This window comes from Phocoena sinus, chromosome 8, assembly GCF_008692025.1.
Source record: "Phocoena sinus isolate mPhoSin1 chromosome 8, mPhoSin1.pri, whole genome shotgun sequence".
NCBI lineage: Eukaryota > Metazoa > Chordata > Mammalia > Artiodactyla > Phocoenidae > Phocoena > Phocoena sinus.
The window spans coordinates 61270296-61414474 of NC_045770.1; the positions used below are offsets into that span (position 1 = coordinate 61270296).

General features: G+C 44.7%; 6 protein-coding genes and 1 pseudogene across 18 annotated transcripts; 4 read left to right on the forward strand and 3 right to left on the reverse strand.

Annotated features, from left to right (window-relative positions):
* Positions 1 to 17066: 17066 nt before the first annotated feature.
* On the forward strand, positions 17067 to 20863 carry LOC116757582 (olfactory receptor 52W1). The gene is given in 2 exon segments (XM_032639479.1): positions 17067 to 18374; positions 18377 to 20863. Coding segments are annotated over 2 exon segments (963 nt in total). The 5' UTR covers positions 17067 to 17735; the 3' UTR covers positions 18701 to 20863.
* Positions 20864 to 21714: 851 nt separating this feature from the next.
* C8H11orf42 (chromosome 8 C11orf42 homolog) lies at positions 21715 to 28586 on the forward strand. Its single transcript, XM_032639480.1, has 3 exons — positions 21715 to 23735; positions 27168 to 27966; positions 28232 to 28586. Exons 1-3 carry the CDS (start codon positions 23664 to 23666, stop codon positions 28363 to 28365), a joined length of 1005 nt encoding a protein of 334 aa, XP_032495371.1. The 5' UTR covers positions 21715 to 23663; the 3' UTR covers positions 28366 to 28586.
* Positions 28587 to 28688: 102 nt separating this feature from the next.
* On the reverse strand, positions 28689 to 56333 carry FAM160A2 (family with sequence similarity 160 member A2). 9 transcript variants are annotated; one of them, XM_032639472.1, is made up of 12 exons: positions 55160 to 56333; positions 42308 to 42636; positions 41539 to 42177; positions 41014 to 41172; positions 40735 to 40821; positions 40361 to 40528; positions 36316 to 36395; positions 35897 to 36102; positions 34729 to 35508; positions 32071 to 32249; positions 31749 to 31911; positions 28689 to 29209 (listed from the first exon to the last, which is right to left on the reverse strand). In XM_032639472.1, the coding sequence occupies exons 2-12, from the start codon at positions 42443 to 42445 to the stop codon at positions 28848 to 28850; spliced, it is 2961 nt and encodes a 986-aa protein (XP_032495363.1). In that variant the 5' UTR covers positions 42446 to 42636; positions 55160 to 56333; the 3' UTR covers positions 28689 to 28847. The 9 variants fall into 9 exon arrangements, with proteins under 9 accessions (XP_032495363.1, XP_032495366.1, XP_032495368.1 ...); XM_032639475.1 differs by lacking the exon at positions 55160 to 56333 and adding an exon at positions 49758 to 49888 and having other exon boundaries at positions 35939 to 36102; XM_032639477.1 differs by lacking the exon at positions 55160 to 56333 and adding an exon at positions 49758 to 49888 and having other exon boundaries at positions 35311 to 35508.
* On the forward strand, positions 54098 to 59451 carry CNGA4 (cyclic nucleotide gated channel subunit alpha 4). The gene is given in 6 exon segments (XM_032639478.1): positions 54098 to 54196; positions 54397 to 54503; positions 54777 to 55422; positions 56196 to 56387; positions 56389 to 56543; positions 58265 to 59451. Coding segments are annotated over 6 exon segments (1656 nt in total). The 5' UTR covers positions 54098 to 54152; the 3' UTR covers positions 58777 to 59451.
* A 13333-nt stretch (positions 59452 to 72784) lies between these two features.
* On the forward strand, positions 72785 to 84425 carry CCKBR (cholecystokinin B receptor). Of its 5 annotated transcripts, none has more exons than XM_032641768.1 (5): positions 72785 to 73031; positions 81695 to 81946; positions 82101 to 82350; positions 82617 to 82831; positions 83004 to 84425. In XM_032641768.1, exons 1-5 carry the CDS (start codon positions 72881 to 72883, stop codon positions 83540 to 83542), a joined length of 1407 nt encoding a protein of 468 aa, XP_032497659.1. In that variant the 5' UTR covers positions 72785 to 72880; the 3' UTR covers positions 83543 to 84425. The 5 variants fall into 5 exon arrangements, with proteins under 5 accessions (XP_032497659.1, XP_032497660.1, XP_032497663.1 ...); XM_032641769.1 differs by having other exon boundaries at positions 72794 to 73031; positions 82659 to 82831; XM_032641770.1 differs by having other exon boundaries at positions 72812 to 73031; positions 82770 to 82831.
* A 26132-nt stretch (positions 84426 to 110557) lies between these two features.
* Positions 110558 to 112410, reverse strand: LOC116758334 (annotated as a pseudogene).
* A 17538-nt stretch (positions 112411 to 129948) lies between these two features.
* CAVIN3 (caveolae associated protein 3) lies at positions 129949 to 134373 on the reverse strand. Its single transcript, XM_032641354.1, has 2 exons — positions 133841 to 134373; positions 129949 to 133272 (listed from the first exon to the last, which is right to left on the reverse strand). Exons 1-2 carry the CDS (start codon positions 134222 to 134224, stop codon positions 132868 to 132870), a joined length of 789 nt encoding a protein of 262 aa, XP_032497245.1. The 5' UTR covers positions 134225 to 134373; the 3' UTR covers positions 129949 to 132867.
* Between the last annotated feature and the right edge of the window lie 9806 nt (positions 134374 to 144179).

Here is a 144179-nt window from a genome sequence, read left to right on the forward strand (position 1 = left end):
GTATAAAAGATAAATAAATAAAATTTTAAAAAGAAAAAATATAAGGGAAAATTTTTTTAAGTTTTAAAAATAAACGTAGAATTGCAAACTAATGTAAGTGCAATGAAGGAAAGAAATCCAGTCTTTACAGAATAAAGATAGCTAACTTTGGAACTTATTTATCAGATACATTACCATAAAAAAAAATGTGTCCCTGAATTCATTGACTTCTTACATTTGTTTTCTACTTATAAACACTGATGGGTTTTTCTCACCAGTCCAATACTCATCTTTTGAATCTCACTCTGAACAATACAGCCCAATCAACAGTCATTTTTAATTTTTCCTCCAATTACAAAATAATACATTGACATTCTAGCATTCAGATTATGATATTGTACATCATTTAAAGTCCAGCAAGGGACTTACTGGTGGTTCAGCAGTTAAGACTCCACGTTTCCAATGCAGGGGACGCTGGTTCGATCCCTGGTCGGGGAATTAAGATCCCACATGCCCCGCAGTGTGGCCAAAATAAAAAAGTCCAGCAAAGTCTCACCCACTAGAAATAACTGGTGTAAACAATCTGTTGTGTGGTTTTCACCTATTTTTATGTCATGTTAAGATTTTATATATGTATATATATGATATTATTTATATCTGTTTAACTTATATACATGCGTCTGTTATAGACTCTTTATTATATCCTGTGCCTTTTAGGCAAAACCATTTTATAGATCATGAGTTTGTAGTATGTTTTATTATCTAATCTAAGGTGTGACTTGTATCTTTTTAAAAACTCTTCCATTTAGTGAAACTTTCACCTTCCATATACATTTTACAAAAACTGTAACAAACGTTCCTCTGAAAATCTTGCTGGAGTGTTTCTTGAAATTGCATTGAATTTATCGATTAATCTGGGGAGAACTGACATCTTAAAAATGTTCATGTGTCCTCCCCATGTATATTGTTTTTCTCTACATTTAATCAGATCTTCACATTAACAAAATTTTTAAATTATGTCCTTAAAGGTCTTGTGTATTTGTTATGATGCCAATTTCTACCTGTTAATAAGTTTTTCCTACTGTAAGTGGTATGTTTATTTCTAATATTTTTAGATAATTTTGCTGGTATAAAGAAAACTATTGACTTTTCCAAGTTTATCTTATATTTGAACATCTTACTGAACATATAACTAGTTCTAAAAATTGCTTATTATTTTAAATTATTGTATCATATAAAACTCATGTTAATTTAACCATTTTTATTCTGATCCTTAAAACTCCTCTTTCTTCCTTGATGTATTGTGCTGGTCAGCACTTCCTCTTTTACACTGAACTGCAGCAATGACAAGGGCATTCGGCTGTGCTCCTCTCAGTGCATTGCCCTTGGCGAAAGGGGGCTGCCTCCTCTAAGGTTATGCTCCCTCCCTGGGGCAACCCCCATCCAGTGACTAGTTGATGAAAGAGGAAGAAGGCCTGGCACACAAGTCTCAATAGAAAACTCTGAAAGTCCGTCCCAAGCTCCCTTTGGGGGTGGTTATATAAGTTCTTGTCTTTGTTTTCTCAAATATTTTTGGAGAATTTCCACACATGCATGCACCGATCAGTACTCTGCTGAATACTTAAGGGGGTCCCTCTATAGATTTTTGGAATTCTCTTTCTAGGCAATTCTCTTTTCTCCAGTACTTTACCCCGTGAATTCCAGCTGCACTGGCCTCCCCTGACTCCCATGTCCTCAACACAGGAAGACTGTTAGGCTATGCTGAAGTTCACCCTCCCTTTGACATGGCCTGGAATCCCTCTCCAGAACACTGCAACAATCTTTCTCCAGTAAAATGAACTTACCTCGTTTGTTTTCTATCCTCCATTGTCTAATGTCCATTGTCTTCAGAACCATTGTTTCATATATTTTGTCCAGGTTTTGTTATTATTGTTTCAAGTGAGAGGATAAATCTAGACCTTGTCACTCCATATTTAAAAGCTAAAGTCCCTCTTGAATATGTATAATCATGCTGGACAAACAGATGAAAGCACCATCCAACCTCTGGCCCAACCTCCCTGGGTTCAGGGTTGGATTTGTGACTGCATAAGCCCTCTACTCTACCCACAGCCAGGAGAGGTATGTTTTACATCTGAAGACTTGGTATCTTAGGAGGACTATATACCAAAATAAAAGGGAATACACTTCTGGGGGAAACTGAGGTTACAGCAATTTAGGGACTCTAAAATATACCCAAGAAATATATATATGGCTGAGTCGCTTTTGCTGTGCACCTGAAAATATCACAACATTGTTAATCGGCTATACTCCAATATAAAATAAAAAGTTTAACTATGTGTATATATATATATATATATATATATATATATATATATATATACCCAAGAATTTTTAAGAAAATAGATTTTAGGACTGGAGGAAGGGCAGTGGTGTGTAGAAATGGGAAATCAAATGAGATGTGACTACTTCAGGACCTTCAAGATTAAGAACGGCCCTTAGATTTATTTTTAAGTGAAGAGTCTATCAAAATTTTCTTCCCTGTGTGCAGAGACAGACAATAGGATGTGTACTCAGAATTAATATGAGTGTCTCAGGGAAGAACATGTAACTGTCAATCTTTCATTCACAGAGTTAGAGAGTTAAGCAAGGACAGCTACATGACCAGGCCTCCAGGTTAATTATGTTGGGCTCTGGGGAACCCAATCTCTGTCTTCACTCATAAGAAGAGAACCTTATGCCAATATTCCTTGAAAAACCAGAGACTGGAGATAAAATCCACAGAAGTGCCAGCATGAAAATATAGTCATCTTTCTCTCCCTCTCACATATCCAACTGATAATCAAGTTCTGCTTATTCTTTAAAGAAATTCCTTAAAATATACTTTCTAACCAATTTTTCTTGCCTTTTGCAATTAAAGAAATCAAGAGCTTTCCAGCTCTCACTTTTCACCAAGTTTTTTAATACTCTAATGCCATATAATAAATACCTTTTCAAATCCAATATCTTCAATTTACCAGTCAAGAGACATTTCAAAAGCAGAGATCATATTTGTTGAAAACAATGGATTAGTACTATCTACATTTCAAAGGCCTTTAAGAATTTTGGAATCTACTCACTGGAACCAGTGTTTAAGGACCTCTTAATAGAGTGGCCCTTGCTTTCAGTCTATGGAATTTTACAAATAAGAATTTTGTCTGACCTTTGGGTACGTCTACTAGATGAGCCCCAAACCTTAAATTTCCTACTACTGATGTAAATAATGACACCACTGCCTACCAACTACAATAATATATTGTTTCCTCACCCATATTCACCAGATTGTGACATCCAGAAATTTAACCATATGCCATACTTATACTCTCTTCATTTGAGGCCCTTGAGTGCAACTCCAGACTGTATGGTACATAATTTTGAGCAAACAGAATGTCCCCTATACCACCACAATCAGTTTTACCATTTCCCACCTTACTGGTCTTCTCATTCCCCACATCTACCTCCACTTGGGTCCTCAGTGCCCTGGCCTTTCCATAAAGAGTGTGAAGGTGTGTAAGGATTCTTCTGGGCATAAGCAGTATCATTATGAATATTATCCTTTTGTAACAGAAGCTGGAACAGTCATCATGAGATAAAGATGGTAACCTCTCTGAGTTCTGTGCCTCTCCTTAGTTCTTCCAGACTCTCAAGGGAGAGAATCTAGAGAGAAGATATCTCTCAGCAGCAGCAGATTCATAAAAATGGCCCAGAGATCGTGGCCTGCAGAGCAGAACTAGAGCTTCAATTGTATGCAAGGAAGGAGTGCTGTGTCAGAAAGGCTCCGGAGTCAGATAGACTTGCACTTGTACTGATGCTCCACCACTCACCAGATGTGACCTTTGTCAATATTTTTCCATAAATTATTGTTTTCTAATATATAAAGGGGAAGAATAATCCCTGCTCTGCAGTATTGTTATGCAGGTGAAATGATTTAAATATATAAATGTTTAGATACAAAGTTAGGTACCTAAGAATGTTAGCTACCTGTACTAGGTAAATGAATTTTGATACTAGAACAACAGAAACTGGGTAGGAAATGTTCACTATCCAAGTATTATGTGCTTTCTGGAATCACAAATGCTGAAATAGAAACGGAGGAAATAGAAATAGGTGTTTCTATAGAGAGTCTCCTTCTGTGTATTTAAAGCCACCTCTGGGAGGAGCTGGAAGAAGTTGCTGCTGCAGGCGGCACTGCATTAGGAAGACCAGATATCATCTTGTGCTACTGATCATATTGATATGTTCAGGAGAACCTGAGGCCCAGCAGAGTTATTATTACTTGCCAGGAGAGGAAAGAGAAAGGAGACACTGGAATTCTTGTAACGACTAGGTGTGTGGCTGAGAGGGTCTTGGTGCTCCAGCTGGGTGTCAGGCGTGAGCCTCTGAGATGGGGTAGCTGAGTTCAGGACATTGGACCACCAGAGACCTCCCAGCCCCACATAATATCAATCAGTGAGAACTCTCCCAGAGATCTCCATCTCAATGCTAAGACCCAGCTCCACTCAAACACCAGCAAACTCCAGTGCTGGACACTCGATGCCAAACAACTAGCAAGACAGGAACACAACCCCGCCCATTAGCAGAGAGGCTGCCTAAAACCATAATGAGTTCACAGACATCCCCAAACACACCACAGGACGTGGTCCTGCCCACCGGAAAGACAAGATCCAGCCTCATCCACCAGAACACAGGCACCAGTTGCCTCCACCAGGAAGTCTACACAACCCACTTAACCAACCTTAACAACTGGGGGCAGACAACGAAAACAACAGGAACTACAAACCTGCAGCCTGCAAAATGGAGACCACAAACACAATAAGTTAAGCAAAATGAGACAGAGAAACACACAGCAGATGAAGGAGCAAGGTAAAAAGCCATCAGAACAAACAAATGAAGAGGAAATAGGCAGTCTACCTGAAAAAGAATTCAGAGTAATGACAGTAAAGATGATACAAAATCTTAGAAATAGAATGGAGACAATACAAGAAATGTTTAACAAGGACCTAGAAAAACTAAAGAGCAAACAAACAATGATGAACAACAAAATAAATAAAATTAAAAATTCTCTAGAAGGAATCAATAGCAGAAAAACTGAGGCAGAAGAATGGATAAGTGACCTGGAAGATAAAATAGTGGAAATAACTACTGCAGAGCAGAATAAAGAGGAAAGAATGAAAAGAATTGAGGACAGTCTCTGAGACAACATTAAACACACCAACATTCAAATTATAGGGGTCCCAGAAGAGGAGAAAAAGAAAGGGACTGAGAAAATATTTGAAGAGATTATAGTTCAAAACTTCCCAAACATGGGAAAGCAAATAGTCAATCAAGTCCAAGAAACACAGACAGTCCCATACAGGACAAATCCAAGGAGAAACATGCCAAGAAACATATTAATCAAACTATCAAAATTTACTACAAAGAAAAAGTATTAAAAGCAGCAAGGGAAAAGCAACAAATAATATACAAGGTAATACCCATAAGGTTAACAGGTAATCCTTCAGCAGAAACTCTGCAAGCCAGAAGGGAGTGGCATGACATATTTAAAGTGATGAAAGGGAACAACCTACAGCCAAGGTTACTCTACCTGGCAAGGATCTCATTCAGATTTGACAGAGAAATTAAAACCTTACAGACAAGCAAAAGCTAAGAGAATTCAGCACCATCAAACCAGCTTTACAACAAATGCTAAAGGAACTTCTCTAGGCAGGAAACACAAGAGAAGGAAAAACTCTATAATAACAAACCCAAAACAATTAAGAAAATGGTAATAGGAACATACATATCGATAATTACCTTGAATGTAAATGGATTAAATGCTCCAACCAAAAGACATAGACTGGCTGAATGGATACAAAAACAAGACCCATATATATGCTGTCTACAAGAGACCCACTTCAGACCTAGAGAGGCATACAGACTGAAAGTGAGGGGATGGAAAAAGATATTCCATGCAAATGGAAATCAAAAGAAAGCTGAAGTAGCAATTCTCACATCAGACAAAATAGACTTTAAAATAGAGAGTATTACAAGAGGCATAGAAGGACACTACATAATGATCAAGGGATCAATCCAAGAAGAACATATAACAATTGTAAATATTCATGCGCCCAACATAGAGGCACCTCAAAACATAAGGCAAATGCTAACAGCCAAAATAAGGGAAATCCACAGTAACACAATAATAGTAGGAGGCTTTAACACCACACTTTCACCAATGGACAGATCATCCAAAATGAAAATAAATAAGGAAACACAAGCTTTAAATGACACATTAAACAAGATTGACTTAATTGATATTTATAGGACATTCCATCCCCAAACAACAGAATACACTTTCTTCTCAAGTGCTCATGGAACATTCACCAGGATAGATCATATCTTGGGTCACAAATCAAGCCTTGGTAAACTTTAGAAAATTGAAATCATATCAAGTATATTTTCTGACCACAACACTATGAGATTAGATATCAATTACAGGAAAAAAACCTGTAAAAAATACAAACACACAGAGGCTAAACAATACGCTCCTATACCAAGAGATCACTGAAGAAATCAAAGAGGAAATCAAAAAATACCTAGAAACAAAGGACAATGAAAATGTGAAGACCCAAAACCTATGGGATGCAGCAAAAGCAGTTCTAAGAGGGAAGTTTATAGCAATACAATCCTACCTCAAGAAACAAGAAAAATCTCTAATAAACAACCTAACCTTACGCCTAAAGCAATTAGAGAAAGAATAAAAAAAAAGACCCCAAAGTTAGCAGAAGGAAAGAAATCATAAAGATCAGATCAGAAATAAATGAAAAAGAAATGAAGGAAACAATAGCACAGATCAATAAAACTAAAAGCTGGTTCTTTCAGAAGATAAACAAAATTGAAAAACCACTAGAGAGATTCATCAAGAAAAAAAGGGAGAAGACTCAAATCAACAGAATTGGAAATGAAAAAGGAGAAGTAACAACTGACACTGCAGAAAAACAAAGGATCATGAGAGATTACTACAAGCAACTATATGCCAATAAAATGGACAACCTAGAAGAAATGGACAAATTCTGAGATAAGCACAACCTTCCGAGACTATACAAAGAAGAAAGAGAAAATTTAAACGGACCAATCACAAGCACTGAAATGGAAACTGTGATTAAAAATCCTCCAATAAACAAAAGCCCAGGACCAGATGGCTTCACAGGAGAATTCTATCAAACATTTACAGAACAGCTAGCACCTTCCAATATATAGCAGAGAGAGAAACACTCCCAAACTCATTCCATGAGGCCACCATCACCCTGATACTAAAACCAGACAAAGGTGTCACACAAAAAAAGAAAACTACAGGCCAGTATCACTGATGAACATAGATGCAAAAATCCTCAACAAAATACTAGCAAACAGAATCCAACAGCACACTAAATGGATCATACACCATGATCAAGTGGGGTTTATTCCAGGAATGCAAGGATTCTTCAATATATGCAAATCAATCAGTGTGATACACCATATTAACAAACTGAAGGATAAAAACCATATGATCATATCAATTGATGCAGAAAAAGCTTTTGACAAAACTCACCACCATTTATGATAAAAACCCTCCAGAAAGTAGGCATAGAGGGAACTTATCTCAACATAATAAAGGCCATATATGACAAACCCACAACCAACATCATTCTCAATGCTGAAAAACTTAAACCATTTCCACTAAGATCAGAAACAAGAGAAGGTTGCCCACTCTCACCACTATTATTCAACATACTTTTGGAAGTTTTGGCCACAGCAATCAGAGAAGAAAAAGAAATAAAAGGAATCTAAATCAGAAAAGAAGAAGTAAAGCTGTCACTGTTTGCAGATGACACGATACTATACATAGAGAATCCTAAAGATGCTACCAGAAAACTACAAGAGCTAATCAATGAATTTGGTAAAGTAGCAGGATACAAAATTAGTGCACAGAAATCTCTTGCATTCCTATACACCAATGATGAAAAATCTGAAAGAGAAATTAAGGAAACACTCCCATTTACCACTGCAACAAAAATAATAAAATACCTAGGAATAAACCTACCTAAAGAGACAAAAGACCTGTATGCAGAAAACTATAAGACACTGATGAAAGAAATTAAAGATGATACAAACAGATGGAGAGGTATACCATAAAAATGGATAGGAAGCATCAACATTGTGAAAATGAATATACCACATAAAGCAATCTACAGATTCAATGCAATCCCTATCAAACTACCAATGGCACTTTTCACAGAACTAGAACAAAACATTTCACAATGTGTCTGGAAACACAAAAGACCCTGAATAGCCAAACCAATCTTGAGAAAGAAAAATGGAGCTGGAGGAATCAGGCTCCTGGTCTTCAGACTATACTACAAAGCTACAGCAATCAAGAGAGTATGGTACTGGCACAAAAACAGAAATATAGATCAATGGAACAGGATAGAAAGCCCAGAGATAAACCCACTCACATATGGTCACCTTACTTTTGATAAAGGAGGCAAGAATATACAACGGAGAAAAGACAGCCTCTTCAATAAGTGGTGCTGAGAAAACTGGACAGCTACATGTAAAAGAATGAAATTAGAACACTCCCTAACACCATACACAAAAATAAACTCAAAATGGATTAAAGACCTAAATGTATGGCCAGACACTATAAAACTCTTAGAGGAAAACATAGGTAGAACACTCTATGACATAAATCACAGCAATATCCTTATTGACCCACCTTCTAGAGAAATGGAAATAAAAACAAAAGTAAACAAATGGGACCTAATAAAACTTAAAAGCTTTTGCACAGCAAAGGAAACCATAAACAAGATGAAAAGACAACCCTCAGAATGGGCGAAAATATTTGCAAATGAAGCAACTGACAAAGGACTAATCTCCAAAATTTACAAGCAGCTCATGCAGCTCAATATCAAAAAAACAAACAATCCAATCCAAAAATGGGCAGAAGACCTTAATAGACATTTCTCCAAAGAAGATATACAGATTGCCAACAAACACATGAAAGGATGCTCAACATCACTAATCATCAGAGAAACGCAAATCAAAACTACAATGAGGTATCACCTCACACCAGTCAGAGTGGCCATCATCAAAAAATCTACAAACAATAAATGCTGGAGAGGGTGTGGAGAAAAGGGAACCTTCCTGCACTATTGTTGGGAATGTAAATTGATATAGCCACTATGGAGAACAGTATGGAGGTTCCTAAAAAAACTAAAATTAGAGTTACCATACAACCCAGCAATCCCACTTCTGGACATATACCCTGAGAAAACCATAATTCAAAAAAGTCATGTACCACAATGTTCATTTCAACTCTATTTACAATAGTCAGCACATGGATGCAACCTAAGTGTCCATCGACAGATGAATGGATAAAGAAGATGTGGCACATACATACAATGGAATATTACTCAGCCATAAAAAGAAACGAAATTGAGTTATTTGTAGTGAGGTGGATGAGTGAGGTGGATGGACCTCGAGACTGTCATACAGAGTGAAGTAAGTCAGTAAGAGAAAAACAAATACCATATGCTAACACACATATATGGAATCTAAAAAAAAAATTGTTCTGAAGAACCTAGGGGCAGGACAGGAATAAAGATACAGACGTAGAGAATGTACTTGAGGACACGGGGAAGGGGATGGGTAAGTTGAGACAAAGTGAGAGAGCGGCACTGACATATATACACTACCAAATATAAAATAGATAGCTAGTGGGAAGCAGCTGTATAGCACAGGGAGATCAGCTCAATGCTTTGTGACCACCTAGAGGGGTAGGAAAGTCAGGGTGCGAGGGAGACGCAAGAGGGAGGGGATATGGGGATATATGTATACGTACAGCTGATTCACTTTGTTATACAGCAGAAAATAACACAACATTGTAAAGCAATTATACTCCAATTAAGATGTTAAAAAGAAAAATTAGATAACCAACCAGGACCTACTGTTTAGCACAGGGAACACTGCTCTACATTCAGTAATAACCTGAATGGGAAAAGAATTTGAAAAAGAATAGATACATGTATGTGTATAACTGAATCACTTTGCTGTACACCTGAAACTAGCACAACATTGTTAATCAACTATGCTCCAATATAAAATAAATTTTTTATACTACTAAAACATACAACAACACAGGTTAAACTCAAGACCATTATGTTGCATGAAATACACCAGTCACAAAAGGCTATATACTGCATGATTCCATTTATATGAGGTTCCACACAGATAAAAACCTGTCTATGGTGATAAAAATCATAACAGTGATTGCCTCTGGGGTAGGAAGAAGCAGAAGGCACTTTATCTGATGAAAACATTTTATATATTGAGAGGAGTGTGGATTACATGGGTGTCTACAAACGTCAGAGGAAGGATTATTTGGAGCAACAAGAAAGAATAAAGAGTAATGAAAAGAGTAGGAATATGGGTAAATGCTTCTTCCCATGAATTTTTTTATATCACATGCAATGATTACAATGAAAATTATTACACCATCTGACATTCAAGAAATAATATTTTAAAATGGGAAGAGTAAAGGTGCTAAATGGAACTAAGGTTTTACCATTAAAAGTGGTAAAATATTGTTGTCAGTGGACTGTGTATCATACATGTATATTTTAATAGAGCAACCACAAAGAAAACTATACAAAGCCATACACTCAAAAACTCTACAAATAAATCAAGAAGGAATGCTAAAAATCTTCAAGTAACCCACAGAAAGGCAAGAAAACAGAAACAGAGGGACTTCCCTGGCAGTCCAATGGTTAAGACTTCGCCTTCCAATGCAGAGGGTATGGGTTCCATCCTTAGTGGCGGAGCGAAGCCCCCACATGCCTTGAGACTAAAAAACCAAAACATAAAACGGAAGCAATACTGTAACAAATTCAATAAAGACTTTAAAAATGGTCCACATCAAAAAAAAACTTAAATAACAGAAACAGAGGACTGAGACAAAGAAACAAATAATAAAATGTCAGACTTAAGCCCTGATATATTAAAAATTACCTGAACCATGAATGGTCTAAACACACAAGTTAAAAAAACAGGGACTGGCAAAGTAGATGGAAAAAAAAAAAGAAAACACACCCCAATCGTATGCTGTTAAGAAATTCACTTCATATCCAATGACATAGATAGGTTGAAAATAAAAGGAATATATATATATATATATAATTATACAAACATTCATCAAAAAAGCAGGAGTGGCTATATCAATAGCAGATGAAGTAGACTACAAAGCAAAAAAAAATTGCTAGTGACAAAGAGACACATTACATAATAATAAAAGCATCAATTCGCCAGGAAGATATATCCTAAGCATGTATACACCAAACAACAAAGCCTCAAAACACATTAAGCATAAACTGAAATAACTGAAAAGAAAAATAGACAAATCACAATTATAATTCAGTACTTCAAAACCCCCTCAGTGTTGAAGTTCTTCTATCTCTGCAACTGATAGAACTACTAGACAGAAAACGAACGATACAGGAGAACTGACCAACATAATCAACCAACAGGATCTGGTTGACATACATAGAAGACCACCTAACAAGTGACCATACATCTTTTTAAATCAAACACCCATGGACAATTACCAAGATAGACCTTATTAGGAACCATAAAACAAACCTAAGCAAATTTTTTCCAGTTTTATTGAGAAATAACTGATATACATGACTGTATAAGTTTAAGGCATACAGCATGATGATTTGATTTACATATATTGTGAAATAAGTACCAACTAGGTTTGGCTAATATCCATCTTCTCATACAGATAAAATAAAAAGAAAAGAAAGGAAAAAGTTTTTCTCCTTGTGATAAGAACTCATAGGATTTTTCTCTCTTAACAACTTTCCTACATCATACGGCAACATTAGCTACAGTCATCATGTTTTACATTACATCCCCAGTAACAATTTATCTTATAACTGAAAGTTTGTACCTTTTGACCACCTTTCTCCAATTTCTCCTCCCTCCACCCTCTTCCTCAGGTAACCAAAAGTCTAATCTCTTTTCCTATGAGTTTAGGGTTTTTTCCTTTCTTCATCTTTTTTTTTTCTTAGATTCCACATATTAGTGAGATCATACATACAGTCTTTGCCTTTCTCTCTCTGAGTTATTTTACTGAGCATAATGCCGTCAAAGTCCATCTGTGTTGTCACAAACGGTAGGATTTCCTCATATATATACCACAACTTCTTTATCCATCAACAGACACTTAGGTTATTTCCCTGTATTGGCTATTGTAAATAATGCTGCTATGAACATGGGGTTGCAGATATCTTTTGGAGTTAGTGTTCTCATTTCCTTTGGATATACACTTGACCCATGAACAATGCAGGTATTAGGGCCACAGACCCCCCAAACCCCAAACAGTCGAAAATCCACATAAACTTTACATTTGGCCCTCCATATCCATGGATTCAGCCAACTGTGGATTATGTAGTACTGTAGCATGTATTTATTGAAAAAAAATTCACATATAAGTGGACCCATGCAGTTCAAATCCATGTTGCTCAAGGGTCAACTGTTTCCCAGAAGTGGAATTGCTGGATCATATGGTAGTTCTATTTTTAATCTTTTGTGGATCCTTCATACTACTTCCCATAGTAGCTGTATCAATTTATAGTCCCACCAGTGGTGCACACATGTTCTCCTTTTCTCCACATCCATGCTGGCATTTGTATTCTCTTGTCTTTTAATGATGGCCATTCTAGCAGGCATGAAGTGATACCTCATTGTGGTTTTAACTTGCATTTCCCTAATTACTAGTGATGTTGAACATCTTTTCACGTACTTATTGGCCTTTCACACATATTCTTTGAAGAAATGTGTATTCAGGTCCTTTGTCCATTTTTTATATTGGGTTATTTGGTTTTATGCTATTGAGTTGTATGAGTTCTTTATGTATCTTGGATATTAACCACTTATCAGATACATGGCTTGCAAAGATTTTTTTCCCATTCCATAGATTGTCTTTTCATTTTGTTAATGGTTTCTTTTGCTGTGCAGAACTTTTTCGTTTGATGTAGTCCTACTTGTTTATTTTTTATTTTGTTGCCTGTGCTTTAGGTGTCATATCCAAAGAAAAATATTACCAAGATCTATGCCAAGAAACTTTATTTCTATGTTTTCTTCTAGGAGTTCCATAATTTCGGGTTCATTCACTAAGGTCTTTAATCTATTTTGAGTTAATTTTTGTGAGTGGTGTAAGATATGGATCCAGTTTCATTCTTTTACATGTGAATATCCAATTATCCCAGCACTATTTATTGAAAAGACTCTCTTTTCTCCATCAAGTATTCTTGGCTCCCTTGTCAAATATTAGTTGACTGTGTATGCTTGTGTTTATTCCTGGGCTCTCAGTTCTGTTCCATTGGTCTATTTGTCTGTTTTTCTTCCAGTACCATACTGTTTTGATAACTATAGCTTTAGATTATAGCTTATGTTCTTCTTTCTCATGATTTCTTTGGCTATTCATGGTCTTTTGTGGTTCCGTATAAATTTTCGGAGTAGTTTTTTCTACTACAGTGAAAAAAAAATGCTATTGGAATCTTGATAGGGATTGCATTTGAACCTATAGATGGCTTTTGGTAGTAGTGTCATTTTAACAAAATTAATTCTTCCAGTCCATTAACACAAGATACCCTTCCCACTTATCTGTGTCTTGTTCAATTTCTTTCATCAATGTATTATAGCTTTCAGAATAGAGATCTTTCATCTCCTTAGTTACATTTATTCCTAATTATTTTATTGTTTTTGATTCTATTGTAAATGATTTGGAATCATTTCTTTTATTTCTTTTTCAGAAAATTTGTCATTAGTGTATAAAAATGCTACTGAATTTTGCATGTTAATTTTGTATCCTATAACCTTATTGAATTCATTGATTAGATCTAATAGTCTTTTGATTGAGTCTTCAGGATTTTCTATATATAAAATCATGTCACCTAAAAATAGAGACCATTTTACTTCTTCCTTTCCAATTCAGATACCTATTTATTTCTTTTTCTTGCCTGATTGCTCTAGTTAGGACTTCTAGTGATATGTGGGGGTGTTTTTTCTGTTGTTTGTTTTGTTTTGTTTTTTAGCCACACCACTCAGCATGTGGGATCTTAGTTCCCTGAGCAGGAATCGAACCCGCACCGCCTGCCTTGGAAGTGCGGAGTCTTAACCACTGGACCACCAGGGAAGTCCCCTAGTGCTATGTTAAATAGGAGTGCTGAGAGTGGGCACCACTGTCTTGTTCCTGATCTTAGAGGAAAAGCTTTCAACCTTTCCCCACTGAGTATGAAGTTAGATGTGGGCTTGTCGTATATGGCCTTTTTTATGTTGAGATATGTTCCTTCTATGCCTAATTTGTTGAGTTTTTATCATGAATAGATGTTGAGTTTTGTCATATGCTTTGTTTGCATCTATTGAGATGATCACGTGATTCTTTTTTTCATTCTGTTAACATGATGTATCACATTGATTGATTTGTGTATGTTAAATCATCCTTGCATCCCAGGGATAAATCCCACTTGATCATGGTGATACTTTTAATGTATTGTTAAATTTGTTGCTAATATTTTGCTGAGGATTTTTGCACTTATGTTCATCAGGGATATTGACTTGTAATTCTTTTTTTTTTTTTAAGTTCTTCGTCTGGTTTTGATATCAGGGTGATGCTGGCCTCAGAGAATGAGCTCAGAAGCATTCCTTACCTTGCAGTATTTTGGAATAGTTTGAGAATAGTTTGAATTTGGTTTGCCGTATTTCATTGAGAATTTTTGCATCTATATTTATCAGGGATATTGGCCTCTAGTTTTCTTTTCTAGCAGTGTCCTTTTCTGGTTTTGTTATCAGGAGAATACTGGCCTTGTAAAATGAGTTTGGGAGTGTTCCCTCCTCTTCAATTTTTTTCAAAGAAACTCAAACTCTTTGAGTTTCAAAGAAACTCAAATTCAAGCTCTTTTTTCAAAGAGCTTGAGAAGGCTGGGGGTTAATTCTTTAAATATTTGGTAAAATTTTACCAGTGAAGCCATCCGGTCCTGGACTTTTCTTCACCAGGAGAATTTGATTACTGATTCAATCTCCTTACTAGTCATTGGTCTATTCAGATTTTCTACTTTTTTCTGATTCAGTCTTGAACTGTAAATTGTATGTTTCTAAGAATTTTTCCATTTCTTCTAGGTTGTACAGTTAGTTGGTGTACAGTTATTCACGGTAGCATATTATGATCCTTTGAATTTCTGTGATATCCATTCTAATGTCTCCTTTTTATTTATAATTTTGTTGATTTGGTCTCTTTCTCTTTTTTCCTTGGTTAGTCTAGCTAAGGATTTATTAATTTTGTTTATCATTTTAAAGAATCAACTCTTAGTTTGGTTAATATTTTCTATCATTTTCCTGTTCTCTATTTCATTTATTTCTCATCTAATCTTTATTATTTCCTTTCTTCTGCTAACTTTGGGCTCAGTTTCTTCTTCTTTTTCTACATTCCTTAAGGTATAGAGTGAGGTTGTTTATTTGGGAATCTTTCTTGCTTCTTAATGTAGGCATTTATTGCTATAACATTCCCCCTTAGAACTGCTTTTACTCATCCCACAGGTTACACTCTAACCTCTTAACATGTGTAAAATGGTACTACCACTTTTATTAGGTTCCCATCCTTTTTTTTTTTTTTTTTTTTGCGGTATGCGGGCCTCTCACTGTTGTGGCCTCTCCCGTTGTGGAATACAGGCTCCGGACGCGCAGGCTCAGCGGCCATGGCTCACGGGCCCAGCCGCTCCGCGGCATGTGGGATCTTCCCGGACCGGGGCATGAACCTGTGTCCCCTGCATCGGCAGGCGGACTCTCAACCACTGCGCCACCAGGGAAGCCCCTCCCATCCTTTTTTAAATGTGTCACTGATTAAGTTGTTAATGTTGTGCCCCTACTTCCATTTTTCCCATAGGCCCTGTGGTTTCGTTATATTATCTTACATAGTGTGGTGATTTTTAGAATATGTCTCATTATAGCAGAAAGAATTTTACTCAGTGGACGTGTGGATGATGGTGAATAACTCTTTTTCATTTCCATGGATACTGAAGGCTTCTGAAACTGTAGGAGCCCCTGTTAGCAAATGCTGTTTGCATGACTGTTTGGGCCAGCAATTTTGTCCCACAATTAAGAGCAATATTTATTTATAGACAACTAACTACCAGGCATTGTGATAAGCAGTGGTAATATTGAGGCTAATAAGCACTGCCTGTAACTCTTTCAGTCTAGTGGGGGAGAGAGAGACAAGTAATTACAACAGAGGGGAACTGATGCTATTAAAGAATAAAGAAAACAAGGTCTTCTCTCCAGATATCAGGAAGTCAGCAAAGACCTCCCAGAGGAAGTGTTCCTCGAACCCAGATCTTTCCACTGCCAAAAGTCAGTCTCCTTCCTTGTTGCCCCCATCCCTGCCTCCTTACTCTACTTCCTGAGTTACCCAGGCTAGCAGAGGCAGAACAGGGAAGAGATAATGTGGCCCAGGTGGGAGGGGTAAGGGTCCTGAGGGAAGTGGGTAGAAAGGGCCCCACAGGCATTGGTCAAGGTGAAGAGAAGCTGCAAACACACGGTGTTTAGGCTCTTTCCCCAGCCAAGTCTTCTGCTGGTGCTTTCTTCCTCCTTCATTTATCCATCCAACCTTTATTAAGTTTCTGCCATTGGCTAGATTCTGGGAGGAATTAGTTCCACCCATCCTGCCTCCTCCAACACCAGAGATGCTTCTTCCTCTTCTGGCTGCCACTCTGGGTTGAGTGCCATCTCCTCCCCTTCTGTCACCTGTTCTGCCTCTGGCACCCCAGGAATGAAACTCGAGGGTAACCCCCTTCTGGTTCGTGAAGAAGGAAAGAAGACAGAGAAGTTCCTTTTTTTTGCTGCCATCTCTTTCTCCATTGCTTCCCAGGCCCAGCATCAATTCTCCAGCCCACGTTCAAGTTCACTACTTCAGCATCAAGTTAAGAATAAAATACAAAAAAAAAAAAAAAAAAAAAGAATAAAATACACATCCCACACCCCAAAAACCCACGAGGTTTTCTCCTGTCACATCAGCCTTCACTCCAGGTCCCATCTGCCTCCTCCTCCTGTTTCTCCCTTTCTCTCTACTCTCCTTCTTTCTTCTTGTGGGTTGGTGCCCAGAATGTTAAAGCTGGGCAACACTTAAGATCACTGCGCTCACCCGCACTGCAGAGCTGAGGAAGCTGAGGCCCAGGAGTTCTGCTTAAGGATACACAGTCAGGGACAAAACCAGCCTGAGGCCTGATCCCCACCCAGCACTGGCCTTCTCCCCATCTACAAGACCGAAATTGACTCTACTTGGACCCTTAGGAAGAAAAACATTCATCTCTGCTCCACTCTCAGCTGAGCTCCAAATGGAGGGCTCTAGCTATACTAGCCACTGCAGCAGTGACACCACACTTCACTACCACTGTCTCCCATTACTCCCCCTGCAATACTCATGGACTTTCAGGCACAAGGATTCTCCCATCCCAGCTAGGGTTGTGACCTGGATTATCCATCCAAAACAGTCAAAGGTTATAACAGTGCAATCCTCCCAGCCCTGCACCACTCCTACACATACCTGGATGGATCTATGCCACTGAGACACCCCCCACATCTCTCCCTTTGTCCTTCCCCTATCAGGACTGATGCCCCCGTGAGCCCTAAAGCTTTGACCCCACAGGATGGCAGAAGCTCCACAGTCCAACTCCACCTTCTCACGCCCAACCTTCTTCATACTGACTGGCATTCCAGAGTTAGGGGTTGCCCAGGCCTGTTTGACACTGGTCTTTGGGCCCATGTATCTGCTTTCCCTGCTGGGCAATGGAGCACTGCTGGCAGTGGTGGAGATAGACTCTACACTGCACAAGCCCATGTTTCTGCTCCTGGCCACCCTGGCAGTCACAGACCTGGGTTTAGCCACATCTATAGCTCCAGGGCTGTTGGCTGTGCTGTGGCTTGGGTCCCAGCCTGTGCCATACGTTGCCTGTCTGGTCCAGATGTTCTTTGTTCATGCACCAATGGTCGTGGAATCTGGTGTACTGTTGGCCATGGCCTGTGATCGTGCTGTGGCAGTAGGGCATCCACTGCACTATCCCGCCCTAGTCACCAAAGCCCGCGAGGGCTATGCAGCCCTGGCACTGGCACTGAAAGCTGTGGCAGTTGTTGTGTCTTTCCCTCTGCTGGTTGCACAATTTGGGCACTTCCGAGCCAAGACCACAGACCACGCCTACTGTGCACACATGGAGGTGGTGGAGCTGGTCGGGGGTAACACTCGGGCCAGCAACTTGTATGGGCTGGCGCTTCCATTGGCCGTGTCAGGTGTATAGATATTCTAGGCATCACAGGCTCTTATGGGCTCATTGCCCACGCTGTGCTGCGGCTGCCTACCCGGGAAGCCCATGCCAAGGCCTTTGGTACATGGAGTTCCCACATCTGTCTCATTCTAGCCTTCTACGTGCCTGGTCTCTTCTCATACCTCACACGCCTCTTTGGTCATCACACCATCCCAAAGCCCATGCACATCTTTCTTTCTAACAACTATTTGCTGCTACCATCTGCCCTCAACCCGCTCATCTACGGGGCCCGCACCAAGCAGATCAGCGACCAGCTCCTAGGAACCTTTGCATTCAGAAAAAGCCAGTTCTAATAGGCAGTGAAAACAACGGAGGCTGGGGGTGGAAGTGGGGGGACATTCAGAGGAGTCTGGGGTCTGGAGGTATGGATTATGTCATCTTCGTCCCATGGTCTGCCTATGACTGTGATAATCACTCGACAGATACTTGCTGTGAAGGCTCTATTGTGTGTACCACTGGCATATGTAGACTGGCCTAGCCATGCATTCTGCTTGGGAGGAGGCAGGAGACAGGCTACCACATGTTACCATGCAGAGAAAATAAGAAAAGGGACCAGGGAATTATCATGGGATTACAGTACACACAATTTAACTTAAAGAAGACTACCCTCCTCCTCCTCCCCCTACTCTGCCCCATCATTTTAACCTAAGTCTGCCCCTGTTCCCACACAAAAGCTCCTCTACAGATCCTGGACCCGGGAGCCTGGGAAGACTGACACTGCCTCTGGAGGCAAGTGCTTGGGTACCTGTCTGGGATGACAGCCCTCTATGCCTGGAGCCAGATGCTGTTTTCAGTCTGTCCTTAGGGAAGGAGCTAAACAGGCTTATTCCCCACCTTCTGAGAATCTGGATAATGTGCCCCGGAGTCCCAAATTTGTCTAAAGACCCTGATCCTTAAGACATATTCAGTTCAGAGAATCTTCTTGGTCTCATGTGTAATCACTATTCCCGCTACCCTCGCTGCGCTGCCCAAGTCTCGGGAGTTAATGGCTACAATGTCTCTCCCTGGGCCTGCAGCTTCAGGGGCCAGGGGTCCAACTGAAAGAAATTTTGATATCCCAGAAAATCGTTGTATTTAATATTTCACCTGTTTGCCTGAGGTCGAGGCATTATGGTCTCTTACCAGTCTGCCCTTTTGTGCATCCTGAGCCAGAATGTAGAATTCTCAAAAAAAATCCTCATCAAATAGAACCCCCATTTGTTCTGGCCAACATCACGAGTAGCACACGATGCTGGTGCAATATGATGAAATAGGAATATTTCACACTGTTGTGGCTTCCAGAGAACAGAGATATTAAACAGGAAGCGTCGTGGTATTGCCCAACACGGGATTCACTTTCTGCTAAAAGACTCCACACTGCAAGGACATTGCACAAAAAAATCTTTCATGCCAGCATAAAATCCAGAATGAGAATATTCTCAGACAAAAGGCAGGGAGTCACTGTTATGAGGTCAGAGAAAGCTATGGGCTGCACAGGCAGACCCAAGCTCTCTGGGAAAACTATCATAACCGTGGGTATTAGGGTTAGCCATTAAGACCTGAAGACCATTAAGACCTGAAGCCCAGTACAATCTGGACCACTCAGACGGCTGGACCAAGCACCATGGGATATCACACAGGAGGGCTGCAGATCCGAAAAAGCAAGTGATGCCATCTCCAGAGCCACGTGGGGTCTCACCAGGTCCTCATTAACAAGGAACTAAAGAGATAGCCCAGGAGCTCAGTGTGATTTTCAGAGGTGTTAATGCTGAAGCCAAGTGGATGAGGAGGAAATCTATGGTTCTCCTCAACCCAAGTGTGGGCTCAGTCATTCTCAAGGCTAATCTTTTTTCATGAAGTTCTAAGTTAAAAAGCCCTCCAGGCAATGATTTTACAGATAATTGTGACAAAATTCTAATCCTAATGGGTCATGAGTCTTTAAGATGTACACATCCTTCTCTTAGTGATTCCTCCTCAATAAATCTATCCTGACAAAACAGAGATGTGAACAAAGATGTATGCAGTAAGATACTTATTACAACATTATTATAAAGAAATATAAAGAAATGCGTGACAGTCATGTGTCACACACACCACATTTTGTCTTTCACCTCTGGTACGTGAAAAGGGAAATCATGTGCAGCTGATGTTCAAAAACGGTGAGTTGTCTCCCTCCCACCACAGGAAGCCTCTCTGCTAAGGCACCTTCACTCCATGGTTGTGCACAACTCCCAAGGCAGCTGAGTCCAAAGCTGTACCTTGTTCACTGCTAAGCCAAAAGTCCACCCACGCAGACATTTACCTTTTGTTTTGGATTGAGATCGCATACATACCTTAGCATGCAGTGTGTTCAGAAGGCTTTGCCGGCACGCTTACTCCTCACTACCACCTGAGAACAATTGTAAGCCCATAATCCCTTACCTATAATTACAAAATAAAACATCTCTGAAGAAACAATAGTTTTTTCATAACTTTGACCCAAAATCTGGCCTGACCCGTCATGATCATATATATACTATTTATCTCACTTAGTGTGAATATTCATACATTTAGCTACAGAAATATTGATGGGTTTGATGACAGGGCACCGCCCTCAATCTCACTGGGGTATTCCTTTATATATCATAAAGGCACAATATTCCCTTTCTAAAATCTGAAAAATTCTGAATTCCAAAACACATCCATCCCAAAAGGTTTCAAATAAGCGATTAGGGACCTATAGGATTATCCCTGTAGCCTGAGAGAAGTGAAGAGACTTGTTAGGGCTCTTGATCACTCTGAAGTCTTTGCTATCCAAACTATTCTGTACTGCCCTGGAGGCTCTTGCAGAGAGCAGCATGTTCTCCGGATAACAGCCCCTACCTGTTTGTTTCCCTGTGCTCTCCACTCTGGTCACTCCTCAGATATGCTGATAAGCTGTGCCTTTTTTCCCAGGGAGACGCCAGAACGTGCTACCATGGTGGCAAAACCCATGAACAGGATATGGCCCAAAGAGCCCAGGCCTTGGGCTCATCAGCTCCTAGAACTCAGCTGTCATGTACTTTCCAGACTCTGTGAGCTGAAAGGAAAGACGGACTTACTTAGAGAAGGGCAGGATGGAATTTAGGGAGCCTAGAGAATCATGGTATTCAGACCACAGAAGACAGAAGACAGAGGTATGGGCTTCCGGTCGAGGAGTTCAACAGTACCCAATTTCCCCTCCGTGCTCCCTCTATGAACAAAAATCTGAAAGAGAGGCTCATCTGATTTCACCAACAGCTCATCATCCTTGCACCCCTATTTCAACCACCCCCTTCTCATTCTGGACCCCCTTCAGGATACAGAAGTGCATCACTCTCTGTCTCAATGTCTCTGTCCCTCTGCATCTGTCTCCTTGCACTGTTGGTCAGTTTTGCCCCACGTCTGTGTCTCTTGTCCTTGTCTCTGTCTACCTCACACTCAGAATTCCTTTCTGAGGGAACAGAGGTGCCAGCTGTACTTTACCAGGTGACCTCTCCTTGTCAACAATAACAAAAAATGCGCTAAAGGGGCAGTAGGAGGAAGAGACTTGGTTTCCCGTAACAGGAAGCTCGGGGTTTCCGGTTTGGTCTGTTGCAGCTCTTCTCTCATCCTGCCCATTTCCTTGTCACCACATCACGTTGTACTTCCACCCGGCACACACCCCTCCCACCACACTCAGGCGAGCAGAAGGAACGTGTTGATCTCTCCCTTCACCAAAAGGAACTACTGGTTAATGGTTAAAGCTGGAATCAGGCAGACGCAGATTTGAATCCCAGATCCTCCATTAACTCACTGTATGCCTTGCACTAGTTTATTTAACCTCTCTGAGTCTGTTAATTCACTTGTAAAATGGGGAAATGATAGTTCCTACTTCAAGAAGTTACTAAAAGGATTAACTAAGATAATGCATTCAAAGTGTTTGGAATAGCCCCTAACACATTCAATTTCAACAAATATTTGAATATTAATTCCTCTCCTGGAGCACAGGCCCATGCTCACTTGCCAAACCTTTGCTCAAAGACCTGATACCCAAACTCTCAGCTCTCTAGGAAGACCAGCCCTCTCCTGGGGCCAGTCACCTCTCCTTGAAGAAACTTTTCTTGGTAACACTCTCTCCCACCACGGTAGGACCCTTCCCAGTGCTTCATGCTCATGTCACCTCAGACAATGGCCCACTTTGTGGGATAACTCCACATGCTGGGCAAGGATAGGGGAGGATGCTCCCCACACACAAGGAGTCTTCGTGGGCACACAGGAGTGTAGTGGGAAAGCAGCTACTAGAAGGACTCTCTAGAGTGGTTCTTCTCCAAGGAAAAACCACTCTTCTCCAGCAAAACACCAGGTTGAGATCTCTGGATGGAGACGCAAGTGAAAGCCACACATAGATTAGGGCCATAAAGGAAGAGTACCCACTAGATACAAAGCAGCCTTGGAAAGGAAGTAGAGGATGAAGAAAAATTTCCTTAAATTTAGCTGGGTAATTTTGGCTTCCTGAAAGTTCTCTCCAGTTACTAAGGCAACATTATCCCAATTCGATTCTTATCCTCCACATTGTCACCACTCAGCATGGCACCCTCCTACACACACCTGGTTCTCACTGCAACTGTAACCCACTCATTAATAATGAGTTTCAACCTAGGCTGTACATGAGAATTGCCTGGGGAGCTTTTAGAAATCCTGATGCCCAGGCATACTCCAGACCAATTAAACCAGAATTTCTGGGACTAGGACCCAAGTACCAGTAATTTTTAAAGCTTCCAGGTAATTCCAAAGTATGGCCGAGGTTGAGCGCCACTGCTTTGTTCTCAATTTAAGTCCTGATCTATGCTTCTCCCATGTCCTTCAGGACCCCAATCCAACCTCACAAAGAAGTCATCTGCAACTGACAAGATAGCATAGCAAATTGCTTTAAGGAGGAAAGGCCTGATACTGTTTCCTTAAAGAACTCAAAGAACTACACACACACACACACACACACACACACACATATACACACACATACAGACATATACAAACACACCCTAATGGAAACCTGCATCTACCTCCCCTAAAGCAGGAGAATGAATAGGTGACTAAAGAGTATGGACTCAGGTGGTGGGTACAGTGAGGCTATGAAAGCGACTGCCCTCTCCCCACCCAAGGCCCCAACACCCGGCAGGACCTCTATGACCTCATGCTGTAGTAGGTCAGAGTCCAGGGCCTGGGGCCTCACCTCCATGGGCAGCTTGGAGCTTCTGCAGCAGCTACTGCCCTACCTAACCCCTCCCACACTCCATCATGTTGGTTGGTACCCCTCACCTGCTGACACTGGATGAAGCTGATGCTACCTGGACCCTCATCAAAGATAAGGTAGGTAAGTAAAGAGGGCTAAAGAGGAAGTAACGAAGTGGGACCTAGATGGGTCTGGGCAGTTTATAAGTTGGAAGGAGTTGGAAGCGTAAAGACAATAATAACTAACATTTACTCAGTGCCGGCTTATGTGTGAGGCACTGCATTAAGTGCTTTGCACAGAGTGTCTAATTTAATTACAATTGCAAAAACAGTAAGAAAGGTTCCTTGAAAGACAATGGATAGGGAGCTATGAGAGCAGAAAAGAGAAGTGCTAAGTCAGGGGTAGACTTAGGAGGTCAGGAAGGCTTCCTGGAGTGAGTACATTCTAGCTTGGCATATAGGAGTTATTCACATGGAGGGAAGAGGAATACCTGGCACATAAAGGGTGCTTAATAAACACCTAATGAGCAAGGGGCGGGGTGTGTGTGTGAGTGAACAGTGTACTAGTTAAAGGCAGAATATATGCAAAAGCCAAGAGAGAAAGAAAGAAAATGTAAATTAGTGAACTACAAATAGTCCTCTAGAACAGGGTTCAAAGAATTAGTGGTGAAAATGAGGAAGAAGAGGTATAGGGGCTGACGGTGAAAGGCCTTTTACGTTTTCTAAAGAACCTGAACTTTACCTTTGACCTCTTCACAGATATTCCCTCCAGCTTAACTTCCACAGAATGAGAAATTTGGGTTTTGAGCCAAATATACAGATTTCCAGGAGCAGGCAGATCTCAGCTCTGAGTTGCTCGTGTCCAGAAAACCCCACAAAATCTAGATGGACACTAATTTCTGATATTAGAGAATTTAGGGATCAGGTTCTGGTCAGGCTATCTGAAGGAGAGTGAATTTAAAGCATTTGCAGGAAGCAGCCCACCAAGTTTAAAACAATCATCTTAAAGCAGTGCCTACCAAACTCAAAGCAGCCTTAATGGCATGTAGCTCCCATCTGCAATGGAGTAGCAGCTCACCACAAAGGTCAGCTTCCCAAGGAAGCAGAAAGAGAAGAGCCAAGGTCCTCCCAAGAATGAGAGCAACTAGTTTCAGCAGCGTTAGAGGTTGGTCCTGGACTAGATCAATCAGAATTAGGGTGAAGTAAATGGGGTCTTTAACTATTAAAAAGCTACACCATCTCTGAGTATCAGAAAAACTCCCTGTCCTATTTAAATGGAAAATTGCCAGGAAAGTCAGGGTAGGGACGTTCAGGATAAATCACTGGTAGTATGTGACAAGTTCAAGAAGTAGGATACCTTTGAGTAACCTGGTTTCCTCTTCCAGAACTGCTGATTTACTGGGCACTTTGTAGAAAAACAGAATGTGGCTCACGGGCTCCCTATTCAGAATTCAAACCCGCCAAGGTACCTCCAGGAAGATAATCTTCCACCATCACTTTCCTGGGCTGCCCCGGGGAGAGCTGAATTTGCAGGCCTCTAAGTCCTCAGAAATTCTACCCAGAAGTGCAGTGGAAGCAGGTCGTGGTCTCAAATGGTGACTGCCAAGAACACGTTCACCCTAGCATAGAGTTGAGTGCTTTATTTTTCCTGCTTTAGGATAACCACTGGAGCCCTCAGGATAAGAATAAGGGCCTAATAAACTTCCATGGCAAATTCATGTCTATATTCTGAAAGAGAGTTTCCAGCTTAATCACCTTTTAGCAGAAATTTAGACCATAAGAAACATCACACTCCTGTTAGAGGGACCTCTCCTGGAGACATTCCAATTCATCTCATTTGTACAGAATCCTAGGCACCAAATGAGCAGCTAGGCTGGGATTCTGAGGTTATATTTGATGATTATGCTTTCACTGTCATGAGGTAGAGCATTCTATACAAAAATGCTAACCCACCATTGCTCTGCCCTCACCCCTGGAAATCCAACTGTTCTTCTCAGGGTCCTGTTCTTCAGACCTATGCCCCCACCCAAAAGTTAAATGTCCCATATCTTAGTGAAACAAAGGAGAAGGAATGATAGGAAATTCTTCCATGCAGATCAACAAAGAGCACCAGTTATTTCCTTAGCTAGGTGACAAGACAGTAGTGACAAGCTACCTCAGCTTGTGTAAAGTCCAGACACAACTAGCTACGCCCCCCCTTACGCTGGGGGGCAGCACTTCCAAAACAGCTTTGCGTAGCAAAAAGCAGATCAACCTTAAGGGACCACTGGTAAATTCTACAAGAAAGCCAGTAAAGTGGGCAATGCCATCAGCAGGGGCACAGACACATGGGATTGGGGGTCTGGCGGAGGGAAGTAGAGCACACAGCATTTTAAGAATAGGACCCTAACGTGAAAGGGGCCCAAAGAGGGAACTGTGTATGCTCCTTAGCAGAACACAGAGCCAGAAGTCTCAGTCAACAATATCTTGGATGAGTCAAGATCATAATTAAGTACAATTACTAGAGAGGATCTTACAGGGCTTCCCAGTTGGTCATGAAATTAAATTTTCCAGAACTGGGTTACCCAGCACAAAAAGGCCAGAAGGACCAAACCAAGAGGAACTGTAATCTGTGAAAGCCTACTGGAACTAGCATTACAAAGATGAGGCCTCAAATCCCTAAGAGAACTACCCTCTGAAGCTCGGGCAGAAGGTGTATACTAAGATGTTATAGACGCGGTGTGGACTTCCAAACCAATTTCTGTGTAACCACTCTTGGTTAATGACATCACCCATGTAACCCTAATCCTTGAGGATGCCTTTTCCCACACCCCTTAAGTGACCGAGTTCTACTAATTCTATAACCTAAATACCTTCCCCCATTATTTTAGTTCAGGGCCTCACCATGTCTTGCCTGGAATTTTACAATATTCCTAACTGACTTTTTCTCTCTCTCTTTATTTTATGCCTTCCTATTCAAAATTAACTTTCTAAAATGCCTATCTGAATTGTGCCCCTCCTAACCAGAACCCTTCAAGTGGCTTCCCACTGTCCTCAGGATAAAAGTCCCATCACTTAGCACACACACAAGGCCTTGAATAATCAAGCTCCTGTGTGCATGTCCCTCTCCACACCCTACACTTAAGTAATATGAAAGTATACTTTCCTGACTATGCCCCTCTTAGTTTGTAAGTTTTTTCACTGGCTGTTCCCTCTGCCTGGATTGACCATTCTCCTACCTGGCTAATTCCTTCAAAGTTAAAGCATTACCACCTAGAAACTATCCTTGATCCTCTTCTATCAAAGACAAAGGCTGTTAAATCACATCTCATCTGCTCCACAGCTTGCTCTCTGAGCTATATCAGGACAAGAACAAAGTCTCAGTTTTTAATGCATTCCCAGTATCTAGCAGAGTCTGGCACAGAGTAGAGATTCAGGTTTAGCTAGAGGGGACTGGGAGACAAGCAGGAAGCACAACAGTATGAGCACAGTGTGCACTGGCAATAGGAGGGTCAAGCTAGAGTAGGCTACCAGGTAACTCCTAACTCTGACCCTAACTCAGTCCCTGACCTATAAACTGGCCACCTGCAGGTTACAGAGGAGCGCTTTGGGCCCAATGTAGTGGCAGTACCTTTCCTGTCGGATGCAGCCTGCTTTGACCTACTGGGTGTGCTAGTGAAACAGTCCCGCCCAGCCCACACCCGCCTGGCTCTGCCAGGTCGGCAGGGCCGGCGGGCACTACAACCAGTGGGGCCACTACCGAACCTCCTGGAGCAGGCAGGCTCTGAAGGTGCCTTTGCCCACTGCACTAGAGAATACTCACCAAATGGCCGAGCAGAGACAGCCTATGAAGAAATGCGACTGTTGGATGGGCAGCCCTGCCGGATCCGCTTACATATGGGTGGCCTGCGCAAGAAGGTGGCCTTCCTGCTGCTGCCACCAGGGCAGGTGAGCTTACAGCAGACTCTTCCCTGGCTCCGAAGCACCCACAGCATCTATGTCATCTACCAGGTCTTCTCCTGTTCCTGGCTACAGCTGGGACTGCTGCCTACAGCCCGGGAGCCCCAACTGCTCTGGTTACAGCGGTCACTGCCTATTGCCTTCTCCTGCCTCAAGTTTTCACTGCAGCCCAAGGGAGTGCTGGGACCACAGAAGCCCCTGATCAAAGACCCACTGCCCCATGGGGCCAGTTGGGTCAGACCCGACCTCAGCATCAGGCCACCTCCGGCCCCCATGTCAGCCCCTGCCGATGTCCCCGAAGCTGCTGATGTGCCCTCACCTGGCCCAGCCCCACCTTCACCATCTCCCCAGGAAGGGCCAGAGGGCAGACCACCCAGATTCTCCTACAAGGGCCGAAACCCCTTCCGAAGGGGGCCCCAGATGCTGTCAGGTACTGCTAGGGGAAATGAAGATGAGAGGGATGGGATAAGGTGGAGGGAAAGGGCGTGGAGTGTAGAGCCCAGGAGTGTGTGGGGCACCCATAACTCCACACTGGACCCTGGTGAGGGGGATGGAGTGAGGGAGCCAGGGGAGGGCGAGATGGAAGCATGGTCCTGGTGAGGGGGTGGGTACAGCACAGAAGACCAGAGGGAGGGACCAGGGCGGCAGAAAGACAAGGGCATGAGTCAAGCTGTGGCTATCCCCAACCCTGGCAGAGAACTGGCTCTTCAGCCCCCGAAGCCCCGCACCAGGAGCCCAGGGTGGGGGCCCTGGGGACCCCGAGCGGCACTCCATGTCCCTGCCCCTGCTGCAGGGTCTGTCCTCGGAGTTCGACAGTGACGACGAATGAAGCTGAGGCGAGAGATGCAGGGGGCCAGGCCCCCAAGATCTGACATAGGGATACTGGTCCCCAATAAACATCAGCTGCTGCTCCCCCAAACCGTCCTGGGCCCATGGTGCTTCTTCCTGTAGGAGTCTGGAGGAGGAACGTCCCAACGTTTTTCCCCAGGCTTCATGTCCCCTCACCCTCTAAAGGCATAAGAAGTACCTCAAAACCTTGGCATCATGTCCTCGCCAGAGAGAAAACACCCTGACCACTTCCCCATCCATGTACAACTTTCTTGGGGCCCCAGCCCTACAGAAAAAGGGTGGGAAAGAAGAATGAGCACAGAATAGAGATTTCCCTTTTATACATATTGCAACAAGTTCTCCAGAAAACATTCATTGGAAATAAATTAAAAAGTCCTCTTGCCACTGCCTCCAAACATAAAGGAGCCTACACCCTGGCCCCAGCACAGGCCACTCAAGGCCCTGATTGTCCATGGAAGAAAGTTAAGGATTGAGGGGCCCAAAGCCTGAGATGGGAGGGCCAGATCCCTCCTCTGAAGTATCCAACAAGAAAGGCGAGGTGACAGCGTGGGCCTGGGAGATGGCAGCCAACTCCTTGAGAAACTCAGGGAAAATGACTGCACAGTAGACAGCATTCTTGACTCGCAGAGCCTCACCTTGGCGGTCAGGGGCCCCACCCCGGGGGGGTAGGACCGGTGTTGATGCCCCAGGGGAGCCCCCACCTAGGCCAAGTCCTGTGCCGTCTCTCCCAGGCTGAAGAACCATCTGTGCCGCCTGCCGAGCCCTGGTTGGACTGTGTGCATTGCCGCAGGAGCAACTCCCCAAGGATGGCCTCCGGCTCTTCACTGGGAACAAACAGGAGTGTCGTGAAGCTACTGGCGTCAGGCAAAGTTCCCTGGTCTGGGAGAGGAGATTCCCCTCCCCACGCACCCCCACTCCCCCAGGGGCATGGACCTCTCCACTAGAACTCTTAACACCAAGGTGCTGCCTGCCCAGCCTCCTTCCCTCTACCCAACCTCCCCAACAGCCAACCATCATGCTCAGTCTTTAGGCAGTCAACCCCTCAGATACTTCATTCCCAGACAAGACCCCTCCCTTCTCCAGGCCCCTTCACCTTGAGGGGTTCTCTTATTGCGCCTCCCTTTCCAATCACTCTTCTACCATCACCAAGCTCCTTCTCCTCAGTCTGTAACATGCCCTTATTCTTGCTGCCCAGCACCCTCCTATACTAGATGGGTCAATCCTCTAGACATTTCCTCCTTCCCCTGCCTATCTGTAACACCTCACCCACACCCCTGCTCCTTCAATACCCACAGGTGCTACATATGCAGTCATAGTTCAGTGACTTTATCACATCTATCACACACCACTGTCCCTCCAAGTTCTGCTCTCCTGTGCCACCACTTGGCCTTCCACCAATTCCTCTCCTACATCCACCAAAGCCACTCTCCCACTGGTTGTGGCCAGACAACTTCATGTCAGCTTAGACTCAAATGAACCATTTAAAATACTGCCTTCTCTTCTCTAATTTCCTTCCTCCTAGATTGCTGGCTCTGGATCTGTTCTTGGCCCTGTCCAGGACCTAGGGCCTAGACTCTAGGGATCTAGTCTCTAGATCATGATACCATTCCCATTCTCGAGTTCTAATAATGGCTATAGAGATATGCTAAACAGATATATTAGATTTGGCGTTCAGAGTCCTTTACAACCAGGTTCACACACTTCCTCGCACCTCTTCTAGAAACTCTCTACACACTTCCTCCCACCTCTTCTAGAAACTCTCCCTGCTTTGGCATCCACACCTATGTGCTCCTCCTGGAACCCTCCAGGCTCCTTTCATGCCTCTGTAGCCCCTTCTGCCTTAATTTTGCTTTCCTCAATGTTTTCATCCTTGGCCTAATTTCCCCATCCCTACCTCTCCTCTAATTTGCCCTCCACTGACTTCCCATTTTACTGCTCTATCACATTGCATTTTAATAACTTGTTCTCATGTCTTCTACCTCATACATTAATCTGTGAGTTTAAGGGCTTGGACTCTGTCTTATTTACCTCTATATCCCTGGGCCCTCCACAGTGAACATAGTACCAGGACTGTGGAAGCAAGAAATAATTCCTGGTACTGGACCATGAGGAAATCATGCTAAGGAACTTCAGCTGGGCCTTCATAGCTATCTAATAACCCTTCTGGTACTCTCTTCCCAACCTATACACTTTCCTCCTTAAGCCCCCATCTCACCTCTGCTCTCTTGCTCAGCATATTATTTTGCCTCCTACTTCAATTAGCAAATAAAGGATGACTTCGACTGCCTAAAATTTCCCTCCACACCTCAAAACTCCACTTGTACATAACATTTCCTCCTTTGATCTCTCCTCATTTGCCTCAAAGGGGGAAAAAAACTTTCCTGTGCTCTGGTTCCCACTTACTTCCACCACCTTTGGGACCTTGCTCCCTCAGTTATGACAATCCTCTAGTCACTATCTAGACTATCAGCTTTTTGAAAGCAAAGATCACATCTTGTACCTCCCTGAGTCCCCTGTATCACAGACAACACCTAGCACATATGGCAAGCACTCAGATACCTGTTGATGAAAGATCTAAATTTAGAATATCATGGTCATATTTAACTCTTCCTTCTTCCTTATACCCCACAACCACTCACCAAACTCTGCCAGTACTTCCTTCCCATTTCCACCTTTTCAAATTCTTCCTTTCTATTTCCACTATTCTAATTCAAGCCTCACAGGTCACATCTGCATTATGGCATAAGCCTCCCAATTGCTCTTCTGACTTCATTTTCTCCTAGCTCCAGTGCAACTAGCACATGAACTAACACACTTATCTCTCCATTCCCAGATCTAAGAACCTCCAATGGTTTCTCACTGCCTAAAAGTTTACAACCTCTGCCTAGCCCAACTTCTATGCTGAGAACCTTCTGCTCTGACCAAATCTTTCCAACCTTACTACCAACTGTTCCACCAACTTCCAAATCCCCTGCTCCAACTAAACAATTCATGCTGTCCCCTGAACAAAAGAATAAAGTCATCCCACTCCTTTGCCTACCCAAGTCCTACCCATCTCTCAAGGCCCATGTCAAATGCCATGTCCTTTACCAAGCTTTAACAATATCTCAACCTAGAGACTCTTCTGTCCCCTTGCCCGTCCCCAACTTCTAGAGTAGTTTTTGCTGGTACTGTTGGTTTGGCTCTCAGTGGACAGAACTATGTTTTTCCTCTGCCCAGAAACCTGAGGGCAAAATCAAGACTCTACTCTCTGCAACTCCCTAGTTCCCGGTGCAAGGCTTCAACCTTAATAAGAAACTCAGTTAACCTGAGCTAATTAGTTGCCTAGGGAGGACAGGGAGGTGGTGGCAGGGTAGGCCTCACCTAGGGAATCAGACCGGCGGGGGGCAGATCCTGCCGCAGGGCCCTCCGTCCAGTCCAACTTGCCACGGGCAATGAGGTACTTCTTGGCTTTGGATAGCAGTGCTGGGAAGTCCTCCTGGGAGGCTGCAAATCTCTCGATCTTATTCTTCACAGAGCCCAGCACCTATGAAGCACAACTTCATGACATTTCTGGGTGGCTCTAGACTGACATAGTCCTTTCTAGCCCCGCTGGGCCTATTCCCAGCCCCCCCAGGGCCACTCCAGCTGTGGGCCTGGCCCACCATGGAGCCTGGACGCACCCATGCATGCATGCATCGCACACCTGCAGCAGGGACTTGACACTGGGCTGGAAGACCATGTTGGTGTTGAGCAGGAAAGAGCGGAGCAGGGGCTGGGGGTGACAGGCCAGCTGGGCCACCAGCCCCGTCAGCAGGAAGTTGACATAGACGGAGTTCTGCAGCATGTTCTCGAGTTTGGCAAAGAGCACAGCCATGAAGGGGCCTGGGGTGAGGGGGGTGGGCACAAGGATACAAGGCCTAAACACAATGCACATCACACGCATTCCTCCCCAAAATGAAACCCCCCACCACCACTAGATGAAAATTATTTGTGTCAGAAAATGATTTGCATGTTTAAATATCCTGTGACCACCTATTCTGGAGGAGATAAAATGGCAGACACCACATGGACCCACAAGAGGTCCAGATGCCAGCTTTATACACATTTTAGCTGAAGGGCCAGAACACAGGCTCTGGAATCAGACAGACTTGGTTCAAATTTTAGCTTTACCATTTACTAGTTAAGTTACTGGATGAATCAAAACTCTCCAAGCATAGTTTCCTACTTGGTAAAATAAGAAAATACACCCACCTCATAAGGTTATTAAGAGGATCAAAGAGATACTGATACACAGCATTTAGGACAAAGTCTAGCAAGTTATAAGTATTCAATAATAACCATAAGCTATGTAATATTTCTCAGTTTTTTAAAAAGCTGCACCCAAGATGACAACTGAAGAAAGAACAAGTGAGAAAGTGATTAGACCAAAAGAAGAAATCAGGTTACATACAAGACAGTGGATAACACTAGACCTGAGTCAGAAATAAAGCAAGAAGAAAGCATAGTGAAGGCAAAGATGGTGACTAGATTGGTCAACTTAAAGTTAGGGGAGGAATCTTTGGAGAACCAAAAAAGAAATCAGGTCTGTTCAGGAGCGGGGAACCAAGGTGGTGAAATAGAATCTGTAGGGAAAAAAGAGCTTAGTTCAGGGCCAGAGAAAACTGATTCAGGACAGACTCTTTGGTGGAAAAGAGGATGGCAGAAGGGATTAGAATGATCTTCCGGGAGAACTGGCCTCAACTGAGCCAGATCACCAACACTAGGACTGTAGAACCATCACAGTCTGTCTGGTCAGGGATTTGTCAGGGAGAGGGAGTGTGCCTAGGAACTGCACTAAGACTTGAGGCAGGAGAACAATGAAGGGCAAGAGACACTGAATCCTGAGAAAGATCCTAGAACATTCTTACTCCACATGCACATGACTAGCCTTAGCTCTAAAACAACTCTAGCTTAGCAGGGTCCTAAGATAACCCATAACTTTGTCCTTCTCATCTCCAGGGACTTTTCTGCAAGAGAAAAAGCTCACATGAGTTTAGAAGAAGAAAAAGGACAGAACTTCAAATAACGCTTCAAGAAAGTGGTAAAACCTGCACACCACCTTCTAGTGGTCTAGAGAAGGAAAGAGCAGAGCAAAGCCTAAATAAATGAAAAGACATATTTTCTGTAGTCTGCAAGAGTTGTCATTACTCCAGAGCAAAAGGCCTGATGCTGTGCAAGGCCCAGTTAGGGCATGTACTGATCAATGCATGATAACTTGACTACAAACAACAGGAAGACATGCGGGTACCTTGGTCAACTTGTATCCGCCATGCACCCAAGAGATGATAATCCTAAACTACCACATGCTGAGTTCTCGCAATGTACCAGCATCACAGTAAGTGATTTACATGCAACAAAGACATAGATGGAATGCTAACTCAAGGTATGTCTAGTCCAAAGCACTACACAGCTTCCCAGAAGAGCCTCCCCACCAATCCCCAGCATGGGGTGTAGAGTAGGGACAAGAGCCAGATGAGGGTTGGGCTGGGTAAAGCTGGCTCTCAAACAAAAACAAAGAGGAGTTAGCCCTGCCACTCAGGCCAGATCTAGCTCCAAGGCCTTTTGGAGAGACCAAAAGAACTTAGCCAGGGGGCTCAGGGCCATGCTTTGTCATTTGCCCTGATAGAGGTATTTCACTGATCTAATTTACCCAGAGAGAGTTATTTCACTTTATCTGCTTCAGTTCTTACCACTAACCATAAACCCTTAGAAAGTCTTACTGAGCAGTCAGGGCAACCAACAAGGTGCAAGGACAGGGAACAGGAGCAACTTGAAACTGAGCCCTTCTCTAAAGAGGCTGGGAGAAAGGAGGCCAGGGCTGAAGAAGAGAAGTATACCAGAGAGCTGACCCTGGGCCACAGAAGAGCTGACAAGAGACCCAACACCCAGACAGATATATTGGTGGGAACAACATGGAACAGCATGATTTATAGGTGCCTCACATACAGGACAGCACGTATGTCTTCCACATGGTTCAGATGTATTGCTGTGATTCACCAGGAAACACCAAACACAGAATATCGTAATCACACATCCCAGAAAATGGCCAGACTGAGGAAGAGGAGGAACATGCATAAAGGACAGACATACAAGACTCAGACATAAGTCAATACTCAAACCAGCACAAGCATGGAAGACTACAGACAGACACTGAGACACAAGTATGACATGATATGTATCTGGAGGGGACCCAGGCAAAATGGATGAGGAGCTAGGCAAGTACACAGGAATGACATGGGCAAGAAGTCTCAGAAACCAGCACAAACATGTCGAGAACATGCAAAGAGTACACAAAGGAGAAGACCTAGGCTAAGTAGCTTACCAGTGAAGGGCTGGCTTGGCAGCTGGTTGAGAGTCCGCAAAGGGCTGCTGAGGAAGGGGCCAGGGGGCTCAGGGGCACAGGTGAAGCTTTCGTAGGCCTCCTCCTCCTCAAGAGGTAGTGAAGGCTCTAGAGGGGGCTCTGAGCCAGCGCCCCCATTGCTCAACGCCACCTCCAGCTCCCGGAGCTCCTGCCCAAAGCTCTCTAGTCCTGCCACGCCCTCGGAGGTGCCCTCTAGTAGTTCCCCAGCTCCCTCCTGTGGCACCCGACGAACCTTCTTGGCCCCGTCAGGCCATGGTCCTGGCACCCCATTGAGCTGGGGAGGGCGCAGGTGGCCAGGGCCCTCCCTCACACCCAGAGCCAGCGCCCCCCTCCCCAGCTCCTCCACCTCCCCTTCCCCTGCATCGCCCTTGCCCTCCTCAGGCAGTAGGCTGCGTTTCTTAGTCCGGGAGCCAACAGGACTGGGCTCAGGAGGGGGCCGCTCGCCATCATAGGGGGCAGACCAGGTACGGCAGGCTTGGACACAGCGGTCCACACCAAGGCGCGCCTCACGCAGATACTCCAGGTAATTGTCTTCCAGCTCACCGGGCTCCTCCACAGGGCTGGGCCGTCGGCCAGGGCTGGAGGCTGGGGATGCAGCAAGCCCTGGTGAGCGAGGAGCTGGGGCTGGGGACTCAGAGCCACCCAGGCTCTGCTGTCGCAGAAAGAGGGCCAGACGAGACGGCGTGGAGGCCCGGGGTACCGTCACCACAGAAGAGGAGTCAACGCTTGGGCTTCCAGGGCCTGCAGAGGGGAAAACACATAAGAGAGATCAAAGAGCCAGAGGTGCAGGAGGAAGGATGAGACACCTTGGGTAACTAAGAGAGAAGGCAACGAAGCAGAAGAAACATGGGACTGATTCAGACAGCTGACTCTCCACTCCTCAAATTAAGCTTTTCCTCATCCACCACCCCCTCCTCATTACCACCAACACCACAAAAACAATGGAAATAGAAGAGTACAACTGGAGTGAAGAAAAGGAACAGCTTTGCTCAGAAGCTAAATTTCTTTGGTGGAGTTAAGGATCCACCCTACAACACCCCTCATCAACCTCCCCAAAGATGGAATGCCACTCACGGCCACCTCCCTCCTCCCACCTTCTTGCTAGGCTCCCCCAGAACCCGGGCCATACCCGTCGTGTCCTCCCTTCTCCCTGCCTCTCTGCTAGGCCCACCTCGTGCCCACGAGGCATGCTCTGGACGAGGTGGGCTAGAGGCACGGTGCCGACAACAGCGTGGGATTAAGGAGAGAAACTTGTCTGCTGCTCGTCCATATAGGTCCACATCGCGCACAGCTGGCTTCTGGCTCAGCATCACATGGTTACACGGGACAAGATACCTGGGAAAGACAGCAGAAAAGGGACACAGGATAGATCAGGAAGGAAGGACAGGGCTTGGGAGATCATCAGTGGAACTATATGGCTAAGCCAGGCTTCGAGAGGACACACACACAAGCAACCCCAATGCAACCCATCACCCCAGCAATGCACAAGGCCCTGAGGGCCCGGAGGGTTCAGGATCAGCCATCCCTCAGCCCTGCCCCCACAGGTACCTGAGAACCAGCTGCAGCAGGACATCCTCACAGCTGAGGTTCAGTAGGGTCCTGAAGAGACTCAGAGAGACCATGCAGAGCTGGGGGGGGGGGGGGGCGGGGAGTCACCATAAGAGCTCTCTACCCTCCAAGATGTTTACCAAATGGAAACCTCCCCAACCCCAGGCCCAACCAACCTCTCCTGGAGCAATGATGGCACAGGGCCTGGCACAAAACAATCATTCAAATATTAAATAAATGATCACATGATCTTTGTGGTCAAGACTTCATTATTCACAGATAGGAATGAACCACATGTCAGATTTAATGTATTTCTATAGACCATACACATGTCAGCAAACTCTCTGGCTATATATACCTGGCAGCGGAGATACCAGCAATACTTAAATGGAATGAATACCCATGAAGAGACCCCAGGAAATACTGGGACTGAGTGAATGACTAACAGGAGACAACAGCAACGTGATAACTAAGGGAATGCCTGTCAACAGACTATAGCAGCATAGTAACTGAACGCCTACCAACAAAAAACCAGAGGGAACCTGGAAGAATCCCAGCTGGGAAGTGGGTAGGGCTGTGAACAAGGAGTCTGAGTCACCTCTCCAACACCAGTGTCTCTCTCAGAAGGTAGGATAAAGAAAAGTTCAAGGGCAGCTGACAGGAAAAGGAAAAAATAGGTGGGTCCAGAACAAGGGAAACTTTTGTTTTAGAAAAGTAAAAAAGGTGGTTCACCTCTGGCTAGATGAAGAGAAGAGACACATGTAAGCACTCCCTCACTCCTATGAATCCCCGAAGCACTTTCTCTATACTTCCCTTACGGCAAGTATACCTTGAGCACCCTGAAGACAACTATTGGGTCTTAGTCCAGGGCACTACCTGCACAGTCTAGGTGCTCATCATTAACTAAATGACTGTGGGGGAATTACAAGCCAATCATGGGACTTCCCTGGTGGCGCAGTGGTTAAGAATCTGCCTGCCTGTGCAGGGGACATGGGTTTGATCCCTGGTCCGGGAAGATCCCACATGCCGTGGAGCAGCTAAGCCCATGCGCCACAACTACTGAGCCTGCGCTCTAGAGCCCGCAAGCCACACTACTGAGCCCACGTGCCACAACTACTGAAACCTGCGTGCCCAGAACCCATGTTCCACAACAAAAGAAGCCACCACAATGAGAAGCCCGTGCACCGCAACGAAGGGTAGCCCTCGCTCACCCCTAGAGAAAGCCCACGCACAGCAATGAAGACCCAACACAGCCATAAATAAATAAATGAATACATACATACATACATACATTTAAGGAAAAAACAAAACAAAACCAAACAAAAGCCAATCATGGTGGGAAAGAGATAAGATAGCAGTTCCCATTTTAGACAGCATGGATGTTTATCCTAAATGACCATTTTAACTAGCAATGAAAACATTCAGACTCACTGAAAGATTGTGTGGTAGGTAGAAAAAATGGCCCCTCAAAGATGTCCAGGTCCTAATCTCCAGAACCTGTAAATTACCTTACATGGCAGAAGGGACTTTGCAGGTATGATTAAGGTTATTAAAAAATTTAAGATGGGAAGAGTAGCCTGGATTATCCAGATAGGCCCACTCAAATCACACGAGTCTTTAAAAGCCAAGAACCTTTCCTAGCTGGGTCAAAAAGAAGAGAGATCTGAAGCATGAGAGGGACTCGATTCACCACTGATGGCTTTGAAGATGGAACAAGGGATCACAAGCCAAGGATTTAGTTGGTCTCTAGAAGATGGGAATGGTCCTCAGCTGACAGCCAGCAAGAAAACAGGAGTCTCAGTCCTATAATTACAATTAAGTAAATTCAACCAATGATCCCAATGAGCAAGGAAGCGGATTTTCTCCTAGGGCCTCCAGAAAGGATGCAGCCCCGCTGATGCTTTGATTTTAGTGGGGTGAGGTCCGTGTCAGATACATGACCTACAGAACTGTAAGATAAAAAATTTGTGTTGCTTTAAGCCACTATGTTTGTGGTAATTTGTTATGACAGCAATAGGAAACTAATACAGATACGCAGGCTAGCTAGCCAGCATGATTCACCTTAAGCCACAAAAGTCGGACTATAGCAGTTACAAAGTCAGGCCAACAGAATCAAGCTTAAAAGGGCTAAACAGGGGAAAGGAAAGCACCTGCATGTTTAACATGGGCATCCTAAAATCAGAAAAGATTTGCTTCCTCCAAGAACTGAGAGCCCCCAAAACCCCAAAACCATGAAAGGCTCCTGAGACCAGGGAACCAAATGCAAGACTAACAGAAATATATGCTGAAGACTAAAGACACTGAGGGAGAATCAAAGAAGTTAGGATAAGATTAAGACAAAAGCAAGACAGACAGAGCCCAATACAGGAAGAAAAATCAAATCCTAGGAAGGAAATCAACATTCCCAAAACATGAACAGGACATTCCATGAGGCCAAACAGATTTAAGACCTTGGTCGAGCTTCAGCATAATGAGAAATAAAACTTTTTCAATGCCTTTGTAAAATTAAAGCTTTGACATCTCTTCCCTATCAGTTTATGACAATAATTCTTAACCCAAGGCATGTATCATAATTACATTTTGGAGTATTATAAAAGTACACATGCCTTGGGCCTACTCCCAAAGATTATAACTCAAGAAATCTAAGGCAGAGCCTAGAATCTGTTGTTACGGTTACTGTCATTTTCAAATTCTAAAGTGTACACTTGGTTCAGAAACACTGGTCAAATCAGAGTCAGTCTAGAATATCTCATATACACCCTAACGTAGCTTCAGAAACCTCAACTATACAAAACATAGCTATCCAGGAACCTTACTTACCTGGAACCCTACTACCGGGTACCTCAGTTATCTAGAACAGTTTTCTAGAACCTTTAGTGATCTAAGAACTTCTATTTTAAACACAAGGACCCAGAGAACTTCAATTATTTATAATAAAAGAAGGAAACAAAAATGGTTGACAGAGCCAAAATAAATGCCATAAAGTCCATGGCTAAACTAATGCTTTACTCCCCCAGAAAGACTTCAGGTCTTTATGACTTAGAAACAATTTACTCCTATTTTATATACATTTCTATTGGTTAAAATCTAAACTTCTTACCATGGTCTACAAGGCCACACATGATCTGAACTCACCCACCTCTCCTTCCCTTCTCCCCTTTGCTCACTATACCTCCAGTCACACTGGTCTTTCATTTCCTCAAATACATTTCATTTCCTGTTCCCCACTTATGTACTTTGCATACATTGCTCCCTCTGCCTAGACTGTTCTTCCACTTGCTCTTCAATAGGCTAACTCCCTCATGACCTTTAGGTCTCAACTCAATGTCACCTCCTCAGAATGGTTTTTTTGACCACTCTACTGTTTTCTAAGCACCCTGTTGGGTTTTTTACAACAATGACCTCAATTTTCAATTATTTTGGTTATGTGTTTACTTGTCTACCTCCTCTATGAAGGAAGCTCCATGAAGTCAACAACCACTGCTTACCATTATATCCTCAGTACCAGAGAACAGTATGACAAACAGTGAACATTCAATCAAAATGTTCAGAAAGAAGGAACGTAAGTAGGTAGGCGGGCAAATGGGTGCCCCAAGTTCTAAAACTCTACAGCAAATCCAGAGGGAAGAAAAGGTAAACGTACTAGTAGCAGCTGGATCACCTATCAAAGCAGACACAAAGCCTGAAGAAGTGATCTCAAGTCACCCAGAGCAAGTCACAAAGCGCTACACAGCTGAAGAGAACCTCAGGTCAACGCTACATAACAAGTGTCACACAATGGCAACACCTATAGCCGTGACGAGCAGCCGAAGTCATCCAGAAAAGGTAACTGTGTCCTAGATTTGTATATTACAAAAGCAGGAGGCCACATTAAAATTGTACCCAAAACAGTTAAAAGTTTAATACTAGAAAGAAAATGCCACCTAACTTTGAAGTGATTGCTGGAGACAAAGGCCAAAGAAGGGCAGGAACACCCTCCCAGAACAAAGGTCGGAGAGAGAAGATGGCTCACCCAGGTAAGCCAGGACAGAGGTAGGGGCCATACCCGGGAGTTGCTGCCAATACGGGCAACAAGGGTGTCAAGGATGGTGTGGGTGTCATGCCGGTGTAATAGCAGGAATCGCAGGAAGGTACGGAGCAAGGCAGGCTCTGAAATACTCCGTAGGAAAAGTTCCAGATAAGCGGTACTGGCAATCATCTCCTCCACAGAGGTCTGGACAAAGAAAGGGAAAGTTTGGAAATTTAGGGCTTCCCCGCACATATGCTAAGCCATTTTCCCTAAGTTCTAAGGAGGTACCAGGAGCAGACAGGGAAAAAGGGAGGAGTACGCAGCCCACTGCCACCCACATTGGTCCTGGCATTGAGGTTACCACCCCTCAACCTAATCCCTTAATCTGCCTTGCCACCCATGACTCTCACCTTGTGCAGGGCAGGGCCCATGACAGGCACCAGGAACCCATTATGGATATAATCTACCAGCTGCTTTTGCACTAGAGGGTGAGCCACCTGTAAGGGTGCAAGACACAGGACTGAGGATTTTGAAGGGGGCCATTGTCAGGAAGGGAGCAGAATGGTAAATACAAATAGGCACCCTACCCCCAAGCTGAAAGAAAACCAGAACTCCAGGGAATGCACCCCCTCCCACCCCATCTCCCCAGAATGACCAAAGGCCAGACGTCCTGGGAACCCCAGTCCCACCTGAATGACTGCGTTGCAGAACTCTAGGGAACTCATGAAGAGAGCAAGGGCTGGCACCCCCAGCCAGTCCTCCCGTCGCAGGCAGTGCCAATCATCTCCTGGAACTTCAATCTTTCGGGGCAGTGAAGAGTACAGGGCACTCAGCCCTGTGGCCAGCACCTGGGGGCCAGCCCCAAGGACAGGTTACCAAAGACTCAGACGATATAAAAAAGGGGAACAGGGAACTATTAACCCAGAGTTTTTATGTGAGTAGGGGTAAGAGCTATTACCAGAGCAGATATTTAGTCACCCAGGGTGCCAACACATCACCTGGGAACACTGGCCCATGAAGAGCCTTCATACTTGCCTTATCCACCTAAGCCCATGTTTCATCCCCACCCCAACTCCAGGTGCTGCTTTCAAACCCGGGGGGGCTACTTCCTGAAGGAGAGGGCCCTGGTACATAGTCCCTCCACAACTCCTGGACAGGAAGGTGCTCTCCTGTGCCTACACCATACCCTACCCCCCATCCCAGGAGGTGCTGACCGGGCAGAAGTAAGAGTGATCTGCGATGTAGCGGCCCACAGTGGGACTTCCAGCTGATAGAGCCATGAGCAGGAGTAGGGCATCACGGGCCTGTTGGCCCAGGGTGCCCTCTCGATGGACAAAAGGTACAAGGCGAGAAAAGAGGAGAAGACGGGGAGCAGCTCCGGGCTCAGGAGGTGGCTGCAGGAAGAACTCGAGCAATGAAGGCTCCCGGGCCAGACACACGCACAGCTGGCTGAGAAGTAGCACCAGGCCTTCATCCAGTGCTGGGCTGCTGGGCACAGGGCGGCCACAGGCATCCAGCAAGATCAGCAGAGCCTCACGAACGGGACTATGCCGCAACAGTGGCTGGCGAGCTTCGCTCACTAGCATCTCAAATAGTTTCAGTTGCTCAGCCCGCCGTTCCTCAACCCCATCCCCAAGCTCATCCCACTGAAGCTGCCACGTCAACACACGGGTTAGCAGATCCTCGCGCAGAGCAAACTCCAGCAGGGGCCCAGGAGCCGTGGGAGCCGAGGGCGCCGCATGATCCTCCGCCAGCAGTGTCAGCATCTGGTAAGTGTGGTTGCACACAGCACTGAGATCGTCGGCTCCCCCAGGAGCTGCCCTAGGGCCTTGCCGCTCCAGAATTCGCACCACCTGGGGAAGCAGGACAGATAAGAGAAAAAAATTTAAGATGATCAGGTGACTAGATGGCAAGGTGAGAGAACAAAGAATGTTAGGACTTGGGCAGCCAGCAGACTGGGACCTTTAGCATATAGTCTCCTACCTGGGACCAGTGATTCTTGAAGACCATGAGGCAGGTCTCAGGGTCAGCCATGACAGGAGTCTGCAGACTGGCCCCTTGTGGTACACGATGCCCAGGGCCCCGGGAGGCCAGTCTGCTCAGCCAGTTCATCCTCTCCATGAGGTAGGCCGGGCAGGGCCAGTGGCCAGAGGGCCACACTCTGAGAATTTGCCAGCTGGAGGCTTTCTCTACTTGTGTCTCTAGTCTGCTTCATCCGGTCTGTAGGAGCTAGTAACTGTCCATGGAGCCAGAAGATATACCAGGCTGGAGTAGTGAGCTCAGAGGTCACTGCCCGATCCAGACCTACAAATCTAATTCAAAGAGAAAGGAAGGAAGAGGTTAATAGAAGTTTGCCTCTCTCTACCGCCCAGCAGGAAGAACTCAGAACCACCACTCCACTGAGAACTTCATACACACAGTCAGCACCTTAAATCCAACATGTCTAAAACAGAATTCATTCCAACACTAAACCTGTGTTACTCCCCCAGCCTTCTCCACCCTAATAAATGATACCAATATTTACCTACTTGTTCAGGCCAAAAACCTAGGCATCATCCTTCTTTCTTCTTGTCCTTACTTCTAATATCCAGTTCATCAGCCTATCATCTATACCCTCCAAACGTGTCTCACTATTGCAATAGCTTCCAATCTGGTCTTCATACTTCCAGTCTTGCCCCTTTGAGAATCTATTCCCCACACGGCAACCAGAGTTTTAAAACATAAATTATACTACATCTCTCCTCTGCTGAATACCCTCCATTGACTCCCTATCACACTGGTAATAATCCAAATTCTCTACCTTGGTCTCTAGGGCATTACATAATCTAACCTCCTACCATACCCCTCCTCACTCATACTTTACTCATACAAGGCTTCTTGAATACTTGCTCTTCCCTCTGTCTGGAGTGTACTTTTCCTGATCTTCACATTGCTCACATCGCTCAGTTCTTTCCAAATGCCATCTCCTCAGAGAGAACTTACTTAACAATTCTATCTAAATAGCACATCTTCCCACCTTCACTCTCTAGCTTCCTAATCCTTTCTTCTTAGCAGTTTTTTTACTTTCTAAAAATATTTATTTGCCTATTTATTTGTCTATCTTCCCCACTACAATGAAGCTCATTGAGGGCAAGGTTTCTCTGTTGTATCCCCAGTACCTGGAGCAGTGCCTAGGGACTCAATAAATATTTGCTGAATGTACGGATGCTTAAGTGAATGAGTGAATGAACAAACAAAGAACAATCAGGAAATCCAGTCTTGATCTGACTCCGGCCCTCTGGGACTGTTGAGGAAGAAATTTTTTTCTAACTATTACAGGTCCCTCCCTAGAAGCCCACCCAGGAGGAAATACACTAATAGACCTTTAACTGGCTGAATACTCTTAAGAGGTAAAAATTCAGAGCCAACCAAAAGAGCAAAAGAATTTTCATTCTAGCAAAGAACACAAGGATACACTCCCATAAACACACATATACTCACTCCTGTCAGATGCATCCAACACTCACTCCTGGGGACATGACGTGACACCCTCACTAGAGAATGGGGAAAAGTACCAAAACAGCTGCTGGCCTTGGCCATGGCTCACAGTTCCTTCTCATCACATCTACCACCCCCTCAACAATACTGTCTGTCAACAATATCTCACAAGTATAAAAACTTCAGAGGAAAAAAAACAAAAAAACTTCAGAGGAAAGGTGTGGTTCAGTTGTCCTTCCTCTTTACACTCAATAAGGCTAAAGGAACCCAGAGACCTAGCAACAGGCCCACATTTGGCCTCCAGTTATATTAACCACCACCCCTTCCACCCAGATACACTCCCTCTCACCATTATCAGCGCACACTAAAGGAAGATAGCAACTATGCTTAAGAAAACCTTCTGGAGAACAAAAGACAGTCTTTTTTTTTTTTTTTCAAAAGTCTTATAAAGGGTGGGAGCAGTCCTAAACAGCAGGCAGGGCTCACTCATTTATTAAGTCGGTGTACATCATACTGATAAGTGCTGGGACACTGTGCTAATAATAGGTAAGCACTGGAAATACAAAAATGGATAAAAACAGTTGGTGGAGCATAAACAAAAACTCCAATAGATATTATAAACAGAGGTACTTACCAAAATGTCATGGGGGTGCTAAGGAAAGCAAGTAAATCTTCCTGGGAAACTATAAGAGGATTCCAGAAAAGAGGTGATATCTGATTTAAATCTTTAACAACGAGATACTGGCCACAAAGAAAGCAGACGGAAAGGCCTTCTTCGTATTAAAAACAGTATGTTCAAAAATATGGTACTGTGAAAGAACATAGCAAATTTGAAGAACAGTTGCAAGTTTGGTGTGACTTAATCTCAGACTATTTAGAGAAGAGAGATACAATATTAAGTTGAAGGGTAAACATGGGTGAAGGTTATAAATACCACTGAATATCATGCTAAGGACTTTGGGTTTTATCTATCAACACCCTGGAATAAAGGAGGTTTTTAAACAAGGAAATGACAAGATCAAATTTGCCTTTAAAAATATGTCAGATAGCAACATATGGTGGAGCAAAGAGAGACCTAACCTCACACTCATACCCCAGGGGAGCTGAAGAAGGGCCAAGCGTCCAGTCTCAGCAAAGTAAGGCCTTAACATGTCCACAGCTAAACTGCTTCCAGCTTCTAGAACTCAATTCCAAAGACTAACAAACAGCTTCTACCTTGGGGTGTACCTGGGGCGCCCACTTCTGCTCCACTCCTTGACTAACATAGAGCAATGCTCACAGACCCAAGGGGAACTGGCCTCCAGGACTTTCCCTGCCCACCTCACCCCCATTTCTTTTCAAAGACCTCAAAGAGAAAAGCCACACTGAAATCACTGTCTCAGAACCCAAAAGCTAACACTTAACCTGGACCCTCTTCACATACTTCAGAAATCTAAAAGAAAGCCACAGCTTGGTGTTCCTGTCACCCACCTAAGACTCCCTCACTTCCTGTTAACCCTGAAAAGTTCAGAACAAGACAGAAGAGAATGGGATCACCACCCTATTACTGTGCCCTTTCCTCCCACAGCAAAGTCTAGAGAAAAGTAGATCCCTCTTCCCAAATTTACCTACAGGCTCAGCCACAAGGAAAAGAGAAGGAGATGATCTTTCAGACCCCCCAAAATGGCCAAGGTCAAGCACTCACCAGAGGGCCCGAAATACAGCCTTATAGGAACACTCAGCAAGGGTGCCCACCAATCTCGGAATAGCAGGCACGAGGCAGGAAATGGCTCAGTCTCACTTATGAACCTTTGCCCTGGGAGAGGCAAAGAGGGAGGAAGGTGGGGGCAGGGATACACCTGCAACATCTACAGCAGACAGAGAGAGACCAAAACAACCTTCTAAGAACAGGTCAGTGAAGTTCTGAGGCTTCTCTCCCCCTACAATGGCTCTTCCTCTTACTGACGTAAGAGGCAGCCATGGGTTCTTACCCTAGATTCTGAAAGTAGAAAGATCTGATTAAAACTTCATAGTAATACAAAAGGGAAGAACAAATCAACAAACCCCACCTCATAGGAGCCTACGATCTAGAGCTCAGCTCAGACATATCCTCTCTGCCTGTCTATCCCTCAGCCTATATGTATGAGACAAATGGGTTATCAGTGTATGGTGCTAACTCACTCCCTCCCCTCTCCCCAGTACCACCTCTGCTTCTTGCAGGGATCTCCCCACCTCACTCCAGCAGAGCCCTCATAACTCACAGCATGAACTCCATTGCATAGTGACTCCCCTTTACAACAGTAAATCCCCAGTCACACACAGCTTTCTCCACGCTTTTGCAGAAGGGCGACAAAGAAGTCAAAGAGGAGGTGAAACTGAACTAGATCCTAATGGTTGAGGAAAGTTCACTGGGCAGAGAAGAAAAGGCATTCCTAGTAGAGGAAGCAGCTATTACAAAGATTTCAAGGCTCAAAAAAGTAACATGTTTGTCAGGGAATTGTGAACAATTTATTCAAGCTAGAACACAGAGTAGAGAGAGAGTGGCCCAAGATGAGGCTGGAGAGGTGAGTTGAGGCCAAATGATGCCATATTAAGGAATTTGGATGTTATCCTACAGAACACAAAGAGCCAAAAGTTTTTAGCAGAGGAGCTCCATGATCAAATTTGCATTTTTAGAAAGACCATTCCAGGGATGGATGAGAAAAGAGCAAGTCTGAAGGCAGGAGACTGTCTGGGGAAAAACATCCAGATGAGAGATGAGGAGGTAGTAAACTAAAGCCTTAACTGTGAAGATGTAGCTGTGGAGATGAAGAAAACAGATAATATAAAGGGAAATGTATTAAGATTTTCGTGACTGACTACATACAGGGGGTGAAGGAGCAGAAAGATGGAAGATGACACTGAAGTCCTTGCCTGGATTGCGATATGACACACGGTACAAAAGCAGACTTTCAAAGCAAAGACAATGAGTTCTGTTTTGGACACGTTAACTGCGATACCTGTGGAGATATACCATAGATCACTGAGTAAATATGACTGGAACATAGAGAGAGACTGAGACTAGATACAGACAAGTAATCACCTCATTATGATATACTTTCATATTTCACATTCTCTCTCTCAACTGAAATTATCTTTTCACGTGTCCATCTCTCCCAACCAGATTGAAAATTCCTTGAGACTTCACAGGACCACATCTTATCTATCTTGTTATCTCATAAAATGTGAGCATCACAAGGGCAGACTATATGCTAAAGTATTTGCTGAATGAATAAATGAATTACTATACAAATGAATGAATTTGTCCTCCCAGCACTTATAAGAGTGCCTGGCACATAGCAGATATGGAATAGATGGTTACACACAGCACCCCAAGCACGTTTCTATCTCTACATCATCATCTACATCTACGTTTCATCTCCTCAGATCTACCACTCAGCTATATATATCATAAAGCAAAATCCATTATACTTAACGCACTACTATTCAACAAAGAATTCAGTATAGCAAACAGGAAGCTTATGAAACCTAGTGCTTTCTCCAGATCAGCCAAGAATTTGGACAGTCCCTAAGAACCATCGGACATGTGACTTGACTCACCTATCACTATCACAATGTGATCCAGGTATTATGTACACCTGTTCCTATGTTTTTGTCACATTATTAAACAAAAACTTCAAACCCACGTCACCCTCAAAGTCTCTTTAACCTCTTTTGGAAACAGAACAATTACAAATCATAGAAAAGACTTTTTTGCCAGGATAACGTCCTCCATGTCATCACAACCCTTCCTGTATATCACATGCTTTTTACTCCACATCACCTTCACTCTCTGTTACAAACTTTTTTTTCCCAAGTCACTGTCACTCTCTTGAGACCAAATTTTGGGTCCAGCTTTGCCACTTTATCACTATGTGGTCTCTGGCTCTTCGATTTGATTCTCCATCTATAAAATAAGAATTCCTGCCCTTGCATACTTCACAAGGAATCTATGTAATTCCAGTAAAATCTGACATCGCTGTGTAATGCATGAATGCAATTTAGATGTCAGACAGTAATTCTACTGTATAAATGGATGCTTCCTCAACATAATTCAGCAGGCACACTATCATCACCCTAATTTCCTGGATTTCATGAGCCAGTAGAAATAGATTTTAAAAATTTTTAAATAGGATTGTTACTTTTTATTTTGGCAAATAGATCCGTTTTTTAAAACCCATCATCCACTGGCACCATTACTTTACCAGTGAGAGAGCACTTTAATACCAAAAGAATAGGAAAGATAATTTAAGAATAAATTTATCTTTATGGAAAACTCATGTTCCATATGTTGCCTTTCTCTCCTTCCACCTTGAATAGATAAAAAACTTTATCATGGACCGGCACTGTCCTTGGCCCAGTGTTCAGGAATCATTGTTCTAACCTCTTTCATTACACATGTAAGTTCTATAAGGTTCTGACCATCTGGGCAGATTGCCAAGGGTTCCACCAGCATGAAAACCTGTTCAGCCTCCAGAGAGAAGCAATGAAAACATACCATAGGACAGAACAGCTGGTTCTGAGGCTCAGACTCTAGAACAGAATGGGGACTTGGGCTGCCCCTAATTCCCAAAGAATGGTCGGGATAGGGGATGTCTACCTCTTCCTGAGGCTGGGGGAGGTATCTGCTCTGTGGCAGACTGTCAATAGAGAGGAAATTTTAGTGGTGTGAAAGGAGCCATTATCTGAGGGCCAACCCAGCTTTCTAGAACATTCAAAATTTCCATGTGCATATGGGTTGGCAGGGAAAAGGGGACCTGTAAAATGCTAATAAAGTGAACCCAATAACACGTCGTGGAGCGAGGAATGAACTGCAAAGGGACAGGAGAAAACTTTTGGGGGTGGGAGAAATGTTCAGTATCTTGAAAGTGGTGATGGTTTCACAGATGTAAACGTATGTCAGAACTCATCAAACATGTGCATTTTAAATATGAGTAGTTTATTGTACATAAGTTCTCTTTTTTTTTTTTTTTTTTTAATTTAACTGTAAGAAAATGAAAGCAAAGCCATCCTGTTTGGGAGTCGAAATACAGCGTTGTATGTAACAAACCATATGATTTCCGTGAAAGTAGAATTAGCAGCTGTAAGTGGTTAGTCCAATACAGATGGCAACGGTCAAAGCCCCACAGCTCAGCACAGGTAAGGAGCAGCAGTGGAGTAAGGTTGCCCAGAAGCAGGTGGAATGACAACAAACATAGGCGGTCATAGCCAAAAAATCTCCATGAGAGGGACCATCTTCAAGTCTGCAGTCCCAAGGAGAAACTTGAGGGAACGAGGGATTCCAATGATGACTCTGTTGAAGAGTAAGCCTAAAAAATGATTTCCATTATCATTGTTACTACTGCCCACGACGCTTATCATTTTTGATCCTCCAAAATATGTAGAGCCCAGGCAGCAGAAGAGCCAAGAGCACAACACTTCCACCCAAGCTGTCCTACTCAGTCTAAAACTACTGCTCTCACTGGGCAGAACACTCCACTCAGAACCGACCTCTCACCTTTATCCAAGTCTCACAACCCTCATTCCTTCCCCCATGCCCTACTCTCAACTCCCTCCCGATTCACCACCAGCCCGCGTGCTCCCGCCTTCGCCCTGTCCATTCCCCCTCCCCGCACAGGCCTCAGCCCCTCACTCTGGTCCCAGGGCTGTCCCTCACGCCTGCCCACAGGAGCCCCAGCTCCTCAGTAAATCGTGTTCACAAGTCCCTTCCACTTGGCCCCTCAGAAGGCATCCCGGCCCCTCATACAACCCAGCTCCTTACTTGCCCACTCACCCCGAGGCTCTTGCCCTGCTCCCCTACCTTAGACACTCACACCTGGCCCCTCACCACATGCCAGCCCCTCACCCTGTCCCCTCACAACCAGGACAGTCACCAAACCCAGTGCCGTCATTCCCCAGCCCCTCTTCCCCTCTCACACGCCCTCCGGCCCTCACTTACTGTTCAGTCACAGAACTCCGACCCTGAGCAGGCCCGATCGCCACCGCGGTGCTAGGTGAGTTGAGGCCGCCATCGCTCCTCAGGCGCACCAGCCGCGCCCCGCCCCGCGCCACACGCAACCCGCGCCCCCGCGCACCACACGTAACCGCCCAGCGACGCACCGCTGGGCAGCGGCGTGCCAGCTCATTGGCTGGGCCCGGCCAAAGCCAGAGCGTTGATGCTTGTTTCCTGGCAACGGCAGAGCGCAGGGGCGGGGTCGCCGACGGCATTCCAAGCAAGGAGTACCGCCTCTTCCCTCAGGTTCCGCCCCCTCGCACTGAAAACCCCGCCCTTCTGAAGGACTCTGGCGTGTCATAGGGGAAGACCTCTGGGGAGGCGGAGGCCCGCGGGGCGGGGGCGGAGCCTGAGGAAGAAAGGTCGAACCGGAGGGCAGAAGGAGGGACCTAAAGAGCGACGCGACTTAAAGAGGCAGGGAAAGACCGGGGGGCGGGGCTTAGGACAGAGATCCGGCTGAAAGTGAGGCTAACGTGATAGGGGCGGGATCACGGATCTTGGCTGTGCTGACCGTGGAAGAGGGGGCGTGGAAGGGGAGGAGATAACAAGAGGGTAGGCCTGAGGGGAGGAGTCGGTAGGTGGGCGGGGCCTGTGGAAAAGCAGAGCCCTAGAGAGGGCTGACAGCGAGAGGTCTAGTTCCTTTTTTGCACCATCTGCACGAACGGCTTGGATAGTACCCGGGCAATGACCGCCCCTCGTTGGCTCGCCAACACCTGCTGCCTTGTGATCCCTTGGGCACTATCGTTTTCAGTCAACCCAAGGAACATGGAGTAAGGTCCTCTTTGTCAGGCAGGATTCCAGATCAATTAAAACCAGTCTCAGCCCTCCAGGACCTCAGCCCTTATTGGTAGACAATTGCAACGTAGTGTAATTGCCATCATGGAGCAGCACTTAGCGTGTTATGTGTGTTTAGAAGATGAGGGGAAAGAAGAGCGAAGGGGCCTAGGGAAGCCATCCAGGAGGAGGTGATGTTTGAGCAGTCTTGAGAACCAAGCAAGAGTAAGACTGAGAAATGGAAGTTTCAGATAAGGTCTGCAGTTTAGTTGCAAGTATTGTATCGATGTTAATTCCCCGGTTTTGATCACTGTGCTCTAGTTATATAAGATGATAACAAGGGAACATGGGTAAGGAGTTTACAAGGACTTTTATACTATTTTTGCAACTTTTCTGTAAGCCTAAAATTAGTTCAAAAGGAAATGTATTTAAAAAGAAAAAGAAATGGAAGTTTCAGCCCAAAAGATCAGCACATAACAAGGTGAGAAAGAATGCACAACATGTGGGAGGTACTCTGAAAACCATAATCAGTACAGCTTGTCTGGAGCCTAGGAAATGTGCAGAGGAAACACTGTGAGATGAGGCTGAAGACACAAACAGAGGTCAGGTATCAGAGAGCTTTGCAGACCGTGTTAATGTGTTTAGATTTTTATCCTTGGGATAATAGAGAAGTATAAAGAATTTTATGATCAGATTGATAAGGCCCAAATTAGAATAGTAAGGATGTAGAGAAATGGATACGTGGTTATTAGGTCACCAGGGCTTGATGACTGGATGAATATGTAAGGAAAATAAGAGGAAGGATTAAAAACTGATGCTTAGTTTATAGAAGTCAAACACAGGCAAAACTAAACTACAGGATTGAGAGCCAGGACAGTGATAACCCTTGGAAAAGCGTTGACTGGAAGAGGACAGAGTGGGGCTCTTGATGTGAGTGCTGGTTCATGACTGTGTTCACCTTCTGAAATTCATCAAGCTGTGTACTTAGGAAATATGTACTTTTCTCTATGTATGTTCTGGTTACTATGCTGTGTAACAAACCATCCCAAGCTTAATAGTGTAAAAAAATGGCCATTTTTTTTGCTCACAGATTCTGGGAATTTGAACAAGACATGGCAGGAATGGCTTGTCTCTATTCCCTGATATCTGGGGAACCTCAACTAGAAATTTCAAACGTGTGGCGGGTGACTTGAGGCTGGTGGCTGGAATCATCTGGAGGCTTCTTCACTCACATGTCTGATGCTTGAGCTGGGACTGTCAACCAAAGTACAGACACCTGCCTCCTCCTGTGGCTTGCGCTTCTCACAGCGTGGCAGCTAGGTTCCAAGAGGGAGCATCCTGAGAGGGAGCTTCCAGACAGTGAGTGTTCAAAGAAAACCAGAAGGAAGCTGCATGGACTTTTATGATCTGGTCTCAGAAGTCACACAACATCACTCCTGCTATACTCCATTGACTGAACAGCCACAAGGAAGGAGCATCAAAGAATTTGTGACTATTTTTGAAAACTGCCACAATGTTATACAATAGTAATAATAATAAATACTGGTGCTAGGTATTTTGGCTGATAAGCCAGAGCTAGGGATTATAAGAGAAAGAGCAGATGGGGGAAGATAATGAGCTCAATTATGGAGCCAATGGGCTGAAGGTGACTGTGGAATGTCCGAGTGGGGACATCCAGACAGCAATTAGTGGTATAGGTAGGTCTGGAGCTCAAAGAGAGTTCTCGGGAGACATTAGATGCAAAAGGAGATCCTGTGGGTGGCCAAGATTGACCAGAGAGAGTTGGGAGGATGCAAAGAGAGGAAGGCCTAGGACAGAGTCCAGAGAAACACCAAAACAGGAAGGGTGGACACAGGGGCTTATGAAAGAGACTGAGAAGAAATAAGCAGAAAACCAAGACATTATGGTATCAATAGAAGCCATGGGAAAAGAGGATTTCAAAAAAATAAAATAAAATGTTGGAAACTATAGATGTTCCTTCCAAGAAACTCTCTGAAAACACAAATCTAGCCATATCGCTTAACTGTGCAAAACATTTCATGAGTTCTTCATTGCCTTTAGATAAAATCCTAGCTGTATAACATGACTGACAAAGCTCTCCCTGAGCTGTCCTCTGTCCACCATTCAGCCTCATCTTTTACCACTAGCCTCTCAGGTTCACTACAAAAACCAAGTGATGTTCTCCCAGTCACCCATGCTTTTTGAAATCTCTATGCCTTTGCATACTCTATACATTCTGCCTGAGTACTCTTCACTCTTCCATCTTATACTTGACTAACTCCTATTCATCCTACAGAACCCAGTCTCAATTAGGACCCTTTCTATGTACTGTAATAACCCTCTGTGTACCCACCTAACAGAGTACCCATCAGACTGATGTGTAATTGCCTATCTACCTGACTCTTCCCCCATATCAGGCTGTGAGTTTCTGGAGGGCAAGGAATGTGCTTCATTCATCTTTTATCCCCAATACTTAGCACAATATTGGCCTGGCACATAGCAGGTGTTCTGGTTATGACTTGTTGACTGAGAAAGATGCTAGTAGTGAAAGGGACATCAAGTTGAGGGAGAATTTCCAGGATTTTTTTGTTTGTTCTGGTATGGGAGGTTTAAGCATGTTCACAGAAAGGGAAAACTGAAAGAGGTTGAGGATCTAGAAAGCACATGAAATAACGGGTGAGATCAGGCATGAGAGGTAACAAGAAGGGAATGAAGGCAAAAATGCCACAGGATGGCCCCCATCACACTCATCCAGCAGGAAGGATAGGGTGCAGGTAATGGAAACAGAGCTCATATCTGATGTGACAGGCATTCTTTGTCCCTGGAGACTAGTTCAGCACCTGACACAAATGAGCCATTCAGTGAATAGTTGTTCAATGAATAAAAAATGAGATGCAAGCAGGGAACGTGCACAGGGTAAAACAGAATGAATTTCTGAGCCTACACTGACACACAGGTGTCCTGACTAGAGGGCCCCTGTGTAGTTCAACTTTGAGGAAGGCGGAGGGAGACGAGGCGTAGCCTTAACGTCTGAGGCATGAACCTCCACCATCTCCAGGGACCCCATTAGAGATGTTTAGTTGGGCAGGTGTAAGCCCAGGCCCTAGGAGAGGGGGCGGAGCGCTGGAGCCACACTGCCTCCATTCCTTCAGTAGCGGCTGGCCCTGGTTGTGTTGCTAAGAGCTTTAGAAGCCAAAGACGGAGGAATCGCACCTGGAGACCAAGGGCAGCTTGGCACTACCCCCACCTCCTGAAGCCACCTGCAGGCAGAGGCCCTGGGTATCTTACACCCAGGGACCAGGCCACAGAACCATGAGCCAGGACAGCAAAGTGAAGACGACAGAGTCCAGCAGTTCTGCCCCACCCAAGGCCAGGTGAGAGATCCTGGTCCCCTGTGTAAGATCTGTCTGCCTCACCAGATGGAGCCTGATCCTTCTTTGCTGCTTCCGGTCACAACCGCAGCACTGAACGGTGAATAAGTGAAGCACAGCTTCCCCTCTTGCCCACAGGAAGTTGCTGCCTGTCCTGGACCCATGTGGGGATTACTACTACTGGTGGCTGAACACTATGGTCTTCCCAGTAATGTATAACCTCATCATCGTCGTGTGCAGGTTTGGCGCTATGGGAAAGGCCTTAAGCAGAGACCAGGGCTAAAGAGTGAGGCCCAGGAGAGGGACGGGTCCCTTGCACGGGGCTGGTGTAGGGGCGGCGTCTATAGGAGAGCCCAGCGCTTAATGCTCAGCGGCTGCGGGAGAACACCTAACACACAGAGGGCGCCCTTAAGCCAGTCCTTTCTGTCCCTGCCATGCAGAGCCTGCTTCCCCGACTTGCAGCGCTATTATCTGGTGGCCTGGTTAGTACTGGACTGCACGAGTGACCTGCTCTACCTACTGGATATCGTGGTGCGCTTCCACACTGGTCAGTGAGTCTCAGTACTGACTTTTTTTCCATGTTCCCTTCCTAAAGAGAGCCTCTTAGTAAAAAGAAAGTGACCCCCTCCCTGACGGTATCCCTGGGCTCACCCCAGAAACCCTGGAGCAGGGTTAAGCCGACCCCCACCCTGTCCCTGGTAACTGTCTCCCTGGCCTGCCCTAGCCTGCCCACCCTCAACCTCGTTTCTGGAGCAGGCAGATGCCCTAACTCCACCCTATATCTGACACCACCCACGGCGGCCCCCACTACCCCCACCAGGATTCTTGGAACAAGGCATACTGGTGGTGGACAAGGGTAGGATCTCGAGTCGCTACGTTCGCACCTGGAGCTTCTTCTTGGACCTGGCTTCCCTGTTACCCACGGGAGTGGCCTATGTGAGTCTGGCTCCGCACACACCCACACTGAGGCTGAACCGCTTTCTGCGGGTGCCCTGCCTCTTTGAGGCCTTTGACCGCATGGAGACCCACACAGTTCACCCGAATGCCTTCCGCGTCGCCAAGCTGATGCTTTACGTTTTTGCTGTCATCCATTGGAACAGCTGCCTATACTTTGCCCTGTCCCGGTACCTGGACTTCGGGACTGACGCCTGGGTGTACCCCGACCCCGCGCAGCCTGGCTTTGAGCAGCTGCGGCGCCAGTACCTCTATAGCTTTTACTTCTCCACGCTGATCCTGACCACCGTGGGCGATACACCGCTGCCAGACCGGGAGGAGGAGTACCTCTTCATGGTGGGAGACTTCCTACTGGCCGTCATGGGTTTCGCCACCATCATGGGTAGCATGAGCTCTGTCATCTACAACATGAACACTGCAGATGCAGCCTTCTACCCAGACCACGCCCTGGTGAAGAAATACGTGAAGCTGCGTCACGTCAACCGCAGGCGGCAGCGGCGAGTCATTGACTGGTGAGGATGCTGGGGTTCCAGACCAGGACAGGGAGAGGTGTACTGGATAGAATCTGAGGAAGGTGGCTGGGTTCTTATTGCCTGGTGGGTCAGGCAGGGCATTCAGGATGTGGCTCATTGGAGGGTTCACTGGGTGGGACTTGGAAAAGGATTTCCTCCACTAATTGGATATGGACTTAGGGCGAGGGGTTGGGTAAAAGATTGACAGGGAGAGGAATTCGTACACAAGGAAGGATAACCCAGAACCCAGGGAATGGGAACTGCCACCACCTGGTAGGACTCAGGTCCTGGAAGAGGTAAGAGGGAAAAGCAATACTCCTCAGGGGATGGCCAACAACAAGACGGTTGACTATGTCATGGAGTCCATACTGTAGGCTGAACAAGGGGAAGTGTCACCAAGTTGGGGACCTAGAGCAGAGGATCGCTAAAGAAGATGGGGCTTGGTGACTGAAGTAGATATCGATGATATGGTACAAGACATCGCTGAATGGTGGGTGAGTAGATCCTGACAAGAGCTAAAGGGTATCCTAGTCACTGTTCACTGGTGGAGGCTTCCAGGCCCTGGGTGAGGGAGAAGCTGTCAAAACATATCTCTGACCAGCAGGTAGTGCATTAAAGATGTTTATCAACCAACTGTCAAGTATTCCCATGACCCCTGTGAGAACTTGGTGTGGTTGGGTTCTTGGCTGAGGGTGAGCTGAGAGCCCTGATGGAAGACGTAGAGGGAGGCATGTAGTGGGCTGGTGAGGACTGATGATGTACCTTGCCCCCAGGTACCAGCACCTGCAGATCAACAAGAAGATGACCAATGAGGTAGCCATCTTACAGCACTTGCCTGAGCGGTTGCGGGCAGAAGTGGCCGTGTCTGTATACCTGCCTACTCTGAGCCGGGTGCAGATCTTCCAGAACTGTGAGGCCAGCCTGCTGGAGGAGCTGGTGCTGAAGCTGCAGCCCCAGACCTACTCACTCAGAATATGTCTGCCGCAAGGGGGACATTGGCCGAGAGATGTACATCATCCGAGAGGGTCAGCTGGCTGTGGTAGCCGATGATGGTGTCACTCTGTATGCTGTGCTTGGTGCAGGGCTCTACTTTGGGGAGATGAGCATCATCAACATCAAAGGTGGGCACGCCATCATTCGTTCCAGAGACAGGGCTAGGGGAGGGGAATGGGGACTGCAGAACCCCATGCTGAGACCAGGTGGTACTTCAGAGCCTACAGATTAAGGACACCTGGCCCTTGCCTGAGCCACTAGAGGGCTCAAGAGAGAAGCAGGACAAGGAGGGTCTGTTCCCTGAGAAGAGGCTGTGCCAAGGTCAATGAGCAGGGTGGGTCCTTGGAAGAGAGAGTAGACCTGCTCTGTGGATAGCCACCCAAGGCACCAACAGATTAGTGGAAAGTGCAGAGATAATTACCATCAATAATAATAATAATAATGGTTAATATTTATTGCCTGCTTACTACATGCCTTGTTCAAAGTTCTCCACATGTACCAACGCATCAAATTCTCACAGCAGCTCTATAAAGTAGGTACTATTATCCCCATTTTAAAGGTAAGGAAATCAGAGCACGGAGAGTTTGGGGAACTTGTCCAAGGTCACACAGGTAATAAGTGTACACTCCTGGGAATAGTACAAGAAACAAATATCTCATAGCCAAGTGGAAAGGAAGGTAGAAGGAAGGAATTCCTATTTACTGCATCAGCTCCAGTCCAGGCCAGGTACTGCACACTGGCTCATTTGTTCCTCCTATCAGCCTGTGCAGTAGGAGTTGTTATACCTAATCACAGGTAAAGACATTGAGGCCACAGGAGATGGGAAAGACTGAAAAGGGCGTGAAAGCACTGGATGTGCTCTCAGTCTGGGGATCCCACTCTCCAGAGGGATGTCCTAAATGCCTCACATCTTCCTCCAAGGACCCCCTCAAGACCCACATCTTGTATGTAGTTGGCCACTGTTTACCTGACTTTGGACAAGTCACTTCCCTCTTTTAGGCCTCAGTTTCCTCACCTACCCAAGAGGGATGATATTAAAAACCCAAAGAGTTATTTGGGAGGATTAAATGAGCTATGAGTGAGGCACCCAGTGCAATGCCTGGCACATAGCAAGAGTTCAACAAACGGTAGTTCCTTTGCCCCTTCTAAGGTCCTTCTACCTCTGAGACGTTGCAGCATTCAGACGAACCTGTCTTCCCACCCACCACCCACCAATGTCTTTCTAAAATGCAAATGACACCATACAGTTCTCCTGCTTAAAATATTTCAATAGTTTCTCACTGTCCTCAACACAAGGTCTGGACTCCTTGCCAGGGCTACGAGGCCAGCATGACCTGGCTCTCTCCATCTCTCCTCACACCCTGAACTTCAGCCTCCCTGGACTGCTTACTGTATTCTGTAACCACCTGACTCTTTCCTAAGTCCATCCCTCTGCTCGCCTAGCTGCCCTCCCCACCCCCTCCCCTAGTTACCTCCTACTCAGTCCAGGCATCAGTTCCTCCAGGCTTCCCTAAATTCTCTGCCTTACAGCTTGTCAGGGGCTCTTTGCCTGTCTTCCCACAGTACCAGATGCACATCTACGCTGCATTGGCTATACTGTTACATAACTATCCCCTGAAATGTCTAAGTCCTCTAGACTGTGAACTCTTGGAGGCAGGTCACTGATACCCAACCAGCACAGGGCCCAGTCCCTACCCAGTACTCTACTGGATGAGAGAATTAATGAGGCACGAAGAGAGGCTCGGAAGCACAGATGTGGAAGTGGGGGTCCTGGCTCCAGAGGGAGATGCCCCCTCACCCCCTCACGCCCACCCTGACTAACCTCCCACGTGTCTGCCCGTGGCCACAGGGAAGATGTCTGGGAACCGCCGTACAGCCAACATCAAGAGTCTAGGTTATTCGGATCTGTTCTACCTGAGCAAGGAGGACCTGCAGGAAGTGCTGAGCAAGTATCCACAGGCCCAGGCCGTCATGGAGGAAAAGGGCCGTGAGATCCTGCTCAAAATGAACAAGTTGGACGTAAATGCCGAGGCAGCTGGGACCGCCCTACAGGAGGCCACGGAGGCCCAGCTGCGAGGCCTCGACCAGCAACTCGATGATCTGCAGACCAAGTTCGCACGACTCCTGGCTGAGCTGGAGTCCAGTGCGCTCAAGATCGCCTATCGCATCGAGCGGCTGGAGTGGCAGACTCAGGAGTGGCCAATGCCTGAGGACCTGGCCGAGGCCGACGCTGAGGGCGAACCTGGGGAGGGAACGTCCAAGGATGGAGAGGGCAGAGCTGGCCAGGAGGGACCCCCAAGCCCAGAGGGACCCCATGGCCATTCCCCAGACCCCCACCACCAATTGAATCCAGAGTTGTAGGAATGCCTGCCTGCAGAAACTCTGCCATCCAGTCTGCTAGGTTACAGAGATGGGAGTGAATTGGGTAGGTAGATGCGCCACCTAGAGATGCAGGAGTATAACACACATGTATCCCCTGCTCACGCAGCACACACACACACACACACACACACACACACACACACACACACGCACACACACCTATTTGCATATATCCACACTGGCCGTGAGACTGTGAAATCCATATAAAATGCTCTGGAGTTCCCCTTCTCAGAGCACACATGCTTTCTCACATAGATACGTCTTATACCCACATCATATATGCACATTCAGTCACACGCCTCATAAACACACATATACTGAGAATCACACATCAGTACACACACATGCCTTCCACAGGTTTGCACACACTTGTGAACACACAAAAGTACTCCCATAACCCTCTTGTTCCAAGATATCTTTTAAATGCCCCTCCATATGGGAGGTTCACAAGTGTACCCTGCAAGTAGCACTTCAATAAATATCTACTTCCTCACTAAGCGTTTATGGGGCTGATGGGAAAAAGCAAAGCCAATGTGGTCCAGGATGAATTCTGTCTGAATTCTCGGTTACAGGGGCAAGGGGCACAGGCTGTGTAGAGTTGGTGGGCTGGATTCAAAGAGGCGGGAGTACCTGATGAATCAAGAAGCACTAAGCCGGGCTTCCCTGGTGGCGCAGTGGTTGAGAGTCCGCCTGCCCATGCAGGGGACGTGGGTTCGTGCCCTGGTCTGGGAAGATCCCACATGCCGCGGAGCGGCTAGGCCCGTGAGCCATGGCCGCTGAGCCTGTGCGTCCGGTGCCTGTGCTCCGCAACGGGAGAGGCCACAACAGTGGGAGGCCCGCGTAGCGCAAAAAAAAGAAGCACTGAGCCAAGGCAAAGCAGGCTTATGCATCACACTGCTGTAAGTGTGCACATGTTTTCATAGACACATTCACATATACACACTGACCATTGCATCTCACAGCAGAGTTTGTGTCCTCAACCTCATGAGCTCTGAAGGGTTTGATCTAGCTTAGTAAGCCAGAGGAAATACCTCTGCTCCTTTTTCCTTCCTTTGGTTCAGCCCTGGAACCTGAGGCAGGGCTACCTTGCTCTCGGGACTGATTCCAAGGGGAGAGTAGTTCCCAGGACTACACAGCTGGCCCTGTCCTACCATGCTGGTTCTCAGAGCTGGCCTTTGTCCTGTCAGAAACCCAGTCCTCCTCCTCTATACATTCCAAGATATAGGGTGGAGAATAGAGGCTAGGTGGTAGGTGGAGTGGGATATCATGACTGGGGACAACAGGAGATGAGTGTTTGGGGAGTTTTGGAGAAACTTTTACATACTTAGAAGAAGGTCTGCAGGTTTGGGGCGGAAGAGGTGTTATAGGGTCTGTGGAGCAGAGTCAGGTGTCATCTCTGAATCAGGTTCACCCTTGCCACAACTCTAGCTCCTCCAGGGCCTGGCAAGTCTTTGGGTGTGGGTTGTGCCAGGTGGTATTTTAAAATGTGCCTGGAATTTAATTTATCAATATCAAACTGATAAATTTATAAGTACACTGATGAGTGGCGACACAATCAGAGATCAATGCCATTGAAAGAAGAATTTATTACTTAGAGTCCTCAACAGGAGGGGGCACACTGTGCCATGCAGGGCCACATGGGGAAGCACCAGCGTTGGTCAGGAGGCGGAAGCAACAAGAAGAAAACATGGGTAAAAGAGCCTTTATTTCTATACTGGTAGCAAGTTTTTAGGTGGGGACATCCCCTATTAGGTAGGAAGCGAAACACAGTTTGGGGTCTTGTGGTTGAAGTGTTTGCAATATGATTTTCAAGCATCCATGAAAGTCAGATCACAGGGGAGATGCAAACAACTTTGGTCATTAATTTTCTCATGATCTCAAGATGTTGAATCATCAGTTACAAAATATCAAGAATGATTATTACATGTAGTACAAAAGAATGTAGGGTAGGGCCCCCAGTGCTGTGAGGGCAGGATGTGTAGGGAGCACCTGCTAATGTGTTGTCATGGAGACATTCCCCAGAGCTGTTGGGGCCCTCTAAGCTGATCAACCTTTTAAATATGATGCAGGACTCAGATATGAAGGACCTGAAACACAACTTTTTCAAACAGCCATAGAAACTGAGGCTGTGGCTGGAGCCAGGGTGTCAAGAGAGATTATGAGGGTCATTGCACATTAAATTTTTTTTTTTTTTTTTTTTTTGCGGGACACGGGCCTCTCACCGCTGTGGCCCCTCCCGCTGCAGAGCACAGGCTCCGCACGCGTAGGCCCAGCGGCCATGGATCACGGGCCCAGCCGCTCCGCGGCACGTGGGATCCTCCCGGACCGGGGCACGAACCCGCATCCCCTGCATCGGCAGGCAGACTCTCAACCACTGCGCCACCAGGGAAGCCCCACATTAAGTCATTTTAAAATGTGTGGTTATTTTTTGATAGCCTCCTCACAAATTATGAGATCCATCAGATTGTCACTGTCTGTCTTGATTATCACTGTATCCTCAGAGCCAAAACTGTGCCTGGCATATGGTAGGTACCTAAATATATATTTGGCAACCAAAGAGATGGGAGTCAAAGCAGGTAAAGGCCCAACATTGGAGGAAGATGAGTGTCAATTTCTCAAGAGGTTTTCCTACCATCTCTACCTTCAAATCATGTTGACATAGAATGGGTGGGTATGTAATGAAGGCCTTTTTAGTGGTTCCTGATGGATTTGGGGTGCTGAGAATAAGCTTTTCATTGATGAGGTGCACACCTGTCCCAAGAGAAGGCTCTCTTAGAACAGGTGGCCCTGCCACCCCATAGAATCCTGGTCTACAGCACAAGGAGGGTAATAACTGGCCATCTTGCCTATCTTGGATGCAGAAACAAAATTCTTCTGGAGTCAGCTGTGCATCTTGCTCTGCCTCTGCTTTTCCAGGATGAGGGGATCAAATTCCTCCCGGTAGAGCCACCACACCACAAGACATCTTGAATATCAGCAAGACAGTGTTGGGGTCCTCTAGTTGTGGAGTGACTTCCGTGTGGAAGACAGTGTTTTGACAACTTGGGATCAAGCTGCATAGAGTTGAGTCAGGATGGGCAGAAGCGAACACAATTTTAAGTTCCTGGAATCACAACAACAAAACAACAACAAAAATAATCTTTTAGCCCAAAGAATATTATTTACTGTGTGTCAATTGCTAGGCTCAGTACTTATATATGTGGCAAGAAACTTCACTGAGATATTCATTTGGGTTTTGTTCATTTTATCCCTCCTCTCATCATAAGAAAGTACCTAAATCTCCGTATCCCCTTGACTTAAAGCTTTTTGAATTGCAGCATCAAAAATAGAAATTTCCAAAATGGGAAAAGAATTTGAAAAAGAATAGATACATGAATATGTATAACTGAATCACTTTCCTGTACACCTGAAACGAATACAGCATTGTTAATCTACTATACTCCAATTTAAAATAAAAAGTTAAAAGCATATATAAATTTTCAGAAACTCTCTGCCCTAGCTTTTGTTTGTGAAAATCAGAGCTCCGAGGTTTTCACAAAAAATTCACCTAGGGGTGAATTGTGCCCGATTGTCTGCGAGGACTGAGAATTGAGGAAGCGGAAGCTTATGGACTTCTGAGGAAGGAGATTCCCCAAGACTAAGAAAAGGAATGGGATTCTTCAGCATTTTATTAGTTTTCTTATGCTGCTGTAACATATTGCCCTTAAATTTAAGAGCTTTAAACAACACCCATTTATTATCTCACAGTTCTGGAGAAGTAACACCAGAGGGCAAAGACAATGGAAGTAAAAATTCTACCTATCACAGGGTTTCTGGGAAGGAAAGCAGCCTGGACCCTACTTTCACCGCAGGCCCAGAATAGGGAACACTAAGAATTGAGTCTTTGGAAAGTGGAGAAAGATCACCTTGCCCCAGCTCACACTGGAGCCTCAGCAGCACCCTCAGGGGGAGCACAGGCTTGAGCGAGGTGCATACCTTCATAACCAACATGGTCGGACTGACAGAGGCCCTCCCCCTCTGCAGCTATTCTGTCCGAGATAAAACCCCCAGAGACTTTTATAAGACCCTAAATTTGGAGGAAGAGAGAATGGAAAGAAAGTCACAAAACACAAGTGAGATTAAATCTTCTGTAAGGTAGGTGGTTAAACACTTAGATGAGAATTGTCTGATTTAGAGAATCAAGGAAATGTCCAATTTTTTAACACACTGTTATGGAATAACTTATAACTGCTCTATATAAATTATCTCATTTGGAAATTTAAATTAGCAATATTAGGAAATTTAGATGATTTTATGCTCATTTTTCCAAATCAGGAAACAAGCCCATGGAGCAACTAAAAATATTACATATGATTTATTGTAAAGCTGTTTTATGCCAGGTCCTGGGCTAAGTGCATTGTCTCAATTAATCTTTACAACTATGAAAAAGATGTTCTTATTTCCCCATTTTGAAATGAGGAAACCAAGGCTCTGGGAGATTAGATAACTTGCCCAGTATCTCAGGGCCCCTAAGTCACATGGAAAGAAACCGAGGTCTGTCTTACTGTTTCTTTTAGGGAGATAAGTAAAGGGACTACCTCAGCTTGAGGTCAAGGCCAGGCAAGCTCCTTCTTTTCTTGAGAATGACTGTTGCAAGCTGTGAAGGTGATAACAAGTAGTAACTAGAGGAGAAGGAGCCAGTGGTGCAGAGCAGAACCTGTGAATCACCAGCAAGCCTGCCCAGTGTGCTGAAGTGTGATCTCAGGGCTACTGCCAAAGACAAGGGACCACCCACTGCTCTGGAGAAGAGCTGCCAATTCCAGCTCTCTGCCCGCACACATGCAGCTGTGGGAGGAGGGCAGGTGTTGGGGAGTCACCGCCAGATTCCTACAGGGGTGTCAGAACTGTTCAAGGGCCCTCCTGCTGAGAGCCCAGCTGCTTCTGGCTTACCTCTTTTCCCTCCTGCAAGATCTAGGGCCTCACCCACTTCCCTCCTTGGATCACTAACCTCAGGACACCTTGGCCTGGCTAAGATTTGAGATGTACACTCCTCCTCAGTGTTCCCAGTTAGCTATTCCCCCCACAGAAGCTTCTTTGGCCCTTGTACTTCACCTTTTCCTTTCTGACAGTTTGGCTGCTAGCCCCAAAGAGAGATGGAAATAAAGTATCAAGCTTGGGAGGAAATCCTATTCATAGCGAGACAGGCCATCCAGCCCCGGGGAAGATCTGGCGCAGACACTAGGAGCCAGGAACAGGAGGCAAGGTTGGTGGATTCTAGCTTGGGGCTGAAGCTAGGGTTTGACTTGACGCTTGGATCAGAAATGGATGGTCAAACTGGACTGGAGCTGGGATCAGGGCATGGCCCAAGTCAGGTCAGGTATTAGGCTGGCCTAAAAGCACAACAGGTAAGAAAGAGTTTGGAGCCAATCATGTGCTTGTAGGCCAGTCAGAGTCAGATTTTAGTTCTGAAACATTGCTTACTGGCTGGGGGACTCTTCACCTCCTACAAAATCGTTCAAGGTTGTTGAAAGCAGTACTTGGGGAATTAAAATGTAAATGAGATAAGAAATGTAAACTGTCTACCAGTGTCTGACAGATAGCAAATGCTTAATAATGAATAATAGCTATGACCATTACTCCTATCCCTCTAGCAGTTTATTATGCCTTTGAGGACCCTGAGGAGCCGGGTTGTACCCCCCTGCTTGGCCCTGGGCCTTGGGGCTGTGCTGGCAATGCCAGGCCTGGCCAGCAGAGGGCGCAGGGCTCTCCTTTCCTCCCTTCCTTCCAGCTCCCTCCCAGGCATTAGGATTGCATTGCCCTGTAAAGCTGGGAGAATTCCCCAGGGAGAAATGGAATCTTAGAGACAGAATCGGGGTCTCGACTGGGTTATGAAAAAACTTATTCAGATGCTTTAACAAAAACTAAAATGCAGTAGTGGTGATGCTGAGAGACATTAGCTGTGCCAAATCAGAGCCCAAGGCACCCGGTGGGATCTACACTTATGGAATGACTGGGATCATTCAAGACTCCCCTACCCGGGAGCCTGAAAACTCCTGTGCTTTTCACACAGAATGCATGGGCCCTCTCCGTGTCTGGCATTGCCTTTCCGGTTTCGGTACCTTGGCCTTTTGCCCTCAGCCTTGCCCTTCACCAGTAGGTTTCACAGGGCCCCAGAGGCTCAAATGTATTCCCGGAAGCCCTCTATCCATCTGACTTCCTGGGTGAGCCTTCCTATGGCCATTTTAGTCCTCAAGTGAGGCCCTGACCTGGGGGATGCAGGCCTGTCTTGGTCTACCTGTGAGAGCCACATCTGAAGCCAAATGTAACCCTCCAGCGGGAGCCAGCCCCCAGTGTATGCTCTGCTCTCCCCAGCATAAGGCCAGCCTCTGGAGGGCTGCTCCTGCCCCTGGTTTCTTTCCTCTGGCCAACATCTCTGCCTGCTCTGGCTCCAGGTGGTGTGTCTTCTCAGCCCATTCCCTCTTTGTTGAATTATGCCAAGAGAAGGGGCTTCTGCGTGGGCAGGGAGTGCGTGGGCAGGAGCTCAGCACAGAAGAATATCTGCACATCACAGAAATGCCCAGAAAAGAAGGCCTTGAACGGGGAGGGGAAGAGGCAACCTGATCAGCCACAGCGGGAGGGGCTGAGCCAGTGGGCAAGCTGGCACCCCAAGGACTAAATGACTGGTTCCCCTCCTAATACTGGATCCCAGCTGCATGTGTGTCCAGGCCAGGGGTGTGGAGACAGAGCGTGTTCATGACCCTCACACCACCGTGTGTGAGCACTGGGTTTCCCAAGGAAAGTGCTGATGTTCTGTGGACCTGCAAGCTAGCTGGAAATAGGTCCTACCTTATAAAGCAGGTTATGTGGCTGTGCATTCGGCACTATGTGCTCCTGTCTTTCGTTCTTTCCCTTGCACATTTACTGACATGTTGTTTAAACATTCCCCTCTTATCTCAACTGTGATACGGAATATTGAAAGAAGGATCATGTGCCCACCTTGGGCAGTAGCGTGGGTGACTGAGACTTCCCCAAGGCAAAGGTAGATTGTTCTAAGCCACAAAAGTCGAGCGAGGTGGGCCAGCACCCCCCGCAAGACACACACACACACACACAGAGGCACCAAAAACCAAAAAATTGACAACATTGACAGGTCAAGGCCTGAGTCAGAAAGGCAGCTTCCCTGAGGACTGAACCTGGCCCTACTTCAGGACCTCATGCACTTGCTTCCTTGACCTCTTAGGTTTCTGACTTGTTCCGAAACAAGGGTCCACGTCTCTGTCCTCTGGCATTGACTTTGCATTTCCCTCCTTGCTCTCATCTAAAATTCCCCTGTTTCCTGGCCCTAAGCAATCCCATTCTCTCCAAATGTTGGCTTAACTCTGGCATGGATGGAATTTCCTGATTTTGAGAAATGAGCTTTGACCCTCTTAGCAGTGCGTTTTCATCCCTCCTCCTCCCTCCTCTGATCATGGTATGTCCTCTTTCCCCACTGTATCTATGACTTGGTTCTTTTTCCTCTTTACAAACCATCTTCTTGAAACAGTTTATACCCACCATCTCCTGGACCTCACCTCCCATCACCCAACTGCACTTAGTTAGAGGGGAGAATATGAGCAGAGTACGTGGATAATGAACAATACGGAAAGCACCATGATACAATAAACAACTCAAGCTTCCTTGAGCATAAAGAAAAGATAGAAATGAGAGTAGCGTGGGGAGTGGTTTGAGAAAATGTTGGAGAAAAGGACAGACACCAGACCCTTGAAATATAGACAAGCAAAACGGCAATTACAAGACACGTAATTGTAAGAATTACTGTAATGAGAGATACAGGTGTTACAGAAGTACATGGGTTAAGAGGCACCTAACCCAGATGTGTGGGGCTAAGGAAAGCTTCTCAGAGGAGTTTCGTCCTCTGTAACTCCTTTCCCAACATCAGCAAACTGCTATGTCCTCAACTTTGAGCACCCTCTCAACGCCCATGTTAACTAAAACCAGCCGTCCCCTAAGGATAGTATATCCTTCACAGAAAGGGGTGGCTTCTCATCCTCTCATAATCCATGTACACAGATTTGGGAATCCTCTGCCCTCAGCAATGCTGCTTCTTTACTCTCAATAGACCTCTACTCTTTGACTCCCAACCTTCTAAAGCCTACTTATTACTCATTTAAGCTTTGTCACCTACCTCATAGCTCTGTCTTCTCCATGTCCAGCTGAGATTTTGTGGCCCATCATTTCACGCTTGTCCCTTTGTTTTCCATCCCACCCATGTGGTAAAATCTCAACTTAGGAGGAACTGAACCATCAACGTTCTCCATGCTTGCATCCAACTGTCTGGGCTCTGCTGGAGAAACTGACACCACTAGAAATTCACGGTCACCAACTCTTAAGTGGGTCCTCAACACTTTCCTAATTATCTTACTACATTCATCAGATGTCCACTTTCCCTTTCCCATTATATACAGTTTTCTTAAACCATCTTGACTCCTAAAATTTCAGTCCTATACACACACACACACACACATATACACACCACTCACTGTAAACAGATCTCCAATTTCACAGAGAAACCAGAAACTATCAAAAAACAGCTCTTCACCAAATCTAACACATACTGCCTTAAGCTACAGATCAAGATGCTATGATAAAAGAGAGAAAAAAATTGTAGAGCCTTAAGATTGTAGTTTCTTTCCTTTTCATACAAGAGAACCAGAGGTGGCGAAATGACTTGAGCATGTAGGAGACCCAGGCCCTTTCCATCCTGTCACTCTGCCATCCCTAGTGTGTGAGGGATGCACACTTCACTGCATGACTGAACGTGGCTTATCCACATCCACAGTCAACCTGCAAGAAAAGTCAACGAGGAAGAGAGAGTTCACTCTTTTCCTTTACGAACTTGATCTGGAAGCTGCACTTATGACTTCCATCCACAACCACTGTCTAGAATGTAGTCATTAAGCCACACTTAGCTGCAAAAAATAAAGTCTAGGAAATATACTTGTTATCTGGTTGCCATGACATTTTCATCTATATACTTGTTATCTGGTTGCCATGACATTTTCATCTATAATTATTCTCTTCTACTAACTTCTTACAATTGAATCTGTACTCCCATCAAAAACTAGAACCCTCCACACATGCACTGAGTTCCATACTTCCCTACCTTTTCTCAGGAACCTTGCATTAGTGTCTCTGTCTCTGTCTCTCTCTCGTATCTTCAGTCTTTTCTACACATTGCAGTAATTCCGTCTGCCCCTAAAAATGTTCCACTTCTTCCATCTTAAAATCTTGCATTCCACATCCCCCTCTAGTTACTACCCTCTTTCCTTTCCTTAATAACTATTCTTCAAAAAGACTTGTCTAACCAAGGGGGGAAAGTGGGGAGGGGCGGTGCTGTGATGTATTGAGAGATTGGGATTGACATATATATACTAATATGTATAAAATGGATAACTAATAAGAACCTGCTGTATAAAAAAAAAATTAAATAAAATTTTTTTAAAAATCCTTGTCTAAAGTCACTTGCTCCACTTTCTCCCGTGACATTCAGCGTTCAGTACATCTGATCTGTCTTCTGTCTCTAGGACCTCACCAAAATGGCTCTTTCTGTGGCCAAGGACCTTCAGGTCCCTGAATTCAGAGAACATTTCTCATCCTTGTTTTCTTCGTGCAGGAGCAGTATTTGATTCCATTCAGCATGTCTCCTTTTGCTTTCATGATGCCTTGCTCCCCTTGTTCTCCTTTCACCCCTCTATATGCTCCTTCTTGGTCTCTTTTACAGACTGGTCTTTCTCTATCCAGCCTTTAAATAATGGTCTTTTCCAGACTTCTGACCTGGTTCCTCATTTCTCCTTATTCAACATACTCTCATTAATTCTATGGTTTACGTTACTTCCTATACAAGTTGCTTATTCAGTTCCCTACTGGGATTCCTGCTTAGTTAGATGTCTAATAGGCATCTGAAACTTTACTTATCCAAAATGGACCAGATTCCCTGGTGGGAGCTGCTGTCTTATAGCTACTATTTTCTCTATGAAGTGGGAGGCCGTGTTACTTGTGACTGAAGGACGGTATGTGTGTGTGTGTGTGTGTGTGTGTGTGTGTGTGTGTGTGTGTTTGTACATATGGGCTGTCAACACGGTAAGAGATGAAATAAGAGATTTTATAAGTCAAGAAAATTTGAAAAAAATATATTTTGTAAAATGAGAAAAAGAAGGTGACCGGAGAAACAACAAAACTTATACTGGGAAGCAGCATACTAGGAGCACCTGAATTCTGACTTCCCAGATCCCTGGCTTTGAATTGTGGCTTTTTTCACCTAGTAGCTTTGTGGCTTGGGGCAAGTTATTAAAACTCTCTCTGAGCCAGTTTTTTCATTTAAAATAGTGATCAATAATCTTGTGCCCAAATTTGTAGTTCTTTGTGAGGATTAAAGATAATATGCTTGGAACATAGTAGGTGATTATCAAACAGTTCCTATGCAGTTCCCAGTTGGTCCCATTCCTTAAGTTGCTCTCCAAACCAGCTGCCACTACAATATTTCCAAGTCTTTCTAAATTTTAACGAATTTCCAATGCCCTCACTTCTTCCTTGCACGGCTTGCAAGGGTCTGCATTTGTTACCTCCTGAGATGAGAGGTGTGTTATTTTCTATTTCTATGGTAATAAATTATCATGAATTTGGTAGCTTAAAAACATCCACTTATTAGCTCACAGGTAGTATGGCTGGGTTCTTTGCTCAGGGAGGATATCACCAAGCAGAAGTCAGAATGCTAGCCAGACTAAGTTCTCTTCTGGAAGCTCTGGGTGAAAATCTGCTTTCAGGTTCATTCTTGTGATTAGGAGGATCCAGTTCCTGTGGTTGTAGGACTGTGGTCCCTAGTTTCTTGCTGGCTGTCAGCCAGAGATGGCTCTCAGCTAGAGGCCACTCTCAGGTACTTGTTCTATGCCCTCCTCCATCCTCAAGCCAACCACAGCCACTCCCATTCCTTGCCTCATGGCCCCCTCCATCTTCAAGCCAGCTACAGTGTATCAAATCTTGTTCCTCAAATCTCTTTGACTTCCCCTTCTGCTGCCAATCAGAGAAAATTCGTGGCTTTTAAAGGATTCATATGATTTAGTTAGGACTGGTTGGATAATCTCTGTATCTTGAGGTCAACTGATTGGCATCATTAATTACATCCACAAAATCCCTTTTGCCATGTACCATAATCTTAGGAGTAGAGTCTCATCACATTCACAGGTTCCACCTACACCTGAGGGAAGGAGACCATACAAGAGTGAGAGTCATTAGGGATCATCTTGTGATTCTGCCTACCCAGGAGGGAAAGCCAGGAGAAACACCCCTGAGAAATGCTGAGACCTTGAGCTGAGATCAGAAGGATGAGTAGGAGTTAATTAAATAAGGAAGGGAAACTTCCAGAGAGAATGCCCAGAAACCATGTAACTAGAGGATATACATCCAAAAACTGGACTAAAGGAAGGCCAGTGTCTTCAGTGGAGAGACCAAGAACAACAGTGACTCAAAACAAGGTGGTTAGAGAGATCAGTAGGAGTCAGGACATGCAGGCTTCATAGACTCTGTTAAAACGCTTTCTCTATCCCCAAAGCAAAGGTCAGAAGAGTGGCATAATCAGATCTGTATTCTAAACATATCACTCTGGCTATAAGGTGGAGGGTGGATGTAAGGAGGCATCAGTAAAATGTGGACCACTTAGGAGGCTGGGAGAGTAGTACAAGAAACAGTGGGGCAACGTCAGTGGAGCAGTAGCTAAAATCAACAGCACTTCGTGATGGATTGAACACGGGAGGGAGCCTGTTACGTTCCCCAGGAAGCAGACTCTAAGACAGAGATTACTGTGGAGGATGTTTACTAAGGAGTGCTCTCAGAGTCAACACCTGTATAAGAGAGAGGATGAAAGTGGGATTGGGCAAAGGGAGAAGCTGAGCAGCCCAACAACGACCTCAGTCAACCCCACGAGCAGCTGTGAACATCCTTCAGAGTTGTCCTCTGTCGGGGTGAGGGAGCTGAACCTTTATACCTCTCTCCTGATCAGTCATTGTAGGCAGGATGCCCCAGAAAGGGAACATGACCTGAAATGATCCAGCTTTCTTCAGCTTAGGCAACTGCCAAAGGGGCTGACAGTTGTGGACTATCTTCCAGCAGCATTCTCAGTGAAGAAGGAGAGTAAATCCTTCATTTTTCGGCAGGAGTCTGGGCTTTTCGTCACAGCCTCCACCACAGGGGTGCAGGAGCATAAGGGAGTAGGGCATTCAGGATGATTTGTAAATGTCCGATTTGTGCATCCTGATGGATGCACTTATGACCGTATGTTGCCATCATTGGCTTCCCTGTCATTTTCCCCCACTTGCTTGGGAGCTACTCAGGCACAGACCGTATCGGACAGCTAGTGTACAGCCCTATACCTGGCACATACTTTGCTGAATGAGTAAATGCCCGTCTACTTCTCCTATTTCCACTCCCCTTTCCCCTACATTTCCTTTGCTTCCCTGCTCCCACACCTTACCCTCATCCAGTGTGGGAAAAGTCCAGCAGGTTATCTGAGGCCTCACCTGTGCTGGAGCTGAACAAACAGCAAAATCAGGCTGCTATGGTGGGGAAGGCAGGTCGTGCCAGGAGAAGGGGGGAGGGGGGCGGTTGACAACATTCCCGCTGACCTCAGGCTTAAATCCTCCTTCAGTGTCTCATCCCTTATAAACTCAGTGCTAGCTGGACCAGGTTCTCTCCAAAAGACTGATTGGCTAAGACTCTCTGAATTCCCCATAAACTCAGGCCTCATCCCCAGTCTAATGTTCTCTTTGATAACTCCCACCTCTGACAGCTACTGCTGGAGGCCAGAGAATGGAATTCCAGGTCATATCAGAGTTTCTTTGGAATGGAGAAGAATGACCTCAAGCAGGGCTGAACCATTAGAGGAGTTAAGTCCGGCCCGAGGAACCCAGCGCAGGCCTGCGCAGGCCCCCTTCAGTTTTGCTCCCGCTGCACTCGGGTGCTCCAGCCCTCTTCCAGCCCCCTCCCGTGGGAAGCTGACGCCCTACACAGGCTGCTCCACCTGCGCTGAGAACAAACAGGGAGCGTCAGTGTGTCGGGTGAGGGTGGGCGCTGCCTGGAGACCGCAGAGAAAGCCAGCCGCCTCCTCCCGGGTTATGCCTGTGCTGGTCTGTGAACCGAACCATACCCACTCCTGTTTATCCCAGGCAGTTCTCACCGCTACCCCGGCCGCCCCTCGACCCCCACGTCACTCTTCGTCCAGGCAGCCCTTTCTCCCTGCCAGGGTTCCCCGGGGGGAAATGCTGCCCCTTCCCCATCCTTGCCCGCTGAGAAGGGTTCCTTGAGGGCTTCGGGTGGAAGCGTGGGTACTAGGCCTGAGGTAAGAGGTGAGGATGCGGGAGCTACCCCAGCCCCGAGGCGAGGAGCTGCAGGGGACTACCAGAGATGATGTCGCGGTCACTGCGGCCACTGCGGCAAAGTAGGGAACCCGTGGCGCTCCGCGCGGGCTAAGGCATCAGCGCTGCTGCCAGGGATCCCAGCATGCGGCCCCGTCTCCACGTTCCCCGACCCACCAGGAAAAGATGCTAGACCCCGCGGCAGCCGGGCTCTACCCCGTCCCTCTTACGCTCCCCCCTTGCCCAACCTCTCCATCCGCTCCTACCTAACCTCTCCCCAACCCTCGCCAACACACACACACACACACACACACGGAGGCTCCCGAGAATTCTCCGGAACCGGGACGCTGGCGAAGGGGAGTGGGCGGGAAGGAAATCTCTTAAGAGAAGACCGGAGAGATCTAGGAAGGGCGCGAGGACAGTCGTGGGGGTCGGGGGTGGGGGGACGAGTAAGTCCGGAGCAGGAGAGGGGGGCGGAGAGTCACCTGGCAGGACCGAGGCGGACCCGAGCCTGGGAGGGAGGCGAGCCGAGGCGGGGCGAGGAGAGGAGGAGAGGAGGAGCGGAGGGGCGGGGGCCGGGGTTGGGGGCGGGAACCAGGCGGGGCGGGAGCCTCAGCCGGAATCTCCGCTGGAGCAGGTGGAGCCGCTGCGGGGAGCCGGCCTGGCCGAGCGCAGGGGGCGGCGGATGGGCCGGGGCCATGGAGCTGCTGAAGCCGAACCGGAGCGTGCCGGGATACGGACCCGGGCCGGCGGCTTCCCTGTGCCGCCCGGGGGGCCCCCTCCTCAACGGCAGCGGCACCGGCAACCTCAGCTGTGAGCCCCCGCGCATCCGCGGAGCCGGGACACGAGGTGGGTGCCTCCCTGAGCCCCGTCCACGAGCTCCTTCTCCCTGCACCCCGCAACACTCACAGAGGCCCCCACTGCTTCCCCAAACGCCCACGCTGTCCCTTCATAGTATACTCCGTCTGTCCCCAAACAGCTCCCCCGACGCATGTGTCCCCCACAGCTCATAAAACTCCATTGCAGCTTCACACTACCTGGTCAGAGCCCCTTCACACCCTGGTCCCCTGACCACCCCCAGAGCTCCTGATCACCCCTAACACACAGCCGCCTCCTAGACAGAGACGGTGGGAAGACAAGGACCTCCTCCAGCCAATCCTCCCAGGTCTCTCCTTTCCTTTTGCAGCCAGTTCACGGAGCCACAGTGGGGAAGGAAAGAAAGGAAGGAAGGCAAGATTGGGGGAAAGAAGGGGTCTGGTTGGGGAAGGGGCACTCTGGAAGACCCGAATGGGAAGTTAGCGTTATAATTTCCTGTGTCCCCCACCCAACCCCCTGCCTTCCCAAAAGAGGTCCTCTAACCTGAATTATTAGGCTGGACATTGGACTGAGGGGCTGCTCTCTAGAGCTGCCTGTCTCCATTTCCTCAGATCCCCTTGCCTCCCAAGTTGGAGTTTTTCTCAAGGGTCTTTACCCTCCCTCTTTCGCTGTCTCCAGGTCCCTTGCAAGCCCCTCTCCAGCCTGCCTCTCCTTAGGTTTCAGCCTCCTAGAGCCTGGCTGCCCCATTCATCATCCCACCCCTTTGTGCCACCTTCTCCCCCTCACCACCAGACTGCTTCCACTCAGCCAGTCCCCAAAGTGACTTTCGTTCCTCCCATCAGCCAACATCCACATTTTCTCAACGACCCAGCTCAAGTCTTATTTTTCCCCTTCCTATACCTTTTCTTTCCTTACATGGTTACTGGACACCTGCTATTATAGTCTCTGGGTTAGGTGCCGGGTACACAGGGCTGAACTAGACCCAGTCTGGACTGTCATCTCCAGTGCAAGCGGGAGACAAAAACCAATGGGAAAATCACAGTCAGCACTGGAATTCCCACAAGAGGGACCAAACTCTGGGCACCCAAAGGAGATGGGGTCTGAAAACCTCACAGAGGGAACCTTGAATCTGTAGTTCAGTAGGCAGAAAAGGAAGAAGTGGGATTCCAGGAGAGGGAACAGTGTTAAGCAGAAGGAAATTATTCCAAGCTTTAGAAGGGAAAATGGGAATAAACTGCAATTCAAGTATTTATTTTCCCCCATAAAATATTGCATGCATTCCCAGACCAGTTGTCACACACTCTCTCATTGTTACACCCAGATTCTTTCACTTGACAAATATTTATGGAGCCAGAGATTTTGCTAAGCACTAAGGACAGGAGTAGAACAAAACTGACACAGCTCCTACTTCACGGAGCTCACAGTTCAGTGGGGGAGAAGGACAAGTAAGCAGAGAATTGTCGTACAGAGTGGGAAGTGCCTTGAGAGGGATGTGGGAACACAGAAGAGGAGCACCTCTATCTAGCCTAGCCTAGGCTTAGGAATCAGAGTTGGCCTCCTGAGGAGGTGAAGGCTAAATTGAAATAAAAATTAAAAAGCTGAGGGAAAGCCAGCCAAGTGAAGGGGCAGAAAAAGCAAAAAGCATCTCGAGCAGAGGACCAGTATGTGTGAACAGCCAGAGTTTAAGTCCATGGCCCTTTTGTTCAGTGTGTCATAGTTTCTGTGTGCCTGAGACATGTACCATAAGAGAGGAATAATGAACACTCAAGATGAAGACCAGCCTAAAGGGTTTCCAGAGAGCCTTATGGACCTTGTCTAAGGAGTATGGATTTCATCCTGAGGGCAATGGGAATTACTGAAAGGTTCAGTAGTACTGCCAGGATTAGTTCTGTATTAAAGAGGGTGGATTGGAGGACAATCCAATGGAGAGAGGAGCATCCTTTAGAAGGCTATTATATTACATTGGTCCTGATGAAAGATGATGCTGGCGTAGACTAAGCTACTGGCAATGGGGATGGAGAGAATTGGGTGGATTTGACCGGCACTTCTGGAAGTGAAATCAACAGAACTTGATGATTTATTAGAAATGGAGAGGGAGGAAGAGGTCAAGGGATGACATCTAGGTTTCTGGCTTAGACAATTGGATGGATGTTGGTGCTGTATAATGAGGATAACAAAGGAACAGAAACAGGTTTGAAGGAGATTATGCATTCAATTTGGAACCCACTGAGTTTAGATGCTGGTAAAATATCCAGGTGGAGTTACCCAGTAAGCTGTTGCATCCAAGGGTCTGGAACATAGGGGAGAGGTATGAGCTAGAAATACAAACTTGAAAGGTGTTTGTCTAGAGGTGGTAACGGAAGCCATGAGAATAGATTAAATCATACCGAGATTGTGTCAGATGGGAAAAAAAAGAGGTCCTGGGACAGGACCCTGAGGAAGACCAATTTAAAAAAAAAATTATTTATCTATTTATTTTTATACAGCAGGTTCTTATTAGTTATCCATTTTATACATATTAGCATATATATGTCAATCCCAATCTCCCAGCTTATCCCACCACCACCCAGCCCCGCTTTCCCCCTTTCATGTCCATACATTTGTTCTCTACATCTGTGTCTCTATTTCTGCCTTGCAAACTGGTTCATCTGTACCATTTTTCTAGATTCCACGTTGATATATAATACTTGTTTTTCTCTTTCTGACTTACTTCACTCTGTATGACAGTCTCTAGGTCCATCCACATCTCTACAAATGACCCAATTTTGTTCCTTTTTATGGCTGAGTAATATTCCATTGTATATATATATATATATATATATATATATATACCACATCTTCTTTATCCATTCATCTGTCGATGGGCATTTAGGTTGCTTCCATGTCCTGGCTATTGTAAATAGTGCTGCTATGAACATTGGGGTGCATGTGTCTTTTTGAATTATGGTTTTCTCTGGGTATATGCGCAGGAGTGGGATTGCTGGGTCATATGGTTAGTTCTGGTTTTAATTTTTTAAGGAACCTCTATACTGTTCTCCATAGTGGCTGTATCAGTTTACATTCCCACCAACAGTGCAAGAGGGTTCCCTTTTCTCCACACCCTCTCCAGCATTTGTTGTTTGTAGATTCTCTGATGATGCCCATTCTAACCGGTGTGAGGTGATACCTCATTGTAGTGTTTTTTTGTTTGTTTTTGTTTTGTTTTGTTTTTGCGGTACGCGGGCCTCTCACTGTTGTGGCCTCTCCCGTTGCGGAGCACAGGCTCCGGACACACAGGCTCAGCAGCCGTGGCTCACAGGCCCAGCCGCTCCACGGCATGTGGGATCTTCCCGGACCGGGGCACAAACCTGCGTCCCCTGCATCGGCAGGCGGACTCTCAACCACTGCGCCACCAGGGAAGCCCCTCATCATAGTTTGATTTGCATTTCTCTAATAGTTAGTGATGTTGAGCATCTTTTCGTGTGTCTCTTGACCATCTGCATGGGAAGACCCATTTTTAAAAGCCAAGCAGAGGAAGGAGAGTCCATGAAGTAGATCTAGGTGAGACCATCAGAGAGACAAGAAGGCAAGGAAAAAAGAAAGTTTCAAGCAGAGTGGGAGAAGTGATGTCAAATGCTGCCCATATAAGTCAGATAAGGTCATAACAGCATCCTTCCGATTCAATAACAAGGAAGTCTTAGGAGGAGCTGTGGGTGTTAGGGGGTGGCTACAGTTGGTAGAAGTTTGGGCCATGGGGGAGGGGTTATAAGAAGTGAACCAAGGTGTGCAGATAAAACTTTCCAGAAGTTTGGTAGGGAGGGAGAGAGAGACGAAGAGAAAACAGAATAGTGCTAGAAATAACATGGGGCCGAGGAGGATAACATGGGGTTGAGGAAGGGTGTGTGTGCGTGTGCGTGTGTGTGAGTGCACACGCTCACTCATGCATAGTTTGTCTTTTGAGTGTGTATGTGTTGTAGAGATAAGGCCATTTTAAAAATGTTTTTGGGGAACGGGCCGAGAGAGAAAGGTTGAAGTGCAGAAGATAGCAGCGCTAGCTAATAGAGTAAGGGACCTTGAGAAAGCAGAATGTGAAGTGATTCAGAGCTCAAGTCATCTAGACGTTGCTGCCCACACACATTTGGATGTGACACCTGGCAGTCAGAAGCTACCCACAGAGACTCTGTTAGCCACACTCACTCAGCTGTTACCCCGACAGACGCATCTTACCCAGGCTCACTCCAGTGTTACCGATAGAAATATGGATGTTACTCACATTATTCTGATATAATCCACATAGACTTGAACGTTACCCATGTTCACTCAGATGCTACCCACAGAAAAGCAGGTGTCACCCACACTCACTTTAATATTGCCCACTGTCATTCAGACATTACTCACCCATCAAACACACTCGCTTTTGTTTTATTATTATCCACGTACAATCAAATATTACCCATGCTCACTTAAGTAACCCTTCTCCAGGCATTACCCATAAAGTCATAGATATTACTCTTACACATTCAGATATTACCCGCAAAGACTCAGATACTACCTATGTTCGCCCAGGCGCTCAGTTATTTTACTCAATTAGATTAACATCTTAATCTGTTAATATCTCATGTTCACACTCACTTAAACATTGCCCACGTACACTTGCATATTACTTCTGCTCAATCAGCTATGATCACCGTCAGCTGGATATTCCCCTATTCACATACAGACCTCTGAATGTAACCCACGCTTCCTGAAGATGTTACTTACAAAATGAGACGTTATCTGCAGACCCTGGCTCATTCAGATGTTACAACACTTACTCAGATATTGCCTAAACTTACAGGCAACCCACACTCAATCAGATACTACCTACAGACACGTAGCTGTTACCCTTCTCCAGATATTGCCTACAGAAATATGTGTTACTCTCACCCACCCAGGTATCAGCTCCAAGACTAAAGTATTACCCAATGCTCACTCTGATCTTACCTACATACACACCCTGCATATTATTTCTGCCCCCTCCGTTAGAATCCATTAACATGTGGATGTCCCCATCACCCAGCTGTTACCCACAATCAGCTAGATGCCATATCCATGCTCACCACAGACGCATGCGTACTACTTTGATGCCTGAGTGATGGGTGACCAGATCCAGCACACCAGTGAGTGACAGGATTCGAGGCATCAGCAGCTTCAGTGTTCTGTGGAACCCTTTCTTAGAAAAGCCCGTTTTTGTTTCATGTCGCGTCATCTGGATTTTTGTACCCACACCTCTCTGCCATCATCTGGACAGAACACATGCAGATCCTCTAGACCCCAGAAGCAGAGCTGAGCTGTCCCAGTCTTCTGAGTCCCCGGTCTGATTTCTGCTCTCCTCTCATCCCCAGCAGAAGGATGCCCACAGATAGGCTGTCAAGGCACTAGTGGCTGTACCCCAGGAGGTACATCTCCCATTCTGCCACCCCTGAAGCCACTGTGGTCATTCATATGCCACCACACAAACATACATGGATGCATACACACACACACACACACACAGAGTTTCCCCTGTTCTTAACATTCTGCATTAGTGTAGTACCTTTGTTACAATTGATGAGCCAATATTGATACACTATTAACTAATTTCCATAGTTTACATTAGGGTTCACTCTTTGTGTTGTATGTTCTATGGGTTTTCAGAAATGTATAATGACATTTATGCACCATTACAGTACCATATAGAATAGTTTCACTGCCCTAAAAGTCCCCTGTGCTCCAACGATTTATCCTTCCCTGCCTTTTCCAAGATCCCTAGCTCTAAGATTGCTTTTACTTAGCCTTTTCACATCTCCTAACTGTTCAACAGCAAAGACCTAGAGAGATGGTGATGGCTGGAAATAAAGTAACAGCTGGAAGTGCCCAGTTAAACAGCAAAACATTGTACAGTTGCTGGTCATTTTTACTGGGACTTTGTCCTCTAGTTTTCAGAGGTCCCCACACAGATTGGGAACTTCATAATAGAGGGCCTAGCCCCATCTTTCAGCTACACCACAATTAGCCAAGTTCAAGGATACACACGAGATCCATTAGCCAGATGAATGAATGAGAAATGTGCTTTTCACAGTTTAGAGTGCCGTACAAACTTGAGATGTGGTTGTTGAATCAAGAACTAGTTGAAGAGAGGGACTTCCCCGGTGGTCCAGTGGTTAGGACTCAGCGCCATCACTGCCAGGGCCCGGGTTCGATCCCTGGTTGGGAACTGAGATCCTTCAAGCCCCGTGGCATGGCCAAAAAAAAAAAAAAAAACTAGTTGAAGAGAAACATTCAGAGGACAGAGGAAGAAGTGTTAGAGAAGATAGAACTAGAGAAATTAAGGGGTAGGGGGAGAGAGGCGGAGAGGGGCAATAGACTGGGGGGAGACATAGAGTGTGAGATAGACCACCTGCTCTATTCTTCTGGGTCCAAGGACCTCTGACAGAGATCCCCCTCCCAAAGTTCTTTATTTCCCCCTACACACACACACATACACCTCAAATTGTCACACATAAACCGTCCATAAGCCTTCCCTGCAGAGAGGGGCCCAGCTTCTAAATGAGACACAGGTGGTTTGTATATAATAGTAAAAGTAACACATCCAAAATCACAGCCTGTCACTTGCCCCGTCCCCTCCACCAACAAAATCCTCCAACATGGGTCTCTAAAGAGACAGAGGCAGCAAGGAGAGCGCATGCTGGAGCCTTAGAAGCACAGAGGTGAAAGATGGACAATGAGGGACAGAGCAGGTGCATTTATGTGGAGAGTGACAGAGATCCATTTAAGATTCATCAGTAAGCAGGTGTTAACAGCTCCTGTGCAGGGGACATTATGCCGAATGTTAGGGACATGCTGGAGAACATGATGGGCATTGCCCTTGTGCTCAAGAGCTCATAGTCTAGTGGTGGAGATAGAAAATGAACAGAATAATACAGTGAGAAATGACATGGTAGAGTATCGAGGGGAATAGCACCATGAATGACAGAGAAGGGAGGAAGTGATAGAAGGCAAAGCATTTTAGAGATCTAGAGACTGGCTTCTATTCTGAATCGGCTCCTAACTTAACTGGGTGCTCTGAACAAGTAATAGCACTGCTGAGTTCAGTTAGGGGATCTCTTGTAAGTAGCACTTACTCGAAGTCTACAACAACTTCTGAATAAGTACAAGCTATTGTTATGAGAAAACAGTTTAATTTGGGAGCTCTGGCCAAAGTCAGCCAAGGTATGGGGCTATGAAAAAGGGCCCTGCAGCTCTGGGCCCTTCCCTCCCCCCAACTTGGCAGGCTCTGTCCCTGCCCTCTCTCCCTCCAAGCTCCAGTCTCCCTCATGCTGAGGCCATGGGTGACTGGGTCCAGTTTAATTTAATTCTATTCAATTTTGTCTGGGTTTGCTTGGCTGTGATATGGAAGCCCAATGATGAATCCTTCTCCCAACAGGCAATGACAAAAATGAATGGGGTCAGCCCTTTGTCTAGCCCAGCAACACTACATGTCCCTCCCGTGAGCTCCCAGAGCACTCTGTGTATTCCTCAACCTCGCTCCTTATCACACCATGTGACAATTATCTGTTTATACATCTGAGTTTCCCTCTAGACTGTGAGCTCTCCCATGAGAGCTCACAGGGCATTTGCCATGTCCTCTGTCCCCAGGGCCTGGTATAAAGGGAGTCCTCTGTAAATGCTTGTGGAGTGAGAATGAATGTTTATAGATAATTAAAATATAAGGCGGAAAGTAAAAACGGTTCTAACAGATGTGAAGGGAACATGCGTGGTCAGAGGAAGGAGAGATTAGCTCCAAATAAGGTGTCCAGAAAGGCCTAACAGAGGAGGGGGCAGTCTGTCTGAGTCTTGAAAGACAATGGTGAATAGAAATTTACCAGATAACAGAAAACAAGTTTGTTGTTAAAAGTCATTAATCGGGGGGAGGTATTAATAGTGGGGGGGGGGGATGGGCAGTGAAAGAGCATTTTAGGCTGAGAAACCGACATGAGCAAAGGAGAGAATCATGGGTGCACACGTTGCCTTCCAGAAACTGAGTCATCCGGTGCCTTAAGTTGGGTGCATTGCAGGGAGGAAGTGGGAGGAGGAAGAGGGCAGTTCTGGGAGAATCTGGATGACAAGCTAAAGGGTTGCAGACAGGTGAGAGTAGCTGAAGGGTCTTTTTGTTTGTTTGTTTTGTTGTCGTTTTTTTAAGACAATAAAGACATGCTCGGACCTGCGTTTCAAAAGATAGTGGGTGGTCAACTGGGTCGAATGCTGCCGGAGGTCAAGTAGAATAAGCTGAGAAGAGACCTTTGGGTTTAGCAGTTAAAGCTCAGTAACCTTGAGAAGTGTGCAAACAGTAATGGGGGAACAGGTCACTGGGTTGTAACAGATTGAGGGGTGAATGAAAAGATGGAAATAATCTTTTCGAGAAGTTTGGCTGCAAAGAGAAGGAAGGATTTGGAACAAAGCTTGAGAAGGGACAGGCTTTCTTAAGGAAGAGTAGAGTTAGGCCACTTTAACTAGGCCTCCAGGGGTTAGAAGGGTAAAGGATTCAAGTTCACCATTTACTGAGTGGGTCGTTGGGGTTGGGGGCGGGGGCGGGGATTTGGAAAGCAGGGGATCTGGCTGGGTAGTGGGGGTTGGAGGACTGGGGATAAGTGAAATTGGAGAGCCGGGCTGAGTGGGGGCCAGGACTCCCACTGCCACCTCCCCTTTTTCCTACCCAGAATTGGAGCTGGCCATTAGGGTCACCCTCTACTCTGTGATCTTTCTGATGAGTGTCGGAGGAAATGTGCTCATCATCGTGGTCCTGGGACTCAGCCGCCGTCTGAGGACCGTCACCAACGCCTTCCTGCTCTCCCTGGCTGTCAGCGACCTCCTGCTGGCCGTGGCTTGCATGCCCTTCACCCTCCTGCCCAATCTCATGGGCACATTTATCTTTGGCACAGTCGTCTGCAAGGCGGTTTCCTACTTCATGGGTAGGTGAACAACCGACCGGCCTCCCTTGCCCCTCTCCTCTTCTAAAGTCGTTGCCGGATGTAGGGGGTCTTTCTCCGTCAGCGGGTATGGAAGTCACACTGGTGAGTGTGTAGTACAAGTTTCCTAGGTGACCCCTTCCTCTTCCCTTGCTAGGCGTGTCTGTGAGCGTGTCCACGCTAAGCCTCGTGGCCATCGCCCTGGAGCGGTACAGCGCCATCTGCCGACCACTGCAGGCGCGTGTGTGGCAGACGCGCTCACACGCGGCTAGAGTGATCGTAGCCACGTGGATGCTGTCCGGACTGCTCATGGTGCCCTACCCGGTGTACACTGCCGTGCAGCCAGCGGGACCTCGCGTGCTGCAATGCATGCATCGGTGGCCCAGTGCGCGAGTTCGCCAAACCTGGTGAGGGTCCCTATAACCCATTCCTGGGAATTCCCTCCTCCATCTCCATCAGATACTCACGACCATTACCCAGAATCTCCCTCCAGCTGCTCTAACAATTATTACTACAATTGCCTTTCCCACCACCCTGGGATTCCCATTCGGGGCTTCTCCCCAGTTCTCTAACCCTTCCCGGCCACATACCCAAATCCTACTTCTACCTCTGGGGCCTGGTCACCAGCCCTAGAAACATCAACCCTTGCGTCTTCCTCCATCTGTGATTATAGCTGGACAGAGACCCGCGCGATTGGTCTGTGCTCTGTCTCCAGGTCGGTACTGCTGCTTCTGCTCTTGTTTTTCGTGCCGGGGGTGGTTATGGCGGTGGCCTACGGGCTTATCTCCCGCGAGCTCTATTTAGGGCTTCGCTTTGACGGTGACAGTGACAGCGAGAGCCAGAGCCGGGTCGGAAGTCAAGGAGGACTGCCCGGTGGGACCGGACGAGGTGGGTGAAATCCAGGAGGGGCGGGACTTTGGGAAGAGGCGGGACATAAAGTGGGTGGGGCGGAAAGGTGTGTGAGTAGGAAGAGAGACTGGAAATGGGGGGGTTGGGGGGAGACCAATGGGGATTTGGAGAGCTCAGCCTTCTGTTCTGACCGCCCACCGTCTGTGCTCAGGTCCTGCCCACGCGAATGGGCGTTGCGGGTCGGAGACCCGGCTGGCTGGCGAGGACGGCGATGGCTGTTACGTGCAGCTTCCGCGCTCCCGGCCTGTACTGGAGCTGTCCGCGCTGACCGGACCCGCGCCTGGGCCAGGATCCTGCACCCGGCCGGCCCAAGCCAAGCTGTTAGCTAAGAAGCGCGTGGTTCGGATGTTACTGGTGATCGTTGTGCTTTTTTTCCTGTGTTGGTTGCCAGTGTACAGCGCCAACACGTGGCGCGCCTTCGACGGCCCCGGTGCACATCGCGCCCTTTCGGGTGCGCCCATCTCCTTCATCCACTTGCTAAGCTACGCCTCTGCCTGTGTCAACCCCCTGGTCTACTGCTTCATGCACCGTCGCTTTCGCCAGGCCTGCCTCGACACCTGCGCCCGCTGCTGTCCTCGGCCTCCGCGAGCTCGCCCCAGGCCTCTACCGGACGAGGATCCTCCCACCCCCTCCATCGCCTCACTGTCCAGACTGAGCTACACCACCATCAGCACGCTGGGACCTGGCTGAGGGGTGGAGCGGGAGTGGGAGCTGAGGCAGGACAGACGGACTGGCCCCATCCAGACACACGAGAGACGCAGACCAACGGACACAAGAGACTGACTAACCCCAATGCACAGGAAAAGGTGGCTTACCCCACACAGGAAAGAAGGCACTTGATGTGGGACTGAGCCTGGCACACAGAGACATGGCACTGACCTTGGACATACAGACACAGCGTCCCTAGCTGTGGACTATCTCTACACTGTGGAAACTCTGACAGGGGCTGACTTGCCTCTCACACATATAGTAATGGCATTGAATCTTTTAGGGCTCTGGAGCCTGGCACAGGAATGACTCCTGAGATGCTCCAGGCTGTCCCCAGTTTGACCTCACCGTGCCCTTCACCAATCAGTGCTGCAAACACCAACCTGCCTAATCTCACACTTCCCAGACCAACAAGCTGTTTTGCACTGAAAAGTCCTTTCATTCCTTTCCAGTTAAATACTATAGTCCTTCCCCTCCTCCATTACCCAACTTTTTCAAGAAATAATAAATGACTTGGCTTCCCCCTTAATTTCCTTTTTGGACTTTTTTGGGGCACGCGTGGAGGCACAGGATTTTGTAGAGTCCTCTCCATCAGGTCCCTCCCCCTGCTGTTCACTCCTGTGCATGACCCCCTGCCAAAAAGCCCGTGGTCTGAGTCTAGATGAGGCTGTGTAAATTCTCTCCGAGTGGTCAACCTGGACCCACCTCACACCACAGTCGTATGCAGTAGCTGGGAATGGAGGTGGGGCTGGGAGGTGGGACATCCATGACACATAATGATTCCTGAGCACATTGTCCTAAAGTGGTACCATTGTTAAGGTGCTGTATTAATAGATGCTTATTAAAATTTTAATGAAAAGAGGAAGCAGTGTATGATAAGACTCAGTTTATTCAATGTGTATTTGAAACACCATGGGTCAGAACATGACAGGTATACAGAATTAATTAGAGTAGGGACTTTTTAATGCACTCTTCCCCATGGAAACACCCTTACTGGCCAGCAGCAAGGAGGAGAGGTAGCGTAGGGAGACAGGGGCCTGGACCTGAATAGGAGTCCCAGAGCCCAGCCTCCCTCTTGACTATAAGACTGATCCAGCCCCAGAGAGGGACGGAGACAGCAATACCACCCCTCCACACACATAATGACAAACAGGAAGAACAGATGACCTCACCAAGGGGACATACATAAATAAACAGAGGCATGGTATGCTGGGAGAGGGCTCCTTGACACTTCATCTTGTAACAGTTGGGGAAAGTGAGACCCAGAACAAGAAAGAAAGCTGCTCAAGGTAATACAATAAATTGGACCAAGACAGATATAATCCTATTGAAGTAGGCACTGAGCTGGAGGTGGGAGAGACGCCATACCCATCAAGGGGCAGACCCAAGTTCTGTGGGGCCTGGAGCTTATAAAACTGGGTGCCCTTTTTTAAGAAAAAAAAATGAAATTAAAGATACAAAATTGCTAGGACACTGACCAGGGCCTTTGGAAGAGACCTGTGCAATGAGGAGCCCTGAAATGTAAGCTTCATTAGCTTCTCAGCCAATAATATCTCTAAAATCCACCCACTATGCTGGAAAAAGGCTGGATGGAGTGAAGGGTAGTGAGAAAGGAGAGTGGTCTTCTCTTTACCAATGCTGAGCTGCTCCCATCCATCCTTTCTACAGGGCTCTGGGCTGCAAGAGGCAGGAGGAAGGAAGAAAAGGGTGGAGAAGGCGTTCCAAGCTGTCAACTAAGACAGCACTGGTTAAAAATAGAATCCCAGCTGGTCGGAGTTGTGGAAAGCAAGATATTGGACCTTTTTCTCTCATGCCAGCTTTCCAGGGGGTGGAAATAAGGTTGCCCATTGCCCTTGCAACATTCCCCAGCCCCCAGCCCCACTATCCCTTCTGAAGGAGAGACCGCCTTGTTGAGGCTGCCCCACCGTCAGCCCCTCCAGCTGGGGCCTGGGCTCCTGCTGACCATCAGATGGAGGTGGGGAGCTCAGTGGGGGAGGGATCAGTCCAGCCTCTCAGCCTGGCGTATGAGCTCAAGCACAGTGGGCCAGGGCTAACCTAGAACCTAGTGCATAGGCGCGGCCTAAATAACACCGTTTCACACACTGTGCAGCCCTTTCATCTGCAGAATACTTACACATCCATCACTCCACCCTGCGCCCTATCTAGTTACCAGATGTGGAATCTTGGGATCCTCCCATCTTTTTTCCATCTCTTGAAATCTGACAAAACATTTCGGATCCAGATGTACTACCACTGTCTCCATGAAGTCCTGCTTGGTCACCCTCACAAAGCTTGTCTGCTTGTAGAGTACTTACTGCTTTCTCTCTTCTGTCATACTTATTTGTATTCCTGCCTGATTTCCCATCCTGGGCAGGGAACAGCGTGATGTCATGGGAAGATGACTGAGCCTGGGCCTAGAAGCTGGGGTGATGGAGGGGGTGGGGTGAAATCTGATGCTTCTTGGTGCTGTGTGACACGAGTTTGTATATACCAATTCATTTCATTCTCAAAACTCTTCTCCAGAACAATTTCAGTTGACAGAAGAGGAAAGTGAAGCTGAGAAAGCTTAGGGAAGCTTACACAAGCCCCACAGCCAGAACGGAGGCAGGAACTGAGCTCAGGTATCTGACTCCAAAGCTTTGTTTCTTTCCATTATGCTGTTTTGCCTTCTTTCAAGCCTTGAAGATCTGCGTACCAGTGGTCCTGCCTTTTAAAAGTTGTGTGATTCTGCACAAGTTATCTTAGTGAGTTCTCAGTCTCACCTGTAAAATGGGAATAATTACGTTAACTTCTGTGATATTGTGATTCATAATAAGCAAAAGGAATCTTGAGGGAAAAAAATGGAGCTGGACGAATCAGACTCCCTGACTTCAGACTATACTACAGGGCTACAGTAATCAAGACAATATGGTACTGGCACAAAAACAGAGATATAGATCAATGGAGCAGGATTGAAAGCCCAGAGATAAACCCACGCACCTGTGGTCACCTAATCTATGACAAAGGAGGCCAGAATATACAATGGAGAAAAGACAGCCTCTTCTATAAGTGGTACTGGGAAAACTGGACAGCTACATGTAAAAGAATGAAATTAGAACACTCCCTAACACTATACACGAAAATAAACTCAAAATGGATTAAAGACCTAAATATAAGGCTAGACACTATAAAACTTTTAGAGGAAAACATAGGCAGAACACTCTTTGACATAAATCATCTTTTTTGACCCACCTCCTAGAGTAATGAGAATAAAAACAAAAATAACCAAATGGGACCTAGTTAAACTTAAAAGCATTTGCACAGCAAAGGAAACCATAAATAAGACGAAAACACAACCCTCAGAAGGGGAGAAAATATTTGCAAACAAGGCAACTGACAAAGGATTAATCTCCAAAATATACAAACAGCTCATGCAGCTCAATATCAAAAAAACAAACAACCCAATCAAAAAATGGGTGGAAGACCTAAACAGACATTTCTCCAAAGAGGACATACAGATGGCCAACAAACACTTGAAATGATGCTCAACATCACTAATTATTAGAGAAGTGCAAATCAAAACTACAGTGAGTTATCACCTCACACCAGTCAGAATGGCCATCCATCACCACAAAAATCTACAAACAATAAATGCTGGAGAGGGTGTGGAGAAAAGGGAACCCTCTTGCACGGTTGGTCGGAATGTAAATTGATACAGCCACTAGGGAGAGCAGGAAGAAGGTTGCTTAAAAAACTAAAAATAGAACTACCATGTGACCCAGCAATCCCACTACTGGGTATATACCCAGAAAAAAACCATAATTCAAAAGACACATGCACCCCATTGTTCATTGCAGCATTATTTACAATACCAGGACATGGAAGCAACCTAAATGTCTATCAACAGAGGAATGGATAAAGAAGATGTGGCACATACATACAATGGAATATTTCTCAGCCATAAAAAGGAATGGAATAGTGCCATTTGTAGAGATGTGGATGGACCGAGAGACTGTCATTCAGAGTGAAGTTAAGTCAGAAAGAGAAAAACAAGTATCATATATCAACGCCTATATGCAGAATCTGAAAAAAACTGGTATAGACCAATCTTATTTACAAAGCAGAAATAGAGACACAGACATAGAGAACAAACATATGGATACCAAAGGGGAAGGGGGGTGGGTAGTGGGATGAATTGGGAGATTGGGATTGACATATATACACTATTGATACTAGGTATAAAATAGATAATTTATGAGAACCTACTGTATAGCACAGGGAACTCCCCTCAATGCTGGTGACTAAATGGGAAGGAAATCCAAAAAAAGAGGAGATATGTGTATATGTATAGCTAATTCACTTTGCCTTACAGTAGAAAGTAACACAACATTGTAAAGCAACTCTACTCCAATAAAGATTTAAAAACAAAAAAGAAAGAAATATACATTCAGTCTTTGTCCTGTTCCTGGCACAGAGCTCTTTGGAATTTCCTAAGTGATGAGAGCCATAAAGGTATCTTTTGTTATGTTAATGAGGTGACTTTTGGACCACCCCTAGGTTACCTAAAGATGGGAACTCCTTTGTCAGAGGAACCAACCAAGTAATTAGAGGGTTGTCAATTTCAGCCCCACTCCCTGACCTCCAAGGAGGGGAGGAGGGGAGAGGGCCTGGAGATTAAGATCAATCACTAATGGCCAATGATTTAATCAATTGTGCCTAGGTAATGAAGCCTCCATAAAACCTCAGAAGGACAGGGGCTGACAGGTTGGTTAACGCATGAAGATTTGGGGAGAGTGTCTCTCTTGGGAAGACATGGAAGCTCTGCACCCCTACCCACGTATCTTGCCCTATGCATCTCTTCCACCTGGCTGTTCCTAAGTTATATCTTTTTATAATAAACCAGCAACTAGTAAGTAAAATGTTTCTCTGAGTTCTGGGAACTGCTCTAGCAAATGAATCAAACCAAAGGTAGGGGCTGTGGGACCCTTTCAATTTATAACTGGCTGGTCAGAAGCACAAGTGACAACCTGGACTCACGACAGCATCTGGGGCAGTGGGGGTGGGGTGGGGGCCAGTCTTGTAGGACTGAGCTCTTAATCTGTGGGATCTGACACTATCTCCAGGTAGATAATGTCTGAACTGTGTTGAATTATAAGACACCAGCTGGTGTCAGAGCACCTCTTGGTGGTGTAGTAAAAAACATTGTAATTGGTATCAGAATCATAATTCACACGGCCATTTTGAGAATTAGGTGAAACAATGCTCAAAAGTGCTTATTTGGGAATTCCCTACTGGTCCAGTGTTTAGGACTCCGCGCTTTCACTGCCAAGAGCCCAGGTGCAATCCCTGGTTGGGGAACTAAGATCCTGCAAGCCGCGCAGCACGGCCAAAAAAAAAAAGTGCTTATCATTGTACGAGCACATATCATAGGAAGGGTTAGATTTGAGATTGCTTTAAGACCAGGATGAAGGAACAGCACCAGGAAACAAAGCCCTCTGCAGAGAGAAGGCCACCCGTAACTGAGGGGGACAGAACCCTGAGTCCAAGGGGAGACTCAGAGTCTGCTAGGAGATGATGTTAGAAAGTGGTGGAGTCAGAACTTGAACCCAGGTCTACCTGACTCCGAAGCCCATGCTCTTTTCACTATACATCCTGACTTTGACCTCCAAGAGAGGACATTCAGGGCTGGGGAGTTGGGAGCAACTAGAACCACTCAGGACACGTCTCAGGGCTCAAAGTAGAAGCACAGGTAAGTCTATCTCTACAGACCTGGATCCTTCAGCAAGCCCCAGTTCTAGTATCTCTATGCCTGGAGGGAAGCCCCCCGGAGAAAGGGAAGCCAGGTCCGCAAAAAATGAGGATGGCAGTTGTCCTGGAAATCTAACCCCCCTCAAACGTTCCAGGAAAGCAGGTTTCCAGCTAAGTCTCAGATATGGGGACAAACCAGAGAAGGGGAGGTATCACAGTGAACATGCATGGGGGTATGGGGGCCCTTCTGCCAGAAGCTGGCCCCTCTCATAGACACTCAAGCCAGACCTTTGGAGGACTATACACTGATTACTCAGGTATGACTAGTGGGAAGCAAGGGATGTTCTACGGACAGACTTTGTTCCTTCAGGTTATCTATGGGAAGAAAAGCAAATGGAAAGGGTGGGGAAGAAAGCAAGGCCCATCTGAGGTCAAAGCTTTGTTGCTGGGATATAATGCCTGGAGGTGGGGCCATCCTGGAAGTGACAGTCCTTGTCACAGATTCTAACCATGGTTCACGGGTTGCTTCCTATTCTCTGAGCCTCATTAACTGTCCTCCAACCTCAGGGGCTACTTGGTCAGCCAGATGCTTAGTCCATCACAAAGATCAGCCCCTCCGTTTTGGTAGGGCCCAGTCTTTTCAAAACAGAATTCTAACCCAGCCATGTAATTACATCTTGGGAAAGGAAATAGTTAACCAATTAGGCTCATTGTCTTAAGCACATTGTCTTAATCAAATTAGGCACTTTGCCTTAATCAAACAGTCTGGGGCTCCAGAATACTAACCTGGCATGTAAGTAGTGAGAGATAAGACATGCAAGGGCTCTTGAGGAATGTACATTTATTTGAACGATAAGGCTGGTTTGAGTGAATTTCCCAGGGTGAAACAAATGGGCTCTGACCAACAAGGGAAAGGCAGAACACAAGACACTCCCAGCCAAGATACAAGATCCCATCTACGTGTCAAGAAACAGAGCTACCACACTGCATGTGGACAAGGAAAGGCAGGTGCAAAGGCCCCACCTGGACAGGGGCAGAGCCTTCCAGGTAGAATTCAGTTTGTGGGCAGGGGAAAAGAAATCCCTTTTTTGCCTCAAATCAGATAATCCCTTGATCCTTCTAAATTTAGCTGTATTAGCCCTCCATGAAGTAATGGGCAGCAGTTCAGGGAACTTAAAGGGCAGCCCCCAGGCTGCCTAGATGTGGGGATCTGTAGTTCAGCCCAGAAAAGGCAAGAGCAAGAGCTTAGCGTAGTTGAGGCTGGAAGGCTGGCTTTAAGTGCAGCCAGAGAGATGGAGGACCCTCACATTGTCAGGGAGCAGCTGCACCCACGAACTTGGGACGGTGATGCAAATCAAACCAGAACTAGGCAGCAAAAGTGGGGATCTGGGGCTTCCCTGGTGGCGCAGTGGTTGAGAGTCCGCCTGCCGATGCAGGGGACACAGGTTCGTGCCGGTCTGGGAAGATCCCACGTGCCGCGGGGCGGCTGGGCCCGTGAGCCATGGTCGCTGAGCCTGCGCGTCCAGATCCTGTGCTCCGCAACGGAAGAAGCCACAACAGTGAGAGGCCCGCGTACCGCAAAAAAAGGAGACCAATATGCAGCTACAGGGTAAAGAGCTAACACCAGTTTCCTGGTCAGAGACCTCCCCTGCCGGTCCAGTGGTTAAGACCCTGTGCTCCCAATGGCCAAAGGAAAAAAAAAACTGGTCTCACAGAAAAGATCTGGTACCCAGTCCACCCAAATACCATTAACTATGGAGTGATTAGCTCTGACTGGTTACTTTCTCTTTCTGAGCCTCAGTTCCCCTCATCTGTCAGTATCCCTCACCTGGGGATATTTTATGCCTTGCTATGTAGTTGTGAGGGCTACATGAGATACAGCAGCTATCTCCCCTGTGAAATACAAGCTAAGGAAAATTATTAGATGCCCTAGCATTGAGACAACTCTGGTAGCCTCCTCTATATGTAATCCAGAGTAAAAATAATACTGAATCATAACATCATGTAATGAAGTCCAATAAACTTCTGCCTTTCCATGATGAGCACTTTATTTTTTTAATTTATTTATTTTTTGGCTGCACTGGGTCTTCATTGCTGCTCATGGGCTTTCTCTAGTTGCGGTGAGCAGGGGCTACTCTTCTTTGTAGTGCGAGGGCTTCTCATTGCGGTGGCTTCTCTTGTTGTGGAACACGGGCTCTAGGCGCACGGGCTTCAGTAGTTGTGGTGCATGGGCTCAGCAGTTGTGGCTCACGGGCTCTAGAGCGCAGGCTCAGTAGTTGTGGCGCCTGGGCTTAGTTGCTCCACGGCATGTGGGATCTTCCTGGACCAGGGCTCGAACCCATGTCCCCTGCCATTGGCAGGCAGATTCTTAACCACTGTGCCACCAGGGAAGTTCCCCCATTATGAGTACTTTAGAGTCTTCTTTTTTTTGAAATCTCGAACACTGATCTACTTATTTTAAATATTTTTATTGTCATATACGCACACAGTTTAAGAGTCAACTATTCTACAACATTAAGACAAATAGCAGTCCCCGGGCCCCTGCCTTGCTCATTTCCCCTTCCCACGCGGGAATGATTTTCAAATCTTTATATCCATTTTCTCCAAAGTATTTACCACCATGTCTTTTAATAACATGTTAATATTACTTCTGGGTTCTTCTGTTTGGCAGTATTACCTTGTTGACTACCCCCTCCAAGGAAGATGAGGGTTTAACTCATTTCCACCAACCAGACACACGCAATCTTATACCCCCTTTTCACCTAATAAAATAATAGCATAATTATTGTTATTGTGATATCCAGGCTCCAAGGTGATCCCCAATGATGTTCACCTCCTTGTATTCATGACCTTATGTAGTCCTGTCTTACTTTAAGTAGGGCTGATGTATATAACCAACAAAATATCAAAATGTTTAATGAAGATAGGATCCCATCTTGCACTTGCATGAGTTGGCCTCACTCACCTCACCTTAATCCCAGCCCTGCTGGATTTTGTCTTTATTCAACATTTTGATATTTTGTTCAACATGGATTTTTTTTGCATTAATTTTAATTTATTTTAACATTGCACTAAAATATTTTTTATCTTGATGACTAAATTTTTGATGCTCTTTTAAATTTGCAACCAAAGCAAGAAAGTACCTAACTTTACCTTGGTCTTGGCCCTAACATATCCCAATAGCTTTCTTGAGTAAAGGATGCATGGAAATAAACTTTTGATATCTTTATGTCTATATATGTGTTATTCTACCCTCACACTGGATTCTTAGTTTGGCCAGATATAGAATTCTAGGTGGGAAGAATTATTTTAACCAATATTTTGAAGATGTTCTTTTTTTTTTTTTTTTTTTTGCGGGTACATGGGCCTCTCACTGTTGTGGCCTCTTCCGCTGCAGAGCACAGGCTCTGGACATGCAGGCCCAGCAGCCATGGCTCACGGGCCCAGCCACTCTGCAGCATGTGGGATCCTCCCGGACCCAGGTACGAACCCGTGTCCCCTGCATCAGCAGGCAGACTCTCAACCACTGCACCACCAGGGAAGCCCTGAAGATGTGCTTTGGAAGACCAAAGTCATTTGACTTCTGATCCTTTACTTTATGTAGTGGCTGTCGATTTTGGAATTTGGTGGTTGTACAGGTCAGTCCTATTCACAGTAGGACAGGACTTAGTTTAACAGTGGAGGACTAACAGCTGATCAGAAGTTCTGAGAAGTGGCTAGAGCTTGGCAGCTGGGAGATTCATTGTAGGTTGATCTCGTCAGGCTGTTTGTTGGGAACTCCAGATGTCTAGACCTTCAGTTCTTTCCTTATTGGCTGGTGAGATGTCCTAGAGAACTTCTCCAATTCCCTGGAGAGAATAAAGGCCCGGGTGTCAGCATTTGGGGAGCCAGTGGGAGCAGACCTTGGGGTGGAGGTAGGCTGACCAGGCATTTTCTGTGCATATGGGCACTTAAGCTTCCGGTTGTTTTATGGTATGCCTGCTTTCAAGTGTGCCTGAAGAACCCTCAATTTTCCTTCACCAGACAAACCTCTTGTCTTCTGCCCAGTGAGAAGAGCAGTAGAGAGTTAGTGAAGGGATCTAGAAATCTTTTTCTCGACAGCTGTCAACGAATCTTCTTTTATTTTCCCTCCCCCTCCCACTTCCAGAGATATCTTGAACCACCAATTCCTAGGCCTTTTGAGGGTTCTGTCATTTAGTCAGGGCAGTTCTTTGTTTACCCTGAAGGGTTAGGTTTCTGCTTACTTAGGTGTCCTAAGTCATAAAACACCTGTCCATCTATTTTTCAGTTTCCAAAATTTTGTCATCACCTCTTTTTTCTCACCATCTCTGAGGATTTATACCTTTTAAAAAAGTCACTTGAAATTCAGTTAAGGGATCAGGAAATCCTCAGCGTGGTGCCAGAGGGGCAACAGAGCATAAGAGGTGGGGGCACATTATACATTTTGGCCTAGGATAGATGAGGAAATCCTATTCCCTAACTTCCTCTCACCTTCACCCATATTGCAAATAGTACATTAGGGGGGAACATCCCTTTCCTGTACTTTTAGTGGGGTTTTAAAAGAGAGCAAAAGTTTATGACTGTGTTCAAAGTGTAATCTTTCCTGGGAAGTGCCTGAGGCCTCTGCTGAGTTTTCTCTTGAATTATCCAGCACCCGATGGGCTGCTTTAGGAGGTAAATTTTGGCCTTTAAGAGAGCAAATTCTGCTGGTGCTTGTGGAAATACAATTCCACTATCGCATATTCAGTGCATTCCTTAAATGATCACTTTAGTTGTAACAAGTATAATTTAACAATTATAAAAACAATGAAAAAATTAGTTATTTTATAGAGAGAGCATGAACAAGGAGGACGCTCCCATGAATGGGTACTAGGTTCGGCTTGCGCAGTCTTTGCCTTGTCACATTGCCTTCCAGTAAATCCTCTCAAGGGCAGGTTCTGAAGGAGAGACTGACCCAGGCCAGTTCTGAAGGAGATGTAGACATGTGAGGTGTGCCCGAGGGAGGGGTGGCTCAGCGCCAGGCCCTGTCACACGCAACACGCAAAACTTCGGGCTCCAGCTGGTACCGACCGATAGGTCACCTTGCTCGGGTGAGCCCCAGGGAAATCGGATCTGTCTGTTTCTCAGGGGCTGCGGCGCCGCCCTCCCGACGCCCCGCCCCTTGGGCGCCCACCCGTGGGTGCACATGAAGCCCGTGCGCTCCTGCCAGCTTTGAACTTGCAGTGTCTGCTGTTGGGAACCCAAGCAATGCACCGGAAACGGCTGTCAGGAACGGCTGGGATGAGAGGAGGGAGAGAGTCTGGTGCACAGAGGGTGCCGCTGGGTGAAATGGGCTTTCTGGACAAGGACGCGACAGAAAAGACGTGCAAAGAAAAGTGGCTGGGTCGGGAGGAGGGTGAGCGGCAGGGGAGACTAATGAGAGGAGGAGGTAATGAACGGAAGGGACCGGGATGAAGGGCGGGGCTGCTTGAGCTGAGTGATCGATAAGGAAGGGAAACAGATGGGCAAGAAGAAGAAAGGAAAGTGAAATAGAGGATGGAAAGTTATTTGGGGAAAGGCAGGACTTAGGAGGAGAGCCAGTGTACTCACTTACTCCAGCAAGGACGGGCCCTCACCAAGTACAGGAAAAACACATACTGTTATGGACCCCAGAAGTAGCTGCCTGGGTAAGCCTTGATTCTAATATGTTTTGACACTGGCAGGCCTCCCACTCAGCGGGACTTGGAAGACACTGCTGTCAACTGTTGGGTTGGGTGGTAATTGTTGTGATCTGACAAAATGCAAGTAATTAATAATCCTACCTCCTAGTCACGTAATGGTTAATTAACCCTTTCAAAGTACTTCCTCTTGTTCGAACCTGGTCACTGCAGCAACACCAGTAATGTCTTGAGATGGTTACATTATCCCCATCTTTACAGGCAAAGAAGTTAAAACAGAAATGACTTGCTCAGAGTCACAGATAAGGTAAATGACTCAGTAGAAACAACAGATTGGTTGCGATATTATTGAAGCCAATATCGGCCAGTCTGGAATAAAGATAACTCTAGTAGGATGTGGCTCAGTGACAAGACGTAACACAGAGCTGATGACTTGCTGAGACCACAAAAAAATGTCTCCAGACTCAAAAATCATCCTCTCCAGAAAGGCAGATCACCCTGGACATCAGGTCTCCTGGTCCCACTACAGCATCTCTGAGAGCCCTCAGTGTGGAGCCCTCTCTCTATCAGGCATGCCTTTACTCAGAGTCATAGTTTAGAAATTGGGAACTTTTCTTAGTCTGTTTGGGCTGCTGTAAGAGAATGTCATAGACTGGGTGGCTTATGAACAGAAATTTATGTTTCTGGAGGCTGGGAAGTCCAAGACCAAGGTGCTGTCAGGTTTGGTGTCTAGTGAGAGCCTGCTTCCTAGATGGCCATTTTTTTGCTGTAACCTCACATGGTATAATGGACAAGGGAGCTTCCTTGGGCTTCTTTTATAAGGGCACTAATCCCATTTATGAGGGCTCTGCTTAGATGATCTAATCACCCTGAAAGGCCTCATCACCTAATACCATCACCTTGGGGGTTAGGTTTCAGCATATGAATTTTGCGGGAACACAAACATTCAGACCATAACAGAGCCATAAAGGACTCACAGCTTAGGAGGTATCAAATATGCTCAGGTGAAACTATTGCTCCTTTGTTCTGCAGGGGTGAGACGGTGCTACAGACTTCTCTCTTGTCTTTTAGACTGGCTTGCCTGCCCCCCCTTATTGTTTTAGAAGGTGTTTAACCTTTCTTCTGATCGGTGTGCAGGATCCATATAACTTAGGTGTTCATTTAATCTACTGATGCTGAACCCAAGGGAAGATTTAGGGACTTTCGAATGGTGAGTAGGAGCCAGCTACCAGAAGGTCTAGAGGAAGAGCTTTCCAGGCAGATGGAATAGGGAAGGAAAGACTCTAGGGCAGGAATAACCTTGGTGAGTTCAGGAAACAGAGGTCCCACGAGGCTGGGGAAAGTGGCATGAAATGGAGTTAAAGAGAAAGGCAGGGGTCCAACCACAATCATAGGAGTGGTTGGAGGGACTTGCAGGCTAGGGATAAAATCTGGGGAGAGCTGGGCTGCCTGAAGAGATAGAAATGTTCCCTCAGAGGCCCCGATTTAATACTGCAGAACAGCAAAGGAGGTGCAACAAGGCAACCCAGGCCAACCTGGCTGAGCCTCCTACGTGAAGATGGCATGGCATTAACGGGAGGAAACACAAAGACCAATAGTTTGCAACACAGAATGCCAGTGACCTAAAGACCCTCAACCAAGAGCCACACCAACCACTCAAACCCAGAAAATCAGGAGTATTTGAGAGGATATTTAGACCACAAGCCCAATTCAAAGCTGCAGAGTCTCTTAAGTGACTTCCTCTGAGGATGAGAATGCACCTTCCCATTCCCTTGTCTGCAGAAAAATGGGAAATCTTTTATACAGTCGATGTCAGTACATGGAAGTTTATTACTCACTAGCTCAGGGCTTTTCTGCTAAAAATGTATAGCTAGACTGTATATATATATATATATATATATATATATATATATATATATATATATATACAGTTTTAACCAATGTCTGATGGTGGGTATGGTGGCAATGGAACCACAAGTTTCCACTAAAATGTAAAAAATACTGGAATGTAACACCACCCAGTAGATTCCAGAGTCCTAATGAGCTTCTATTCAACCCTAGCCTTAACTATTTTACTTGGGAGAAAATGATGATATATAACCCTTAAATGTCTATTTTTAAAGAGTCCTAATGAGCCTCTATTCAACCCTAGCCTTAACTATTTTACTTGGGAGAAAATGATGATATATAACCCTTAAATGTCTATTTTTAAAGGGCTTATTTTTAAATTATTTGCCCCTTCTGTCTGGAGTTTCTGTATTGTTGCCACCCTTCACAAAGCCACTGTCATCTCTCACCTGGATTATTGCAATAACGAACTAGTTTATCTTTCTGCTTCCATGCTTGTATCCTTACAGGCTGTTCCTCAAACAGTAATCGGAGTGAATCTTCTAAACACTAAGTCAGGACTTCTTTTTCCCAGTAATGGTGGGCTAGGTTATTTGGATCAACCCTCTGGCTGAAAATAACTTGAAAGAGGAAAACTGAATAAAACGTAAGAAACATTTTCTTAAGGTCAATGAAGAGATGATAAAACAGTAAGGAATAATCAAGCTAAAATGTGAAGTGGACTTAAGAAGGGTAAGAAGCCATGGGAGCCGCTTTCACCCTGAAGGTACTTGCATATTCCCCAAATTAGAATGTTAGCGTCAAGGGTCCCAGTGCACAGAAATCAAAGCCAGGGTCTTGCAAAGTAGGGAATCTAATAGGAGACTCTGGTAAACAGGCACTAAGGGATCCCCCAGCCCCCTAAGTGTAGGAGAAGAGACCTGTATGACTTTAGTCTAACCAAGAGAATATGGCAAAATGACAGGATGTTCCTCTCATGGTTGTTATGTTATAAAAGTCTTGGTCTTGTGAGTAGACACATGGCAAGGAGCTTAGGGCAGCTTCTAGCAAGAAACTAAAGCCACAGATTCAAGAAACCCTATGAATTTCAATAAACACAGAAAGAATCAACACCTAGAGTCATCATAATTAAATTATTTATAAACCCAAGTAAAGGAGAAAAGCTGAAAATCTGCTAGAGAAAAGGATAAATTATGTTTTAGAAAGGTACATGGTACATGGGAGACATAATAAACATTTGTTAAATGAGTAAACAACCACGCTAGGTTTGGGAGCTTTTCTGCTGACTAGCTCTATGACCTATATGTCACTTAACCTCTTTGAAACTCAGTCTCCTAACCCACAAAATGTAGATAACAAAGCCTACTTTATAGGGAAAATCGTCAGGATTAAGTCCATATTGAGTTATACATAGAACACCTAACGACTCCTAGAGCATACTAGGTGCTCCTGTTCTAGGCTGATTTTCTCTCAAATTTGGGTTTCGGGTCTGTTCTATGAAAATTTACTCTTTAATCCAGATTTCCAGTTCAGGTTTTCTTCGCAGTTCCAAACATCCATCTTGAAATAATTCTATATGTAAAATACATTTCCTTCCTTCCCTTTTAAAGTGCTGGAGAAAAACAAGTCCTCCTGCAGTAACACCTATTCAGCCACAGGGGGAAAAATAGGTGAATAAACAAACATCTAGCTTAGGGTTAGCACCTGCTAATTCCCTGACCTAAATTATACTCCATGGTATTTTCGGGGTTTGTTTTTTGTTTTTAATTATTTATTTATGGCTGCGTTGGGTCTTCATTGCTGCCCGCGGGCTCTCTCTAGTTGCGGCGAGCGGGGGCTATTCTTCGTTGCGGTGCACGGGCTCCAGGCGTGCGGGCTCAGAAGTCGTGGCTCACAGGCTCTAGATCTCAGGCTCAGTAGTCGTGGCATGCAGGCTCAGTAGTTGTGGCTGGTGGCTCTAGAGCGCAGGCTCAGTAGTTGTAGCGCACGGACTTAGTTGCTCCGCGGCATGTGGGATCTTCCCAGGCCAGGGATCGGACCCGTGTCCCCTGCATTGGCAGGTGGATTCTTATCCACTGCGCCACCAGGGAAGTCCCTCCACGGTACTTTCTGAATTTCAGTCATGATAAGAATTACCTGGAGCAGTTGTTAGTACTACAATTTTTTGTTCTCTTTACCTGAACTATATGATTCTTTAGGTTTAAGGTAAAACCCAAGAATCTGACTTTTGAACAAGCACCCAGGTGACTCTAACCTTCATGGAACAGTGGGACTATGTCTAGGAGGTGAGGATTACAATATTGGTCAAGCCACTGATTAATGTGAGTGAACAAATATTTCCTGCTATAGGAAAGGCGAGATGAAAAATACAAAAAAGAGGCTGGGTCTGTGAAGGTGGATGCAGCATGACCCATGTCTGGACAGGTTCACCAACTTTTGGGAGACATAGGTGTACATAAAATACCTTACAGCAAACAGACTACACTCCCACTGAATGCACAATAATGGACAAAATAGGGCTTTTGATTGTAGAGACTTAGGAAAGCTTTGTGAAGGAAGTACACTCTAAGTTAGACTACTCTACACTCTAAGTTAGAGGTCTAGAGTTTTTTCAGGTGAATGTAAAAAGGAATTCCAGGGAAGAAAAATAGTTCTAAGCAAAGTAAGAAAGGTAGAAATTTCCCATGTTGGTTCTAGTAAAAGCAGGCAAACTGAGAGATTGGTTCAAGATGGCAGAGTAGAAGAACGTGCGCTCACTCCCTCTTGCGAGAGCACCAGAATCACAACTAACCGCTGAACAATCATCGACAAGAAGACACTGGAACTCACCAAAAAAGATACCCCACATCCAAAGACAAAGGAGATGCTGCAATGAGACGGGTGAAGGGGCGCAATCACAGTAAAATCAAATCCCATAACCGCTGGGTGGGTGACTCACAAACTGGAGAACACTTGTACCACAGAAGTCCACCCACTGGAGGGAAAGTTCTGAGGCCCACCTCAGGCTTCCCAACCTGGGGGTCCAGCAATGGGAGGAGGAATTCCTGGAGAATCAGACTTTGAAGGCTAGTGGGATTTGATTGCAGGACTTTGACAGGACTGGGGGAAACAGAGACTCCACTCTTGGAAGGCACACACAAAGTAGTGTGCGCATCGGGACCCAGGGGAAGGAGCAGTGACCCCATAGGAGACTGAACCAGACCGACCTGCTAGTGTTGGAGGGTCTCCTACAGAGGTGGGGGGTGGCTGTGGCTCACCTTGGGGACAAGAACACTGGCAGCAGAAGTTCTGGGAAGTACTCCTTGGCATGAGCCTTCCCAGAGTCTGCCATTAGCCCCACCAAAGAGCTGGGTAGGCTCCAGTGCTGGGTCGCCTCAGGCCAAATAACCACCAGGGAGGGAACACAGCCCCACCCATCAGCAGAGAAGCAGATAAAAATTTTACTGAGCTCTGCCCACCAGAGCAACACCCAGCTCTAACTACCACCAATCCCTCCCATCAGGAAACTTGCACAAGCCTCTTAGATAGCCTCATCCACCAGAGGGCAGACAGCAGAAGCAACAAAAACTACAATTCTGCAGCCTGTGGAATGGAAACCACATTCGCAGAGAGACAGACAAAATGAAAAGGCAGAGGACTTTGTACCAGATGAAGGAAAAAGATAAAATCCCAGAAAAACAACTAAATGAAGTGGAGATAGGCAACCTTCCAGAAAAAGAATTCAGAATAATGATAGTGAAGATGATCCAGGACCTCAGAAAAAGAATGGAGGGCAAAGATCGAGAAGATGCAAGAAATGTTTAACAAAGACCTAGAAGAATTAAAGAACAAAAAAACAGAGATGAACAATATAATAACTGAAATGAAAAATACACTAGAAGATATCAATAGCAGAATAACTGAGGCAAAGGAATGGATAAGTGACCTGGAAGATAGAATGGTAGAATTTACTGCTGTGGAACAGAATAAAGAAAAAAGAATGAAAAGAAATGAAGAAAGCCTAAGAGAACTCTGGGACAACGTTAAATGCAACAACATTCACATTATAGGGGTCCCAGAAGGAGAAGAGAGAGAGAAAGGACCCAATAAAATATTTGAAGAGTTTATATTTGAAAACTTCCCTAACACGGGAAAGGGAATAGCCATCCAAGTCCAGGAAGCACAGAGAGTCCCAGGCAAGATACACCCAAGGAGAAACAGGCCGAGACACATAGTAATCAAACTGACAAAAATTAAAGACAAAGAAAAGTTATTGAAAGCAACAAGGGGAAAACGACAAATAACGTACAAAGGAACTTCCATAAGGTTAACAGCTGATTTCTCAGCAGAAACTCTACAAGCCAGAAGGGAGTGGCACGATATATTTAAAGTGATGAAAGGGAAGAAACTACAAACAAGATTACTCTACCTGGCAAGGATCTCATTCAGCTTTGACAGAGAAATCAAAAGATTTACAGACAAGCAAAACCTAAGAGAATTCAGCACCACCGTACCAACTCTACAACAAATGCTAAAGGAAATTCTCTAAGTGGGAAACACAAAAGAAAAGGACCTCCAAAAACAAACCCATAACAATTAAGAAAATGGTAATAGGAACATACATATCAATAATTATCTTAAACGTGAATGGATTAAATGCTCCAACCAGAAGACACAGTCTTGCTGAATGGATACAAAAACAAGACCCATATATATGCTGTCTACAAGAGACCCACTTCAGACCTAAGGACACATACAGACTGAAAGTGGGGAATGGAAAAAGATATTCCATGCAAATGGAAATCAAAAGAAAGCTGGAGTAGCAATACTCAGATAAAACAGACTTTAAAATAAAGAATGTTACAAGACACAAGGAAAAACACTACATAATGATCAAGGGATCAATCCAAGAAGAAGATATAAAATATATATGCACCCAACACAGGAGCACCTCAATACATAAGGCAACTGCTAACAGCTGTGAAAGAGGAAATCAACACTAACACAATAATAGAGGGGGACTTTAACACCTCACTTACACCAACGGAGAGATCATCCAGACAGAAAATTAATAAGGAAACACAAGCTTTAAAGACACAATAGACCAGATAGACCTAATTGATATTTATAGGACATTCCATCCAAAAACAGCAGATTACACTTTCTTCTCAAGTGTGCATGGAACATTCTCCAGGATAGATCACATCTTGGGTCACAAATCAAACCTCAGGAAATTTAAGAAAATGGAAATCGTATCAAGCATCTTTTCCGACCACAATGCTATGAGATTAGAAATCAATTACAGGGAATTGATAAAGCAGTAAAAAACACAAACACATGGAAGCTAAACAATAACAAAGAGATCACTGAAGAAATCAAAGAGGCAATCAAAAAATACCTAGAGGCAAATTGCAATGAAAACACGACAATCCAAAACCTATGGGATGCAGCAAAAGCAGTTCTAAGAGGGAAGTTTATAGCAATACAAGCCTACCTCAAGAAACAAGAAAAATCTCAAATAAACAATCTAAGCTTACACCTAAAGGAACTACAGAAAGAAGAAAAAACAAAACCCAAAGTTAGTAGAAGGAAAGAAGTCATAAATATCAGAGCAGAAATAAATGAAATAGAAACAAAGAAAACAATAGCAAAGATCAATAAAACTAAAAGCTGGTTCTTTGAGAAGATAAACAAAATTGATAAACCTTTAGCCAGACTCATCAGAAAAAAGAGGGAGAGAACTAAAATCAATAAAATTAGAAATGAAAAAGGAGAAGTCACAGCAGACACTGCAGAAAACAAATCATCCTAAGAGACTACTACAAGCAACTCTATGGCAATAAAATGGACAACCTGGAAGAAATGGACAAATTCTTAGAAAGGTATAACCTTCCAAGACTGAACCAGGAAGAAATAGAAAATATGAATAGACCAACCACAAGCAATGAAATTGAAACTGTGATTAAAAATCTTCCAACAAACAAAAGTCCAGGACCAAATGGCTACACAGGTGAATTCTATCAAACATTTAGAGAAGAGCTAACACCCATCCTTCTCAAACTCTTCCAAAAAATTGCAGAGGAAAGAACACTCCCAAACTCATTCAATGAGGCCACCATCACCCTGATACCACAACCAGACGAAGATACTACAGAAAAAGAAAACTACAGGCCAATATCATGGATGAACATGATGGAAAAATCCTCAACAAAATACTAGCAAACAGAATCCAACAACACATTAAAAGGATCATGCACCATGATCAAGTGGGATTTATCCCAGGGATGCAAGGATTCTTCATATGCAAATCAATCAATGTGATACACTATGTTAACAAACTGAAGAAGAAAAACCATATGATCATCTCAATAAATGCAGAAAAAGCTTTTGACAAAATTCAACACCCATTTAGGGTAAAAACTCTCCAGAAAGTGGGCATAGAGGGAATCTCCCTCAACATAATAAAGGCCATATGCAACAAACCCACAGCAAACATCATTCTCAATGGTAAAAAACTGAAAGCATTTCCTCTAAGTTCAAGAACAAGACAAGGATGTCCACTCCTACCACTATTATTCAACATAGTTTTGGAAGTCCTAGCCACGGCAATCAGAGAGGAAAAGAAATGAAACAAAGAAGTAAAAGTGTCCCTGTTTGCATATGACATGATACTATACATAGGGAACCCTAAAGATGATACCAGAAAACTACTAGAGCTAATCAATGAATTTGGTAAAGTTGCAGGATACAAAATTAATGCACAGAAGTCTCTTGCATTCCTATACACTAATGACGAAAGATCAGAAAGAAAAATTAAGGAAACACTCCCATTCACCATTGCAACAAAAAGAATAAAATACCTAGGAATAGACCTACCTAAGGAGGTAAAAGACCTGTACTCAGAAAACTATAAGATACTGATGAAAGAAATCAAAGATGACACAAACAGACGGAGAGATATACCATGTTCTTTGATTGGAAGAATCAACATTGTGAAAATGACTATACTACCAAAAGCAATCTACAAATTCAATGCAATTCCTATCAAATTACCAGTGACATTTTTTACAGAACTAGAACAAAAAATCTTAAAATTCGTATGGAGACCCAAAAGACACTGAATAGCCAAAGCAGCCTTGAGGGAAAAAAAAACGGAGCTGGAGGAATCAGACTCCCTGACTTCAGACTATACTACAAACCTACAGTAATCAAGGCAATAGGGTACTGGCACAAAAACAGAAATATAGATCAATGGAACAGGACAGAAAGCCCAAAGATAAACCCATGCACCTATGTTCAACTAATCTATGACAAAGGAGGCAAGGATATACAATGGAGAAAAGACAGTCTCTTCAATAAGTGGTGCTGGGAAAACTGGACAGCTACATGTAAAAGAATGAAATTAGAACACTTCCTAACACCACACACAAAAATAAACTCAAAATGGATTAGAGACCTAAATGTAAGACTGGACACTATAAAACTCTTAGAGGAAAACATAGGAAGAACACTCTTTGACATAAATCACGGCAAGATATTTTTTGATCCACCTCCTAGAGAAATGGAAATAAAAACAAAAATAAACAAATGGGGCCTAATGAAACTTAAAACCTTTTGCAAAGCAAAGGAAACTACAAACAAGACGAAAAGACAACTCTCAGCATGGGAGAAAATATTTGCAAATGAAGCAACAGACAAAGGATTAATCTCCAAAATATATAAACAACTCATACAGCTCAATATTAAAAAAACAAACATCCCAGTCAAAAAATGGGCAGAAGACCTAAATAGACATTTCTCCAAAGAAGACATACAGATGGCCAAGAAGCACATGAAAAGCTGCTCAACATCACTAATTATTAGAGAAATGCAAATCAAAACTACAATGAGTTATCACTTCACACCAGTTAGAATGGACTTCATCAGAATATCTACAAACAACAAATGCTGGAGAGGGTGTGGAGAAAAGGGAACCCTCTTGCACTGTTGGTGGGAATGTAAATTGATAAAGCCACTATGGAGAACAGTATAGAGGTTCCTTTAAAAACTAAAAATAGAATTACCATTTGACCCAACAATCTCACTACTGGGCATATACCCAGAGAAAACCATAAATCAAAAAGACACATGCACCCCAATGTTCATTGCAGCACTATTTACAATAGCCAGGTCATGTAAGTGTCAACAGAACTATGTATTGTCTATGTACACCCTTTCCATTATCTGATTCTTATCTTGTTGGAGCTGTCTTACTACTCAATTTGCAGAAAATAGCAATGCAAAACACCTCCCTCACCCCAAACCCCACCCTCAAAAACACTCAGTTTGTGTTCCATTTGCACATGCATTTTAATAATTCTAATCTGTAAATGTGTCTGTTCTTTGGATTCTCATTAATGAGCTAAATAAAATCTTTTAATACATCTTTATACGTGTATTAGAATCATACTTCTTAAATTTTGAAAATGGCCTTTTAACAGTTTTGGAGGGGGTTTCCCTGGTGGCGCAGTGGTTAAGAATCTTCCTGCCAATGCAGGCAACACGGGTTTGAGCCCTGGTCCGGAAAGATCCCACATGCCGCGGAGCAGCTAAGCCTGTTCGCCACAAATACTGAGCCTGCGCTCTAGAGCCCGCGAGCCACAACTACTGAGCCTCCGTGCCACAACTACTGAAGCCCGCGCACATAGAGCCCGTGCTCCACAACAAGAGAAGCCACCGCAATGAGAAGCCCGCGCACCGCAACGAAGAGTAGCCCCCACTTGCTGCAACTAGAGAAAGCCCAGGCAGAGCAACGAAGACCCAATGCAGCCAAAAATAAATAAATAAATAAATTATTTTTAAAAAACAGTTTTGGGGGTCTGCCACCAAGATGCATTCATCTGATGAACCAGGTAAACTTCATCAGCAGAGATGTGCTTAAGCCCAGGCCCATCTCTTCTTGGCTCCCAGAGGTGAATCCAAAGTGACAAGCCATCTTTGTTGTTTTTCTAATTTAATTTTCCTCTCTACTAATTTTTTATTTTTGGTTTTGGTTTTTGATTCATGTATAGCCAATACTCATTAGTGGCAGCAATGACTGAGAATTTTGTTTTATGGTCTGACCATTTAGTGATCTCTGTAAATGGACTAATGGATTACAGAGATCTATTCTCTGTTGGGTGAGAGATGATGGAGAATTTGGATTGTTAGTCATTTTTGTTAGTTTGTCAATTTTGAGCCCAAATCAACTGAGTCCTTTGCCCATTGGGAGGGAAAACAACTCTTTCATACCAGGACTGGTGAGGTTTGGGGTTTCTGCATTTACTCTTGACCTGTGACTGAAATTTTAGAATCCAAGCTATAAGCCCTCTTTATCTGTCTCTGTATGTCTGTGTGTCTGTAGTTCAGAAAGGCCTTTATCCCTCATTGTGTAAATGTGTAATATTTTCTTATTTCCAGAGGGTTCTAATGAATTTGATTATAAAGTCTCATGTTAATTGAGTTCTTTTCTGATTGACAGATAGAGATAAATAAGTACTTAAATAAAGCAAATATTCCTAAAATTCCCAGAAAGTAGTGAAAATGAACTCCTTTAAATGTGTTACACTAATAAAATGTTCTTACAGAAACCACTCAATAACATGTTAAAAATTCCAGCTTATAAATTTAAGTAAATCTTTGGAAAATGAGTAGTTTAGTATTTGGGGTTTAGGAAAAACAGCTACATTTCCTCTAATTTATTAATGTTAAGTGTAATTCCCAACAGTATTCTACTTAGATATGTTTTTTCTACATTTATACAAGTTTATTGATCAAATAAGTTAACATTATTCATAATGTTAAAGATTATGAAAAATGAAAATTTGTTTTTCACCAATCGAATCATTATTCAGAAAAACTTTTATTTCAACAGTAACTTTGTTTTGCAATATGTCAGCTTGAAGAAAATTTTCAAGAGTTTTTGGTAACTTAAAACCTTGGACTGATATTAAAATTAAGTTAATTAATGGATAATCCTTGGATACCAAGATCACTCTTAAGTAAGACAGACTACCGGACATTGATTACTAAACATAATTTTAAGTTTATATACTTTTGCGTCTTATATGCTGTAAGAGACTGTACCTTTGGGTCTGTTAATGAATATGTTCATTTTTGCCACTTTGATAAATTGTACTGTAAGGGATATAAGTGTCTATGGAAAGTTTTGTTATGTGTAGCTATGAACCCTGCTGGTCTGTTAAAAAGCTAAAAAGCTGGTATCTGGGACTTCTCTGGTGGTCCAGTGGTTAAGACTTCACGCTTCCACTGTAGGGGGCACGGGTTCAATCCCTGATCAGGGAACTAAGATCCTACATTCTGCGCTGCCAAAAAATAAAACATAAAATAAAAGGCTGGTATGTGACATAGTTTCCGCATGAGGCACGGCCAAAAAAAAATAAAATAAAATAAAAAGCGGGTATGTGACATAGTTCACAACTATCCACCTCCTCCCTCCCCCCCACCCTAATTTTCTCTGAAACGGAAGTTACTTTGGTTGAAACTTAGAATTTATGTTAGTGGTTGAGACTGTATTGAGGAGCAACAGAGAAATACAACTGTGTGTGCTCCTGTTTCTCGAGAAAAAAAGCGTAGTTTTGTCCTAAAGCGATGGTTCTCAAGGTTTTGTCTGTATGTTTTGTTTTGTCTACAAAGCCCCCTTTGCACTCTTCAAACATACTGAGGACCTTAAAGGGAGAAGGGGGCTAGGGATGGTACATTTAATTATCAACACAACATATTGGAAACTGAATTGAGAAATGTTTATAATTCTTATTTGTTGAGTTATTTGAAGATAGCAACAATGACTGCATTGCCTATTAATAACATCTTTGTGTTATGAAATTCATTCTGACATTGTAGACGCCATGAGATGGGTCCTAAGATAAAGTGTCAGTTTGTTCCAGCATATAAAAGAACAGGATGAAGGGCAAAATTTGGAAATAATCTACCATTTTAACTGTTTTTAAGTGTACTTTAGTACGTCTACATTGTTGTGCCACTGTCACCACCATCCATCCCCAGAAATTTTTCAACTTCCCAAACTGAAACTTCGCACCTGTTAAACAACTAACTCCCCATCCTACCCTCCCTCCAACCCCTGGCAGCCACCATTCTACTTTCTTTCTGGAAATAAATTTTATTTGCCTTGGTTTATAATACCTGAGTCTGAAAAGCTATGAAATATGTTAAAATTTCACCACAGTTTGCTTGATTTTGATGGCCATGTTTCCCTGGTTTACTGCTTATTGTCTTTACCTCCAATATGGAAAGTTCTTTTTGTGTGTGTACTTTGCCTATATAGCAAAAGATTTTGTGTCTTATAATATGTTAATTGTATTATGCTCTTGATTATTTTTAAAAAGCAAACAAAGGTTCCTCACTTAGAAAAGAGCTAAGATTCTTTGCAATCATGTTACATTCTGTACTTATTTTTAGATGTCTTATTGTCCCTTTCAAATGACAACATTTGAAAAACAACAACAACTGTTGTTTCTGAGGCACCCATGATCCTATCTTAAGAATTCAAATCTCCTGACAACTCTTGATTTTTGCCTCCCTAAACCTATCTTTGAGATTTCCCAGTGGAAAATCTCAAACCCCAGAAGATCTGTTCTTTTACCTTACCTCTCAAATCTTCTGGTCTCTCAAACCCCAGAAGATCTGTTCTTTTACCTTATGAAAGAGGGGTATTATTTCTAAATAATTAGGTTTTATTTATGTTGTTATTGATGAGTTTCATGGAAAGATTTGTCAAATCAGAAAAGATGCTTAGCCTTCCCTAGGTTAAATTTGTATAGGTAAAATATTATTGCTGTAACTATTTTAGACCTTGAATGATTCATGGGAAGGCCCTGGAGATTTATCGGTGTTTCTGTTTATCTGTATCCCGACGATGCTTTGCCCGATGTTAGGCAACAACAAAATAGTGTTGTTAGTCATACTTTTAGTTATTATTTAAAACGTTTATTTGGTTGGAATCTTTCTTCTTTAATTTGAATCTAGCGTCTTCTAGGCCAGTGGTTTTCATTTGGGGATAAATATCAGACTTGTCTGTAGAGTTTTAATTAAAATACGGATGTTTTGGACCTACTCCAAATCTTGTTACTTGATATTCTTGATACATACTTGGTATATTTTTAGTGTATTACATATCTATATTAAGACTCAAGAATTTTGCATATCTCAAGAATTTTTCCTCTGTAACAAGTATGTTCATCCATTTTTATAAACCAGATGTAAAATTCAGTATCTTCCTTGAAAATAGCCTTAATCATTATGCGCATAGACATTCTGTCATAGCTTTATATGTTTATTTATTTATTTGGATTAGGGTTGTTTTGCATGACAGAAACAACTAAATTTCCTTGTCAGTTGTATCATGCTTGTTATGAACTCTCTCCAGTAATTACCATAGTTATTTTAAGTCTCTGGCATCTACAGATAGTTTTTTGTATTGCTTGGAAGCTTCCCTGAAGTCTCTGCAATCAGCTGCAGAGGCCAGATCACGTCCTTGACAAAGATGCAAGGTCCCCAGAACCCAGGGAAAAGGACTGTACCAGGTACTTCAAACTACTGACACTTCAACGAATAGATCTTGGGTACGGGCTTCTGATGTCATCACTTAAACGACTTTAAGACAGTACTAGAGGGAAAAAAAAAGACCATACTGTTGGGCTAGATCAGGATCTCCCGAACTCTTTTTAGTAAGAAGCAGATGGGCTCATGATGCTGCTAACCCAAGATCCAGCAGAACAAGAATTTATTACATAGAATGGATGAACTAATGAGAGAGGATTGTAGCTACTTGTTTGGAATATTGTTGATATTGTTTTAATGTTCTATTTTCTGGATACATAAGGAAGCCCTTTTTCTTTCATGTTAACTTATTTATAAGCCATAACAATTTAGTAGATTCTGATTTTGTAAACTGAAATGAAACATCTTTAGAGGATGTTTTATTCTCCCTACTTGATTCCCCTTCCAAATTCAGAAATTTTTATTAAATATTCTTACTTTTAAATGGTAACTTAGTTATTTGCATAGGTTCAATAAGAATCTACCGTCCTTTTTACTAAATATAATTGGAAAAATGGTTATGTAACCAAGGCCTTGTCTGGAATGTCATATTTGAAAATGATGCTTATTTAATTGGGTATGACCAGTCACTGTCTTTTTTTCCCCTAAAACTATTTTAAATGTTTTTGCATTCAAACATTCACCCCCAGATTATGGAGTATGAACTAGCCATTTACACTTTTTCTTTTGTAAAATGGCAATGCTTTTTTAAAATAATATTGTCAATAGGTTGCTCGTTTCTGTTACTTCAGACACAAAATTCAAAATCAGCTTTTTTCCACCCTTGATTCTTTTGGATTGCTCCAACTTTCTTCCGTGTGCTTACATAGGAAACAAAATACTGTTATAAAAAATGCTTTTTTTAAATGCTTCAATTAGTCTGTTAATTATGAAGATTAGCTGTTCAAAGCAGTACTGTTGGGCTTCCCTGGTGGCGCAGTGGTTGAGGGTCCGCCTGCCGATGCAGGGGACACGGGTTTGTGCCCCGGTCCAGGAAGATCTCACATGCCGCGGAGCGCCTGGGCCCGTGAGCCATGGCCGCTGAGCCTGTGCGTCCGGAGCCTGTGCTCCGCAACGGGAGAGGCCACAACAGTGAGAGGCCCGCGTACCGCAAAAAAAAAAAAAAAGAGCTGTACTGTTATTCTTGTCTCCTGGTATCCTTCATTACTGACACAAAGACCTAAGTCCCTTAACTGGTGCTTTTCTGTATCTGAACGGCTGCAGCACAGCCGAACAGCTTTTCTGGTGTGAGATCCTCTGCCAATTTATTTAGAAACTGTGCTATGTGAATAAAGTATACCTGAAGGAAAATGTATTCATATAACTGGAGGATTCCTGTCCCAGTTCTAAATAAAAATTCCTCCCCATCTCTGCAAAATACATCCCAGCCTGGACTGGCTGGATCAAGTAGAATAGTGACTTGTGATGCTATGTGAATATCCAGTCTAGCAAGTATATGCCAGTGTGAAAACGTAAGACTACTTGATATGGAGAAAATGTGTAAAGAGACTGCCCTCAAAGAATACTTCAGATGTTCCAAAATATTTCAACATCTTGCTGTAATCCACACAGAAAAAGTCCAGTTGTGATGGCTTATTCATGCGATTTCCAAATGCAATGAAGGCAACTGCCTCTTCCAAACTGAGAATGAGCAATGCCACAATGAAAGACACTCCCTGGACATAACCAACATCAGGTCTGTAACATGAATATGCTCCTGAGATACTGTATAAAACATCCTGATATGGACCATCCTTCTGAAAGATGTAGAGAGATGGAAAGGCATAGGATATATCCAGCTTAATTCCAGACCAGCATCTGGAGAATCATCATTCTGCACCAGCATTATAGAGAATTATATGTTTAGATAGAAGTTGTTGGGGCTTCCCTGGTGGCGCAGTGGTTGGGGGGTCCGTCTGCCGATGCAGGGGACACAGGTTCGTGCCCCGGTCCAGGAAGATCCCACATGCCGCGGAGCGGCTAGGCCTGTGAGCCATGGTCACTGAGCCTGTGCGTCCGGAGCCTGTGCTCCGCAACGGGAGAGGCCACAACAGTGAGAGGCCCGCGTACCGCAAAAAAAAAAAAAAAAAAAAAATTGTTTCACTGAAGCTTTCCCACCATTTCTTTCCTTTGGGGAGGAATACTGCATAAAGTTCAGGAGTGATATTTATTTAGTCCACTTGCTACAGCTAGACTCCAAGGTTTACCGTGAACACCAGGGGGCAATCCCTGCACCTCAATTCTCTAAGCTTTTTCCTACTATGAATTTCTTCCCTCGTCCAAATTACCATTGCATTTGCAATGTTTTCTTCTTAATTTTTTTTAATGTACTGCTTTAATTTCTCAATTTTAAGACTCAGCTCAAAGGTCTTGTGTTCTCGTCACTGATTTGGCAGGAAGATTTTCTTGGAGTAAGCAAAGATTTCTACAGGACACAAAAGCAATCGTCAATCATATGATGGCCCATACTTAAGAATCAGAAAGGTGGTAGAAGGTGGCTCAAATTCAAAATTCTTATGTCTTAAAGACTGAAACGGTGATTTATAGGTCCTCCCTGTTCATGCTTTTTTCCTGCTGAATGTTTTTTGGATTTTCTGAAGATTCTCTCTGGGAGGGACTTTATCAAATAATTTCCAACAAGGAACACTGTGGACAACTGGTCTGAGTTCCTTTTGTCCTTTTTGGAGAAGGTTTCAGACAACCAGGGGCAGGTAGAGGGGCTCTCTGGAAGAGGAGGGAGAGAATAACGCCCTCTGATTCCCATCTGCTTCAAGTTCATGGTCTTTGGTATCTGCAGCCGCCAGGCAGCTGCTTTGCGGAGGACAGGCTGCCCATACCAGCTGTGACCTCATCACCAGGCCCCTCCAGGTGGACATGACCACAGGAACAAGGGAAGAGGCTCCCTGCCCACCTGGGGAAGCGTGGCTGGTGCCTGACCAGTCACTTTTAGGGAACTAAGGTTGACTTTATTGAAACCGTGCTGACAAAACCCTCCTGGTACCTGGCTTACAGGGTCCAGCTGGTAAGGAAGCTCACTTCCATGACCGGCCAGGAGGCTACAGATGTTTTGAGGACTTTGAGAGGAGAGGACGTCACCCAAAGCGTATAAGTACTGCAGATGAAACCTGGTGGATCAAGTTTCTTGGGCGTGGCTACCTAGCCTCAGGATAGCAAATAATAGAGGATCTTAGAAGTCCAACCTGAGCTTCCTTATGGAAACCTCCAGCAGAGTAAACTTAAAGAAGGCCTTTATGCTAAACTAACATTCTTGCTGCACCTATGTGAATAATCAGGACAAATCTAATGAGGCCGCATTCATTTTGTGATCAGGAATCTTTGAAATTCTTTTTGATCAAAAGTAGGGAAACTGTAGGGGAAATTTTGTGCTTAAATGGAAAAATAAGTGTTTATTTTAAAGCAAACCTGGGTTGTCTGATTCTGATTCTGTAAACTGTAGATAACTGACAGGAATGCCAAATAATTCTTGTCTGTAGACATGCAAACAAATTCTATAGGGGGAGAAATAGTCAAAAGAACAATTTTGGCTCTATTTGTACATTCTTTTCCATATTCCTGACCTATAACTGTGTCTGTTATTGATAATATCCTTTGACCCAGTTGTATCGCTTCACTTGTTTTCTATGAATGAGTTAAATAAAATCTTCAACTTGTGTTTATTCTTATATCTGTATGAGAGTCATGATTTCACCTGCTTTCGAAAATTATCTTTTAATGCCTGCTTGGAACTAAACCACCCTTTAATGGCTGATCACCTGTGCCCTGAGTCTTCGCCTCAGCCCCAGAGGGCCTTAGAGACTTTCAGACAGCAGCATCAAAGAGACTTTTGAGGCGGCCCAGTTTGGTGACCTTCCAAACAACATAGCACAGGAACTTCCTAGAGGCTTTATGGTGGCAGCCCTACAGTTTGAGGTGGCCTGAGACTTCTTGGCTGACATTGTCCTGGCTCCTCTTAAAGGCTGTGTACACCCCAAGAGTACACTTCAGGAGAAAAATACACATTTAAGACCCTCATAAACTAACTCTCACAGACAAGAGTGAGATAGTTGAAGCACTGCCACATGGGATTTCAGAAGCTTGTTTAAAGCCATGTGAAGCTTCATGCTTGTGTCTAGATGGCAGGTAGACTGGGGGCGGGGGGCTCATATTTTCCTCAAGGAGGACACCACATGGTCAAGCAAGTCATGACCCAGGAGGGCACAGCCTGTGGTAAAATCGGTGTGTGAAGATGCAGGTGGTCTGAGCTGCTGCACAGATATCCTTTGCATTCTTCTAGCAAGCGATTTTCATGGTACCGTCTATGAACTGACCTGGGATGTATTAGCCATCTCTAAAGTTGGATGCACACATCTCAGGAACGATTACTCAGGACAGCCTTTCTTAATTTTCATGTTTGCGTATGTGTTTAATATATTAGTAGTGCATGCATATAATTTGCAAATACACATATACTGAGGTTGCACGTCCAACTTTTTTCTCATAGGATGTGCAATCGAGATTAGAAAATCGGATATATCAGGTAAACATCTTGCTACTGCGTTTCCCAAGTAGACTCACCAAATTGGTATTGGGAAGGTTTGACCATCGTGCACATTTATCCCACAATTCATTCAGAAAAAGCACGCCAACCTTGCTGATTATTTTCCTGAGAATTTGTCCTCTGAAATTAAGGACTTTATTTTGCTCGTTTCTCTATTTCTAATACTTGAAAGGCGATTGGAACATAGTAAATACTCAATATTTGTTTAATGAATTGTACAGTGGTTTAACTCAATATCCTATGTTTAACAGTCATTCCTCCACTATATCGGCCTTCATGGCTTAGAAATTGGAAACCTTATTTTTATAACACGGATGTGGATGAACGTATTCACCAAGAGTCATGTGGAAGTTTCCTTAAAATGCCAGACCTCATAAATCTTGTTAGTCCCATACACTTTGACCAGAGCCATATTCAGCTCTACTTAGGGTGACCAACCATCCCAGTTTTCCTGAGACTGAAGGTTTTCTTGGGTATTAAAGAAGGCTTTTGGTATTAAAACAGGGACAGTCCTAAGCAGACCGAGATGGGTTGGTCACCTCAGTTCCACTGGGCACCTGTAAAGAGCTGTTCCTTTTTCTCTACGATGTTGTAAACGAGCAGTAGCACGCGAACATCAGCTTTCTATGGACCCTAGGAAGCAGGACAAGATGAAACAGCCCCAGAGTGGGGGTACACATATACTTTTCTCAGTCCTGAATAACATTGCTTAAAATCACCACCATCGCTGATCAGTTTTCAGTGCCCAGCACAATAATGCTTGGTCTTGTTCACAAAAGGATACAGACTTGTGAAGATATGATGGTATTGTACCCTCTCCCCAGACTGTGAAACAAAGTGTGGGTTAGCTGCATATTTATAACCACCCTCCAACATAAGAGCATACCCAAAAAAAGACCCAAAGCTGGAGATGTCCCTTCTTGGTTTTTGTTTTTTTTTTTTGTCCTTCTCTTTTGTAACTGGACCACCCAAATGAACCACATACTGGAAACCTGAGGCTGTCCACATGGTGAGATCTGACAAAAGTTACGGTGTGATGATGCCCAAAGGTGATGTTTCACAGGGTTGTGGTCCCTCACAGCCATAGCAGGGTGGGGGAGAACAGCCATTGAACACAAAGACCACCTTAGTTTCTTGATCAGGGAGAAACCATCCAGGAAGTGGTGCCTGACAAGACCCTTGCCCCCCAGGAAGACATGGCATGTCAGATAACCCCTCATCTGTGAGCCAAATAGCACAAACTTTGGATGAAAAGGAGCAGCAATGAAGGGGGTGATAGAGGCAGCTCTTTTTCTGGTGAGAAGTAAAGCTTATACACAGCCAAAACTTACGGACATCGGCATAACCACTGAAAGGGGTCGGTGTCTTATTCTATTCTCCTCACCTGCTCGGGGCTGTCTTGTTGAGAGCTGGCCCAGGACTCACATATACTGACTCAGAACCATGTTAAAAACTGTGAGCAGGACCCCACTATTCACCAGAAAGGCCCTGGCTTCTGGCAACTTCTGCGAAGGTTAAAGAATCCAGAAAGTGGCTGATTAAGGTTTTGTCCTGTATGTTCAACAGCTTTCCACCCTAAGCCACATGTTAGCCACCTGTCACCCCCAACCCTGGACAACTGAAGTCCACGGGATGTGTTTGGGTTCATTACCTGACCAGAAGAATGTTCTATTTATCCTCTGTTCACCCCATTTTTTCTAACAGTCCCTATTAACGTTGGCAACACATCTGCAACAATCTTTGAATTACTCTAACATATTTGATGTTCTGGGTAGGTTCAGTTGCCATCTCCACCACAGAACAGTGATTTGTTTGACCCCTATCCAAGCTGCCAGAGCTGAATGTAATATTCAGGATACATTTACTTCAGGTTTTATTTAGAATCTCTGGGTATCCCTTTGGCCATTTTCTGGGATGTTAAACAAAAATAAAATCCATGGAAATATTCAGTAGCCCCAGTATGATCCGCAAGCCTTTTCCAGTGCATATCACTTTCCAGAAATTTATCTACCCCCAGACATCATTCTTTGGGGTCCCAGTTACCTCCAAGCTTCCCCTGAACATTTCCCTATTTTCCTATCTCAGAAGCCCTCTGCACTCCCTCCACTGGGTCCTGGCTGAGCTGGGTAACCCAGCGCAATGGACAGTGACTTGGCTGCCATGACAGGCTGTACAGGTGGCCTTGGCACAGCAACTATGGTTGTGGGAGGCATAGCTCTCAAGTGGGCTCGCAGCTCTGTCTTAAAATCTTCCTTGTTGGGCTTCCCTGGTGGCGCAGTGGTTAAGAATCTGCCTGCCAATGCAGGGGACACGGGATTGAGCTGTGGTCCAGGAAGATCCCACATGCCGCGGAGCAACTAAGCCCGTGAGCGACAACTACTGAGCCCGCGAGCCTAGAGCCCGTGCTCTGCAGCAAGAGAAGCCACCGCAATGAGAAGCCCGTGCACCGCAATGAAGAGTAGCCCTCACTCGTCGAAACTAGGGAAAGCCTGCGCACAGCAACGAAGACCCAACGCAGCCAAATAAATAAATTAAATAAATAAATAAATTTATTTTTTAAAAAATTCTCCTTGTTATTTTCAGGCAGACTGCTGACAGGCCTGGTCAGCATCCACTGACCTGAATGCCCTTTTCTACATCATCAAGTCCCATTTTAACTTCCTGCTGTGATGATGACATTTATCTTCACTGGATTCACACAGTATCTCTTTTCACTTTCTGTGTAATCACACCTAAATCACAATCAGAAAATAGTATTTAAAAACAACTGTTAGGGCTTCCCTGGTGGCGCAGTGGTTGGGAGTCCGCCTGCCGATGCAGGGGACGCGGGTTCGTGCCCCGGTCCGGGAGGATCCCACATGCCGCGGAGCGGCTGGACCCGTGGGCCATGGCCGCTGGGCCTGCGCGTCCGGGGCCTGTGCTCCGCAACGGGAGAGGCCACAACAGTGAGAGGCCCGCGTACCGCAAAAAAAAAAAAAAAAAAAAAAAAAAAAAAACAACTGTTAAATGCCTCTGAAAAATGCACACACATAGACATACACTTGCCCTTTTGTATCTTTTTTTTTAACATCTTTATTGGAGTATAATTGCTTTACAATGGTGTGTTAGTTTCTGCTGTATAACAAAGTGAATCAGATATACATATACATATATCCCCATATCTCCTCCCTCTTGCATCTCCCTCCCACCCTCCTTATCCCATCCCTCTAGGTGGTCACAAATCTCCTAGCTGATCTCCCTGTGCGTCAGAAAGAGAAAAACAAATACCGTATGCTAACACATATATATGGAATCTAAAAAAAAAAAAAAAAGCTTCTGAAGAGCCTAGGGGCAGGACAGGAATAAAGATGCCCTTTTGTATCTTGCCCTAAAAATCATTTCTGGCAGTAAGTCAGAAAGAGAAAGACAAATACCGTATGCTAACACATATATATGGAATTTAAGAAAAAAAAATGTCGTGAAGAACCTAGGGGTAAGACAGGAATAAAGACACAGACCTACTAGAGAATGGACTTGAAGATATGGGGAGGGGGAAGGGTAAGCTGTGACAAAGCAAGAGAGTGGCATGGACATATATACACTACCAAACGTAAGGTAGATAGCTAGTGGGAAGCAGCTGCATAGCACAGGGAGATCAGCTCGGTGCTCTGTGACCACCTAGAGGGGTGGGATAGGGAGGGTGGGAGGGAGGGAGACGCAAGAGGGAAGAGATATGGGAACATATGTATATGTATAACTGATTCATTTTGTTATACAGCAGAAACTAACACACCATTGTAAAGCAATTATACTCCAATAAAGATGTTAAAAAAAAAAGTGCTAGATTAAAAAAAAATCACTTCTGGCAAATAATCTTACATAGTTTTCCTTGTTTTTATTTCACTCTGCTGGTGGCACTGGTATTGTCTGATTGTGGTGCCTTTCTGTTGACACATCCAAGAACCCTGTTGCATTATAACAAAGGCACAAATAGGTGTCCTGGTAATGGGTGTTAGTATTTCTGAAAAGAAAAAGAACAAAATTTCCCCCCAAGTCCCTATGAGAATACTTCCGCACAAACCTGCATTTTTTGGTTTTTTGGTTTTTTGGTTTTTTTGTTCTTGGTTTTGTTTTGTTTTGTTTTAATGTAATGTCTTTGGTGAGGCAAAGGGGTTACCCTAAATTAACATCGCATCTTTTTCCTTTATCGTATGCCAGGAGAATATTTTCCATCCACTTCTTAATTGTAGATATCCGAATAGGGAACAGCCTGCGTAAGGTTCAGAGCAGGGATCAATCGACTGTGAGGTTCAGCAACCTCAGCACTATGAACATTTTGGACAAGTTAATTCTTGTTGGGGGCACTGTCCTGTGCTTTGTAAGATGTTTATAGCAGCCTCACTGAGCTCTACATACTAGATGCCACTCGTGATACTCAAAAATGTCTCCAGACACTGCCAAATGTCCCCTGGGGGCAAAAGTATCTCCAGTTGAGAACCACTGGTGCAGAGAAAAGATTGTGATTGACTAGTTTGGATGGAATGCTTTGTCCTGTCCAGTCAACTGTGACCAGGGGACAGGAATCAGGAAATTAGAACATAACTCTAGCTAAATCTATGCCGCTGCTCCTTTAAGGGGTTCTGGGAAATCCATCCACTAAGAGTCTCACGCATTGCAGAGATTCTCTTCTACAGTTTGGCTTCTGTAGCTTTGCTCTTTGTTGATGATGTTAAACTGTTTAATATTTTTTTATCTTTTTTACTTTTGTCTGTTGGTATTGAGATTTCTTGTCTTATTTTGGAAGCATGTCTTCTGTTTTCAGGTGTTTCTGTTAGCCTTACAGTTTTCTGCCATCTTCAAATAAGCCTTAAGTTCATTTTTGTTTAATCTAGATCAGAGCTCCATTTTTCCTATTCAATTCCCTCTTATTAGTATAAGCTGAAAACTCCTAGGCAAACGTGTGGGTCTTACTGTGTCTGTCCTTTAGGGAAAAAAGTGGGGGAGGCCATGATCATAACCAAATACATTATGCTCACTTGCTTATATATCCTGGAAGTCTAGGATCATATTAGTGGCTAAATAACAAAGACTTAGAGGAGCAACCCTCCCCCTTCACTATCATAAGGTTTAGTATCTTTAACAGTCTGTCTAGGTAATATACTTGAAAGTCAAAGGACCATGAGTCTGTTTGAAGCATTCTGTTAAGACCCCCAACCCACTGACCTGGAGAAAAGATCAAGATCCCACCCCTTCCTTTGAGAGGTAGGCTGCACTGAGTTATTGGTAGGACAGAAGAGAAATCCTATAACACAGTATCTTCCTTCTGAAACAATAATAGTTGAAAGATCTGCACTTCCAGGAGCATGGTGACAGCAGTAAGATTCCCTCTTTGGGAAAACTTACCCTGGTTGGAGCAAGGGCAGGGAGGTATAACAGAATGTTGGAGCACTGGCAATGGTAAGGCAGAAGAGGGCTTGAGGAAAAGAGATTCCCAGTGACAGAACAAAGAGCTCCCAGGAAAGTAAGCAGAGGAAACTGTGTGGTGGTGACAATATAACAGCAGTCATCCCAGAGTTGTGTGCGGTTGAGAACTGGTGTCTCTCAAAATGCAGAAGCTTCATCTACTTGTGCCTAGTAGAAAACACATCATGGGCATCAATCCCCAACAAAGGTGGAGGCACAGACACCTACCAGCAAACAGGCAGTTATGAAAGGGGATGATAACCCCCGTCTGTTTTGAATGGACTTGCATTAATGTATTTCCGTCACTGATTGGTGGTATGGGTGGGAAACAGGTGCACAGGGGGCAGGTTTTACGGCTCAGAGAGGACATATCGGTTCCATTTCTCTTACCTAAAGCACGTTTTTGGAAAGAGCTTCTTGGCACCAGGGTAGAAAGAGAGGGAAGCTAAGCTAATAATTATATACCAAGGCCCCAGGCATTTTTATGACTTCTAAATAAACATGTAGCATTGTGAAGGACCGAAAGATAAATTCAATATATCCCTGCTCTCAAGGAGCTTACAGTGTAGTGGGGAATGGAACAATTACACAAATAGACTATAGCAAATATACAAGAATGCTACCTTGGCTAAGAGGAGGAGGAGGCCACGAGGTTTTGAGAAGATCAAAAATAGTGTTTTAGCCAACTGAGTATATCAGGTAGATTGGAATAGGGATATTTCAGAGATGACTTCAGGAGCTCAAATCAGAGGCAATGAGACTCTGAATGAGGATAATAGCAATAAAACAGAAATGAGGGACTAGCTTTATGAAATGTTGCATAGCTAGCTTCTTCAAGATTTGTTAACTAATGTACATATTGGAGATGATTGAAAGGGAGGAAACAAAATGTTTGAGCATTAAGAATGGAAATATAGTTCACAGAAGTAAGGGCAAAATGAAATGAGGTGGAAGATGACAAGCTTACTTTCTGAGATGCTGCTTTAAATACAGCATACAAGGGAATTCCCTGGCTGTCCAGCGGTTAGGACTCCGAGCTTCCACCGCAGGGAGCACAGGATCGATCCCTGGTCAGGGGAACTAAGATCCCGCAAGCTGCGTGGCACGGCCAAAAAAAAACACAGTATACAAGAGGTTGGTGATTCTGTAGGATGAGGCCATCTTGTCTTCTTTTTCCCCAGTGAAGACTCCTGTCTTTTCATTCTGTCTGTTCAGTCATATCCCTGGTCTGTAGACACTGCAACGTAAGTACTTATGCTTTGAAAGCCGGTTCTTAGGATTCATGCCATCACCACCCACCTCCACCATGTCACCTCTTTATTTAGCTGTAGCTCCCTATGAGTAACTCGGACACCTGCAGTTTCATCTTCCTCTATGTGCTGACGAGATGGAGATGAGCCTGCCCAGCTGGAATGTAGGAGTACTCCATTATTAAAGCTCTGTCGAGGGAGGAATGGCTGCCTGCAGACACTTGGGCTCCTACCAAAGATTGTCTATCTTTTTTTTTTTTTTTTTTTTTTGGCTTCTCAGCACAATCTGAAAGTACCTGATTTGGATGCTGGAAAAATAAATGCACAGATTCAAGACACCATTCCCTATAAATCAAATGAGGCACTCTTACTAAAGTGAGTCTCTTCAGCTCTTCTCTGAATTCTCCACACGTCAGCATAGAACTGCCTCAATCTTCCTACCTCGACTCTGCACTCATAAACTTCAGTCTCATTTCTGACAGGTTTTATTTACTTGAAACTATCTTGTATTGTTGTTTAACATTCTTTTAATTTACTTTTTTCTATTCACAAAAGTAAATATGTACTCATTGCAGAAATTACTTGATTTGGAAACTAAGAAAAAAGCTTAAAGAAGAAAATGTGTGACCTGTCCTCTCATCAATGTTAACATTTTAGCCTAGTCTTTTTCCTCTTATGCACATTTTAATTTTAATACATAGCTGGGATCCTACTGTGTAAATGGTATAGTTTTCTGATATTTTTAACTATTATAGTTTGAGAATTTTCTTATATAATTAAAATTATCTTACTTTTGATAACTGCATGAAATTTCATAATTGTAGATGTTATACTTTTCTTTGTGTATATCTCCTACATTGATTGCTTAACTCTTTACAACAAAAATTTCCTGGTCTATGTATATATATGCCTGTAGTCACAAGAAAAAAAGGAAGGAAAAAGGCTAAAATTTATACAAAGAAAAAAGTTATATAATTCTTAATTCAAGATTTCTGCTTATACTTCTGCTGTGAAGCATATATGTAGTTTGATTAAGAAATATAAAATTTTATTTTGACAGTGATTATGTGAAGTATTTATGTATGTTTAAAGGAAAGAAATAGAGAGCTATTTTACTTATCACTTAAGGGCTTCTGAGTTAGGTAGAGTTTTCCCTTTTTATTAACCAAATTAATACATATTTATAAGTGCAAATAATTGGAGAAATATAGAATATAAAAAATATAAGTGTATCTTTTTCCATCCTGCTACCAAAAAGTAAATCGTTTTCTATGGCATATATGTTATACACTTCTTGTATTTATATCTTTTAAGAGAATTACACAATTCATAGTGTTCTACATTTGCTAAGTTAATATTAATAACACCTTTCCATATATTTACATATTCAATATTTCAGATATTTTTATATTTTTTCTCATTTTATTATATTAAGTAGAACTCCCAGAATAATACCGTATAATAACAATTATAGTGGACTTCTTTGTCTAGGCACATAAAGGGCCCTTTGCATTAGTATGCTCAATATATTATCACCTCTTTACTGAGCAGAAAGGAGGATGCTTTGGTAGTGGAGAACAGTTTTTCACTCTTCCACAAATGTATCTCATGTCTGCCACAGTTTTCACCATAGCCTCTGCTGAGTCTATACCATCATCTAGGGATCAGCAAGGTCTCAGCGCCAAAACCTGTTCTCCCATGATACTGCAGGTGGTGACATGATCTGTTAAGGACTTCCCTAATGGATACCATTTGTGATTTTTTTCCTTTTGCTAATGTTGTCTCTATTCTCTGATCCCTTAGCATATCCCTAGGTACATCGACAACCTGAGATCCACACGATGTTCTGCAAATTTTAAAGGCAAAGTCTATCAAATCAAAGAAATAATAATTCCTACTTTATGTAAAATGTCCCTCCATGTGTCAACTTAAAATAGAGAGGATCTAAAATAATGAAGAATCTTAACTTAGCAAAAGGAAATTGAATAGAAGTCAATAGATGTGAGAGTGGTGACAGTGGAAACTGGAAACAAAATAAATATTGAAGTTGTAAGCACTTATACCTGCCCAATTATAAACTGATGCTTTTAACTTTGAATATTCTGTTTTGAAATGCATATTTTTAATCTTTCTGTCCATGGAGGAAAGAAATGTCTTCCAGGAGTTGGGGGCAGGAAAGGGTATTCTGATCTTGAAATAATGTGACAACATTTCCAAAATGTGTTTGCTCTAAAAGATGCCTTCTAAGCAAATGTTTGAAAATAGGGACTTCCCAGGCGGTCCAATGGTTAAGACTTCGCCTTCCAATGCACGGGGTGCGGGTATTTTTATTTATTTATTTATTTATTTTGTGGTACGCAGGCCTCTCACTGTTGCGGCCTCTTCCGTTGCGGAGCACAGGCTCCGGACGCACAGGCTCAGCGGCCATGGCTCACGGGCCCAGGCGCTCTGCAGCATGTGGGATCTTCCCGGACCGGGGCACGAACCCGTGTCCCCTGCATCGGCAGGTGGACTCTCAACCACTGCGCCACCAGGGAAGCCCGGGGGTGCGGGTTTGATCCCCGTTCGGGGAGCTAAAAGCCCACATGCCCTGCAGCCAAAAAACTAAAACATAAAAAAACTGAAGCAACATCGTAACAAATTAAAGACTTAAAAAAAATTTTTTTTGAGAAAATAGTTGCGAACATGAAATTTTCATTCATAAATATGAGACACTCCGTTTTGAAACTTATTTCCTGAAGAGTGCATTTTGACCAGAACGAATGTGTGAGTTATATGTGTGAAAAGCTGAGAAATTGTAAATATTATCAGTTCTGGTTAAATGTGTGATTTGCCTGTGAAAACATTTTTTTACTATCAGCTTTGTGTATCCCAAAATGAACTATAGTTCTCAAGTATACTGAAGTAATATGGACATCATTCGAGGAAAGTAAAATGCCATCCTGAGTTAAATCATGTCTAAAGTCGTGACTTTTTTTCAGGATAGTTTTTCATGAATTTTCCCTTTCAGGGATAAGTATGATCTTGATAAACTGAATCAAGCAACATACCAGGGAGAAAAATAAAGATACTTAAAACAAAATACACCCAAATAATTATCAAGAAGTTTCTCCCACATGGGACTTCCCTGGTCGTCCAGTGGTTAAGACTCCATGCTCCCAGTGCAGGGGGCACAGGTTCGATCCCTGGTCAGGGAACTAAGATCCCACATGCTGCACAACATGGCCTAAAAAAAGAAAAAGAAATTTCTCCTACATATAAATTCTAGAGGGAGAGACAAGGATGGATGGGGTCTTTTCAGCCAGTCAAATATTCTACCTAGAAACTGATGCTTCAGAATCAGGAAGGAGAGGGAATCTATCACAACTCCCATTTCAGTCAAATTCCTGTATGAGGTTTCTTGAATTAATTTGTACAATTCCAAGTTTGGCAACTTTTATTCTAAATGTTTTGTTTTAAATCCAAAAGTATAGTGGTAAAAGTATATAATATAATAGAACTGCAAGATGTATTATCTCTCAATTTGGGCATTTCCTTATTTGATGTTGCTAATTAAAATAGAAAAATGTTTATTGGTAAAATAAGTCATTTATGAGCCTTAATTCTTAAAGATGGCCATATGTTTTATCTCTGTCAAAATCAAGAAAATTATTACAGAAGATGCATTTGGGGGACATGGAAAGGGCATGTTTTAATCCATGCAAAGAGTCAGTTATTTCTTTTCTTTTTTTTTTTCTTGGCCCCGCCGCGTGGCATGCGGGATCTTAGTTCCCCAAGCAGGGATCGAACCTGTGCCCCCTGCAGTGGAAGCGCTGAGTCTTAACCACTGGACCGCCAGGGAATCCCTAAGAGTCAGTTATTATACTTAAGCTGAAACGACTTAAGTTTCTTATGAATAAAGTTTTCTAAATGTTCTCTATTTGCTTTTAAACAAAAAAGCGATAATGTCTGGCTTGATATCTGGAGAACTAAATGTAAATGATAACACGAGATAATAACGGAAATATCTTTTGAGGGGCGATTTTGTGAAGATTAGCTGAATTTGTAGATATTGTTCTACACAAAGTTGCTCATTTAAGTTTTCAGAAATGTAATTTTATTTCTTTCTCTAATAATTTTAGCATGATTTGATTGTGTTTTAATGTTATATTAATTTAGTTCTAACTTGACATTCCTAACTGTTTTTTGGAAATTTATGAAATATAACATTGAGGTAGAAATATGTGTATATGTTTGTGTACATATATATATGTATACATATATATAATATATGTGTGTGTATATATATATATGTGTGTATGTGTGTGTGTTCATCCATATGTAGATGGATATATATGTGTGTATAGACATCAATAGAGAGTTCTCTAAAGGTCTCCCTAGAAACTGGAATTCAACTAAGGTAAATATTAAAATGTTTTAAAATGTTTGTGTGTGTGTGTGTGTGTGTGTGAAAAAAGTAAACAGGATCAAGTTATGACTCTAAGGAAACGTTGTTTATACTTTAATCACCCAAAATTGTAAAAGCTGGGGAATTTAAGGTAAAACTCCCTTAATAAGGGTTTGTCTGTTTTATCTATGAGTTACTATTCTCTGTTAGTTGCATGAGAATGCCATCTGAGGAGGTAAATGCTCTGGCTTCATGATCCTTAGTGTTTCCCGGGATGAGGTTATATTTTTCTTTAATTTTCAGAGATATTTGTATTACATTCAGATGATTTGAACACCCTGTTCGGATCTATACTCTATAAAATCAATTTTAAGTTTCTTAAACCATCATGCGAGAGGGAAATGGTGCATATTTGTTACATGATGCCCCATATTTGCACTGTGTATTTTTCTCCTCATCTTATCCTTTCGGAAAAAATCCTAAAGTAGGAAAGAGAAACATAAATGCAAACTCTGTGCATCTTTGATGAAACTAGGAAACATCTGAAAGCCCAAACCACAAATAGGAAGTGTTGCCCATAGCAGCGAGGATCAAAGCAAGGATGGTCACAACTGCAAATCACAAAGACACACGCACAGACCTGGCAGAACACGCAGTGAGTGGGCACGTCCAGAAGTGCAGAAGAAACATAATTTAGTTTGTAGTAATGAGAACAGAGTCCATGGGCTGCAGGCCTGAGCTTCCTTGAAATGAGTTTGATGCTTACACAAGTAGAACTTGCAGAGCTGACCAAGAAATCCAACAGACCACCATCCTGCAGCAAGTAATTTCAGGGAGGAGAAGGAAAACTCTGCGTTGTTAATTGCTAAAGAAAAGAAAAAAAGTCACACTGAAAACTCTGTGTTGTAAGGAGAATTCCTGCTAGCCTGGACCATTGCCCTGGCTCATTCACCATACAGTGGATCTCCTCCAAATACAGCCCAGAAGAAATCACCTCTCTCCATGATAAGCAACAGTTTTAAAAATTGTACTGAGCTTAGTGAATGGATAAAGAAGACGTGGCATATATACACAATGGAATATTACTCAGCCATAAAAAGGAACGAAATTGAGTCATTTGTAGAGACATGGATGGACCTAGAGACTGTCATACAGAGTGAAGTCAGAAAGAGAAAAACAAATACCATATACTAACACATATATATGGAATCTAGAAAAATGGTACTGATGAACCTAGTGGCAGGGCAGGAATAGAGACGCAGACGTAGAGAACGGACTTGTGGACACGGTGGGGAAGGGGAGGCCTGGACGAATTGAGAGAGTAGCATTGACAGATATACACTACTATGTGTAAAATAGATAGCTAGTGGGGAGCTGCTGTATAGCACAAGGAGATTGACTCTGTGCTCCTGTGATGGGGATGGTGGGAGGGAGGCTCAAGAGGGAGGAGATATGGGGATATATGTATACGTATAGCTGATTCACTTTGTTGTACAGCAGAAACTAACACAACATCGTAAAGCAATTATACTCCAATAAAGATGTAAAAAAAAAAAAATTGAACAGAACTTAAATAAAGTTACCCTAAAAAAAAAGGAGGAAAGAAACTAGAAAATTAAATGGCAGATGGCAAGCTCCTTCCTCCATTAAAAATTTTTTTCTTCCAGTTTTGTTGAGACATAATTAACATATAGCACTGTATATGTTTAGCATAATGATTTGACTTGCATACATCATGAGATGATTATCACAATAAGTTTAGTGAACATCCATCGTCTCATAGAGATGCAACGTTAAAGAAATAGAAAAAAAATTTTTTTCTTTGTGATGAGACCTCTTAAGATTTACTCTTAACAACTTTCATCTATAACACACAGCAGTGTCAATTATATTGATCACGTTGTACACTACATCCCTAGTACTTATTTAACTTATAACTGGACGTTTGTACCTTTTGACCACCTTCATCCAATTCCCATGCCCCGCACCCCCCCTGCCCCTGGTAACCACATTTTTAATTACATTTTACAACTGTGTTGTGTAAAGAATATATTAACATCATATATTAAAACGTTTCTTTTACCTAAAAGTTCTTTTTTTTTTCTTCTGATTTTAAAAAAACTAAAGCATTGTCATGGGCCCAGAGAGGATTGTGGGCCCCAGGTACTGTCTCTACTAAGCCTTAGTCCGCCCGGGAGGATGCAACAGCGCTCCAACGAAGGACGACAAACAAGGCTCAGCTGTGCGCCAGCTCCTCGAGGGCAGGTTCTTGTTCGTTCTTGTGTCCCTAGCACCTCAATGGAATAAATGTGCTTATTCTCCAAATATTCAGTACCTACTCTGTGACAGGTCCTGCACTAAGTGCTGAGGACACAAGGATAAGATGCTGCCCTCGCCCTTCACGTTGGTTTCACCGCCAATGAGACTGTATCTATTAGGAATCGTTCAGCTGCAGGGGAAAATCAAGTACATCAGATAAACTAAAACTAGGGTTAAACAAAAAGCATAGTTATTAGTTCACATAAATGAAAACGTCCATGGTAAACCTGGTTTCGGGATTGACTGAATTTAGGGATCAAGTGACCATAACAAAACAACAGTGAAAGTTAAGCTCTCACATGCCTGGCACAATTCTGAGCCTTTTACATGTACCCACCCATTTAACTCACAACAAACCTGCATGCTAGGTAGTATGATTAGCTCCATTTTGCCCAGGAGAAAAGTGCAGTGTTCAACTTCTCTCTGTTCTGCCTTCCAGACTGTAGGGTTTCTTCTCAAATCCTCCTAGTGGACCCAAATTTATTAGTTATTTATGAGAGAAAAATTCACAAGAATTACTAAGAAAGAATATGCAGGACTTGGTGACTCATTGGATACAGGGATTTCGGCGGGTGATGAAATTCAGTTCTTTGATTGTAACACTTTCTAAGGTGATTGTAACACTTTCTAAGGTGATCAACGGGGGGGAATCATGACTTTTGAGAAAAGAGGAGCACAGTTTTAGATGTGTTCAATTTAGTGTGTCAATCAGACACTCAGGTGACTAGTTTTTATTACATATCAGGTCATTCCAAAAAGTCACTTGAGAAACTTACATAATAAGAAATAATACAACAGGATAGAAAAAAAAATAAAAGAGGAAATCAGGTTAGAGGGAACGACTCCTCTGTAATTACTGCCACCCTACTGGATAAAAGGTCCCATTTCTGGGGCTCTTATAGGACCTTATATTTCTCTCATTATAGCACCTATTTAAAACTTTATTACAATACCCAGCTTAATATAAGTTCCAGTTTAATATAAGTTCCATGAGGGCAGCACTCCTGTCCGTGTAATACACCATCCATCCCCATCACCTAGCACAACAAATATCAAGTGAATGAATGAATACATGAAAGACCTTATTTAATCCTCCTAACAGACAGACCTGAAAAAAGAGAATTCCCCTTCACCAGCAATAAAGTTCAGCTGTGAAGACGATGTTTTTTCCATGTACTTTGCCACCTCTCTATTTAACATGGATACAAATGAACTAAAACAATTCACCAAAGAAAGGCCAAGATTGGAAGGAACATATCACAAGGAATGACTGAATAAAAGCAGCGATGTTTAGCCTAAGGAAGAGATGGTGGGAGAAATCCTACATAAGTCAGTCCTGTGTGCCCTGCTGGAGCTGGACTCCAAGGACACGCACATCATAAAAGTAAAGGAATTTTGGTGTACAGATGTTGCAGAAGTGAGGCCAACTGCCACATATGGGAAACCATAAAGACATATTGTGATCTTACAAAGTTTCCTATCAGTTAAAGTTGTCCAAAAATAGAGTTGCCTAAGAGGCAGTGAGTCCCTTGTCACTGGACTTTTTCAAATATAAGCCAGCTAAGGATAGGCTGTAAAATGGTAAAGGATGTTTAAGTGTTGGAAATGCAGGTGGATTCAATGGCTTTCTAGTTCTCTTCAATGCGGAAGTTATATGATTCAACTCTCAGTAAAGGGAAGTCAAAAGGATCTCCGGTACTTAACAGAGGAAGACACTTCCTACCAGGAATGCAGTCTTACCCATGCAGGAAGAATATCACAGCAGAAAAAAAGCAGGCAGGTTGGATAACCCTGCCCATTATCTTCATCCTGTTTTCACTATTCCTTTTTCTTTTTTTTTTTCTGCTTTGGTTCTTCATTGCTGTGCGCGGCTTTCTCTAGTTGCAGTGAGCGGGGGTTACTCTTCGTTGTGGTGCACGGGCTTCTCACTGCGGTGGCTTCTCTTGTTGCAGAGCACAGGCTCTAGGCCCACGGGCTTCAGTAGTTGTGGCACGCAGGCTCAGTAGTTGTGGCTCGTGGGCTCTAGAGCGCAGACTCAGTAGTTGTGGTGCACAGGCTTCGTAGTTGTGGTGCACGGGCTTAGTTGCTCCATGGCACGTGGGATCTTCCCGGACCAGGGCTCAAACCCATGTCCCCTGCATTGGCAAGCAGACTCTTAACCACTGAGCCACCAAGGAAGCCCTATTCTGTTTCGTTACACTTTAAGATTTTACTTCAGTTTCCCATGTAGACTTTCTTGCAGGATGGAAAATGTTCTGACTAGCTAGCTAGATTATTCTGGTTCACTTACCAGTTAGACTTCTCAGGGAAATTCATGAATTCAGCACTCAAGTTAATCAGTGTTTTCTGATTAATCCCTTTCAGCCTAATCATGCTGGAACACATAATAAATTTGCATTTCTGACCTTAAAAACTGAGAACGAGTCTCTGAATTTTGGTAATCCACCAGTGTGCCTCCCCCCTGGTTAAAGCAGCCACCTAAATGCCACATATGCTGGATGACAAGTTGGATCTCTGTGTCAGTGTCTCCATTCCCTTTAGTTTATAGTAATAGTAATAATAATGATAGCAGCGACAATGAAGAATGCAATGTCACGAAGAGAACTATTAAAAACTGAAGTCGCTTTTGTTTTAACTTGATTTTTATTATTTGCTGCGGTAGAAGCATCAGGAAGGAATAAAAAGTAACATCCCCCATCAAAGTTAGCCAAGCCTTTGGATTCCTAGGGGTCAGCGTCCAGGATCTCTGAGCCTTCGTGTGCTTCCCAATGAGCTATCAAGCTATTTTATGTGAGAAATACGCATTTGAGCTCTCAATTTTGTGCGGGGGTTGAAAGGGGGAAATTGGATTTCCAAGGATTTGAAATGGAACAAGGGTTTATTCTTCTTTGGGGATAGAGAACTGAGCCTGTTCAGACCAGCCCCTCAGTGATGGCAAAACCTTGAAATGAGTGGTTGCTGGGAAGCTGAATGGTCTGTGCACTAAGGTTTGGAAGCCTGGAGGAGGAGCCCTGAATCTCTCCAGAGGAAATGGAGCTACCGCAGAGCCACCCTCCATGGAAAGACCTCTGGTTCAGGGCACAGAGCTTGACAGGCCGACCTCGGGGTTGTAGGATGAGGCACCAACAGGGACACTGGTACCCCAACAGTGACATCGTGTGGTCATAAGGAGCAATAGCAGCAGAGATATACAGTCTGAGAGACACTGAGCCGGTGTGAACCCCCTGGTACAACTGCACAATCTAAGGAAGTGGAAGAGCCCTAAAGTGACTGGAAACAGACTTCCTACCAACTGTAGCAGGTAGGGGCTTGGCCTCTTCCAATTGAGTCCATAGAAATTTATTTAAAACGTCACTGTTGAACTCTGGTCCCAACGTCCTCATTTAAAGCACTCATCCTCCCCAGTAATTATCTGTACCCTTAGTGTTTTCTTTTCTTCAGAGCCCATAACCAGAAGGCCCTTCTAGTTCATTTACTTGTTTTTATCTGGCTTATAAGTTTCCTTCTTTATTGCCTGTCTTCCCCTTACTAGAATTTAAGTCCACGGAGGCTGGGATCTTGTCATTCTTGTGTGTCATGGTATTCCCAGCTCTTAAAATAGTGCCTGGCAGACCCTCGGAATTCAGGAAATATTTGTCAAATGAGTGGACGAATGGATTATATACCTGAAACAAACTATGTTCCACGTACTGTGCTAGGCACTTAACATCATTTAATCCTCGTATCAGCCCAGTAGGGGCTATCACCATCCCTTTGAATAGCTGAGGGAACTACGAACCCAAATCATTAACCACTGAGCTCTACTGCCCCTCACCATTCCTGTTTCCCATCCCTCTAGTTACCTTTTCCAAGAACATCCCCTCCCTTTCCTCCTTCAGGTTAGGTTGTGTCCCTTTCCCCTTTCCTCTCAAAATAACCTATGTATAACTATCTCTGCACTTACATCAGTCATTATATGTTTGTATCTCCCTACACTCTGAGGTCCTTGAGTGCCTCAGAAGGGATTGTCCTCTTGGTGTTCACGAGAGATACTATAGGGCCTGGAACACAATAGGTACTCAAAGTATTTTTATACAACAATGACTGAATGAATGGGTGGATGACCCCACTCCTATCCCGAGCCAACCCCCTCCCACTTCTCCTTTTTTCTGTGAAGCTCGCGACAGCCTACTGTGCACCAGGCACGGGAAATACAGAAATGAATAAAACAGTCTCTACTGCAAAGAAGCCACAGTCTAGTGGAGCTGGGGTGGTGGCGGGAGAGTAATGGCAAACAATCACCATTAGTGCAGTTAGCGCTGAAGCGTGCAGGTGGTGCTAGGAAGAGAAGCATCTGGCCCTAAAACAGGGGTACCTTGCTGCCTTTTGTAGGACAGTAGAGATGAGAGTGGGAGCACACGGCTCATCGTGATTCAGTAGTAGAATGAGGGGAAGTGGCAAGAGGTGAGGCTACAAAAATGGGCAGGTACCAGCTCATGAAGGGCCTTGAAGGTAACATTCAAGAACTTGGACTTTATTCTGAAGGTGATGGGGAACTATTGAAGGGTCTGGATCAGGAAGGTGATGTGATCAGATTGGCAGTTCAAATAATGGTCAGAAGAAAGACGAAGCCTGAAATAGAGCAGCAGCAATGGGTATTAAGAAAAGAGATCAGAGTTATCAGCAGGATAACTGTTTCCATGTGGTAGGGGAAGGAGAGAAAGGAGGAGCCAGTGAAGACTCCCAGGTTTCTGGATGGATGATGGTGCCATTCGCTGGTAAAGAAAACACAGAAGGGGGAGAGTTTTGAATGATACATAGTAAGTGCTCAATAAATAGCTGTTGAGTTGAACTTAATTAAAAGGTAGAAGACACACTGCTTCTTTTGGACGCATTTGGAGTTTGGATTCCTTTTCAAATACAGCTCAAGACAGTGGTCTAGGGGGTATGTGGCCCATAGGACAGCCTCAGCAGTGGGAGTTAATGGAAGAATACTCAGAATGAGAAGAGGGCTAAGAACAGAATCTCAGAAAACCCAACTTTTAAGAGGTGGTAGAGGAAGAAGAGACTAAGGGGAAAACCACAAGTTGACAATTATTGAGCACCTACAGCAAGGGACTGTACTAGATGTTGGGAAAAAATTATGATTGTATGTCCCGAGGAGGAAAGTGCCGAAGGAGCGAGTAGCCAGAAGGATGTGTCTATGTGCCACTGGGGGAGAGCCCAGGATTCAGTGGAGAAATCACACAATGATCTGTTGGAAATGGAAGCCACACTCCAGGTTCCAACGTCTGTCTTATTCCTTGCATCGCCTTTCCCCCACCCCTTCACATGGAGTCCGGATTAGGTGCCACGACTTTTATTGACGGTGAGTGTAAGCAGGTGTGAGTGGCTGCTCTTTTAAAGGACACAGGGTGCTGGGCTTAAGAAGCCAGGAAGGGAGGGCCAGCGCTGGGCTGTGGATGCAGGATTCACTCCTTATTTGGGCGGGAACGCTGCATTCTGAGAGGAAGATTTATTTCGGGGCTAGGCATCGGCGCGGGGGAGGCAGGCAGCACCAGCCATTAGGCCGCACTCTCTATTTGGAGCACAGCCGCTGCTGCTTCGGCAGCCCCAGGTCTCCCGGGATCTTCCTCGGTATCCTGCGGAGGTTCTGGTTCCTGCTTAGACTCCGACTCAGGCTGGGCTTCCGGCTGGCCCTCAGTGCTCCGGCCAGGCCCAAGGCGAGGAGGCTTAACAGGCGTGGGGGATGGCGCTGCAGGCCCTTTCCGGCCCGAAAAGGCCCTTCTCAAGCTATGCACCAACCCGGCGCGCCGCAGCCGCAGCGCCCTGGACTCCACGGGCTCCTCCTCGTCTGAGCTCTCCCCACCTTCGCCCTCTGGCTGCTGTGGGCCAGGTTCGGCCTGGTCCGCCGGGCCTAAGGGCTCCGGCGCCTTCTGGAAGGCCTTGGCCGGGATTTCAGCCTCCTCCTGCAAGTGATGGACACAGCACTGGCCCTGGCAGCCCCCTATCCCGCACCAGCCTGAGCCTCCCTCCTCAATGACACCAGGGGAACCCACCCCACCCTTAGCCTCCGCAGCCCGGATGGGAAAGAAAAGGCAGGCGTGGGAAAGGGGTCGTGGGTTGGAGGGAGGTGGGGAGAGCTAGGGCAGGGGAACTGCAGAAGTTTGTGGAACCCGGTTAGGGACTTGAGACAGGATGGTAGCCGCAGGGGCAAGAACAGGAGGAGGGGGCGAACTGTCTCGGGATGCACTTCGGCCACCGTTCTTTTCATCTGGGGATGGGCTGGGACTTGGAGCAACTGCTGTGGACGTGGCCTGGGCGTGGCCTGGGCGGGCTTTGATTGGCTGGGTTCAGGGGTGTGAGGGAAGGCTGGGGTTCGGTGGTGGGAAGCGCGCGAGGGCCTGGAAGTGGTTTCCACGAGACCGGAGGAGGGTAGGGTCAGGAATGTGGGTGTGGTAGGCGGATGGGAGGGGGAGCCCCCGGGTGGTGGCCCGCGGGAAAGGCCTCGATCAGGGGACGCCTGAGGTCACTGACCTTGAAGAGCAGAACGTGGAGCTTCCCGCGCGCCACCAGCAGCCCGTGGTTGGCCTCCAGCCGCTGCACCTGGGCGGCTCGGCGCACCGCGCGCTCCTGGGCGGCATCGGCGTGCGAGCCCACGCGCTCAGCCTTGGCCAGCAGCTGCGCCAGCGCGTTGCTCGTGGTGTCGTGGCTGCGACTCAGCGCGCCCAGGCGGCTCTGGATGCGACGCACGGAGCCCGCCAGGCCGCCCTGCCTCTGAGCCAGGCCCCCCTGCCGCTCGCGCAGCGCCTCCAGCATGGTGGCCAGCTTCTCCAGCAGGGTCACCACCGTGACGGCGTGCACCGGGCCCCTAGCCGGCACTCCAGGAACAGGCCCCGGCTCCAGCGCGCTCTCCCCCATGCTCCCCGACTGCCCTGCCTGGCTCTCCCTGAAGCCGCCGGCTGCGCTCTGGGCTGGGGCCGCCTTCCCCGGCTCCTCCCCAGCTCCGGCCGTGACTCAGGCAGGCGGAGTTGGCCTTCCCGGGCGGCGGGAGGGAAAGCGGGGGGCGGGATGTTGGTGGTGGGGTCCTTCGAAAGCGCTCCCCCTTTCCGCCGCCCCGCCCCGGAGACCCGCGGGGAAGCAGGTTGGCCCGGGATCCGCCCCACCCCGCCCGGCAAACTCTCCGGCTCTGAGTGTGAGTTCCCTCCCCCACTCCAATTCCCTAGTGTGCCTCTTTCTGGAAAGTACTCTCCCCACTGCAGAGGGCGAGCCGTGGAAAATTTTGCTGTTTGCATCGAGTGGGCAGAGAAACTATGTTAGCAAAGCAAAGGGGTAACCAAAGGGCCTCCGCAGCCTCCTGCCCTGGCCTCCCACGCTTCAAAGGGTTGCGTTTGCGCCCCACGCTGGGCGCGGTAGACTGGGAGGTTCTTGGACATTCCGCTACCAACCTAAGACTGTTTAAGCCTGAGGCCTCGCTTTGGGACCCAGCAGGCCCCGCAGTGTGGACAGAGGAGGGGCGGAGGGAGTAAGGAGGCATCCTCTGATATTTCCCTAATAGTCTTCACCAGGGTTTGGCCACAGGCCTCATTTCCTGCTCCTCTAGTTCCTACTGTTGTGTAGCATTACCCTGCTTTCTTTCTTCTAGTTCTTTCCCTCTCTTTCTTTAAGCCCATCAGAGCCTAGGTCCTGCACCCCAAGCTTGGAGGGCAGGCAGGACACCTCTTCCTGTGAAACCTTTAAAAGTGTTAGAGTAGGTTCTGGTATGTCTTTGTTCTTCTGGAGGCTAGTTGTGGCTCCCACCTGATGTTTTTTAAATTTTCTTTGGAAATAGGTGAGAATATCAGCTGAGAGTGAAGAAGATTTAAAATGGCTGCCTGGAGGGGGAGAGAGTGAACATAGAGGATCCAGTTAATGATGTGGGTAATGGATTCCTTATGTCCTCAGTTTGGAAAACCCCACGCCTTGTCTCTAGCAGTACTTGGTAAACTGATGGTAGGCACAGAAATTCAAGCAATGCATTGATCATGATGAAGTCTCTCCTTCTGCCTCTCCTCACCCAATCTCTGAGGGCCACTTGATGACTGTGGAAGAAACTGTCATTCAGGGGATAGTTACGTGGGCCCGAAAAGACCTGAGGTCCGATTTACACAGAAGTACAGCAGAGGATGAGCAGTTATTGCCAGAAATCTGGTGATGCTAAGTTAATTACCAAATTCTACAAATACAAGTTCATGTAGCCTGACCCCCTCAGCCCCTTGGGGGCCTAATGGGAATCACCATCTCCTCCAGTGGATCTATATTTGCTCAGAGAGACCCATCAGGATGTGCCACTTAAAATACTTTCAAACTAAGGGAACAGAGAACCCAGTTTAAAAGTTCTTAAACACAGGAAATCCAATTCAAACGTAATTGAAAAAGACCATGGTAAAGTGATGCTTAAGTGTGGGTCAGTCACAGCTCTCTCAACTATGCCCTCTACAGGTGTCAGCTTCATTTCCAGACGGGCAACAGGGTGGTTTACAGCAGTTCCAGGCCGCACATCTCTGCACAAGATCAAGAGAAAAGAGGGGACCATCTTAAAATTTAGAACATTTATTTCCCAGAGGCCCCCAAGAAGTTTTCCAGTTGCCTTCCACTGAATTAAATGGCCATGCCAGAACCAAGGTCTATGGCTCTGCATTGGTGGGCTGGAGCATAAGTTCCTTAACCCATCACTGACAAGAGAGCTGATAATTACCTTTTGACAAAGTAGGCCCACTTCTACAGCAGGGTAGGGGCAGCTTGCCTAGGTGCTCATGGGTGGTTTGGGCGGAAAAGTGGTTATCTAGGTGTAACATCTGAGTACTGCTAAGGATAGTCAATCAAAAATATCTGCTACAGGAAGCCTATGAAAGAATCACTAGCCTTGAGAATTGGTACTAAAGAAGCCCAAAGCATTTGGAAACAAGAACTATATGGATAGATATTTTTCAAAGGCCTGCTGAATTCCTCTCTGGATGTGCAGAGCAAGGATGACCTTAAAATTTAGCAACAAAGCCACTGATCTTCCCAAAACTTCAACTATAAAAGCCATAGAAACTAGCAGATGTTGGAAAATAGAAGCCCATGAGCTGCATAAAAATAACTTGGGGCAACCTAGAAGAATGCCCTGAGTCAAAAAAAGCCCAGATTGATGGAAATTATAGTAGTATGACCTTGATCACAAAGTATCCAAGAAAAAGCCATATTACAGTTTCCAATGAGGATGGAAAGAAGAAAAGAGAGCAAAGATGCAGAATGATACCCTCTAAGGCAGTGCAACCTGATCTTGTTTAAAGATTTTATTTTCTCCATCAGGGATGTGACTGGGACCCACCCCCTCAAACTCCTTGGTATGGGTTTGAAAAATGGAAACCAATTGGTGTGGGTTTATCGTGTCACCCCAAAAATATATGTTCAGATCCTAACCTTTGATACCTGTGAATATGTTCTTATTTGGAAATAGGATCTTTGCAGATGTAATCAAGTTAGATGAGATCATGCTAGAGTAGGGTGGGCCCTTAATCCTATATGACTGGTGACCTTACAAGAAGAAAAGAATCACACAGGGAGAACACCACGTGACAATGGAGACAGAGAGTGGAATCACGCTGCCACAAGCACAGGAAAGCCTGAAGTGTCCAGGAGCTGAAAGAGGTAAGGAAGGATCCTCCCCTAGAAGCTTTGGAGGGACCGTGGTGGCCCTACCAAATTCTTTAAAACAATTGAAACAAAGGTATTGCCCGCCCTGCTTCTCAAGCTTCTTTTCATACATTGGCCTGTCCCCTTCCCAGAACATACATACTATGAGGAAGAGTTGTCTTTATTTTAAAAGAAATCACTACAGCTTTCATGAGGGCTGGACCTGCCTGGAATATATCTGCCTAACAAAGATGGACTCAGCGGTGGCCCCCTGCCTCTGCCTGTATCTGCTCTGGGTCCTTTAAGTGAGAGGAAGCTCAAGGAAACCTCTGAAAGAGATCAGGTTACAGTGCCTTAGATGATATCACTCAGCATCCTTGTTTTCTTTCTTTCCTCAGTGGTCAGGTGCCCCACTGATGTTGCAAAGATGCCCTGAAACAAAAGTGACAGAGGCACTGCAGTTCCTAACATCATGCCTGAGGGGAAGAGGATATTCAGTCAGGGCCGGGGACCAGCCATGAGGGATGCAGCAGATGGGGGCCTCCTGGAGTAGTAGTACTTTAGCCCAAGACACGTAGTGAAATGTGTGTGATATCTCCCACTGAAACAAAGAACATCAACTAATGGGAGTGTTTGGGCTTTAGTGTCCAAATTTGCTCCACCTTGGAATCCTTATACACTCCACATCTTGGGTTATCCAAAAGGCCACATACTTTGAATAGGGTTCAGAGGCGCCTCAGTGATTGGCCCTGGCCAAGTTACAAGTCAGCTCCTAGCCCTTGGGCCGTATAAGAAAGATGAGACTTGAGGTCTGTGTGTGATTTCTGCCTCTCCCACCAAGATGATTTGGGGAGAGGGGGAGAGACGGCAGGACCTAAAAGGAAAAATGTAACATAAACATTTAGGCAATGCTTCCGGCATCTGAGAATTATACTGCTTTTGAAAGATAATTGCTGGCTTACGAGTAGATGCTAGTGGAGAGATTCACCAGAGGTTGCTGGATTGTTTTGTTCATTGTCTCACATAGCAATGCAGCCTAACAGTCTTTGATTATGCAATGGAAAAAAATCTAAAAAAGGATCAGAAATGGCTGTGTGAGTTAATTGTACAAGAAACACCCTTGACCCTGAGCCTCACTTTCAGCTGCCAAACAAACAGGGACATCTTCCAAGGACTTAAGCTTTGAATTAAAAGTAGCAACATGCATGGTAGTTTGTATCTGATAAGCAACAAGTAATTACTGTATAGCACAGGGAATTATACTCAATACCTTATAATAACCTATAATGGAAAATAATCTGAAAAAAAAGATATATATATATATAAAACGGAATGGCTTTGCTGTACACCTGAAACTAACACAATGTTGTAAATCAACTATACTTCAATTAAAAAATAAAGTAACAACGTGCGGCACAAGCAGAACCACCCATTCAACAGGTTAGGAGGCTCGGTGGACAGGCGCCACCTTCCACCCTTTGTCACAGACATCCTGCCTACGGAAGGGGTAAGGCCATTCCACACAATGAGGGAGCTCTGTGCCTCTGGCAGTGAAAAGAGCTATAAGTTTGGAGCAACAGGAAGTGAGAATCGGTTCGAACTCCAGAAATCAATATAACCAAATGGATGGAAGATCCTGGAATTGTACATTATGGCCAAGAGGTTTGGGGATGGCTTTTATGACAAGAATCAGGCATATTGTTCCCTCAAACCACTATTTTTTGTATCTCATAGTTTAGGAGGTTGAGTAGTGTCCCCAAAAAGGTATGTCCAAGTCCTAACCCCAGTACCTACGAATGTGACCTTATTTAGAAATAGGGTTTTGCAGATGTAATTAAGGATATTGAAACGAGATCATCCTAGGTTTGGGGTGGGCCCTAAATCCAGTGACTAGAGCCCTTATAAGAAGAGGAGAAAACAGAGACACAGAAAAGAAGGCCATGTGAAGATCGAGACAGAAATTGGAGGGCAACCCCAAACCTAGCAGCCACCAGAAAGTAAGAGAGAGGCATGGAATGGATTCTCCCTCAGAACCTCCTGAGGGTGCGTGACCCTAGCAACATTGATTTTGTACTTTTGCCCTCCAGAGCCATGAGGGAGTATATTTCTGTTGTTTTAAGCCACTAAGTTTGTGGTAATTTGTTACAGCAGCCCTAGGAAATTATTACACATATGAACACCCACCAGAAGGATTAGGGACACAAAAAAGCAGTTTTAACAACCAAGTAAATCAGTCAATATGCCATGAATGGAATCAGCGCGTCCCGCACCTGAGATGAGGCTGAGAAGCCCAGAACTGTGGAATATGTCATTGCTGCTGGAGCCAGTTGTCAGGGTGTGGGAGTCGAGCTCCTCCTGCAAAACTGTCCTGGGACATTCAAAAGGCAAAAAGCCTGGAAGTGACTGAATAGACTCTATTGAATCCCTTTCTGTAATCTGAGGAATTCAGCGGGCCCTGACACGGGGGAGGCCTGGCCTGGATTTGAGCTTGCATTCCTTGGCAAATCACTCAGAAGCCACCATCAAAGCCCCCGCAGGCCTCTATCTTGAGCTAATATGGCATTCTTCTGACCGGAACTTATTTTACCACCCACATAATAAAGGACAGGGCAGATCATTAGGGACTGGTGTGCGCTACCTCTTAGAGGCAGGCTCGTGGAGTGAGAGGTAGAATGAGGCATTGAAGACGGGTTTGACCAAGATGCCATGGGCAGCACATCCGGACTGGTGGTGACTTACAGAAAATTGTATACGGCTGGAGTCCTGCCGCTATTTTCATCTTCGTACAAGCATTCCCCTGTGTCTCTGGGGCTGGGTCCAAGGAAGGAGAAGTCATTAAGAGCCACCCAGCATCTACCAAAGCTAGGAAATAATTTGACTCATAAAATTTAGCATTGCATTAGTTGAATGGTGTTTACTTATGAGATTTTGTTTGAAGAATAACTATCATTTGTATGGTGTCGAAAGGAGAGATAGTTAGGAATTCTCTGGCAGTCCAGGGGCCTGGGGTTCAATCCCTGGTCGGGGAATTAAGATCCCACAAACCACAAAAAACAAAAAAAAAAAGAGATGATAGTTGCTAATCAATTCAACTACGGAAGTGGAAGAAGCGAGCCTACCCTGGGCAAAGAATAGCATTGGTTCATCCATCTCGTTCCACTTGAAGGCAAATGGCATGGTTTAGGAATGTTGCACAACACAAAGTACCCTACTGAATTTTTTTTTATCTTATTTGGGTTCAGTGGATCTTAGAAGCAGAAGAGAAGGCTCTCAGAACCAGACCATATGTATAATAATCCATGCACTAAGCCAGGCTGGTATGACAATTGAGAGGCTTTGAAAAGGAAAAAAAAAAAAAAAAACTTTTAATAGATCTGCAAGCTTGCACATTTAATCTGAGAGTTAGTACGATCCCTGAGACTGGTTGTAGAATGGTCCTTGAGGCTGGTACCCCAGCTTTTTGGTATCAGATCCCATCAAGTTAAGTGTGATGGTATCACGGTAACCCACTGAGTCCTCTGGAGGTAATATACGATGCAAAATCAATCTACTACCAGCTATTCAACTTAATAGTTTGACAGAGCTGCAGCTTAACCACAACTCCTCCTTCTTGTGGGGAGCTGGATGGAGGAAATATTAATTCACATAGGCAGAGTATATGGTTTAGATATTTTTTTCTATCGCCAAGTTGTGTCTAAGCCACACCCTGGGCCAGAGGGCAATGAGCAAGGCACTGCTGCCCCATAAAAACGAGAGGATTGCTTCAGGGTCTGCACCAGAGGAAAGAGACCAGGAAGGAGGAAGAGGAGTTGATCTTGGAATCATGTCCCCTACAAAGTAGATTCTGTCAAAGTCAGTTTGCTTAGGAAGCTAATGTAGGGGAGGGGAATATAGGAGGGGGCAGGGGCCGTTCTATTGATTCAGGCCAAAGATTCATGTCAAAAAAAAAAGAAGAGAGAGAATAAAGGTAGATATTTACATATTTATACTTCCACCGCTGGAAAATGTGTACAAGATATTAAAGAGACCGTATCTTAACATGGTTCCAAGTAGAATGGGAACATTTATGAGGACAGAAAATGTAATTTGCAGATGGCTGCTGTACTTAGGAAGGTTGTAAAATTACAATGTGAATCCTCAAAGGAAGAATGGAAACTGTTCTTCACACTTAAGTTAGGAAGTGAAGCATCCTCAGGTAATCAGATTAGAGTATCACCTGAGAAAGCCTGGTACAAGCAGTGTGACCAAAAACCCGATTTCCTGAATTTGTCTAAGGATGTCTCTAGCCCTGCTCTGTACAGCATGATAGCCACTAGCCACATGTGACTGTTTAAATTTTAATTTTAATTAATTAAAATTAAATAAAATTAAAAATTCAGCCCTCAGTCACACAACCCACATTTCAAGAGCTTAACAGCCGCTATTAGCAAGTGGCTACCACGTTGGACTCCATGCCTCTCAGTTAATATTAGCCCATGGGGTGAACATGCCACCCCAAATGTTACCAGTAACAATTGCACAGGTTTATCTGAGAGATGAGACAAAGAAATCTCCCATTTCACCTGAAAGGCACATCTTTAACAAGAAATTATCCGTATGAATGAAATTACAGAACAATTCATGGAGAAGTGACTTCTTCCAATAGCACTGGGACCATTAAAATTGGTAGATAAGGATACAGGAGGTAGTTTCTTAAATGGTCCCATGCTTCAGGACGTGTACCAGCACTCTCAAAAATATATACCTTCCAACATGGTTTACCTTGATTATGGGAATTACGGTTATTGATTTTATCCTTTGGGGGGAAGTATTGCAACAATTGTGTCTGCCAAAGTAACAAGATTCCCTTCTGTCTGTGTGGTGAAAATGATCGGGATGTTCACTGTAAGCCTGCCTCACCCTGGAAAGAGGATGCATAGGCTGTGAGAAAGATGAGGGCGTTTACTTTGTAACATGCAATTTTGGATAAAAAAGTAATCATAACCTTGCACTTACCTTCAACAGATATCTTAGTTTTAATAACAAGTGTCCTATACAGAAGAGCCTAGAAACATGAAAGGGCCCAATACAAATTTGTTGATTGAAAAAAAACTAAAGTTTACTTTGCTAAGCAAAGTAGAACACCAGTAAGAAGTGGATCACGTTTGCAATGATAAACTTAGGAGTAAACACGTTAGTAAGAGTTAAGACTCTGCTTCTGAGGGAGCAACCTGGGGAGAGAGAGACCAGTGAGAATCAAGGGCAGGAGTGGGGAAAACATGATAAGTGTACTGAGCCTGGTCACAGGCCAGGGCTACAGAGCTTGGAGCGCTGAACCCTGCTGGGCTTGTTTAATCGATGCTTCTTGGCTTTCCGTGAAGCCAGCACAACAGGTCCAACAGAAGTCACCATCACATTCACTGCCAGACGTACCCACCCTTAAGAAGTCTTCAGACCGTGGGGATATCCTGGCAACAAAGGTTGAGAAGTGACAGGAATGAATGAGCAGCTTTGCTTTGTGTCTATTTCATCTTCTGTAGCTAACCCAATGTTAAGTTTCCTCACAGACCTTGATTTGTTTTATCTATACAAGTGAGTAAGGGGAGGCAAAAGTAAGCTTTTTCTATGGCTGAACTATTTAAGCCTGCCTGTGATCTTAGGCTAGATCTAGGACTTAAGCCTCTATGAGATGCCCCAAGAGGCTGAAGCCATAGTGTCTTGGTTGAAACTGAAAGCAATTGCTACAGGGCAAGTCTGCGGCGGCTTACCTACATAGTGCACAAACCTTGCTGGACCTGCATCTTGGGGAAGGGACGTGCAGAAAGACCTCTTGACTATCTCACGTGGGCTGCCTCTCAGAAAGTAGCCCCTGCTACCTAGTCCTTGTGTTCTCCAAGTCAGGGACTCCTCCCAACCTTTTTGTCAATCTGGGACCATTAGAATGAGAGGGGGAAATAAACAGAGAAGATTTTAAATGGCAAATATTATGAGAAAGAGGAAAAGGAGAGAGAGAGAGAGAGGGGGAGGGAGAGAGAGAGGCAGGGAGGGAGACAGGGAGAGAGAAGTAAGTTAAGACTAGAGGTGAAATCGCAGAAAACAGATTGCGTTAAACACATGCAAAATAAAATAAAATTAAGCTAAGTTTAAATTCAAATAAAAATCCGATGCCAAATGGATAAGAAACTGACAGTTGAGTTTAAGAAGTCAAGCTGCTCTTTATTTTTTCTGTCCTCTGTAATGCATGTCATGTTGCCCACGCTTTTAACCCATACCTACCCTGGTCAGGATTTACCTGGTGAGCTGACCCAAACTTTCATACAAGAGTCTGAACCCATGGTGAATCGGCCTAGAATTGTGCCAATGTGTTCATTAACTTTACCACCAGACATGGCAGAATAAGGAGTCTTGCCAGGGGTTCCTCACATTCTACCCTTATTTCTCCAGGCCTCGGTTATAGTGGAGCCTACTCAGGCATCACTATTTTTGCAACAAACAGAAGCCTCCCCTCAAGCTGACTAGGCCTCACCAAGCTGCTTTCCCAGGATGAGAAAATCTTTACCACTCAGCATCAAGCAGCAATACTGGAAACAGCATCCACATTCGTCTAAGGCTCTATTGCTTGCAAACCTACCTGCCAGCAACCATTTCTCTTCTAGACAAGGATCAGTTGGTTACACGGAACAGAAAGTATCTCGGTTGACTTAAGTGAAGGTGGGTTTGTTGTAAAAGAATTGGCAGCTACCTCAGCCCCCAAAGCAGACTGTTGAAATAATTTATTGTCTGGAGCCCTTCCTGAATTAACAGAAAGGAGGAGCCATTAAAGGATAATATAGCTTATTTATTATTTCAATAGCTTCTCAGGCGAAGCAGGAAAGAAACCAGACCTCTTTTGTGAACAATAATGGGACCCACTAACTCTGGGGAAAATGCGAGATGCCCTTCTAATTGAGGAAATATATCCTTTTTCAATATGGGTTTAGATTGTACTCTATAAAAATTAATGTGTTCCTGGGAGCAGTGGAGGAGCTTGTATAACAATTCTATTAATCAAATGAACCGATGTGATTCCCACTCACGTGTAAGAATATCGAAGAGGAAATCTGGCCAGGAAGAGCTAAATCCACAACTAATACAGACCCGGAGGCCCTTCATCTTCCTCTCCCACTCCCACCTCCACCCTATACACACAATTCTGCAAGACTTGGGTGACAATAGGCGTCATTTTGAACTGGCTAAA

Coding starts and splice junctions, on each gene's coding strand:
- C8H11orf42 (XM_032639480.1), top strand. CDS start 23,664: ATGTTGGTTGGTACCCCTCACCTGCTGACACTGGATGAAGCTGATGCT. Junction 23,736..27,167: donor GGACCCTCATCAAAGATAAG/GTAGGTAAGTAA, acceptor GGCCACCTGCAG/GTTACAGAGGAGCGCTTTGG. Junction 27,967..28,231: donor GGGGCCCCAGATGCTGTCAG/GTACTGCTAGGG, acceptor CAACCCTGGCAG/AGAACTGGCTCTTCAGCCCC.
- FAM160A2 (XM_032639472.1), bottom strand. CDS start 42,445: ATGGAGAGGATGAACTGGCTGAGCAGACTGGCCTCCCGGGGCCCTGGG. Junction 40,822..41,013: donor TCTGCAACGCAGTCATTCAG/GTGGGACTGGGG, acceptor GCACCCTTACAG/GTGGCTCACCCTCTAGTGCA. Junction 36,396..40,360: donor GTATTGGCAGCAACTCCCGG/GTATGGCCCCTA, acceptor CCCCCCCCCCAG/CTCTGCATGGTCTCTCTGAG.
- CCKBR (XM_032641768.1), top strand. CDS start 72,881: ATGGAGCTGCTGAAGCCGAACCGGAGCGTGCCGGGATACGGACCCGGG. Junction 73,032..81,694: donor CCGCGGAGCCGGGACACGAG/GTGGGTGCCTCC, acceptor TTTCCTACCCAG/AATTGGAGCTGGCCATTAGG. Junction 81,947..82,100: donor GGCGGTTTCCTACTTCATGG/GTAGGTGAACAA, acceptor TTCCCTTGCTAG/GCGTGTCTGTGAGCGTGTCC.
- CAVIN3 (XM_032641354.1), bottom strand. CDS start 134,224: ATGGGGGAGAGCGCGCTGGAGCCGGGGCCTGTTCCTGGAGTGCCGGCT. Junction 133,273..133,840: donor TCCACGTTCTGCTCTTCAAG/GTCAGTGACCTC, acceptor CATCACTTGCAG/GAGGAGGCTGAAATCCCGGC.